The sequence below is a fragment of the Camelina sativa genome, chromosome 4 (genome assembly GCF_030686135.1).
Source record: "Camelina sativa cultivar CO46 ecotype springtype chromosome 4, ASM3068613v1".
NCBI classification, from domain to species: Eukaryota; Viridiplantae; Streptophyta; class Magnoliopsida; order Brassicales; family Brassicaceae; genus Camelina; species Camelina sativa.
In genome coordinates, this window is record NC_141883.1 from 13179940 (window position 1) to 13323062 (window position 143123).

The 143123-nt window shown below is 35.9% G+C and overlaps 13 protein-coding genes and 1 non-coding gene across 23 annotated transcripts; 7 read left to right on the plus strand and 7 right to left on the minus strand.

Annotated features, from left to right (window-relative positions):
- The first annotated feature begins 35662 nt into the window (after positions 1-35662).
- On the plus strand, positions 35663-36359 carry LOC104783707 (uncharacterized). Its single transcript, XM_010508829.2, has 2 exons — positions 35663-35815; positions 35898-36359. Exons 1-2 carry the CDS (start codon positions 35663-35665, stop codon positions 36357-36359), a joined length of 615 nt encoding a protein of 204 aa, XP_010507131.2.
- Positions 36360-36519: 160 nt separating this feature from the next.
- Positions 36520-40956, minus strand: LOC104780165 (uncharacterized). Its single transcript, XR_015596281.1, has 9 exons — positions 40538-40956; positions 39183-40045; positions 38741-39052; positions 38422-38646; positions 38022-38314; positions 37911-37947; positions 37681-37820; positions 37475-37580; positions 36520-37370 (listed from the first exon to the last, which is right to left on the minus strand). It is a non-coding gene; the product is annotated as an uncharacterized LOC104780165 (transcript).
- A 665-nt stretch (positions 40957-41621) lies between these two features.
- LOC104783706 (uncharacterized) lies at positions 41622-48734 on the minus strand. The gene is made up of 3 exons (XM_087510134.1): positions 48373-48734; positions 42224-48091; positions 41622-42140 (listed from the first exon to the last, which is right to left on the minus strand). The coding sequence occupies exons 1-3, from the start codon at positions 48712-48714 to the stop codon at positions 41769-41771; spliced, it is 6582 nt and encodes a 2193-aa protein (XP_087366260.1). The 5' UTR covers positions 48715-48734; the 3' UTR covers positions 41622-41768.
- Positions 48735-49325: 591 nt separating this feature from the next.
- On the plus strand, positions 49326-53038 carry LOC104780164 (uncharacterized). Of its 4 annotated transcripts, none has more exons than XM_087510136.1 (10): positions 49326-49482; positions 49700-49954; positions 50049-50215; positions 50290-50388; positions 50473-50541; positions 50613-50753; positions 50858-50947; positions 51032-51199; positions 51297-51394; positions 51472-51795. In XM_087510136.1, the coding sequence occupies exons 1-9, from the start codon at positions 49407-49409 to the stop codon at positions 51390-51392; spliced, it is 1161 nt and encodes a 386-aa protein (XP_087366262.1). In that variant the 5' UTR covers positions 49326-49406; the 3' UTR covers positions 51393-51394; positions 51472-51795. The 4 variants fall into 4 exon arrangements, with proteins under 4 accessions (XP_087366262.1, XP_087366261.1, XP_087366263.1 ...); XM_087510135.1 differs by having other exon boundaries at positions 49329-49482; positions 50613-50768; XM_087510137.1 differs by having other exon boundaries at positions 49385-49482; positions 49783-49954; positions 50613-50768; positions 51297-53038.
- On the plus strand, positions 52065-53038 carry LOC104780163 (uncharacterized). Its single transcript, XM_087510139.1, has one exon. It carries the CDS (start codon positions 52065-52067, stop codon positions 52818-52820), a length of 756 nt encoding a protein of 251 aa, XP_087366265.1. The 3' UTR covers positions 52821-53038.
- A 277-nt stretch (positions 53039-53315) lies between these two features.
- Positions 53316-55881, plus strand: LOC104780161 (cytochrome P450 81D11). Of its 3 annotated transcripts, none has more exons than XM_019244583.2 (3): positions 53316-54056; positions 54669-55052; positions 55129-55881. In XM_019244583.2, the coding sequence occupies exons 1-3, from the start codon at positions 53883-53885 to the stop codon at positions 55744-55746; spliced, it is 1176 nt and encodes a 391-aa protein (XP_019100128.2). In that variant the 5' UTR covers positions 53316-53882; the 3' UTR covers positions 55747-55881. The 3 variants fall into 3 exon arrangements, with proteins under 3 accessions (XP_019100128.2, XP_019100129.2, XP_019100130.2); XM_019244584.2 differs by having other exon boundaries at positions 53423-54262; XM_019244585.2 differs by having other exon boundaries at positions 53490-54028; positions 54672-55052.
- LOC104780162 (FACT complex subunit SSRP1) lies at positions 55840-59976 on the minus strand. Its single transcript, XM_010504642.3, has 16 exons — positions 59841-59976; positions 59168-59356; positions 58953-59058; positions 58687-58823; positions 58496-58579; positions 58325-58419; positions 58109-58217; positions 57888-57974; positions 57677-57769; positions 57388-57585; positions 57151-57296; positions 56908-57058; positions 56723-56827; positions 56451-56636; positions 56196-56274; positions 55840-56091 (listed from the first exon to the last, which is right to left on the minus strand). Exons 1-16 carry the CDS (start codon positions 59892-59894, stop codon positions 55964-55966), a joined length of 1947 nt encoding a protein of 648 aa, XP_010502944.1. The 5' UTR covers positions 59895-59976; the 3' UTR covers positions 55840-55963.
- Positions 59977-61009: 1033 nt separating this feature from the next.
- On the minus strand, positions 61010-62161 carry LOC147945702 (uncharacterized). Its single transcript, XM_087509329.1, has one exon. It carries the CDS (start codon positions 62159-62161, stop codon positions 61010-61012), a length of 1152 nt encoding a protein of 383 aa, XP_087365455.1.
- A 7791-nt stretch (positions 62162-69952) lies between these two features.
- Positions 69953-72356, minus strand: LOC104780160 (uncharacterized). The gene has a single exon (XM_010504639.3). The coding sequence runs from the start codon at positions 72243-72245 to the stop codon at positions 70188-70190; it is 2058 nt and encodes a 685-aa protein (XP_010502941.1). The 5' UTR covers positions 72246-72356; the 3' UTR covers positions 69953-70187.
- A 1097-nt stretch (positions 72357-73453) lies between these two features.
- LOC104780159 (V-type proton ATPase subunit d1) lies at positions 73454-76367 on the minus strand. The gene is made up of 10 exons (XM_087510133.1): positions 75980-76367; positions 75630-75750; positions 75265-75372; positions 75054-75156; positions 74870-74950; positions 74688-74773; positions 74515-74574; positions 74379-74427; positions 74143-74277; positions 73454-73918 (listed from the first exon to the last, which is right to left on the minus strand). The coding sequence occupies exons 1-10, from the start codon at positions 76158-76160 to the stop codon at positions 73787-73789; spliced, it is 1056 nt and encodes a 351-aa protein (XP_087366259.1). The 5' UTR covers positions 76161-76367; the 3' UTR covers positions 73454-73786.
- Positions 76368-77982: 1615 nt separating this feature from the next.
- Positions 77983-80624, plus strand: LOC104780158 (V-type proton ATPase subunit d1). Its single transcript, XM_010504637.3, has 10 exons — positions 77983-78371; positions 78660-78780; positions 78934-79041; positions 79137-79239; positions 79355-79435; positions 79557-79642; positions 79736-79795; positions 79882-79930; positions 80013-80147; positions 80278-80624. Exons 1-10 carry the CDS (start codon positions 78191-78193, stop codon positions 80407-80409), a joined length of 1056 nt encoding a protein of 351 aa, XP_010502939.1. The 5' UTR covers positions 77983-78190; the 3' UTR covers positions 80410-80624.
- A 7416-nt stretch (positions 80625-88040) lies between these two features.
- LOC104780157 (uncharacterized) lies at positions 88041-90339 on the plus strand. Of its 2 annotated transcripts, none has more exons than XM_010504634.3 (9): positions 88041-88230; positions 88383-88496; positions 88588-88646; positions 88734-88851; positions 89136-89284; positions 89378-89485; positions 89571-89690; positions 89808-89981; positions 90074-90339. In XM_010504634.3, exons 2-9 carry the CDS (start codon positions 88421-88423, stop codon positions 90173-90175), a joined length of 906 nt encoding a protein of 301 aa, XP_010502936.2. In that variant the 5' UTR covers positions 88041-88230; positions 88383-88420; the 3' UTR covers positions 90176-90339. The 2 variants fall into 2 exon arrangements, with proteins under 2 accessions (XP_010502936.2, XP_010502937.2); XM_010504635.3 differs by having other exon boundaries at positions 88092-88219.
- Positions 90340-93176: 2837 nt separating this feature from the next.
- LOC147945703 (uncharacterized) lies at positions 93177-94844 on the plus strand. 4 transcript variants are annotated; one of them, XM_087510140.1, is made up of 5 exons: positions 93177-93371; positions 93603-93677; positions 93891-94003; positions 94356-94453; positions 94533-94844. In XM_087510140.1, exons 2-5 carry the CDS (start codon positions 93641-93643, stop codon positions 94732-94734), a joined length of 450 nt encoding a protein of 149 aa, XP_087366266.1. In that variant the 5' UTR covers positions 93177-93371; positions 93603-93640; the 3' UTR covers positions 94735-94844. The 4 variants fall into 4 exon arrangements, 3 of the variants coding, with proteins under 3 accessions (XP_087366266.1, XP_087366268.1, XP_087366267.1); XM_087510142.1 differs by having other exon boundaries at positions 94561-94844; XM_087510141.1 differs by having other exon boundaries at positions 93915-94003.
- A 5850-nt stretch (positions 94845-100694) lies between these two features.
- On the minus strand, positions 100695-101885 carry LOC104783705 (putative F-box protein At3g23950). Its single transcript, XM_010508827.1, has one exon. It carries the CDS (start codon positions 101883-101885, stop codon positions 100695-100697), a length of 1191 nt encoding a protein of 396 aa, XP_010507129.1.
- Between the last annotated feature and the right edge of the window lie 41238 nt (positions 101886-143123).

A 143123-nucleotide genomic window follows, 5' to 3' on the forward strand; every position in this document is an offset into this window, starting at 1 on the left:
GGGACAAAATGGGTATAAGTGGTGTCTAAACACTCCAAATTCATTCCGAACTCTTACAATAAGTCAAACGCATGGGATTGGCACACATTCTGACCCTAGAAACAGTAACAAAGCTGTTTACTGCTTAGAATCAATGTTTTCTTGGTTTTAGCCTGTTTCGGACAAAATGGGTAAAACTGGTGTCTAAACACTCCAAATTCAACCCGAGCTCTTATAATTAGTTAAATGCATTGGATTGTTACATATTTTGACCCTAGAAAGAGTAACATAGCTATTTACTACTTTGAATCAATGTTTTTTCTCTGTTTTAGCCTGTTTTCTAAATTTAAGCTTGTTTTGGGATAAAACAGGTTTAAGTGTTTGTCTAAACACTCCAAATTCAACCCAAACTCTTATAATTAGTCAAATGCATTGGATTGTTACATATTTTGACCCTAGAAAGAGTAACAAATCTTTTTATTGCTTCGAATCAATGTTTTCTCTCGGTTTTAGTCTGTTTTCTTGGTTTATGCCTATTTTAGGATATAACGGGTTTAAGTGTTGTCTAAACACTCCAAATTCATCCCGAACTCTTACAGTTAGTCAAATGCATTGGTTTGTCACACATTCTAACCCTAGAAACAGTAACAAAGCTTTTTAGTACTTTGAATCAATGTTTTCTCGGTTTTAGCCTGTTTCGGGACAAAATGGGTATAATTGGTGTCTAAACACTCCAAACTCAACCCAAACTTTTATAATTAGTCAAATGCATTGGATTGTTACATATTTTGACACTAGAAAGAGTAACAAATCTTTTTATTGCTTCGAATCAATGTTTTCTCTCGGTTTTAGCCTGTTTTCTCGGTTTATGCCTATTTTGGGATATAATGGCTTTTAGTGTTGTCTAAACACTCCAAATTCATCCCGAACTCTTAGAATTAGTCAAATGCATTGGTTTGTCAAATATTCTGACCCTAGAAACAGTAACAAAGCTGTTTACTGCTTTGAATCAATATTTTCTCGGTTTTAGCCTGTTTCGGGACAAAATGGGTTTAAGTGTTGGCTAAACACTCTAAATTCATCCCGAACTTTTACAATTAGTCAAATGCATAGAATTTTCACACATTTTGACCCTAGAAACAGTAACAAAGCTGTATACTGCTTTGAATCAATGTTTTCTCGGTTTAGCCTGTTTCGGGACAAAATGGGTATAAGTGGTGTCTAAACACTCCAAATTCATTCCGAACTCTTACAATAAGTCAAACGCATGGGATTGGCACACATTCTGACCCTAGAAACAGTAACAAAGGTGTTTACTGCCTAAAATCAATGTTTTCTCTCGGTTTTAGCCTGTTTTCTCGGTTTATGCCTATTTTGGGATATAACGGCTTTTAGTGTTGTCTAAACACTCCAAATTCATCCCGAACTCTTAAAATTAGTCAAATGCATTGGATTAGCACACCTTCTGACCCTAGAAACAGTAACAAAGCTGTTTACTGCTTAGAAACAATGTTTTCTCAGTTTTAGCTTGTTTCAGACAAAATGGGTAAAAGTGGTGTCTAAAAACTCCAAATTCAACCCGAGCTCTTATAATTAGTCAAATGCATTTGATTGCTACATATTTTGACCCTAAAAATAGTAACATAGCTGTTTACTACTTCGAATCAATGTTTTCTCTCGGTTTTAGCCTGTTTTCTCGGTTTATGCCTATTTTAGGATATAACGGGTTTAAGTGTTGTCTAAACACTCCAAATTCATCCCGAACTCTTACAGTTAGTCAAATGCATTGGTTTGTCACACATTCTAACCCTAGAAACAGTAACAAAGCTTTTTAGTACTTTGAATCAATGTTTTCTCGGTTTTAGCCTGTTTCGGGACAAAATGGGTATAATTGGTGTCTAAACACTCCAAACTCAACCCAAACTTTTATAATTAGTCAAATGCATTGGATTGTTACATATTTTGACACTAGAAAGAGTAACAAATCTTTTTATTGCTTCGAATCAATGTTTTCTCTCGGTTTTAGCCTGTTTTCTCGGTTTATGCCTATTTTGGGATATAATGGCTTTTAGTGTTGTCTAAACACTCCAAATTCATCCCGAACTCTTAGAATTAGTCAAATGCATTGGTTTGTCAAATATTCTGACCCTAGAAACAGTAACAAAGCTGTTTACTGCTTTGAATCAATATTTTCTCGGTTTTAGCCTGTTTCGGGACAAAATGGGTTTAAGTGTTGGCTAAACACTCTAAATTCATCCCGAACTTTTACAATTAGTCAAATGCATAGAATTTTCACACATTTTGACCCTAGAAACAGTAACAAAGCTGTATACTGCTTTGAATCAATGTTTTCTCGGTTTAGCCTGTTTCGGGACAAAATGGGTATAAGTGGTGTCTAAACACTCCAAATTCATTCCGAACTCTTACAATAAGTCAAACGCATGGGATTGGCACACATTCTGACCCTAGAAACAGTAACAAAGGTGTTTACTGCCTAAAATCAATGTTTTCTCTCGGTTTTAGCCTGTTTTCTCGGTTTATGCCTATTTTGGGATATAACGGCTTTTAGTGTTGTCTAAACACTCCTTATTCATCCCGAACTCTTAAAATTAGTCAAATGCATTGGATTAGCACACCTTCTGACCCTAGAAACAGTAACAAAGCTGTTTACTGCTTAGAAACAATGTTTTCTCAGTTTTAGCTTGTTTCAGACAAAATGGGTAAAAGTGGTGTCTAAAAACTCCAAATTCAACCCGAGCTCTTATAATTAGTCAAATGCATTTGATTGCTACATATTTTGACCCTAAAAATAGTAACATAGCTGTTTACTACTTCGAATCAATGTTTTCTCTCGGTTTTAGCCTGTTTTCTCGGTTTATGCCTATTTTAGGATATAACGGGTTTAAGTGTTGTCTAAACACTCCAAATTCATCCCGAACTCTTACAGTTAGTCAAATGCATTGGTTTGTCACACATTCTAACCCTAGAAACAGTAACAAAGCTTTTTAGTACTTTGAATCAATGTTTTCTCGGTTTTAGCCTGTTTCGGGACAAAATGGGTATAATTGGTGTCTAAACACTCCAAACTCAACCCAAACTTTTATAATTAGTCAAATGCATTGGATTGTTACATATTTTGACACTAGAAAGAGTAACAAATCTTTTTATTGCTTCGAATCAATGTTTTCTCTCGGTTTTAGCCTGTTTTCTCGGTTTATGCCTATTTTGGGATATAATGGCTTTTAGTGTTGTCTAAACACTCCAAATTCATCCCGAACTCTTAGAATTAGTCAAATGCATTGGTTTGTCAAATATTCTGACCCTAGAAACAGTAACAAAGCTGTTTACTGCTTTGAATCAATATTTTCTCGGTTTTAGCCTGTTTCGGGACAAAATGGGTTTAAGTGTTGGCTAAACACTCTAAATTCATCCCGAACTTTTACAATTAGTCAAATGCATAGAATTTTCACACATTTTGACCCTAGAAACAGTAACAAAGCTGTATACTGCTTTGAATCAATGTTTTCTCGGTTTAGCCTGTTTCGGGACAAAATGGGTATAAGTGGTGTCTAAACACTCCAAATTCATTCCGAACTCTTACAATAAGTCAAACGCATGGGATTGGCACACATTCTGACCCTAGAAACAGTAACAAAGCTGTTTACTGCTTAGAATCAATGTTTTCTTGGTTTTAGCCTGTTTCGGACAAAATGGGTAAAACTGGTGTCTAAACACTCCAAATTCAACCCGAGCTCTTATAATTAGTTAAATGCATTGGATTGTTACATATTTTGACCCTAGAAAGAGTAACATAGCTATTTACTACTTTGAATCAATGTTTTTTCTCTGTTTTAGCCTGTTTTCTAAATTTAAGCCTGTTTTGGGATAAAACAGGTTTAAGTGTTTGTCTAAACACTCCAAATTCAACCCAAACTCTTATAATTAGTCAAATGCATTGGATTGTTACATATTTTGACCCTAGAAAGAGTAACAAATCTTTTTATTGCTTCGAATCAATGTTTTCTCTCGGTTTTAGTCTGTTTTCTTGGTTTATGCCTATTTTGGGATATAACGGCTTTTAGTGTTGTCTAAACACTCTAAATTCATCCTGAACTCTTAGAATTAGCCAAATGCATTGGTTTGTCAAACATTCTGACCCTAGAAACAGTAACAAAGCTGTTTACTGCTTTGAATCAATATTTTCTCGGTTTTAGCCTGTTTCGGGACAAAATGGGTTTAAGTTCTGTCTATACACTCCAAATTCATCCCGAACTTTTACAATTAGTCAAATACATTGAATTTTCACACATTTTGACCCTAGAAACAGTAACAAATCTGTTTACTGCTTCGATACAATGTTTTCTCTGTTTAGCTTGTTACAGGACAAAATGGGTATAAGTGGTGTCTAAACACTCCAAATTCATTCCGAACTCTTACAATTAGTCAAATGCATTGGTTGGTCACACATTCTGACCCTAGAAACAGTAACAAAGGTGTTTACTGCCTAAAATCAATGTTTTCTCTCGGTTTTAGCCTGTTTTCTCGGTTTATGCCTATTTTGGGATATAACGGCTTTTAGTGTTGTCTAAACACTCCAAATTCATCCCGAACTCTTACAATTAGTCAAATGCATTGGATTGGCACACCTTCTGACCCTAGAAACAGTAACAAAGCTGTTTACTGCTTAGAAACAATGTTTTCTCAGTTTTAGCTTGTTTCAGACAAAATGGGTAAAAGTGGTGTCTAAAAACTCCAAATTAAACCCGAGCTCTTATAATTAGTCAAATGCATTGGATTGCTACATATTTTGACCCTAAAAATAGTAACATAGCTGTTTACTACTTCGAATCAATGTTTTCTCTCGGTTTTAGCCTGTTTTCTCGGTTTATGCCTATTTTAGGATATAACGGGTTTAAGTGTTGTCTAAACACTCCAAATTCATCCCGAACTCTTACAGTTAGTCAAATGCATTGGTTTGTCACACATTCTAACCCTAGAAACAGTAACAAAGCTTTTTAGTACTTTGAATCAATGTTTTCTCGGTTTTAGCCTGTTTCGGGACAAAATGGGTATAATTGGTGTCTAAACACTCCAAACTCAACCCAAACTATTATAATTAGTCAAATGCATTGGATTGTTACATATTTTGACACTAGAAAGAGTAACAAATCTTTTTATTGCTTCGAATCAATGTTTTCTCTCGGTTTTAGCCTGTTTTCTCGGTTTATGCCTATTTTGGGATATAACGGTTTTAGTGTTGTCTAAACACTCCAAATTCATCCCGAACTCTTAGAAATAGTCAAATGCATTGGTTTGTCAAACATTCTGACCCTAGAAACAGTAACAAAGCTGTTTACTGCTTTGAATCAATGTTTTCTCGGTTTTAGCCTGTTTCGGGACAAAATGGGTTTAAGTGTTGTCTAAACCCTCCAAATTCATCCCAAACTTTTACAATTAGTCAAATGCATAGAATTTTCACACATTTTGACCCTAGAAACAGTAACATAGCTGTTTACTGCTTTGAATCAATGTTTTCTCGGTTTAGCCTGTTTCGGGACAAAATGGGTATAAGTGGTGTCTAATCACTCCAAATTCATTCCGAACTCTTACAATAAGTCAAATGCATTGGATTGGCACACCTTCTGACCTTAGAAACAGTAACAAAGCTGTTTACTGCTTAGAAACAATGTTTTCTCAGTTTTAGCCTGTTTCAGACAAAATGGGTAAAAGTGGTGTCTAAACACTCCAAATTCAACTCGAGCTCTTATAATTAGTCAAATGCATTGGATTGCTACAAATTTTGACCCTAGAAATAGTAACATAGCTGTTTACTACTTCGAATCGATGTTTTCTCTCGGTTTTAGCCGGTTTTTTCGGTTTACTGCTTCGATACAATGTTTTCTCGGTTTAGCCTGTTTCGGGACAAAATGGGTATAAGTGGTGTCTAAACACTCCGAATTCATTCCGAACTCTTACAATAAGCCAAATGCATTGGATTGGCACACATTCTGACCCTAGAAACAGTAACAAAGCTGTTTACTACTTAGAATCAATGTTTTCTCGGTTTGAGCCTGTTTCGGGACAAAATGGGTAAAAGTGGTGTCTAAACACTCCAAATTCAACTTGAGCTCTTATAATTAGTCAAATGCATTGGATTGCTACATATTTTGACCCTAGAAATAGTAAAATAGCTGTTTACTACTTCGAATCAATGTTTTCTCTCGGTTTTAGCCTGTTTTTCGGTTTATGCCTATTTTAGAATATAACGGGTTTAATTGTTGTCTAAACACTCCAAATTCATCCCGAAATCTTACAATTAGTCAAATGCATTGGTTTGTCACACATTCTAACCCTAGAAACAGTAACAAAGCTTTTTACTACTTTGAATCAATGTTTTCTCGGTTTTAGCCTGTTTCGGGAAAAAATGGGTATAATTGGTGTCTAAACACTCCAAATTCAACCCAAACTCTTATAATTAGTCAAATGCATTGGATTGTTACATATTTTGACCCTAGAAAGAGTAACAAATCTTTTTATTGCTTCGAATCAATGTTTTCTCTCGGTTTTAGCCTGTTTTCTCGGTTTATGCCTATTTTGGGATATAACGGCTTTTAGTGTTGTCTAAACACTCCAAATTCATCCCGAACTCTTAGAATTAGTCAAATGCATTGGTTTTGTCACACATTCTGACCCTAGAAACAGTAACAAAGCTGTGTACTGCTTTGAATCAATGTTTTCTCGGTTTTAGCATGTTTCGGGACAAAATGGGTTTAAGTGTTGTCTAAACACTCCAAATTCATCCCAAACTTTTACAATCAGTCAAATACATTGAATTTTCACACATTTTGACCCTAGAAACAGTAACAAAGCTGTTTACTGCTTCGATACAATATTTTCTCTGTTTAGCTTGTTTCGGGACAAAATGGGTATAAATGGTGTCTAAACACTCCAAATTCATTCTGAACTCTTACAATAAGTCAAATGCATTGGATTGGCACACCTTCTGACCCTAGAAAGAGTAACAAAGCTGTTTACTGCTTAGAATCAATGTTTTCTCGGTTTTAGCCTGTTTCGGGACACAATGGGTAAAAGTGGTGTCTAAACACTCCAAATTCAACCCGAGCTCTTATAATTAGTCAAATACATTGGATTGTTACATATTTTGACCCTAGAAAGAGTAACATCGCTGTTTACTACTTTGAATCAATGTTTTCTCTCTGTTTTAGCCTGTTTTCTAGATTTAAGCTTGTTTTGGGATAAAACGGGTTTAAGTGTTGTCTAAACACTCCAAATTCAATTCAAACTCTTATAATTAGTCAAATGCATTGCATTGTTACATATTTTGATCCTAGAAAGAGTAACAAATCTTTTTATTGCTTCGAATCAATGTTTTCTCTCGGTTTTAGTCTGTTTTCTTGGTTTATGCCTATTTTGGAATATAACAGCTTTTAATGTTGTCTAAACACTCTAAATTCATCCCGAACTCTTAGAATTAGTCAAATGCATTGGTTTGTCAAACATTCTGACCCTAGAAACAGTAACAAAGCTGATTAATGCTTTGAATCAATATTTTCTCGGTTTTAGCCTGTTTCGGGACAAAATGGGTTTAAGTTCTGTCTATACACTCCAAATTCATCCCGAACTTTTACAATTAGTCAAATACATTGAATTTTCACACATTTTGACCCTAAAAACAGTAACAAAGCTGTTTACTGCTTCGATACAATGTTTTCTCGGTTTAGCCTATTTCGGGACAAAATGGGTATAAGTGGTGTCTAAACACTCCAAATTCATTCTGAACTCTTACAATAAGTCAAATGCATTGGATTGGCACACCTTCTGACCTTAGAAACAGTAACAAAGCTGTTTACTGCTTAGAAACAATGTTTTCTCAGTTTTAGCCTGATTCAGACAAAATGGGTAAAAGTGGTGTCTAAACACTCCAAATTCAACTCGAGCTCTTATAATTAGTCAAATGCATTGGATTGCTACAAATTTTGACCCTAGAAATAGTAACATAGCTGTTTACTACTTCGAATCGATGTTTTCTCTCGGTTTTAGCCTGTTTTCTCGGTTTACTGCTTCGATACAATGTTTTCTCGGTTTAGCCTGTTTCGGGACAAAATGGGTATAAGTGGTGTCTAAACACTCCAAATTCATTCCGAACTCTTACAATAAGCCAAATGCATTGGATTGGCACACATTCTGACCCTAGAAACAGTAACAAAGCTGTTTACTGCTTAGAATCAATGTTTTCTCGGTTTGAGCCTGTTTCGGGACAAAATGGGTAAAAGTGGTGTCTAAACACTCCAAATTCAACTTGAGCTCTTATAATTAGTTAAATGCATTGGATTGCTACATATTTTGACCCTAGAAATAGTAAAATAGCTGTTTACTACTTCGAATCAATGTTTTCTCTCGGTTTTAGCCTGTTTTTCGGTTTATGCCTATTTTAGAATATAACGGGTTTAATTGTTGTCTAAACACTCCAAATTCATCCCGAAATCTTACAATTAGTCAAATGCATTGGTTTGTCACACATTCTAACCCTAGAAACAGTAACAAAGCTTTTTAGTACTTTGAATCAATGTTTTCTCGGTTTTAGCCTGTTTCGGGACAAAATGGATATAATTGGTGTCTAAACACTCCAAATTCAACCCAAACTCTTATAATTAGTCAAATGCATTGGATTGTTACATATTTTGACCCTAAAAAGAGTAACAAATCTTTTTATTGCTTCGAATCAATATTTTCTCTCGGTTTTAGCCTGTTTTCTCGGTTTATGCCTATTTTGGGATATAACAGCTTTTAGTGTTGTCTAAACACTCCAAATTCATCCCAAACTCTTAGAATTAGTCAAATGCATTGGTTTGTCACACATGCTGACCCTAGAAACAGTAACAAAGCTGTTTACTGCTTTGAATCAATGTTTTCTTGCTTTTAGCATGTTTCGGGACAAAAGTGTTGTCGAATCGATGTTTTCTCTCGGTTTTAGCCTGTTTTCTCGGTTTACTGCTTCGATACAATGTTTTCTCGGTTTAGCCTGTTTCGGGACAAAATGGGTATAAGTGGTGTCTAAACACTCCAAATTCATTCCGAACTCTTACAATAAGCCAAATGCATTGGATTGGCACACATTCTGACCCTAGAAACAGTAACAAAGCTGTTTACTGCTTAGAATCAATGTTTTCTCGGTTTGAGCCTGTTTCGGGACAAAATGGGTAAAAGTGGTGTCTAAACACTCCAAATTCAACTTGAGCTCTTATAATTAGTCAAATGCATTGGATTGCTACATATTTTGACCCTAGAAATAGTAAAATAGCTGTTTACTACTTCGAATCAATGTTTTCTCTCGGTTTTAGCCTGTTTTTCGGTTTATGCCTATTTTAGAATATAACGGGTTTAATTGTTGTCTAAACACTCCAAATTCATCCCGAAATCTTACAATTAGTCAAATGCATTGGTTTGTCACACATTCTAACCCTAGAAACAGTAACAAAGCTTTTTACTACTTTGAATCAATGTTTTCTCGGTTTTAGCCTGTTTCGGGGAAAAATGGGTATAATTGGTGTCTAAACACTCCAAATATAACCCAAACTCTTATAATTAGTCAAATGCATTCGATTGTTACATATTTTGACCCTAGAAAGAGTAACAAATCTTTTTATTGCTTCGAATCAATGTTTTCTCTCGGTTTTAGCCTGTTTTCTCGGTTTATGCCTATTTTGGGATATAACGGCTTTTAGTGTTGTCTAAACACTCCAAATTCATCCCGAACTCTTAGAAATAGTCAAATGCATTGGTTTGTCAAAAATTCTGACCCTAGAAACAGTAACAAAGCTGTTTACTGCTTTGAATCAATGTTTTCTCGGTTTTAGCCTGTTTCGGGACAAAATGGGTTTAAGTGTTGTCTAAACCCTCCAAATTCATCCCAAACTTTTACAATTAGTCAAATGCATAGAATTTTCACACATTTTGACCCTAGAAACAGTAACATAGCTGTTTACTGCTTTGAATCAATGTTTTCTCGGTTTAGCCTGTTTCGGGACAAAATGGGTATAAGTGGTGTCTAAACACTCCAAATTCATTCCGAACTCTTACAATAAGTCAAATGCATTGGATTGGCACACCTTCTGACCTTAGAAACAGTAACAAAGCTGTTTACTGCTTAGAAACAATGTTTTCTCAGTTTTAGCCTGTTTCAGACAAAATGGGTAAAAGTGGTGTCTAAACACTCCAAATTCAACTCGAGCTCTTATAATTAGTCAAATGCATTGGATTGCTACAAATTTTGACCCTAGAAATAGTAACATAGCTGTTTACTACTTCGAATCGTTGTTTTCTCTCGGTTTTAGCCTGTTTTCTCGGTTTACTGCTTCGATACAATGTTTTCTCGGTTTAGCCTGTTTCGGGACAAAATGGGTATAAGTGGTGTCTAAACACTCCAAATTCATTCCGAACTCTTACAATAAGCCAAATGCATTGGATTGGCACACATTCTGACCCTAGAAACAGTAACAAAGCTGTTTACTGCTTAGAATCAATGTTTTCTCGGTTTGAGCCTGTTTCGGGACAAAATGGGTAAAAGTGGTGTCTAAACACTCCAAATTCAACTTGAGCTCTTATAATTAGTCAAATGCATTGGATTGCTACATATTTTGACCCTAGAAATAGTAAAATAGCTGTTTACTACTTCGAATCAATGTTTTCTCTCGGTTTTAGCCTGTTTTTCGGTTTATGCCTATTTTAGAATATAACGGGTTTAATTGTTGTCTAAACACTCCAAATTCATCCCGAAATCTTACAATTAGTCAAATGCATTGGTTTGTTACACATTCTAACCCTAGAAACAGTAACAAAGCTTTTTACTACTTTGAATCAATGTTTTCTCGGTTTTAGCCTGTTTCGGGGAAAAATGGGTATAATTGGTGTCTAAACACTCCAAATTCAACCCAAACTCTTATAATTAGTAAAATGCATTGGATTGTTACATATTTTGACCCTAGAAAGAGTAACAAATCTTTTTATTGCTTCGAATCAATGTTTTCTCTCGGTTTTAGCCTGTTTTCTCGGTTTATGCCTATTTTGGGATATAACGGCTTTTAGTGTTGTCTAAACACTCCAAATTCATCCCGAACTCTTAGAAATAGTCAAATGCATTGGTTTGTCAAAAATTCTGACCCTAGAAACAGTAACAAAGCTGTTTACTGCTTTGAATCAATGTTTTCTCGGTTTTAGCCTGTTTCGGGACAAAATGGGTTTAAGTGTTGTCTAAACCCTCCAAATTCATCCCAAACTTTTACAATTAGTCAAATGCATAGAATTTTCACACATTTTGACCCTAGAAACAGTAACATAGCTGTTTACTGCTTTGAATCAATGTTTTCTCGGTTTAGCCTGTTTCGGGACAAAATGGGTATAAGTGGTGTCTAAACACTCCCAATTCATTCCGAACTCTTACAATAAGTCAAATGCATTGGATTGGCACACCTTCTGACCTTAGAAACAGTAACAAAGCTGTTTACTGCTTAGAAACAATGTTTTCTCAGTTTTAGCCTGTTTCAGACAAAATGGGTAAAAGTGGTGTCTAAACACTCCAAATTCAACTCGAGCTCTTATAATTAGTCAAATGCATTGGATTGCTACAAATTTTGACCCTAGAAATAGTAACATAGCTGTTTACTACTTCGAATCGATGTTTTCTCTCGGTTTTAGCCTGTTTTCTCGGTTTATGCCTATTTTAGGATATAACGGGTTTAAGTGTTGTCTAAACACTCCAAATTCATCCCGAACTCTTACAATTAGTCAAATGCATTGGTTTGTCACACATTCTAACCCTAGAAACAGTAACAAAGCTTTTTAGTACTTTGAATCAATGTTTTCTCGGTTTTAGCCTGTTTCAGGACAAAATGGGTATAATTGGTGTCTACACACTCCAAATTCAACCCAAACTCTTATAATTAGTCAAATGCATTGGATTGTTACATATTTTGACACTAGAAAGAGTAACAAATCTTTTTATTGCTTCGAATCAATGTTTTCTCTCGGTTTTATCCTGTTTTCTCGGTTTATGCCTATTTTGGGATATAACGGCTTTTAGGGTTGTCTAAACACTCCAAATTCATCCCGAACTCTTAGAAATAGTCAAATGCATTGGTTTGTAAAAAATTCTGACCCTAGAAACAGTAACAAAGCTGTTTACTGCTTTGAATCAATATTTTCTTGGTTTTAGCCTGTTTCGGGACAAAATGGGTTTACGTGTTGTCTAAACCCTCCAAATTCATCCCAAACTTTTACAATTAGTCAAATGCATAGAATTTTCACACATTTTGACCCTAGAAACAGTAACATAGCTGTTTACTGCTTTGAATCAATGTTTTCTCGGTTTAGCCTGTTTCGGGACAAAATGGGTATAAGTGGTGTCTAAACACTCCAAATTCATTCCGAACTCTTACAATAAGTCAATTGCATTGGATTGGCACACCTTCTGACCTTAGAAACAGTAACAAAGCTGTTTACTGCTTAGAAACAATGTTTTCTCAGTTTTAGCCTGTTTTAGACAAAATGGGTAAAAGTGGTGTCTAAACACTCCAAATTCAACTCGAGCTCTTATAATTAGTCAAATGCATTGGATTGCTACAAATTTTGACCCTAGAAATAGTAACATAGCTGTTTACTACTTCAAATCGATGTTTTCTCTCGGTTTTAGCCTGTTTTCTCGGTTTACTGCTTCGATACAATGTTTTCTCGGTTTAGCCTGTTTCGGGACAAAATGGGTATAAGTGGTGTCTAAACACTCCAAATTCATTCCGAACTCTTACAATAAGCCAAATGCATTGGATTGGCACACATTCTGACCCTAGAAACAGTAACAAAGCTGTTTACTGCTTAGAATCAATGTTTTCTCGGTTTGAGCCTGTTTCGGGACAAAATGGGTAAAAGTGGTGTCTAAACACTCCAAATTCAACTTGAGCTCTTATAATTAGTCAAATGCATTGGATTGCTACATATTTTGACCCTAGAAATAGTAAAATAGCTGTTTACTACTTCGAATCAATGTTTTCTCTCGGTTTTAGCCTGTTTTTCGGTTTATGCCTATTTTAGAATATAACGGGTTTAATTGTTGTCTAAACACTCCAAATTCATCCCGAAATCTTACAATTAGTCAAATGCATTGGTTTGTCACACATTCTAACCCTAGAAACAGTAACAAAGCTTTTTACTACTTTGAATCAATGTTTTCTCGGTTTTAGCCTGTTTTGGGGAAAAATGGGTATAATTGGTGTCTAAACACTCCAAATTCAACCCAAACTCTTATAATTAGTCAAATGCATTGGATTGTTACATATTTTGACCCTAGAAAGAGTAACGAATCTTTTTATTGCTTCGAATCAATGTTTTCTCTCGGTTTTAGCCTGTTTTCTCGGTTTATGCCTATTTGGGATATAACGGCTCTTAGTGTTGTCTAAACACTCCAAATTCATCCCAAACTCTTAGAAATAGTCAAATGCATTGGTTTGTCAAAAATTCTGACCCTAGAAACAGTAACAAAGCTGTTTACTGCTTTGAATCAATGTTTTCTCAGTTTTAGCCTGTTTCGGGACAAAATGGGTTTAAGTGTTGTCTAAACCCTCCAAATTCATCCCAAACTTTTACAATTAGTCAAATGCATAGAATTTTCACACATTTTGACCCTAGAAACAGTAACATAGCTGTTTACTGCTTTGAATCAATGTTTTCTCGGTTTAGCCTGTTTCGGGACAAAATGGGTATAAGTGGTGTCTAAACACTCCAAATTCATTCCGAACTCTTACAATAAGTCAAATGCATTGGATTGGCACACCTTCTGACCTTAGAAACAGTAACAAAGCTGTTTACTGCTTAGAAACAATGTTTTCTCAGTTTTAGCCTGTTTCAGACAAAATAGGTAAAAGTGGTGTCTAAACAGTCCAAATTCAACTCGAGCTCTTATAATTAGTCAAATGCATTTGATTGCTACAAATTTTGACCCTAGAAATAGTAACATAGCTGTTTACTACTTCGAATCGATGTTTTCTCTCGGTTTTAGCCTGTTTTCTCGGTTTATGCCTATTTTAGGATATAACGGGTTTAAGTGTTGTCTAAACACTCCAAATTCATCCCGAACTCTTACAATTAGTCAAATGCATTGGTTTGTCACACATTCTAACCCTAGAAACAGTAACAAAGCTTTTTAGTACTTTGAATCAATGTTTTCTCGGTTTTAGCCTGTTTCGGGACAAAATGGGTATAATTGGTGTCTAAACACTCCAAATTCAACCCAAACTCTTATAATTAGTCAAATGCATTGGATTGTTACATATTTTGACACTAGAAAGAGTAACAAATCTTTTTATTGCTTCGAATCAATGTTTTCTCTCGGTTTTAGCCTATTTTCTCGGTTTATGCCTATTTTGGGATATAACGGCTTTTAGTGTTGTCTAAACACTCCAAATTCATCCCGAACTCTTAGAAATAGTCAAATGCATTGGTTTGTCAAAAATTCTGACCCTAGAAACAGTAACAAAGCTGTTTACTGCTTTGAATCAATATTTTCTTGGTTTTAGCCTGTTTCGGGACAAAATGGGTTTAAGTGTTGTCTAAACCCTCCAAATTCATCCCAAACTTTTACAATTAGTCAAATGCATAGAATTTTCACACATTTTGACCCTAGAAACAGTAACATAGCTGTTTACTGCTTTGAATCAATGTTTTCTCGGTTTAGCCTGTTTCGGGACAAAATGGGTATAAGTGGTGTCTAAACACTCCAAATTCATTCCGAACTCTTACAATAAGCCAAATGCATTGGATTGGCACACATTCTGACCCTAGAAACAGTAACAAAGCTGTTTACTGCTTAGAATCAATGTTTTCTCGGTTTGAGCCTGTTTCGGGACAAAATGGGTAAAAGTGGTGTCTAAACACTCCAAATTCAACTTGAGCTCTTATAATTAGTCAAATGCATTGGATTGCTACATATTTTGACCCTAGAAATAGTAAAATAGCTGTTTACTACTTCGAATCAATGTTTTCTCTCGGTTTTAGCCTGTTTTTCGGTTTATGCCTATTTTAGAATATAACGGGTTTAATTGTTGTCTAAACACTCCAAATTCATCCCGAAATCTTACAATTAGTCAAATGCATTGGTTTGTCACACATTCTAACCCTAGAAACAGTAACAAAGCTTTTTACTACTTTGAATCAATGTTTTCTCGGTTTTAGCCTGTTTCGGGAAAAAATGGGTATAATTGGTGTCTAAACACTCCAAATTCAACCCAAACTCTTATAATTAGTCAAATGCATTGGATTGTTACATATTTTGACCCTAGAAAGAGTAACAAATCTTTTTATTGCCTAAAATCAATGTTTTCTCTCGGTTTTAGCCTGTTTTCTCGGTTTATGCCTATTTTGGGATATAACGGCTTTTAGTGTTGTCTAAACACTCCAAATTCATCCCGAACTCTTAGAATTAGTCAAATGCATTGGTTTGTCACACATGCTGACCCTAGAAACAGTAACAAAGCTGTTTACTGCTTTGAATCAATGTTTTCTCGCTTTTAGCATGTTTCGGGACAAAATGGGTTTAAGTGTTGTCTAAACACTCCAAATTCATCCCAAACTTTTACAATCAGTCAAATACATTGAATTTTCACACATTTTGACCCTAGAAACAGTAACAAAGCTGTATACTGCTTCGATACAATATTTTCTCTGTTTAGCTTGTTTCGGGACAAAATGGGTATAAATGGTGTCTAAACACTCCAAATTCATTCTGAACTCTTACAATAAGTCAAATGCATTGGATTGGCACACCTTCTGACCCTAGAAACAGTAACAAAGCTGTTTACTGCTTAGAATCAATGTTTTCTCGGTTTTAGCCTGTTTCGGGACACAATGGGTAAAAGTGGTGTCTAAACACTCCAAATTCAACCGAGCTCTGATAATTAGTCAAATGCATTGGATTGTTACATATTTTGACCCTAGAAAGAGTAACATCGCTGTTTACTACTTTGAATCAATGTTTTCTCTCTGTTTTAGCCTGTTTTCTAGATTTAAGCTTGTTTTGGGATAAAACGGGTTTATGTGTTGTCTAAACACTCCAAATTCAATCCAAACTCTTATAATTAGTCAAATGCATTGCATTGTTACATATTTTGATCCTAGAAAGAGTAACAAATCTTTTTATTGCTTCGAAACAATGTTTTCTCTCGGTTTTAGTCTGTTTTCTTGGTTTATGCCTATTTTGGGATATAACGGCTTTTAGCGTTGTCTAAACACTCCAAATTCATCCCGAACTCTTAGAATTAGTCAAATGCATTGGTTTGTCAAACATTCTGACCCTAGAAACAGTAACAAAGCTGTTTACTGCTTTGAATCAATATTTTCTCGGTTTTAGCCTGTTTCTTGAGAAAATGGGTTTAGGTGTTGTCTAAACACTCCAAATTCATCCCGAACTTTTACAATTAGTTAAATACATTGAATTTTCACACATTTTGACCCTAGAAACAGTAACAAAGCTGTTTACTGCTTCGATACAATGTTTTCTCTGTTTAGCTTGTTTCGGGACAAAATGGGTATAGGTGGTGTCTAAACACTCCAAATTCATTCCGAACTCTTACAATTAGTCAAATGCATTGGTTTGTCATAAATTCTGACCCTAGAAACAGTAACAAAGCTGTTTACTGCTTTCAATCAATGTTTTCTCGGTTTTAGCATGTTTCGGGACAAAATGGGTTTAAGTGTTGTCTAAACACTCCAAATTCATCCCGAACTTTTACAATTAGTCAAATACATTGAATTTTCACACATTTTGACCCTAGAAACAGTAACAAAGCTGTTTACTGTTTCGATACAATGTTTTCTCTGTTTAGCTTGTTTCGGGACAAAATAGGTATAAGTGGTGTCTAAACACTCCAAATTCATTCCAAACTCTTACAATAAGTCAAATGCATTGGATTGGCACACCTTCTGACCCTAGAAACAGTAACAAAGCTGTTTACTGCTTAGAATCAATGTTTTCTCGGTTTTAGCCTTTTCGGGACACAATGGGTAAAAGTGGTGTCTAAACACTCCAAATTCATCCCGAACTTTTACAATTAGTCAAATACATTGAATTTTCACACATTTTGACCCTAGAAACAGTAACAAAGCTGTTTACTGCTTCGATACAATGTTTTCTCTGTTTAGCTTGTTTCGGGACAAAATGGGTATAAGTGGTGTCTAAACACTCCAAATTCATTCCGAACTCTTACAATAAGTCAAATGCATTGGATTGGCACACCTTCTGACCCTAGAAACAGTAACAAAGCTGTTTACTGCTTAGAATCAGTGTTTTCTCGGTTTTAGCCTTTTTCGGGACACAATGGGTAAAAGTGGTGTCTAAACACTCCAAATTCATCCCGAACTTTTACAATTAGTCAACTACATTGAATTTTCACACATTTTGACCCTAGAAACAGTAACAAAGCTGTTTACTGCTTCGATACAATGTTTTCTCTGTTTAGCTTGTTTCGGGACAAAATGGGTATAAGTGGTGTCTAAACATTCCAAATTCATTCCGAACTCTTACAATAAGTCAAATGCATTGGATTGGCACACCTTCTGACCCTAGAAACAGTAACAAAGCTGTTTACTGCTTAGAATCAATGTTTTCTCGGTTTTAGCCTTTTTCGGGACACAATGGGTAAAAGTGGTGTCTAAACACTCCAAATTCATCCCAAGCTCTTATAATTAGTCAAAAGCATTGGATTGTTACATATTTGACCCTAGAAAGAGTAACAAGCTGTTTACTACTTCGAATCAATGTTTTCTCTCTGTTTTAGCCTGTTTTCTAGATTTAAGCCTCTTTTGGGATAAAACGGGTTTAAGTGTTGTCTAAACACTCCAAATTCAACCCAAACTCTTATAATTAGTCAAATGCATTGGATTGTTACATATTTTGACCCTAGAAAGAGTAACAAATCATTTTATTGCTTCGAATCAATGTTTTCTCTCGGTTTTAGTCTGTTTTCTCGGTTTATGCCTATTTTGGGATATAACGGCTTTTAGTGTTGTCTAAACACTCCAAATTCATCCCGAAATCTTAGAATTAGTCAAATGCATTGGTTTGTCAAACATTCTGACCCTAGAAACAGTAACAAAGCTGTTTACTGCTTTGAATCAATATTTTCTCGGTTTTAGCCTGTTTCTTGACAAAATGGGTTTAAGTGTTGTCTAAACACTCCAAATTCATCCCGAACTTTTACAATTAGTTAAATACATTGAATTTTGACACATTTTGACCCTAGAAACAGTAACAAAGCTGTTTACTGCATTGATACAATGTTTTCTCTGTTTAGCTTGTTTCGGGACAAAATGGGTATAGGTGGTGTCTAAACACTCCCAATTCATTCCGAACTCTTACAATTAGACAAATGCATTGGTTTGTCACACATTCTGACCCTAGAAACAGTAACAAAGCTGTTTACTGCTTTGAATCAATGTTTTCTCGGTTTTAGCCTGTTTCGGGACAAAATGGGTTTAAGTGTTGTCTAAACACTCCAAATTCATCCCGAACTTTTACAATTAGTCAAATACATTGAATTTTCACACATTTTGACCCTAGAAACAGTAACAAAGCTGTTTACTGCTTCGATACAATGTTTTCTCTGTTTAGCTTGTTTCGGGACAAAATAGGTATAAGTGGTGTCTAAACACTCCAAATTCATTCCGAACTCTTACAATAAGTCAAATGCATTGGATTGGCACACCTTCTGACCCTAGAAACAGTAACAAAGCTGTTTACTGCTTAGAATCAATGTTTTCTCGGTTTTCGCCTGTTTCGGGACACAATGGGTAAACGTGGTGTCTAAACACTCCAAATTCAACCCAAGCTCTTATAATTAGTCAAATGCATTGGATTGTTACATATTTTGACCCTAGAAAGAGTAACATAGCTGTTTACTACTTCGAATCAATGTTTTCTCCCTGTTTTAGCCTGTTTTCTAGATTTAAGCCTGTTTTGGGATAAAACGGGTTTAAGTGTTGTCTAAACACTCCAAATTCAACCCAAACTCTTATAATTAGTCAAATGCATTGGATTGTTAAATATTTTGACCCTAGAAAGAGTAAAAAATCTTTTTATTGCTTCGAATCATTGTTTTCTCTTGGTTTTAGTCTGTTTTCTCGGTTTATGCCTATTTTGGGATATAACGGCTTTTAGTGTTGTCTAAACACTCCAAATTCATCCCGAACTCTTAGAATTAGTCAAATGCATTGGTTTGTCAAACATTCTGACCCTAGAAACAGTAACAAAGCTGTTTACTGCTTTGAATCAATATTTTCTCGGTATTTGCCTGTTTCGGGACAAAATGGGTTTAAGTGTTGTCTAAACAGTCCAAATTCATCCCGAACTTTTACAATTAGTCAAATACATTGAATTTTCACACATTTTGACCCTAGAAACAGTAACAAAGCTGTTTACTGCTTCGATACAATGTTTGCTCTGTTTAGCTTGTTTCGGGACAAAATGGGTATAAGTGGTGTCTAAACACTCCAAATTCATTCCGAACTCTTACAATAAGTCAAATGCATTGGATTGGCACACCTTCTGACCCTAGAAACAGTAACAAAGCTGTTTACTGCTTAGAATCAATGTTTTCTCGGTTTTAGCCTGTTTCGGGACACAATGGGTAAAAGTGGTGTCTAAACACTCCAAATTCATCCCAAGCTCTTATAATTAGTTAAATGCATTGGACTGTTACATATTTTGACCCTAGAAAGAGTAACATAGCTGTTTACTACTTCGAATCAATGTTTTCTCCCTGTTTTAGCCTGTTTTCTAGAATTAAGCCTATTTTGGGATAAAACGGGTTTAAGTGTTGTCTAAACACTCCAAATTCAACCCAAACTCTTATAATTAGTCAAATGCATTGGACTGTTACATATTTTGACCCTAGAAAGAGTAACAAATCTTTTTATTGCTTCGAATCATTGTTTTCTCTCGGTTTTAGTCTGTTTTCTCGGTTTATGCCTATTTTGGGATATAACGGCTTTTAGTGTTGTCTAAACACTCCAAATTCATCCTGAACTCTTAGAATTAGTCAAATGCATTGGTTTGTCAAACATTCTGACCCTAGAAACAGTAACAAAGCTGTTTACTGCTTTGAATCAATATTTTCTCGGTTTTTGCCTGTTTCGGGACAAAATGGGTTTAAGTGTTGTCTAAACACTCCAAATTCATCCCGAACTTTTACAATTAGTCAAATACATTGAATTTTCACACATTTTGACCCTAGAAACAGTAACAAAGCTGTTTACTGCTTTGATACAATGTTTTCTCTGTTTAGCTTGTTTCGGGACAAAATGGGTATAAGTGGTGTCTAAACACTCCAAATTCATTCCGAACTCTTACAATTAGTCAAATGCATTGGTTTGTCACACATTCTGACCCTAGAAACAGTAACAAAGCTGTTTACTGCTTTGAATCAACGTTTTCTCGGTTTGAGCCTGTTTCGGGACAAAATAGGTTTAAGTGTTGTCTAACACTCCAAATTCATCCCGAACTTTTAAAATTAGTCAAATACATTGAATTTTCACACATTTTGACCCTAGAAACAGTAACAAAGCTGTTTACTGCTTCGATACAATGTTTTCTCTGTTTAGCTTGTTTCGGGAAAAAATGGGTATAAGTGGTGTCTAAACACTCCAAATTCATTCCGAACTCTTACAATTAGTCAAATGCATTGGTTTGTCACACATTCTGACCCTAGAAACAGTAACAAAGCTGTTTACTGCTTTGAATCAATGTTTTCTCGGTTTTAGCCTGTTTCGGGACAAAATGGGTTTAAGTGTTGTCTAAACACTCCAAATTCATCCCGAACTTTTACAATTAGTCAAATACATTGAATTTTCACACATTTTGACCCTAGAAACAGTAACAAAGCTGTTTACTGCTTCGATACAATGTTTTCTCTGTTTAGCTTGTTTCGGGACAAAATGGGTATAAGTGGTGTCTAAACACTCCAAATTCATTCCGAACTCTTACAATAAGTCAAATGCATTGGATTGGCACACCTTCTGACCCTAGAAACAGTAGCACCTTCTGACCTTTAGAATCAATGTTTTCTCGGTTTTAGCCTGTTTCGGGACACAATGGGTAAACGTGGTGTCTAAACACTCCAAATTCAACCCAAGCTCTTATAATTAGTCAAATGCATTGGACTGTTACATATTTTGACCCTAGAAAGAGTAACATAGCTGTTTACTACTTCGAATCAATGTTTTCTCCCTGTTTTAGCCTGTTTTCTAGATTTAAGCCTGTTTTGGGATAAAACGGGTTTAAGTGTTGTCTAAACACTCCAAATTTAACCCAAACTCTTATAATTAGTCAAATGCATTGGATTGTTACATATTTTGACCCTAGAAAGAGTAACAAATCATTTTATTGCTTCGAATCAATGTTTTCTCTCGGTTTTAGTCTGTTTTCTCGGTTTATGCCTATTTTGGGATATAACGGCTTTTAGTGTTGTCTAAACACTCCAAATTCATCCCGAAATCTTAGAATTAGTCAAATGCATTGGTTTGTCAAACATTCTGACCCTAGAAACAGTAACAAAGCTGTTTACTGCTTTGAATCAATATTTTCTCGGTTTTTGCCTGTTTCGGGACAAAATGGGTTTAAGTGTTGTCTAAACACTCCAAATTCATCCCGAACTTTTACAATTAGTCAAATACATTGAATTTTCACACATTTTGACCCTAGAAACAGTAACAAAGCTGTTTACTGCTTCGATACAATATTTTCTCTGTTTAGCTTGTTTCGGGACAAAATGGGTATAGGTGGTGTCTAAACACTCCAAATTCATTCCGAACTCTTACAATTAGTCAAATGCATTGGTTTGTCACACATTCTGACCCTAGAAACAGTAATGAATGTTTTCTCGGTTTTAGCATGTTTCGGGACAAAATGGGTTTAAGTGTTGTCTAAACACTCCAAATTCATCCCGAACTTTTACAATTAGTCAAATACATTGAATTTTCACACATTTTGACCCTAGAAACAGTAACAAAGCTATTTACTGCTTCGATACAATGTTTTCTCTGTTTAGCTTGTTTCGGGACAAAATGGGTATAAGTGGTGTCTAAACACTCCAAATTCATTCCGAACTCTTACAATAAGTCAAATGCATTGGATTGGCACACCTTCTGACCCTAGAAACAGTAACAAAGCTGTTTACTGCTTAGAATCAATGTTTTCTCGGTTTTAGCCTTTTCGGGACACAATGGGTAAAAGTGGTGTCTAAACACTCCAAATTCATCCCAAGCTCTTATAATTAGTCAAAAGCATTGGATTGTTACATATTTTGACCCTAGAAAGAGTAACAAGCTGTTTACTACTTCGAATCAATGTTTTCTCTCTGTTTTAGCCTGTTTTCTAGATTTAAGCCTGTTTTGGGATAAAACGGGTTTAAGTGTTGTCTAAACACTCCAAATTCAACCCAAACTCTTATAATTAGTCAAATGCATTGGATTGTTACATATTTTGACCCTAGAAAGAGTAACAAATCTTTTTATTGCTTCGAATCATTGTTTTCTCTCGGTTTTAGTCTGTTTTCTCGGTTTATGCCTATTTTGGGATATAACGGCTTTTAGTGGTGTCTAAACACTCCAAATTCATTCCGAACTCTTACAATTAGTCAAATGCATTGGTTTGTCACACATTCTGACCCTAGAAACAGTAACAAAGCTGTTTACTGCTTTGAATCAATGTTTTCTCGGTTCTAGCCTGTTTCGGGACAAAATGGGTTTAAGTGTTGTCTAACACTCCAAATTCATCCCAAACTTTTAAAATTAGTCAAATACATTGAATTTTCACACATTTTGACCCTAGAAACAGTAACAAAGCTGTTTACTGCTTCGATACAATGTTTTCTCTGTTTAGCTTGTTTCGGGACAAAATGGGTATAAGTGGTGTCTAAACACTCCAAATTCATTCCGAACTCTTACAATTAGTCAAATGCATTGGTTTGTCACACATTCTGACCCTAGAAACAGTAACAAAGCTGTTTACTGCTTTGAATCAATGTTTTCTCGGTTTTAGCCTGTTTCGGGACAAAATAGGTTTAAGTGTTGTCTAAACACTCCAAATTCATCCCGAACTTTTACAATTAGTCAAATACATTGAATTTTCACACATTTTGACCCTAGAAATAGTAACAAAGCTGTTTACTGCTTTGATACAATGTTTTCTCTGTTTAGCTTGTTTCGGGACAAAATGGGTATAAGTGGTGTCTAAACACTCCAAATTCATTCCGAACTCTTACAATAAGTCAAATGCATTGGATTGGCACACCTTCTGACCCTAGAAACAGTAACAAAGCTGTTTACTGCTTAGAATCAATGTTTTCTCGGTTTGAGCCTATTTCGGGACACAATGGGTAAAAGTGGTGTCTAAACACTCCAAATTCAACCCGAGCTCTTATAATTAGTCAAATGCATTGGATTGTTACATATTTTGACCCTAGAAAGAGTAACATAGCTGTTTACTACTTCGAATCAATGATTTCTCTCTGTTTTAGCCTGTTTTCTAGATTTAAGCCTGTTTTGGGATAAAACGGGTTTAAATGTTGTGTAAACACTCCAAATTCAACCCAAACTCTTATAATTAGTCAAATGCATTGGATTGTTACATATTTTGACCCTAGAAAGAGTAAAAAATCTTTTTATTGCTTCGAATCATTGTTTTCTCTTGGTTTTAGTCTGTTTTCTCGGTTTATGCCTATTTTGGGATATAACGGCTTTTAGTGTTGTCTAAACACTCCAAATTCATTCTGAACTCTTACAATTAGTCAAATGCATTGGTTTGTCACACATTCTGACCCTAGAAACAGTAACAAAGCTGTTTACTGCTTTGAATCAACGTTTTTTCGGTTTTAGCCTGTTTCGGGACAAAATGGGTTTAAGTGTTGTCTAACACTCCAAATTCATCCCGAACTTTTAAAATTAGTCAAATACATTGAATTTTCACACATTTTGACCCTAGAAACAGTAACAAAGCTGTTTACTGCTTCGATACAATGTTTTCTCTGTTTAGCTTGTTTCGGGACAAAATGGGTATAAGTGGTGTCTAAACACTCCAAATTCATTCCGAACTCTTACAATTAGTCAAATGCATTGGTTTGTCACACATTCTGACCCTAGAAACAGTAACAAAGCTGTTTACTGCTTTGAATCAACGTTTTCTCGGTTTTAGCCTGTTTCGGGACAAAATGGGTTTAAGTGTTGTCTAACACTCCAAATTCATCCCGAACTTTTAAAATTAGTCAAATACATTGAATTTTCACACATTTTGACCCTAGACACAGTGAAAAAGCTGTTTACTGCTTCGATACAATGTTTTCTCTGTTTAGCTTGTTTCGGGACAAAATGGGTATAAGTGGTGTCTAAACACTCCAAATTCATTCCGAACTCTTACAATTAGTCAAATGCATTGGTTTGTCACACATTCTGACCCTAGAAACAGTAACAAAGCTGTTTACTGCTTTGAATCAATGTTTTCTCGGTTTTAGCCTGTTTCGGGACAAAATGGGTTTAAGTGTTGTCTAAACACTCCAAATTCATCCCGAACTTTTACAATTAGTCAAATACATTGAATTTTCACACATTTTGACCCTAGAAACAGTAACAAAGCTGTTTACTGCTTCGATACAATGTTTTCTCTGTTTAGCTTGTTTCGGGACAAAATGGGTATAAGTGGTGTCTAAACACTCCAAATTCATTCCGAACTCTTACAATAAGTCAAATGCATTGGATTGGCACACCTTCTGACCCTAGAAACAGTAACAAAGCTGTTTACTGCTTAGAATCAATGTTTTCTCGGTTTGAGCCTGTTTCGGGACACAATGGGTAAAAGTGGTGTCTAAACACTCCAAATTCAACCCGAGCTCTTATAATTAGTCAAATGCATTGGATTGTTACATATTTTGACCCTAGAAAGAGTAACATAGCTGTTTACTACTTCGAATCAATGATTTCTCTCTGTTTTAGCCTGTTTTCTAGATTTAAGCCTGTTTTGGGATAAAACGGGTTTAAATGTTGTGTAAACACTCCAAATTCAACCCAAACTCTTATAATTAGTCAAATGCATTGGATTGTTACATATTTTGACCCTAGAAAGAGTAACAAATCTTTTTATTGCTTCGAATCATTGTTTTCTCTTGGTTTTAGTCTGTTTTCTCGGTTTATGCCTATTTTGGGATATAACGGCTTTTAGTGTTGTCTAAACACTCCAAATTCATTCCAAACTCTTACAATAAGCCAAATGCATTGGATTGGCACACCTTCTGACCCTAGAAACAGTAACAAAGCTGTTTACTGCTTAGAATCTATTGACCAAAGTTGTGTCCAAGGTGACCGTACCGTACGGACATCCGTACGGTTCTATGATAAGGTTGAGCCTCTTACCAAGCCTCTTAGTAACACAAAGAGAGGAGAAGAAGTGAAGTCCATAAAGCCCAACCTATGTTCTAAAATCTCCTATTCTAACCGTTAGGATAAGGAAGAGGAATGGAGTCACATGCGCAAGTTGACTTAGGAAGGGTCGCTATCGGTATGGGGAATGCTTCCTCTCTCTCTTAATGTCTCCATCGGTTGTTTCTATTTTGGTAAGGAGGCTGCCCTAGTTGGCTCCCCTATTTAAGATGTAGTCACATGTTGTAAGAGAGATTATTCTAGTGGAACCTAATCTTCTTCTTCTTATTCTCTTTGTTCTATCGAATCTCTCACTCAATTCTACTCTCTATTCTAGACATCTTCCGCTAATTCTAACATGGTATCAGAGCAAGGTTGTTGTTCTTGACAATCTAACTCCTCTATTCTTCAAATCTTCAATCCCTCTCACTTGATTCTTCATTCTCGCTACTCTTGTTTTCTTTATTCTCCGGGTAAACGTTTTATCCAACGGTCCATAGCATTCAAACCATGGAAAATTCTAAGCCGATTGTTACACCGATTGTTCTTAAGGGGACAAACTACTTGTTGTGGACGAGAACCACAAGAACTGCCCTTGGAGGTCGAGGCCTTTGGAGTCATGTCGAAACTGACTATGTTCCGAAGCTAAACCTAAAAGGAGAAGATGAAGGCGCTTCCGAGGTGGAAGTAGAAGAAGAGATATAGAGAAAGGCCAAGTGGTTTAAAGAAGACCAAGTTGTCCTATCAGTTCTCCAGAACTCTCTTGATACGCCAATCCTTGAAGCCTACTCTTATTGCAAGACGACCAAGGAAGTCAAGAGGGCCATCAACAGCTTGAATCAAGATGACTTGGAGTTCACCAAGCACCTTGGTAAGTTCAGGGCCCTTTGGTTGGAGCTTGAGGCCTTACGGCCAAGTTCTCTAGATCTGACGGTCCTTAATGAGAGGAAAGAGCAAGATAAGATCTTTGGTCTCCTACTCACGCTCAACCCAGCCTTTGACGATCTCATGAAGCACATTCTAAGAGGAGACAAGCTTCCCAGCTTTGAAGAAGTGTGTTCCCAAGTTAAAAAGGAACAAGGCTCACTCGATCTATTTAGCGGTAAGGGGGAGCTAGTCACGGCCAATAAGGGAGTGTACAAGCAGGAAGATAGGAAGGTCTGGGTGTGTGACCACTGCAAGAAGAAGGGTCACATGAAGGACAAATGCTGGATTCTTCAACCCCACCTTAAAGCAGCAAAGTTCAAAGCAAATCTCTCCAAGGAAGCGGTAGGTGAAAAAGGGTCGGGCCATCGAGGCAAGGAGAAGAGACGGCCATGACTGCGTCCTATGGGGAGGTGGTGAGGAAGTCTGATATAGAGGCCCTTATTCGTTCCATTTCCTCACTCAAAGAATCTGGTAACTCGTTTCTTGCTTCTAAACCAAGTAGGTCTCTTGTTGTTGACTCGGGTGCTTCTCACCACATGATTAGTAACCCTAGTCTAATGAACAACATAAAACCGTCTTTAGGGAGTGTTATTATTGCTAATGGAGAACAAATACCTGTGAAAGGAATAGAGGACTTGAAACTGTTTGATAAAGACTCAAAAGCTTTCTTTATGCCTACCTTCACTTCTAATCTTTTATCGGTTAAGAGGGCCACTAATGATTTGAATTGCTATCTTTGGTCCTAATAGTGTTCATTTTCAGGATATTGAGACTGGAAAAGTTCTTGGAGAAGGACAAGGGAGTGGAGATCTCTATGTCCTAGAGAAAACTTCACCAAACTTATCTACATCTATTAAATCTTGTTTTGATGTTAATTCGAATATGGTGTGGCATGCTAGGCTAGGTCATCTACATTCTCGTGCTCTTGGTTTAATGTTTCCTAGTGTTTCTTTTGATAACTCAAGTTGTGAGTCTTGTATCCTTGGAAAACATTGCAAGTCTATTTTTCCAAAGTCAACTACTATTTATGAGCATTGCTTTGATTTAGTTCATTCGGATGTGTGGACATCACCATGCCTATCTAGGGATAATAACAAGTATTTTGTGACATTTATTGATGAAAAATCGAAATATACTTGGGTCACATTATTACCATCTAAAGATAGGGTGTTTGATGCCTTTGTTAATTTTCAAAATTATGTTACTAATCACTTCAATGCTAAAATTAAGGTACTAAGGTCGGATAATGGTGCGGAATACACAAGTCACAAGTTCAAAGAACATCTATCTAGGCATGGTATTCTCCAACAAACTAGTTGTCCCTATACGCCTCAACAAAACGGTGTGGCCGAGAGGAAGAACCGACACCTCATGGAAGTTGCACGATCAATGATGTTCCATTCACATGTTACAAAGAGATATTGGGGGGCTGCTGTGATGACTACATGTTACTTGATCAACCGGATACCAACAAAATTTCTAAATGACTTGTCACCATTCGAGGTATTAAACAAATTTAAACCATCTCTCGATCACTTACGCGTTTTTGGTTGTGTTTGTTTTGTGTTAGTGCCTGGAGAACAGCGGAGTAAACTGGATGCGACAAGCACAAAGTGTATGTTCATCGGTTATTCCACGACTCAAAAGGGGTACAAGTGCTATGACCTAGCCACAAGTCGGTTATATGTCTCTCGAGATGTTCGGTTCATGGAGAATGTTGGCTACTTCGATAACAAGGACTGGAACAGCCTTAAGGACCTCTCACATTCACCAAATGACCGGGCCTCCAGCTTAAAGTTTCTTCTAGATCATCTTGGTCAACCATCTCCACCGACAGGCCCTATCCAGTCCGAGCCCCATCCGACACCTACTGAAGGTAGGCAGGATCATGCTACTGTCCCAGAGGATGTCTCCCTTTCAGACCACATTATTCCTGATCCGAGCCCACCCGTAGCCGGTGGCCATGGTGCTCCTATACCGCCTACCGCAGAACCCTTGGCTGGTACCGAGGATCACTCGGATGGGGCCACTACGGACGGAGGCAGTATTGGTTCACCTGGCGTCGTGCTGCCTACGCAACCGGCCCTACGAAGGAGTGACCGTTTTAAATCTCACCCTTCCACCTGGAATAATAAGCGCGTCTACTACAACAGCAAGGCCGTCGCCCATCCTATCCAGGCCGTCTGTTCACTTGAGCTGCTCCCAAGTGATCACCAAGCTTTCTTTGGCCAAGTTGATGCTCACTGGGTACCTCAAACCTATGATGAGGCTAAGAATCATAAGGAATGGTTAGAGGCTGTCGAAGACGAAACTGGTGCCATGATCCGGAACCACACGTGGGACAAAGCCGACCTTCCCAAAGGCAAAAAGGCTGTGAGCTCCAAATGGGTTTTCACCATCAAGTTTCTAAGCACTGGCGCCATTGAACGACAGAAAGCTTGGCCGGTCGCACGTGGCTTCACCCAAACGTATGGTGCCGACTACACGGACACTTTTGCACCAGTGGCCAAACTCCATACGGTTCGGGTCGTGCTTTCCCTTGCGGTCAACCTCTCATGGGATTTATGGCAGATGGATGTCAAGAACGCGTTTCTTCAAGGCGAATTAGATGAAGAAGTTTATATGACGCCTCCTCCGGGCCTTGAAGACTTGGTCGCTCCTGGGAAAGTCTTACGGCTTCGTAAGGCCATCTATGGCCTCAAACAGTCCCCGCGTGCCTGATATCACAAACTAAGCTCCACCCTCAAGACTCAAGGTTTTCGACGATCGGAGGCCGATCACACTCTTTTTACACTTCAAACCTCTCTTGGCCTTGTGGTGGTGCTTATCTATGTCGACGACATCATTGAGACTGGCGATGATAAGGCTGGTATTGAAGACACCAAACATTCCCTCAAATCTGCCTTTGATATTAAGGACCTAGGGGAACTCAAATACTTCCTTGGCATTGAAATATGTCGATCTCCGGAGGGGCTCTTCCTTTCTCAACGCAAGTATACTCTTGATTTATTGGCTGAAATGGGCAAGCTTGGCGTGTCTCCGGCTCCTACACCACTTGATGAGGACTACCAGCTCAAGCGAAAGGGGGAGAGCATTCGGGCGAAAGAAGGCCGACCGAGGGAACCCATAGACGAGCCGTTCCCGGACGTCACGCGTTATCGCCAGCTTGTAGGTAAGCTGATATATCTTACCATCACACGACCTGACATATGTTATGCTGTGAATCAGGTTAGTCAACACATGAAGGCTCCAACCAAGTATCAATGGAGCATGGTCGAGAGGATTCTCAGCTATCTCAAGGGCAGTCCGGGTCAAGGCATCTGGATGGGCAAGAATGATAACACTGAGATAGTGGGCTACTGTGATGCGGACTACAATGGAGATACCTTGGATAGGAGGTCAACCACTAGATACTGCACTTTCATTGGTGGAAATCTAGTTACATGGAAGTCAAAGAAGCAAAAGGTGGTATCTTGTTCAAGCGCTGAGGCCGAGTATCGAGCGATGAGGAAGCTAACAAACGAGTTGACTTGGTTAAAGGAGCTGCTCAAGGATCTTGTTATTGACTCAAAGCAGCCGATCACTATGCATTGTGACAATGAGGCTGCAATTCACATAGCCACCAATTCTGTTTTCCATGAGAGAACCAAGCACATTGAAAGCGATTGCCACAAGGTTCGGGAGAAGATTGAAGAAGGTGTGGTATTACCGTGTCATACTCGGAGTCAAGATCAGCTGGCGGACATATTCACCAAGTCCGCAAGTCCTAAGGTGTGTGACTATATTCATAACAAACTTGGGCTTGTAGACATCACAAGGCCTTGATCGACTTCTCTAATCCATGGACAGCACACTCTTTTTCCCTTGACTTAGTTTTGTCCCATGAGGTTTTCTAAGTCAAGGTTTTTAATAAGATGCTGCTTCACGGGTTCCAAGCTTAGTGACACAAAGAGAGGAGAAGAAGTGATGTCCATAAAGCCCAACCTATGTTCTAGAATCTCCTATTCTAACCGTTAGGATAAAGAAGAGGAATGGAGTCACATGCGCAAGTTGACTTAGGAAGGGTCGCTATCGGTATGGGGAATGCTTCCTCTCTCTCTTAATGTCTCCATCGGTTGTTTCTTTTTTGGTAAGGAGGCTGACCTAGTGGAACATAATCTTCTACTTCTTATTCTCTTTGTTCTATCGAATCTCTCACTCAATTCTACTCTCTATTCTAGACTTCTTCCGCTAATTCTAACAGAATCAATGTTTTCTCGGTTTTAGCCTGTTTTGGGACAAAATGGGTTAAAGTGGTGTCTAAACACACCAAATTCAACTCGAGCTCTTATAATTAGTCAAATGCATTGGATTGTTACAGATTTTGACCTTAGAAAGAGTAACATAGCTGTTTACTACTTCGAATCAATGTTTTCTCTCGGTTTTAGCCTGTTTTCTCGGTTGATGCCTATTTTAGGATATAACGGGTTTAAGTGTTTTCTAAACACTCCAAATTCATCCCGAACTCTTACAATTAGTCAAATGCATTGGTTTGTCACACATTCTAACCCCATAAACAGTAACAAAGCTTTTTACTACTTTGAATCAATGTTTTCTCGGTTTTAGCCTGTTTCGGGACAAAATGGGTATAATTGGTGTCTAAACACTCCAAATTCAACCCAAACTTTTATAATTAGTCTAATGCATTGGATTGTTACATATTTTGACCCTAGAAAGAGTAACAAAGCTGTTTACTGCTTCAAATCAATGTTTTCTCTCGGTTTTAGCCTGTTTTCTCGGTTTATGCATATTTTGGGATATAACGGCTTTTAGTGTTGTCTAAACACTCCAAATTCATCCCGAACTCTTACAATTAGTCAAATGCATTAGTTTGTCACACATTGTGACCCTAGAAACAGTAACAAAGCTGTTTACTGCTTTGAATCAATGTTTTCTCGGTTTTAGCCTGTTTCGGGACAAAATGGGTTTAAGTGTTGTCTAAACACTCCAAATTCATCCCGAACTTTTACAATTAGCCAAATGCATAGAACTTTCACACATTTTGACCCTAGAAACGGTAACAAAGCTGTTTACTGCTTCGATACAATGTTTTCTCAGTTTAGCTTGTTTCGGGACAAAATGGGTATAAGTGGTGTCTAAACACTCCAAATTCATTCCGAACTCTTACAATAAGTCAAATGCATTGTATTGGCACACCTTCTGACCCTAGAAACAGTAACAAAGCTGTTTACTGCTTAGAAACAATGTTTTCTCAGTTTTAGCCTGTTTCAGACAAAATGGGTAAAAGTGGTGTCTAAACACTCCAAATTCAACCCGAGCTCTTATAATTAGTCAAATGCGTTGGATTGCTACATATTTTGACCCTAGAAATAGTAACATAGCTGTTTACTACTTCGAATCAATGTTTTCTCTCGGTTTTAGCCTGTTTTCTCGGTTTATGCCTATTTTAGGATATAACGGGTTAAAGTGTTGTCTAAACACTCCAAATTCATCCCGAACTCTTACAATTAGCCAAATGCATTGGTTTGTCACACATTCTAACCCTAGAAACAGTAACAAAGCTTTTTAGTACTTTGAATCAATGTTTTCTCGGTTTTAGCCTGTTTCGGGACAAAATGGGTATAATTGGTGTCTAAACACTCCAAATTCAACCCACACTCTTATAATTAGTCAAATGCATTGGATTGTTACATATTTTGACCCTAGAAAGAGTAACAAATCTTTTTATTGCTTCGAATCAATGTTTTCTCTCGGTTTTAGCCTGTTTTCTTGGTTTATGCCTATTTTGGGATATAACGGCTTTTTGTGTTGTCTAAACACTCCAAATTCATCCCGAACTCTTAGTAATAGTCAAATGTATTGGTTTGTCAAACATTCTGACCCTAGAAACAGTAACATAGCTGTTTACTGCTTTGAATCAATGTTTTCTCGGTTTAGCCTGTTTCGGGACAAAATGGATATAAGTGGTGTCTAAACACTCCAAATTCTTTCCGAACTCTTACAATAAGTCAAATGCATTGGATTGGCACACCTTCTGACCCTAGAAACAGTAACAAAGCTGTTTACTGCTTAGAAACAATGTTTTCTCAGTTTTAGCCTGTTTTAGACAAAATGGATAAAAGTGGTGTCTAAACACTCCAAATTCAACCCAAGCTCTTATAATTAGTCAAATGCATTGGATTGCTACATATTTTGACCCTATAAATAGTAACATAGCTGTTTACTACTTCGAATCAATGTTTTCTCTCGGTTTTAGCCTGTTTTCTCGGTTTACTACTTCGATACAATGTTTTCTCGGTTTAGCCTGTTTCGGGACAAAATGGGTATAAGTGGTGTCTAAACACTCCAAATTCATTCCGAACTCTTACAATAAGTCAAATGCATTGGATTGGCACACATTCTGACCCTAGAAACAGTAACAAAGCTGTTTACTGCTTAGAATCAATGTTTTCTCGGTTTGAGCCTGTTTCGGGACAAAATAGGTAAAAATGGTGTCTAAACACTGTTAGACTTTCGCTTGGCCTGGTAGCCATCTTCAAGTGGTGTAGAGGCCGGTTTTACACCAAGTTTGCATGTCTCACTTAAAAGATCAAGAGCGTATTTTCTTTGAGACAGAAATAATCCCTCCGAGGAGCGATATATTTTAATGCCAAGAAAATATTTCAGCTCACCAAGGTCTTTAATATCAAATTGAGAATGAAGAAAGGCTTTAGTTTCCTTAATACCGTCCTTATCATCACCGAAGACAATAATATCATCAACATAGATAAGGACCACCACGAGACCACCGGTGGTGCGGCGAGAGAAGAGAGTATGATCAGCTTCAGAGCGACGAAAACCATTACTCCGAAGATTGGAGCTGAGCTTGTGATACCAGGCATGTGGAGACTGTTTCAGGCCATAGATGGCCTTGCGTAGACAGAGAACCTTGCCGGGAGCGACTATGTCTTCTAGGCCAGGAGGTGGACGCATGTACACTTCATCCTCAAGCTCCCCCTGAAGAAAGGCGTTCTTGACATCCATTTTGCCAAAGATCCCAAGACAAATTGGTGGCCAAAGAGAGGACAACTCGAACAGTGTGAAGTTTGGCGACCGGAGCAAAGGTGTCCGTGTAGTCAGTGCCATACGTTTGAGTGAACCCCCAAGCCACCAGGCAAGCTTTGTGACCCTCAATATCACCGTTACTCAAAAATTTGATAGTAAAGACCCATTTAGAACTGACAGCCTTCTTTCCTTTAGGTAGGTCCGCTTCGTCCCACTTATGGTTCCGGACCATAGCGCCAGTTTCATCCGCCACAGCATCAACCCACACTTGGTGTTCTTTTGCTTCATCGTACGTCTGAGGAATGAAATGGTCGTCAAGTTTGCCTAGGAAGGCCGCATGATCAGGAGGGAACAGGGCAAGTGAACAAACAACCTGAATTGGATGAGCGACCGCTTGATTGTTGAAGTAGACACGCTTATTTTTCCAAGTTGATGGGTGAAACTTGAGGCGTTCACTTCTCCGAGGCAAAGATGTTGGTTGTGGATCAGTGATTGTGGCCTCATGGTCGTTTGTTGGGGCCAGCTCATATTCTGGTGTCGTGGTGGGTACATCGGTTATTGGTACAGGTTCAGATGCAAAGATGTCCTCCATTGGTTGAGATGGAACATCCTCATGAACATCAATGTTCCCTGGTTGGGATTCACTAGGAGCCAATGAAGAGTCTGGGGAGAACTGCGTCGGATCAGGAGGTGTAGTTAGACCTAGGTGATTGAGAAGAAAGCGTAAGTTGGTGGCCCGGTCCGAAGGCGAGTGAGATAGGTCCTTCAAGCTTTCCCAATCTTTCTTTTCATAGTAACCTTGACCTTCAAGGAACTTCATGTTAGAATTTGGAGAGAATGAGCTGCAAGATACACTCTACTCCAATATAAACTCACAAGAACACTTAAAGCGGAATTTGTGTGTTCATGTGTAAAGCCTTTAAGATACAACTAAATAAGAGTGTTCTTGAGGTAAAGAAGGAGTTATACACGCCAATATAAGCTGTGTATACTAAAGAATAAGTATGAGAGGCAACAGCTCTCTCACACCAAAGATAACCCAAATAACCCTTTAGAATAGTTTAGAGAATAGTGAAGAGTATAGAATGAAAGAGAGGTAGAGACCAAGCATTGCCAAAGCTTGGTCTCTCCATGAGAGTATAGAGACTATAATCTACCCATTTAAATGTATAAGAAACGATTTTGGTAAGGGGAAAACCCCCCATTGGAGAGCTTGATTTTATTAGTGATATGTGTTACATATTTATACAAGGAGAGAATGGGTTATGTGTCTCCCTTCTAAACCTAATTACAACAGCCACATATACATACACATATACACAATTGGGTGTGTAGAAAGTGACATGAAGAGAGAGGAGAGCTGGTCCCAAGCATGTAGATAGTGACAGCTCCAAAGTGAACTCTTAAGCCAACATGTGACTCTCCCACTTGTTCCTTCTTTCTCTAATAGCAACTTGTGATATTTGAATGTTGTTGGACGCCCAAGAGTGATAGGGACACCTTATAAACGGATATTTAGGTCACATGTGACTCCTTGCAACTTGCATTGACTCCAAACTCACATGGGACCACCTTTTGCCGCCCAAACTCTATTTGAATCCTAGGGCCTTCTTCACTCCATTCATTGGCCCTAGGTTTGTACATATTTATCAACATATCTTGACCCTACATTTGCACATTTGTTTCTTGATGGAGAGTGGCGAGTGAACTCCTGGGTGTGTGACTTCTTCATCTGGTTCAATCAAGCTTAAGTGTGGCGAGTCACACACCCAGGAGTTCACTCGCCACTCTCCATCAAGCTTAAGTGTAGAGAGATGGAAATTTTCTGATTTTTCCAATAGCTTTTGTTGTGGTTGATACAGAAAATGATGAATCATGGGAATGGTTTTTCAAGCAACTCAGTTGTATTATACCAGATGACGGAGGCCTTGCCATTATATCCGACAGACACAAATCAATTGGGAAAGCAATAAAAACAGTTTATCCGAAGGCTAGCCGTGGAATATGCACTTACCACCTGTACAAGAATATATTAGTCCGTTTTAGAGGCCAAGAAGCATTTGGTTTAGTAAAGAAGGCAGCTGATGCTTTCAGGCTAGTCGATTTCCACACCACTTTTAATCAGATTGAAGCGTTGAACCCTGCTCTCCATGATTACCTTGAAAGAGGTGATGTACGCCAGTGGACACGGGTACACTTCCCTGGCGATAGGTACAATTTGCTCACAAGCAACATTGCAGAATCAATGAATAAGGTGATGTCACATGCCAGAGGATTTCCTATTGTGGAACTGTTAGAAACAATTAGGTCTATGATGACTAGATGGTTTTCAGACCGAAGGAATGATGCACTTAAAATGAATACATCCCTAACACGTGGAGTAGAGAAAATTCTACAGGTTATCTTTCTCATCTTATTTATTTACTATTTGGTTGTGCACGTTTGTATACTTACCTAATTTCTATTTAATTGTCATGCAGAGTCGAGTTGACTATGCTAAATTGCTCAATGTTCAAGATATAGATGCACATCAAATACAAGTGACAAGTGCATCGTCTCTCCATGTTGTTAATGTAAAAGACAAAAAATGCACGTGTTGTAGGTTTGACTTGGAGAAATTGCCATGTGCACATGCAATTGCAGCAGCTGAGCATCGCAAAGTTTCTCGCATTTCAATGTCACACCCTTATTTTTACACGAACTACTTGTACAGTTCCTATGAAAATACCATCATGCCAAGAGATTTTGCACAATCTGTTCCTGAAGCTGTGGCGAAGGACGTTTGTTTACCACCTATACCTCGACAACAAGCAGGAAGGCCAAAGAATTCGAGGATTAAATCTGCATTGGAGATTGCTATGGAAAAGAAAAAGCCAAGAAAGCTATATACATGTGGAAATTGCAATCAAGTAGGACATAATCGCAAGACATGTACTTCATAGGAACTTTGTTTTCTTCTTGATTATTGCATGATATTTATGTTCAGACACGTTAAACTTTACGTTCGCATTATTTGTCTTTACGTTCGCATGCTATTTATGTTCAGACACGTAAATTATCTTTACGTTCGCATTATTTGTTTTTTGAACATACAGGTTGAAATTGATAACATAACACAATAACCTTTGAACATAATCAAACATAAATCCACAGCAAAAAACTAGTTCATTAGGATGAAAAAGAATAGTACATAAGATGAAAAAGACTAGTACATAAGATGAAAAAGACTAGTACATTACAATCTACTCTCCCTCATCCATAAGGTGAGGGACTTCTATGTCCCCAGCATGAAAGTAAGGATCTGGTTCTTTTGGTACGACTAACTCTCCCACTTCTTCATAAATCTCTGCAGCTAGCTTTGTCCGAAGGGATGGTATGTTTCTATCGCTTAGGCCTTCAAATGTTTTCCCAAGAGCTAAACATTCTATATACTTCAGTGCATACACTCCACAGTCTCCTGGATCTTCATTCAGTGGAACATTTCTTTTCACTCTTCTCACATCTAACATCGCAAAACTCTTCTTTCGGATATCCTCAGGAACAAAAGCACTTAACATTGCAGGAATCATTTGCCTAAAAGGCATGCAATATTTAACCATGTCTGAATCTTTCACCAATCCGGGGATGCTATCATAAACATTAATCCTCCTACTCGGCAAGTCAATATGCAAAGCCACCCAATGATCATCATTGACAAAAAGACAAGCATATAAGTGATCTACCTCAGTGAACCACTTCTTGTTTGTCGGAGAATCAGTGGGAGCTGTTCCGTTGAAATGCTCTTGATAGGTTTTCCTGAACAAGAAGTTCATAGGTTCATGTGCAAACTAATTGTAATCTTTTTCTAGCTTCGCGATAAAATATTGATCCAAGAAGGTTATGCGTTGCCTAGGGTACGAACATGGATCACGCATCAACTGTTTTCGAAACATAGCCATTGCAGGAACCATGTGCTACATTAGAATATAAACGACATTATAATCATGTAAAAAGCTAAACAAATTTTTTTTTAGAGAAAAAACAGAGAACTTTAAGAAAAAAAAAACAGAGAACTTACATAGCTTTTCAACCATCCATAGTTATAGCTTGGCCACTCAACTCTTGGAGTTATAATCTGCCAATAGAATCTCACAGAGTAACTGTCCGTTGTAAATCGTTCATCCCTGTAAAATTATAAGACAATAAAGATTAGATAATCATTCATCCCTTTAACGTCTATGAGATTTACCCAAAATTTAAAAAAAAAATAAAACAAAACTAAACAAAAGCTTACTCATCAGATCAAGGAACTCCATAAGTCGCTTGGCTTTCACATCTTCCATAGGTTTGATATGGTCGTCATCAGTAATTATGCGCTTCACTGTAGAGCTTCCAATGAAAGGAAACTTCTGCGATCCTGCCAACTATGGCACTCGTTTACCATGAGTCACCCCATCTAATTCCTGTAACTTATCCTGAAGTAGTGATAATGCAGTATCTACCACTTTACTAGCCTTCTGTTGTATAGGGTCTGACCAAGCCTCTTCAAAACTAGAAACCATTTTCTGATTTGCTGCTATGACTTTCTCAGTTACATCTTCAACCTCATCCATGTCGACATTCACTTTCTTTTTTTTTTACCAACTTTCGGAACCTTCTTCTGCTTCTCTTCCTTGGAACCATCTAAAACATCCACACTCTTCATCTTTTCAACCTTGATTGCTGATTTCACTGCTACTTTAGCCAAACTACTCTTCTCTTTTCCCTTAGTCGCATCTTTCATCTCACATAAAGAAAGATCCTCTGATTGATCGTCTTCTCTCCTTTCCTTCTTGTTTTTCACCGTGTACACTTTTCTCACAACTCGTGGGACAGGAAATTCATCATTCGTAGTTTCCTTCATCTCAACAATCCAAGACTGCGAAGAAAGGAAAAAAAACATGTCAATGCAAACGTTAAAATACTCGCACAAAGCAAAATAATTTTTTTTTTAAAAAACTTTGTAGACAATGAAAAATAACTTACAAGTGCTTTACTATGGACCTCATCATCTCCTTTATTGTCAGAAGTGGCCTCCTTTGGTTGAGCACAGGTTTTTGCCTCTTTACTTTCTTTCAAAAAAGATTCGAATTTAGTCTCCAAACAGGTCATCCTATTGCTCAGATTCTTGTCCAACTCTGTAATACTACCATTCAGTTTTTCCAACAGCTTCCAAATATCCAACAAGGTTTTCTGATCAGAACGTACATCCTGCAAGCGTTTATATACAAGTAAATCATTCAAGTCTTAACTTCCAAGGATAATAACATTTTTTCACAAATCAGAAAACTAAACAAAATCTAACCTGGATATGTTCTTTGCATAACTTCTCCTTCATGTCTGGAACTTCTGCTTGTTCATCATCATAAGAGTGAGCCTCTTTCAACTTCTTTTCCTTTTGACTACTTCTGATCTCACCATCTTTACCAGCTTCTACTTTTCGTTTATTCTTCCTCACATTCACTGTTTTGAATCCTTCCCAAGCATTGTCTCTTAGACGATTGTGAAAAATATCTTCAATCAAGTTTTCAAGGTCTGGATCCTTGTTGTCATCCGCGTCGCACCATGTAGGATACAGATCATCCTCTGAAACTGGAAGCATATGCCTAACACGGACCTACAAGAGAAAAAGCAATAAGTATTTGAACTTTAAAGGGGGGTTAAAAACTCAGATGCAACATTGACTCTTATAAACATGGTACAACAAAATATGAAACTGTTGCAATAACAAAATCTTTTAAACTAACCTGTCCATGCTCTTTCTTCTCTTTTTCAATGAATTCTTTAAAATTGATACGTTTCCTAGAAGATTGCCAGTTAAGTAGTGGAACACCAGCCGATTCTAACCTTCTCAAACCACAAGCTTCTCCTACGCCTGGAACACTCTCGTACAACCAAATCAATAACGCATGAACACATCGTTGTATCGTGTATGATGATTTGTCAAAGGCAACAGTCTTGAGAGAATTTACTAAACTAGTAAACGCCACTCTACCCCATGGATATTTCTCAAAAGCCACCGGATCCAACACTCTTTTAGCGGATGCCAAGGGGATGCTAGATCCACTATGAAGACCATGTACACAAACAGATAGTAAACATAACCTACCAACCATGGTTCTCTCCTCAGGAGACCATGTCTTGCAAAAATCAACCACCTTTAGCAGCTCATTAAACTTTGGACCTTCAGTGTTTTTTTCTAATTTCATTTTTGCCCAGAACTCATGATGATCAGCTTCGAAGTGGTCTGACACGTCAAATGGATCACAATTCAAGCCTGTTATATGTGCAAATTCATTCAAATAAAATCTGATGGGCCTATCATCAATCAACGACCAAACCTCATGGAAGTTGTTGACTCTCAGCTGATGCGTGAGCAAGTAATGAACATTCTTTGCGCACCATGTGTACGACAATTCAGTAAGCTTTAAAAAAACTCCAAGGGATGATTTCTCCAAAGATTCCCACACATCCGACCCTAATCCTTCTTTCAAGGGTCCTATTTTTGATAGAAAACAGTTGTGGTTCATGCTCCTACTCTGCAAAGGCGATTTTCCATCTACATATAGTGGAGGAGGATATTTGGAGACTTCGGAGGATGACGCCATTCCTTAAAAAAACAAAATACTACATTTATAAGTAATATAACATGGAAACACAGCATACTTATATGCAAACAATATTTAGTAACATACAAAGAAATCGGATAGATGTTGAATTCGTTAGTAGGATCACAATTTCTCATTTTAGATTAAATATTTGGTTCTATTAAACTATCCTATCACAGAAAATTGTGATCCTCTATTGCAACCTCATCTACCTAGTACTTTCTACGTTCTATTGTTTTCTAACAAAACAGTATCGCTATCAAGCCTAAAACAAAACAAAAAAATTGATTTCACACATTGTGAAAGGGAGAATAAAATTCGATCACATCACCTTTTATCACAAAAATTAACAACTAAATCCAAAGAAACTTATGCAATCCGATGTCGAATACAAGAAGTTCATTTGTTAATCCGATGATGTTGACAAACATTGAAAAACAGAATTTAACAATCGGCATGCAAATTTAAATCAGATGAATTAAGAATAAACTCACCAATTAAGAAGTTTTGGCTGGAAGAAGAACAGTAGTGGCCGGCGATGCAAACGCAGAGGCGATTAAGCTGGCAGAGAAGACAAAGATACTCGACGATTAACCCACTTGAATCGCAAACCGAGAACCTCTTCAATCGCAAACCCAGACCCACAAAGACCCACGGCGAAGGAAAGAATGAGAAGATGCAACTCTCCAACGCCGGAAAAAGAAAATTCCTCGACGGCGACAAAAACATTGTCTTACGGCGGAGAATCCAAAAATAAGAATGTCGGTTCTAAAACCCCTAACTTAGAATGAAAATAATATTAAAAAAATGGATTATGATATAATTTTATGATTTTTACTCAAATCAAAAATAATACAAATTTCCTAATTGAATGGGGTAAGGTTTTTTGGACTTTTAACACAATATTTGTGTCAATCTAGTTCTCTAACTCATTTGGGGTTTAAACCAGTAATTTTTGGGCAAATTTGTTTCAAACTGAGTAATTTTTACTAATTTTAATATGAAAAAAACTGAAATTATTAAGATTCACCAAACTGTCTCAGCATCGATTATGTGAACTTTGTGTTCTCTACGCTATTCCAAGTGTTTTTTTCTCCCCGCTTAATCTCTGCATTATGCGCTAAGATTTTCTCGTTCGTCTAAAAACATTGGATTTTTTATGCATATGATTTGGCAGGATTAGAAAACACCAAAAAAAATGAACAAAATATACATATCCAAAGAAAATCATTAACCACATAAAACATGCAAAATTATTTATGTCCTAAATACATAAAACATGTGATCATATGAATGACTAATGAGACTTTTTGTTTTTACACATACATGACAAGAATCAAGGTCGGCCCAATTTTATTGGATGCCTAAAACAAAAATAGTTTTACTCACCATTAAACATAAAAAGAAGTTATATCAAACACGTATTTGCCAAGTTCAAACTCGGAAAATTTTGGAAATAAATGAAAGTGTTGACCACTGCACCACAAAAACTTTTCAAAAATGATCTTGTAAGTTCCATTATATTAGTTGCTGTCTAAAGCTTTTGCTTTACCAATGTTAGCTACGGGACGGGCCAAAGAAAAATGTATGATTTGCATCCACATTTACATTCTTTTATAAAAGTCTAAACCTCAAAACGTTTTGGATTTAATTTACAGTTAAAAATATTTTTTAATTAATCATAAATAATATTATTTTAGAGTTTATTATTTATATATGTACTATCTAACCATCCATATCCAGTCCCTTTAAAGTTTCACCGTTGACCTGGAAGTCCAAATTTGAACTTGAAGTTGAACTCGAAATCGAACTTGAGCTCGAACTAGAGTTAGAACTCTTCTTCATGTGATAGCCATTTCCGGTTGAAATCTCGATTGAAAATTGTTTCTCACTTTCTGTTGCAACTTTCACAAATTGAGACATAACTTGTTCCCATTTCAACAATATCTCCTTGATTGCTTCTTGTTGTGATAGTGTGAGCGTGAACAAACCACCGCTCGTAGTTTGTTTTTCAGATATGGCTTTGGTCATAACTGATTGTAAGATGTTTAGAGTCTTCATCACTTCTTCTTGATATCCTTGTAGTGTTGTTTTCATCTGTTTAATAAATAAATTAAAGTTTCATTTTTCACTTTGTAATTTCTATAATTTTTTATGAGTATTGTATTTAATTAACTCACCTGTCCTGACCCACTTTTCTTGGCTTGCAAGACAGCCATAGCATCTGAGAGTTTTGTGGCCATATTTACCATTTCAGACATGTAATAGCTCGAGTCTTTTGCTTTTAATGTTGAAGAGACTGGACACAAGTATTTCATGTAATCTTTAAGTTTCTGAAAGAAACTTTGGTACTCTTGGGTACCTGGAGATTTCTTCTCAAGGTTTGATATGAAATTTGTAACCTCTTTAGAAGTATTGGTCTCAATATCTGTCCTTAGATCTTGTTTTGTTGTGGAATTTACGCCATGTTCTATTGTTTGATTATTCATAAAGTTAGTATTGCTTCCTCCATCATTATTTTCTTTATTCTCCTCTTCTACGCCATTCACTGAATCTCCATTACTACTTTCTTGAGCTTCAATTGTCTTGTTTTTCATAGAATCTCCACTCATATCTACTTTATCTCCTTTAGATTCCTTTGATGTAACGCTTGTTTCATTTATGTTACCATTTTTAGAATCTTCTCTCACTCCATTGGCTTCAACTATCTTACCATCTGCCGTCAAATTTGTAGCTCCATTTAAATTTTCTGTCGCACTATCCTTAGATTTTTCCTCCATTGAATTGTCTTTACCTCCAATTATTCCAGTTGTTTTATCATCATTAGAACCTTCTTCCATAGTTACTTCTTTACCTCCATTAATTTCATCTGACTTACCTTCTTTGAAACCTTTATTTGTAGAGTCTTCTTGACCTTTATGCACTTCATTTATATTACCATCTTTAGAATTTTCTTCTACTGAAACATTTTTACCTCCATTGGTTTCAGCTCTCTTAGCGTCTTCAGAATTTTCTTTTATGAAATCTTTTTTATCTCCACTGGTATCAACTATATTACTATCTTCAGATGTATTTTTCATCGAATTTGTACCTCTATCTTTAGATTTTTCCTCCATTGAATCTTCTTTACCTCCATTTGCTTTAACTTTTTTATCATCTTTAGAACCTTCTTCCATATTTACTTCTTTACCTCCATTAGTTTCATTTGTCTTATAGTCTTCTTGACCTTTATCATCTATATGATTAGCTTTAAAAGTTTTTTCCATTGAAACATCTTTACCTCCATTGGTTTTCACTGTACTACCACCTTTAGAACTTTCGTATGTGGAATTTGTACCTATACTTATTTCAACTATGTTACCATCTTTCAAATCTTTTTTGTTTCCATTGATGTTCGTTGTCTTATCATCTACAGAACCTTCTTCTCTGTGATTTTTGCCTCCACTTGTCTCAACTAACATTCCATTTTTAGAATCTTTATTCATGGAATCTTCTTTACCTTCATTGATTTCAGTTGTATTACCATCTTTAGAACCTCTTTCATTAAAATCTCTTTTAGCTTTGTTATGTTCATTCTTCTTATCAGCTTTGGAATTTTCTTCCTTACCTCTAATGCTGTCTTTGGAGCCTTCTTTTAAAGAACTTTCTTTACCTCCTTTGATTTCAACTTTCTTACCATCATTGGAAACTTCTTCTATGGAATTGTTTTTACTTTGATAAGATTCAATTCTTTTACCATCTCTGGACTCTTTGTTTTCTCCTCTAACCTCTATACTCGTACCATTTACTAAATCTCTGTTAGTTTCTTTAGTTTTTCCCTTTGATTTTTTAATATTTGTGTCACCCTCATCAATTTTTTTTTGCTTCATTAAGGCTTCATCATTTTCTTTAGACGCATCATCACTAGACTCATTTTGCAATTTCTTCTCACTGATATTTGATTCCTTATTGGCTTCTTGAACCCCTTCATGTTTTTTCATCGAGGAAGCTTTACTATCTTCTTGCTTTTTCTTTGATTTTGTATCTTCTATCTTTTTATCTAATGTCTCCTTATCTTCGATCATCTTTCCAGATTTCTTTTTAAAATGTTCATTTTTTTCTTTACCGACTTTGTCTTCATTATCTTCTTTACTCTTTCCTTTCTTATATTCCAAAGATTCTTCACCCTTTACTTGATCATCCGCTTGCATTTCTTTCTTAGCTTTCTTATTATCTCTTTGAGTTGTTGCTTCCATTTCTTTCTCATATTTTTCTGATTTACCATGTTTAGATACTTTGTTATCTTCTTTCGTCTTCTTTTTATTCTTTTCAGAATCTTTGTTACTAACTTGAATCCCAACTTTCTTTTCTTGCCCATGATTTTTCTTTTGTTTTTCTGTTTCTCTTGACTCGAAATTCTTAGATTCTTTCTTGTCTTCCTTTTCTTTCATCGAGTATTCTGTATTTGACTGAAATCCTCCTTGCTTTGAGTTTCCAATGTGTTTTTTACTGTGTTTTGATTTATTGTCTTGAGACTCTTCCTTCTTCTCTTCATTTTCTTCTCGTTTCTTATTTTTTGCTTCAAATATTGTTTTCTTCTTTCTATCTTCCTCATTTTTCTTCGTAATTTTGTTGTTAGACTCTTTCTTATCTTGTTCTTTTTTCTTCTGTTGGTTGTGTATGGAATTTTTCTTTTCTTTTTTCTTTGATTCACTATTTTTAACATCTGTCATTACGCTTTTATCTTCTATATTTTTATTTTCTTTCTTCTTTTTTTTAATATCTTCATTCTTCAATGATTTACCGTCTTGAGACTTCTTCTTCTCTCTCTTATCTTCTAGTTTTTTCTTTGATTTTTTTTCTTCATGCTCTTTCGTTACTATTTTCTTTTCTTCGTTTTTCTTCATATTGTGATCCTTAAACTCTTTCTTCTCTTTTATCATTGATTTCTTCTCTTCATATTCATTCTTTTCCTTTTTATTTGCTTCATGTTTCTCTTTTAAGGTATTTTCATATTTGTTGTTCTCTTTCTCCTTTTTCTTTGATTTATGGTTTTCTGATTCTTTCTTCTCTTTCTTTTCGACTTCATTTTTATTAGCTTTACGATCTTTGAATTCTTTCTTCTCTTGTTTTTCTTCTTTCTTTTCCTTAGATTTATGGTCTTTGGAGTCTTTCTTCTCTTTGTTCTTATGTTCAAAATTTATCTTCTTGTTTTTATCTTCTTCTTTTCTCTTTGACTTGTAATCTTTTGAATTTGTTTTCTTCTGTTTATTCTCCTCTTTTATCTTTGATCTATTGTTCATGTGTTCCTTCTTCTCTTTTTTGTCCCATTCTTTCTTCTCTTTATTCTTTGATTTAACATCACCAAACTCTCTCTTCTCTTTAATATCTTCGTTTTGTTTCTTCAATATATTGCTTTCAAAATCTTGCTTCTCTTTTTTATTTTCCTCTTTTTTCTTGTAATCTTTCGAATTAGTATTCTCTGTTTTACTTTCGTCTTTTATCTTCAATTTATTATCTTCATATCCTTTCTTCTCTTTATTCTTTAATATATTATCTCCAGACTCTTTCTTTTCCTTTTTATCTTCTTTTTGTTTCTTCAAAATACTCTTTCTAGACTTTTCATGCTCATGATTATCTTTTCTTTTATCCTTTGACTTTACATCAGTTGTTGTATCTTTTTTCTCTTCTTTCTTTATGTCTTTCTTTTTTTCTTTCTTGTGTTTTGTTGACTCTCCGCTTCTATTTTTAACATCTATATCTATGTCATTACTAGAACCTTTATCTTCTTTTGTATTCTTTTTTAACCTTGCATCTTCAGAACTGAAATCCTTTACTTTTGTTGAACCTATGTCATTTCTTTGAGCTTGCTCTTGCTTTTTCTTCACGAAATTTTCTTTATTTGCTTTTGTCTCCACTGATTTATCATCCTTTAAATTTTTACTATCTTTTTCATTATCTATCTTTGTATGCACTCTAGTATTTTCTTGAGCACTTTCTTGTTTTTCTTTATTTGCCTTTTTTTTGCCTGTTTGATAGTTCTTTGACTCTTTCTTTTCTTCTTTGTTATCTTCTTTACTAAGGCCGCCACTACTACTTCCTTGACTCTTTTCTCGGTTTTCTTTCATGGAAATTTCTTTAGTTTCCTTAGCTTTTACTAATTTTACGTCTTTAAATTCTTTCTTTTCTCCAGTTTCTAACGTCTTGGACTCTTTTTTTTTTCCGTGAACAAAATCTTCTCTATTATTTTTCTTATTTTCATTAGTCTTTATTGACTTATTTTTACTAGACTCCTTATTCTTTCCCTTAATTTCTGCTGACTTATCATCGCTAGCTTCTTTCTTATCTCTCTCATTTCTTTGAGCTTCTTCTTGATTTTCTTTCATAGAACTTCTCAAATTTTCTTTATCCGCAACCGACTTATCATCCTTTAAATCAGTTTGACTTACTTGGGTCTCCAAGTTCTTATTATTCAGTGAACCTTCGTTTGTCCCTTGTCCCTCTTCTCCCTTCTCCTTCCTAGAACCTCCATTATTTTTGTTTAACTCAGCCTCCAACTTAGCGTCATCTTTACTCTCTATATTGTTGCCATTAGTTGAGTCTCCAACATGTACTTCCTTCTCCTTGTTAGAATATGCATTTCCACTTTTATTCTCCATTATCTTACCATTCATGGAAATATCATGACCTCCTTGCCTATGTTCATCTTTTTCTTCCTTAGATGTTTCATTATTTGTCTTTGTCTCTATTGGTTGATCGTCCTTTGATTCTTTCTTATCTTCTTTGTTTTCTAAGTTCTCATTTTTCATTGATCCTTCATTGTTTCCTTGATTCTCTTCCCTTTGTTTTTTTGTATAGTCTTCGTTTTTCATAACCTCTACTGATTTATCATATTTTTTCTCCCCATCAGCTCCTAGGTTCTTATCTTTTGTTGAAACTCCAGCATTTCCTTGATCCTCTTGATAGCTCTCATTTGTACCATTAGAATTTACCTCTGATGTAACATTTTTTTTGTCATTCGAAATTGTACCCTTTGTTAAGTCTTCAATACTTTCTCCTTGAAAATTTGTTCCCTTCTCTTTGTTCAAATTTTTATTTTTATCTTTGATTGTTTCTTTGTTCATATAAATTTCATGACTTCTTTGAGTCTCTTCTTGCTTTTCTTTCATAGAAATTTCATGACTTTTTTGAGTCTCTTCTCGCTTTTCTTCAATAGAAATTTCATTAGTTGTGTTCTTCTTTGTTGATCCATTTCCCTTTAGAATTTTATTGCCTACGTTGTTTTCCAAGTTCTTATCCTTCTCTAATTCTCCATTGTTTTCTTGAGTCTCTTCAATCTTTTGATCTTCATCATTTGTTGTAGCATTTACCATTTTATTATCTTTAGCCTCATCCCCACTTCCTTTGTTCTCCAAATTCATATCCATTGTTGAACCTCTGTTGTTTTTTTGAGCTTCTTCCAAATTTTCTGTCACGGAACTTCCATCATTTTTAGCTTGTACCTCAGACTTGACATCTTCTTTAGTTTCCAAATTCTTATCATTGGTCGAGTCACCCAAATTTTCACCTTGTCCCTCTATTTCCTTCTCAATATTAGAGTTTGCATTTTCATCTTTAATGACTTTTGTTTCGTCATTCTTAGAAACAAAATTACCTTCTTTAACATCTTCTCCCTTATTTCCTTCTTGAGTCTCCATTGATACATCGCCTCCATAACTTCTTTTAATGCCATATGCTTTTTCTTGAGTGGATTCTGAATCTTCTCCATTGGTATCCACCATGTTACTATCCATTGAAACATTTTTGTGTTCAGAAGTATTGCTTTCATGCACCGCAGCCTCAGTTGAACCTTTTGATTTAACTTCTACAACAATCTTCACGATTCGGGTAATCGTTTGTTCCCATTCAGTTATCGAGTTTTCTACCGCATTCTTTTGTTCCACCGAAAGAGACATTGAATCATCGTCACCTTTTATATGTTTCTCTATAATAACTCTACCAATTGCAGCATGTAATTCAGTGAGGGATTTCATCACTTCAAATATCTCCTTTCTTACACTTGAACTCAACTAGAATATTCACAAAAGAAAAATATTGATTAGTTCCATATGTTCTCAAGCCATAACTTTGTCACTAGCTTCATTGTCTAAGAACATATGATGAGACTAGAACTTTAATTGTTTAAAATGCATAATTTGTTTTTGTTTACGTTAGAATAGATTTTCATAGATTTGAAAATATAATATTATTTTAGCAAAAGAAAAAAGCTTATAAAAACAGAAAATCAATCAAAAAAATCATCTATTTGAGTTATTCTAAAGGATGAGTATTTTAGTTCACGATAACTTACCAGTCCTCTCCCAAGCATAAACATCGTTTGCAAGAGATTTTCGGATTTTGATTTTAGATCAAACTTGAATGTATCAGATTCATTGTTCTCGATCAGTGGCGTAACAGACGATTCCAACTTCAAGAGATCCTTTAACTTCTCAAAGAATGATCTTAGTTGTTCTCTTATAGGACAATTGTTTTCCAATTTCAATACAAACCCAAGAGCTCTATTCGAGATGTATGGCTCTATATCTTTGATCGTGTTTGGAGGAGTGACGACCATCTCGTGTGCTAAAACTACATTGAGACTTGAATTTGTTACAACAATAACACAAAGAAACAACAACAAAACTTTTCTCATGGTTGACGATGATATGATTATGGAAAGTTTCCTTCTTGATCTATTATATATATAAACTGGAAAAGAAGATGTGACAGCACTAAGTTTGGATTTATGAAATCAATGACTTAGAGACTTTGATGGACTCATCTTTGAATAAAAATAGCAAACCAAACTTATTAGTGGTTTTTAATTTTCTGAACAATCATGTGGATTTGGAGAACTTGAGAATAAAAAATAATTTGTAAAACTTATAATGACAGATGTGAAAAATAATAATAATAAGAATAAGAATAATAATAAAAATGCAATGATGTGGTTTAAATGAGGATGATGTTGTTCATCATTTTATTGTAATAAGTCGAATATTTTCCCCTAACATGCTGTAACATATATATGTTTATTTTGATACGAACGATTTAGGTTAAAATTCAGAATTTCAAATTTGTGGTTTATATATCTTTGGTAAATAAGAAATTCATCTAAAAAATCACTTGACCCTAATTATATAAATAAATTCGGGAAAAAAAATAACATTAGACAAAAGAATCTCAAAAGAAAACACTATTCATTGACACTATTACTTTTCTCTCTATTTTAGTTTTTTTTTAGGTAAACCGTAGACCCGACCGGTTTTTGGGCCAACCCGAAATGATCCAACACATTGTCCAACACATTGTCTGAAAGAGAAGAAACAAAAGATCCAAAAGGTTATGGCTTTGTCTTTGGTCTCCTCTGTTTCTTATATACAACCCTCAAACCAGTTCCATTGTTTCTCTCTAAGAAAAGGTTAGTCTTTTTTCTCTTTGCTGTGTTGTGTAAACTATTTTGCCCAATTCACCATTAACATTGGAGTTCATGTGTTTGCCTTTTGAAATCTTGATTTGAGTTTTAATTTCATCTGGGTTTTGTAGATAATCGCATAAAATTGAGTAATTTTTAGTGAGTTCTTGTCAAGTTTCTTCATTGTGTTTTGTTTCTTACTTGAGCTATGTTGAGAATGCAGAAAAATCAGAACTTGATAGATTACTATTGTGGAGCTCTCATCAGAAGAATCATAAACTGATTAGTAAAAGAACGTTTTCTCAGAGATTTGCTGTGAAAACGTCTGCTTCCACTACTGTGCCTATGAATCTTGGCCGAGCAAAGAAGGTTTGGATATGGACCGAGTGCAAAGAAGTGATGACAGTTGCGGTGGAGCGAGGATGGAACACGTTTATATTCTCATCAGACAATCGAAAACTATCCGATGATTGGTCATGTAACAATGCAGAACTATGTTTTTTCCTAAATGCATATTTGGTTTTATAGCTTTGTTTCATGAGTTTTGAAGTAATGCTCAACGGGTTTTGCAGCGGTTGCGTTGATGGATACATTGTTCATTGAAGATAAGGGAGTTACTGATGGTAGTGGAAGCATTGTAGCTTCGGTCTTTGAGGTATCAACACCTGAGGAGCTACAGAAGCTCAAGATCGAAACTGAGGAGACAGAGAATATTGTTCTTGATTTCTTAGACTGGAAGGTATAACTTTCTTGGCTTTGATTGAACTCATATGAATGACCTGGTTAGTAACAATGGAAGTTTCATTTTGGCAGTCGATCCCGGCGGAGAATCTAGTGGCGGCTCTTCAAGGAAGTGTGAAAACAGTGTTTGCCATTTCAAATACTTCTTCAGAGGCGACTCTATTTCTCGAGGTTGGTTTTAGTTTACTGATGTTGAATTCAACGTTTTCACTTTCATTCAATAGAGTTTTACTCTTGTGTTACGCTTGGCTCTAGGCTTTAGAGCACGGTCTTGGCGGGATCATTCTTAAGTCTGAGGATGTTAAAGCTGTTCTTGATTTAAAGGTATCTACTACATCATAAGTATATAGCTCCTTTCTTGTTGTTATAACTGATGCTTTGAAAAAATGTATTAGGAATATTTTGACAAGAGAAATGAGGAAAGTGATATATTAAGTTTGAAGGAAGCTACTATAACTCGGGTTCAAATGGTTGGTATGGGAGACCGAGTCTGTGTTGATCTTTGCAGCCTCATGAGACCCGGTGAAGGTCTTCTTGTATGTTGTTTACCTGTATATACTCTTACTTCAACATGGATTATCAAATTCTTTTACTTAGTCTTCCAAGCACTAAAATATGAATCTGTATTCTTTTTTACAAGGTTGGTTCTTTTGCGAGAGGACTCTTCTTGGTTCATTCAGAATGCTTGGAGTCTAATTACATTGAGAGCAGACCATTAAGAGTTAATGCGGTGAGTTTATTTCTTTTTTTCACTTTTGCTAAATCAGTTCTTCTTATAGATATCATCATTTACTAAACATCTCAATATATACAGGGGCCGGTGCATGCTTATGTCTCTGTTCCAGGTGGAAAGACTTGTTACCTTTCAGAGTTAAGAACGGGAAGAGAGGTAATTGTTGTTGATCAGAAAGGGAAACAGCGGACAGCGGTCGTTGGACGAGTCAAAATCGAGAAGCGTCCACTTATTCTAGTGGAAGCTAAGGTTCATAAATCACATTCTTTACTAAACTCTTATAAATTGTTGATTAAGTTTCTTGGTGTTAGATTCGATTTAAGGTTAGCTGCTTCATCTCTTGCAGCTTAACGTAAAGGAGGAGGAAACTGTTTTTAGCATCATCTTACAGAACGCGGAAACAGTTGCATTAGTCACTCCTCACCAAGATTCTTTATCTTAAGAGTCTCATCATCCTCATTGCAATTAGCTACTAGTTTACATCAAAGGGTGTATGATGGTTATCTATCTTTTTCTTGCAGTAAACTCATCTAGAAAAACTGCTGTTCCCGTGACCTCGCTGAAACTTGGGGATCAAGTTTTGATCAGGTTACAGGGCGGTGCACGCCATACCGGTATAGAGATTCAGGAATTCATCGTCGAGAATTGATCAAACACTTTTGCGGGTAACATTGAGACATTCAAATAAAATGTTTTTGTCTCTATTCAATTCTTCTTTTATGTATAGGTCTCGCTTATTTTGGTAGGATACTCTTTACATTTTCGTTATATAATGACATAATATAACGAAGTAGGATACTCTTTACATTTTCATTAATATAAACGTTTATAATCTATTTATATAACCGGTAATGATTTGTCTCTCCACATGTTGTTATTATTCAACAAAATAGCTTTAACCAGAAAGAAAAATTTAAGTGAACAGCCATGAATCTCTCTCTGCATTGTGTTGGTTTTGTCTGTTCTTGTAACCCTTTGTTTGTAACTATTATTAGGCTGTGTGAAAACGTATATATACCTTTCAAAGCCCTCCATCCAAACTCGCGCACTTCCTTCATTTTTCTTTTCTAGTTTTTTTTTTTTTTTTTTTTTAACCTTGCCCATCAATACAACCATGGCAAGGATCTCTCTGTTGTTCTCTTTAGCCTTAGTTCTAGCCATCGGGTCTGTCTTCGCTAACCCACCAACCCACAAGAAAACAAAACAGATCTTGTGTCCATCCACTTTGTCCAAACTCCAGTCTTTCTCCTACAATGAGATCTCTAAATTCGTCGAGGAGCAGGCTCAATCCGCACCGGACAAAGTTCAATTCAAGGTTTTGTTCGACACGTGCAAGGGCTACACCGAGTTTCTTGGGAGCTTCAATTATACTGGCGCTAAAGATGAGGTGTTTGAAAAGAGTCATGCCATATTCAATGTATTGACTAGGGCGTTGGGTGCGGCACAAGCACAAGTTGGTGTTGTTGAACTTGGGGCTAAGTTGAGCAGGAATTATGCAGTGATGGCTCAAAGGTATATTCGCCTTGTGTGGAGGATTGCTGCCATCTCGGGGGAGTATAAGTTCAATGCTAAGGCTAAGATAAGCCAGAGTGAAAGAGCTGAGATAGATAGCCATCTGAGTAGGTTGAAGAGTGCCATAAGGGTTTACGTGAAGGTGATCACTCAGTGCACCAAGAAGTTCCCTGTTGGGAACAACATCGATCTCCCCTCTATGCCAGGCCTATTCACCGGAATGTCTAGGAAAAAATCTGGCTCATATATTGATATATCTATCGCAGCCGGCGCTCAGGGCCGAGCTGGAACTGGATTTGAATTCGGAGCTGACCGTCATGCTAAAGGCAAATCCTTCCTCACAGCGAAAGGCAATTGAGCAACCCTCACGAGAAACACTTAGACTGAGCAAAAGGCACAATGTTTTTAAACAACAGATGAAGGAGCCATGAGTTCATCTCTTATTTTTATTTTTTATTTTATCATTACGAAGGAGGGAAGCGCCATGCGATATTAATCTATATTTTGTTATCCATTATAAAAAAACTCTATACTGTATTTGTAACTCATTAATATAAATATCGCATGTTTTCTTAATTACTAATTACTCTCGTTGAAAATTGTTTAACTATATGGAAATCTCTATAGTAAAAGAGAATTCACTCCGAACACCATCACATCTATAATGTTGTAACTCTTCCCCTCAAAGTTTGGTTCAATGGGTCCGTGTATGACCTTAATAGAAACCAAACTGATAGATCAATGACATATGCAATGACGTTAAGTACATCACATGATGGATAACATAGCACGTGTCACATGAAGATCTTATGATCTCATGAAGCTTAATTATTCAGTTTCATTTCTCGTAGGCAGTGACATCACTACAACTCTTTTATTATCCTCTTCTTTTTCTTCTTCTTCCAAAACGATAATTATCACTATAACATAAACGTAACACGACCAACCAATCTCACACTCACTTATGACTTAGTATTATAGTTTTTCACGCTTCAAACCGTCACTATAAAACCAGCTTTAACATCACATGTTCCATATTAAATTAACAACTCAATAATGGAAACTATATACCTAATCCTCTCTCTCTTCTTTTTCTTCTTCCTCTCTCTCAAGTTCTTGTTCGGAACACGGCGGCGCAAACTTAACCTACCGCCGAGTCCAACACGGCCATATCCGATCATCGGACATGTCCACCTTCTAAAGCTACCACTACACCGCAGGTTCCTATCTCTGTCCGAATCTTTAAACAACGCCAAGATCTTCTCCCTCCGCCTCGGTACACGTCTCGTTTACGTTGTTTCTTCTCACTCCGTAGCCGAGGAATGTTTCACCAAGAACGACGTTGTATTCGCCAACCGGCCGCAGTTTATCGTGCAGAAACACATCGGATACAACTCAACCACTATGGTTGGAGAGGCGTATGGTGATAGTTGGAGGAATCTACGACGTATTGGCACCATTGAGATCTTCTCGTCTCTTAGGCTTAATAACTTCATATCTATCCGTAAAGATGAGATCCGAGGGCTCATATTATGTCTATCGAAAAACTCTAAGGCATCTGGAATGGTCCTTTATTTTTGCCTCTATAATAGAGGTGAGTTTTACTCCAATGGTCCTCTATTCTCACCTCTAAAATAGAGATTGCTACTTTTTCTCTATTTATAGAGGAATCCTATTTTTTTCAATAAAGGTTCCTGTATAAATAGAGAAATCTCTATTTTAGAGGTGAGAATAAAAGACCATTGGACTGAGTTATATAGATGAAAAAATAGAGAAAACCGTTGGAGATGGTCTAACCACGTACGTACGATTTATCATTAGACTAGTACTTAATTAATGTCTCGATTCTTACACAATTTTTTAAAAACACATTTTTCTATAAAGTATCTGCGAGGTTTAACATATTTAATCACTGTCTCGATTATTACATCGTATTAAAAAAAAGTTAATACTATATATTTGCAAAATATAATTTACATCTATATTACGGCTTCGATTGTAACACCTTTAAAAAGTTTAAAATAATATTTGTTTACAAAAATTAATTTATGGTCTCGGGTTTTTTATTCTTTCATAGAATATGTTCTATATAGCAAATGAGTTGATTTCAACATCACTCGTTACAAGAACCGAATACAAAAGATTTTAGATGCCAATAAAAAACTTTTAGATTTAACCATTTTTGGTGTAATAACTGTAATTTCAGGAGTTTGTGACAGTGGAGATGAGACCAATGTTTATGAGCTTAACTATCAACAACATCATAAGGATGGTGGCCGGAAAGCGATACTACGGCGATGGCACAGAGGACGACAATGAGGCAAAACACGTGAGACAGTTGATAGCGGAGGTGGTTGTTAGTGGCGGCGCAGGGAACGCAGCTGACTATTTCCCGATCCTTCGTTGGGTAACAAATTATGAGAAACGGATTAAGAAGTTAGCGGGTCGTGTTGACGAGTTCTTGCAAAGTCTTGTGAACGAGAAACGTGCAGACAAAGTAAAGGGTAACACGATGATCGATCATTTGCTTTCTCTACAAGAAACTCAGCCCGATTACTACACGGATGTGATCATCAAAGGAATCATACTTGTAAGTAAAAGAGAGGTCAACATTGGTTTAAGGTTTTATTATTGTTATAGTTTTAACTTATTTTAATTTTGATTAGGTTATGATACTTGCCGGGACTGACACATCTGCTGGAACGTTAGAATGGGCGATGTCGAATTTGTTGAACCATCCAGATGTTTTACAAAAGGCAAAAACAGAAATCGACAACCAAATCGGTTTAGACAGTTTAATAGAGGAACAAGACATAGTGAAACTTCCTTATCTTCAGAACATTGTGTCAGAGACTTTACGACTATATCCGGTGGCTCCAATGCTTCTTCCCCACTTGGCATCAGAAGATTGCGTGCTTGACGGATATGATGTCCCACGTGGTACAATCATATTGGTGAATGCATGGGCCATTCATAGAGATCCTAAGTTGTGGGAAGAGCCGGGAAAGTTTAAGCCAGAGAGGTTTGAGAAAAAAGGGGAGGATAAAAAGTTGATGGCCTTTGGGATCGGACGACGAGCTTGTCCTGGATCAGGGCTAGCTCAACGGCTCGTGACCTTGGCTCTTGGATCGTTGATCCAAAGTTTTGAATGGGAGAGAGTCGGAGAAGAACATTTAGACATGAGAGAGAGTGAAAAAGGAACTACAATGCGTAAAGCTAAGTCGTTGCAAGCCATGTGTAGAGCTCGTCCCATTGTCCAGAAGATGTTAGATGCTTCCATGTGATCTTTGTTAGATAGAAGGTCGATCTACATTGTTGATTTAATTCATCAAGATCCAATAACTCTTATGTATCTTCTAAATAAAGGGATGTTCTTGTGTACGAATGAATAAGCGATCATAAAAGATAAGTTTTTATAAGTCATGTCGTTATTTTATCGTAAAATCGCTACATTTGAAAAGATGATACTACTACTACTAGAGAATCTTGGGGTATCAAAGTTTAGGAACTGTCGGACTCGTTTCCTGAGTCCACGTTCATCGGTTGAGGGTTCTTGTAATCACTAATCTCATCCTTGTAACGCTGCTTGTCAACTTGTGCTTTGGCTTCATACGGCTCTTTTTCCTCAGCTATAGTTTATACATCAAACATACATACGGATTAGGGAATAAATCACATTCCACATGCTAAAATCAATAAATGTAGTTTCTTTGCCAAAATTTTGAGGTTTTACCAGACATTTGACGCCACTTATCTCCAAGCACCTTTCCCACCTCTCCAAATGCTATCCCCGGGTGTTCCTTCTTTATGTTCTGTTCAATTTGACAAATGGAAAATGACATAATCAGGAAAGCTAAGTTTGTCGGTCAATAACAGGATCTGTAAATTGTAGCTCTCACGTATGCAAAAAGACTGAGGATGCTCCATTCCGCAACTTCGTGTAGATCATAGAGCTAATAAAAGTACAACAAAGGAGAGAAGAACTCACATCTCTTTCCATTTGAGAGAAGAACATGAAACCAGACATTGCTCTTTTTGGTGCGTTGGGATCTTTCTTCTTTTTCTGCTTCTTCTTCTTACTACTGCCTTCATCTGTGACTAACATTTTCTTCTTAGGAGGCAATCCTTTCGAAGATGATGAAGCTTCTCTCTTGAGTTCCTTTTTGATAGATTTCTGAAACAAGTCAATGGCAGTAAGTTATGTGAAACAGACAGTCTGATGCTGAAGGAGTTCGAAAGAAGTCTGTAAAAACATTTTACCTCTTTCTCTCCTCCGCCGCCTTCACTAGCATCAGAGTCGTCCTCACCAGAATCATCAGTTGGTGAACCACCGTCGTCATCCTCACCCACAACAAAGTCTTCGTCCTTCATAAATTAAAAGTATTAATTGTCAAAAATGTGATCATCAGAACATCAAGTAACTCAGTCAGACATAAAGTACTTGCCTCCTCATCGCTCTCATCAGCAGCTTGGTTTCTGATACGCTCAAGATGGGGGTCAACAGCATCATCATCATCATTATCCCCAAGAACAGCAGCAACACCTCCGTCTGCGCTTCCGGCACCTCCAAGGTTCATAATCTTCAAACCTTTGGAGCTGCAGCAAGAAAAGATAACGTTTATCCACCACAAAATTTAAATGCACTCTCAGTAACTTTAGACAGTGATAGTGAAATAAACCGTGCTAACCTTATGAAGGAATAGAGATTGTGATACTCGTTCCTTTGAATGTTTCGGAACAGATGTTCATGATCAGTTTTCAGTTTTATGAGAAGATCGAAGTAATGCATGTTAGAACCACCAGCAGCATGCCTTTCAAACTCCACATAGTCAATCTTAAAAAAAAAAAAAAAAAAAACGGTTAAATAACCCAACTCTATCTCAGAGCCTACAAAAATTTTTCAATCCTTAATAACTACAAAATACCTCATCATGAAGTATAAGCGTTGGAGGTTTAGGTAAAAAGAAAAAGCCCTTCTCAAGTGGATAAAGAACCCCATCTTCTGCCTTCAGAGATGATTTCACTGCAAACCCATCTTGGGCACTGCGGAACTTCCCTGGTTTAGTGATCTTTGCACCAGACAGCCAACGCAATACGGTGGTGAATACTTCATGAATGAGACCCTGAAAATTCATAGCCGAATCCTTACCAGTCGGTATATGTAGACTTTTTTGAATAAAGGAATGATAACATAAGCGCAGACCAGAGAAAGACCTTATAAGATCGCTCCAGCTTGTCCTTGAACTTTGTATTCATAAGATCATTACTAATTGACAGTTCACTTTCTACAACGGCGTCAGTCTCAAACTAGAAAAGGTGGTAGAAACAAATGTAAAACCAGAGCATAAAAGAGATTTTGCAAAAGAAAAAAAGACAGTTATCAAAAGAAAATTGAAAGGGAAGGGAAAATATAAGTAATGCTTACCTGCATCACAATGTGGGGGTACATTGTCTGACCTTTCCGGATTGGTGGGTCTAGAGAGATAACAACAAATGTGTGTGGTTGATTTGACTGCTCAGGCATTAAACAGGTAATACAAATTCAATTAAATAGAACAAGATTCAGTGATCATTAGATGAAATTCCCCCTAATCTGATGACTGATAACATAAGTAAGCGACCTGAGATATGCTTAAAAAGAATTACCTTAGGAAGCAAGAACAAGCGGACAACACTACTGTATTGGATTTTAAAGTCATTAGCTTGTCCTAGCAAACGTAAGAAAGAAAGGTGAAGTTCCACACTGTACCGACCCCTGCATAAGAAAAAAGAGAATCATATGGTCATGAGAGGATACAGCCATACAAGTGATAAATTGATCATACTCTAATACTCAAGGGAAGGTGAAGAAGAAATCTTTACCTGGGTGTGAGGATTGCAATACTCTCGAAGGTGACAACCGCCTCCTCAGCTCCAGCAGTAACATCAGCCATTAACTTGATTTCGTCATTAAAAACCTGAGACATGCTCTTGTCAACCAAAGGAAAATATATGATAAGCATGCATGTAACTAAAAAGGGTTCTCCAACTTACTTGAGCAGGCGGACGGTTTTCATCACCAACAAACTGGGTGTTGGAATTAGGAATATGAAAACCTATCTCCATCAGTGAGTCTTTCTGCAAATGCGCATAATAAGGTATAATCAGGAAATCAGCTACCGTATATGTATATTAGCCAAGAGATTACACTTCTAAAGATACCAGGTTGCAGTAGAAATGAGTACCTCATTGGCACCAGCAGTATCATCAACGTGGAACTCCAATATGACATCATTTTTACCTTGAAGCTGAGTCTGCGAAACATCAGCTAAGGATACTTCAAAAGCTTGCTTTGCACCAACCGAAAAGGTAAGTGTATTCCCTGCACAAAGGAATTTACTTTAAATAACAAATAGACGATGGAAGCTTCCATTAACTTGAAAGCCTTCTACAACTTAAAACAGTCAATATAGGAGGAAAAAAGCAGACCATAAGGAGATAAAGAACTGACCATTCAAATGAACCTCTCCCCAATTTCGACCACTAACAGATAACTGTTTATCTTCAGGTGTTGTCCCATAACTACTTTGGAAAAAGCTGGTCAGACTTGCAACATCCTATATCACGAAACATAATAAAAGTATGAAAAAACAAGCAAAGACAGAGACAAAAAAAAAAATCGAATAACTCGAAAACAGAGGGCAAGAAGATATAAAGGCACAAAACCTGATCCCGAAACCCAATGAACTTATAGTATAACCCATCTTTGGTTTTGACCCCCAACTGATTATTAGTCTTTGGAACTTTCATCCAACTAACACCTACAATATCAGATTTGTCAACTTCCACAGCTTTCCCACCACCTTGCTTCTTCCATTGAATACCTCCAGAGTTAATCTTAAGAAGGCCAGGGTTCTAAAAGTACCAAAATTTGAAAACCCTATATTAGCACATCACATTTTAGGAATTAAAATAAAACCCTAAAACAACCGCCGCACATCATTTTGTAAGATTTCAAAACCCTAAATTAATCTAAAGAAGGCCAGGGCTCTAAAAGTACCAAAATTGAAACCTAAATTACCACATCACATTCTACAATAAAAACCCTAAAACAAACGCCGCACATCATTATGTCACCCTCTAGGGATTTCAAAAACACAATTGTGAACAAGAAAACAAAATTGAAAGCAACAATCTTTATTCTTCTAGAAAAAAAAAAGAATATTGGGTTTCTTCTGAATCGAACGATATGAATCAAAGCGGCTAAAGGAACAAGAAATTAGGGTTTTTTCGAAGGAAGAGGAAAAAAAAAAAAGGCGAAAGCTTTAAAGGAAGTGAAAGATCTTTTGAAGAAGCGGCGTAGTAAGAGAGAGAGGGAGAGAGAGAGAGAGGAACGTACCGTTCCGCCGCGACCGCTGAGAGAGATGTTATTGAAGGAGTGGCCGTCCGTCATGGTTTCCGATGAAGAGACGAGGGAGAGGGAGAGAGAGAGCAAAAGAGAGTGTAAAGAAAAAGAAAAAAAATGATATGATTGTGTAAAGAAAAAAAAAACACAACTATATAAACACTCTGAGGCGGTGGTGTTGGACTGCTTTTTCAAAAAACAAAATCATGGGGTTAATTAGAGAAAATATATTAGTTTTGGCAAGAAGTTGAAAATATAATTTAGTCAATATAATTTTTTTTTCTGGATTTTCGGTTTAACTCAATTTGAGTTTCAAAATTTTAAGCTTTAAAAATAGGTAAACCGATTTGGACATCAAATCGTGTATAAATTTTTTGGTCCCATTGAGATTTGAATAAAAAAATTAATAGATAAATTTCAAAGATTTTAGAATATTATAGACTTTTAGTATTAAATATTTTAACTGTAATTTTCTTATTTATAATTTTCGGTAAATTCAATTATTAGTTATCAATCGTGATTTATTTTGAAAATCAGGATTTATTTCATTAATGTACTTTTTTTTTAGTATCTAGGTTTTTTTTTTTTTGAGTATCTAGGTATTTCATAAAATTATGTTTTTCCACCAAAACTGCAGATTCTCGTTTTTCCGCCAAAATCGTAAAAATTACTTTTTTTGCCAAAATCGCAAATATTTATTTTTCCGCCAAAACCGTAAAATCTCGTTTTCGCGTCAAAACACTCAAAATCTCGTTTTCCCGTCAAAACATTAAAATTACGTTTTTCCGTCAAAACAAGATAATTTCATTTTTAAAATGTTTATTTAACAATATATAAAAATTATTTAGCTTTAAACATAATTAAAACTACTAAAACATCTTCATCACTTCAAATCTACCACAAGTTTAGCCTAATTTAAGGACTGTTGTTCGCAACTAGCTAAACCAAAACCAAATGTCAGCGATTGAAATTGCATTCTGAAATCTATTTTACATAGTCGTTTTTGTCACCAAGTTTAGCACAAACTCCACACTTAAACACAAGCCAAAACCAAACCAAACAAAAAAAAAAGTCACAACCAAAACCGAAACCAAATTAATCTATTTAAAAATTACATTAAAGAACCTGAATCAGATTGTTGTTTTCCTTCACTTCACTTAAGATTATTGTGCAACAGAATCTTTTTGCGTTGGAGAAAGTCTTTTAAAAGTTTTCTTCCAGCCACGTTTCCAGCTTTCTCGAGCAACCGTGAGCTCACTCAGTTTCTGATTCAACCGTAATAAGATCACAGGTAAAGCTCCATGGTGATCTTCTCTCACTATTTCAAACATGTCTCCGCTATATAACCTTTCAACGCATCTGTAAAACTTCACTCCAAGATCTTCCACTCTCATCTCTCCCCTCATAACTCTCTCCGCACTGTCCACTGCACTTCTCAAAGCACTCATCAACATATCCGCCTCGTACATCTGATCTTCGCATTTAATCATCTCTTCTTCGACTCCGGTTAGCACCTTACCTCCCTCAAAATCATATCTCTTCACAACACACGTGTTGTTCAGTACCGGGTCTGAGACCGGTGACCGCAGCTCCTCGGGGATAAGCCTATAGTTAGGTGTCACTCGTCGAACAGGATTAGACCTTTTCCTTTTCTTCAGAGGGAGGTTCGAATCCTTGGGAGACAAGATTCTTTTCGTATTCTTTCTCTCCAAGTTGGTCTCATCCCACCCTCGTTCTTGGGGGCCAATCTTTGGATCACCACCAAGACTGTCTTGATCATGTCGGATCTCTTCAACTCCAACCTTTTGTTTTTCTTTATCGCCGTAGGCAAGTCGTATGAAGCGTTGATAAAGACTCTTGTGTTGCTCTATCAACTGTAGAAGATACGTAACGAATTTGTCATACCCGAATCTATGGGACTGGAAGCCTTTACACAAGGAAGTGTAAAGTCTCATCTGCCTCGGACTTAGCGTCTCCTCGATGCCTTTCAACAAGTCACTCAACTTCTCTTTCACTTCTGAGTGGACTTCCATCTTCCTCTCCTTATCGATCTTACCTAAGCCATGATTTGGAACATCTTCTTTAGGGTTATCATATGGTTTAACCCTAATCCGTGGACCGGTTCTTGGGTTTTCTTTCGGCTTCTCAACAATCTTTGCATCACGAAGATTGTCTTTTAGCCTAGAGACGAGACTATTAAATTCGGTCTTTCCGATTATACCGAACCTAAAGTCTTGAGTCGAGGATCTAAACTTTGTCTGTTCCCATGGATTCAGTGTCTCAGTCATCTTGAGCAGCGCATCAACTTCTTCCATCGTCTCAATCGCTTACAGAGAAAAAAAAATAACAAACTTTGAGAATTAGTGTAAAATACAAACAAGGTTTAGGGTTATTATATAGAATCTGATTTCCATATTTCCATACTTATAATTTCAATAGAATTATAATTTCCATATTTGAGGTTTAATTTCCTTTTTGTTTTTGAAGTGTATCTTCTCTTCATTTAATGATGATGATACATGTTTATCAATCTAACCGTTGGGATTTTTCCACCAACACAGTTCACAAAAAAAAATCCTAAATTGGTCTCCATCGTCATCTCACATTCATCAGCAACTCAATTCTTCTCTCTCTGTTCAAATTCACTAACGCTTAATTATGTCTTTGCAGGCTTTATTTGATTACTAGATTTTGACCTTTGCATACATACTTATTATTTGTGAAATTTAATATAATAGAATTTATTTGTGAAATTTAATATACTTATTATCAAATTATTTTTAGTAATTTTAACAATATAATTTTGTAGTATATTATTATCAATTTATATGTTACTACTTAGTGCCGGCCCAACATTTATGAGTGCCCTAAGCAAAAATCTAAAAATGTGCCTTTTTCACCTATAACAAAAGTTATAGGAAAGCCACAACTTGATATTTTAAGGCATTTTACATATCCTACAAAGGAAAAAATACATTTTACATGGAAATAAAAAAGTCTTTATACATATACTTAATAAAAAAAGCTTTTTGTTTAACAGATTTTTAAGTGAAAAAAGTTTTTAAAATTGTAGGTCCGAATCTTTAGCTTCACTTGTTTTCCCTGTGAACCGGGCCTGTTACTACTAAAAGTAACATTAATTTGTTAAAAGTAATATATTGGTAAGTACTATACAATATAATTTGGTTGAATTTTTCTTACTTTTTATATTATACAAAACATTGTGGGATTTTTTCACGCTATTAACATTATGACTGACTCCTTACAGGAAGCTGCCACATCCGAGTCAACATATAAAGATATATCAGCTACGTCATAACTTATATATATGGATTTACTCTGAATATTTTTGGTGTGTTTTTGTTTTGATTTTATACTGTGGCATTAGTTTTTTGTGCATCAAGCCAATCTAAGAACAATAAGTTTCCCATCCATCATGTTAATAGTGAATTGAATGTCTTGTGTGTGCACTATTTCATGCCGAATGATTAGAAGCGTCTTACCATCCTCCATATCTTTGGTAGGATTTGAAATACTGTACATGCATGATGCTGATGCTGTTCAAACATCAGACAAGTATAGGATCGACATAAGATATGCTGATGCGCAACCAAGTATAAAATAGAGCAACAAAAGACTGGCCGTCGTCACTACCAAGAACATCACTCCATCGATTTCATGGTAAGATCTGTTGACAAGCCCATTCACGATTGTATCACCTCTCTGCATTATTCCGAATATGGTAAATACGGAGGACTCTCAAAACAGTGGCTAATGACTTGGAAGCTAGAATTGTGTTTGTGCCTCTGTTTTCTGCTCAAACTCTGGTTTGTTTGTTATTCTTAGGCTCTTATTTTTTTCAAATAAATTTCACATTTCATATAAAAAAGAAACAAGAGAAGATTAGCGATGTGAAAAACATACATGCTTGGAATTTTTTTAAATATCATTTACATTTCAAATTTGGTAAGCCTAAAAGTGTATGACTTCACAAATTTGTATTCCCTTTATTCCACCCTTGCCACTATGCTGAAGCTAATGTGTTAGACGAGTGTTTTTTAAGTTTTGAAATATGTTGGTTAAATCTGTTCGAATAATTCCGTATGTGTAGCTTGAAACGTAACTTAAAACTTGCAAAGTATTTGATAAAATCATAAGTACATTGATGGATTCAAAGCCGTCCGGTTCTGGTATGACGACGGCACGAAATTAGAAAAGACTTTTCTTACATGTAATTTTGAGTTTCACAGTTTTTTTTGTTTGTTTTGGTAATGTGTGAGTTTCACGGTTTTAGTTATGGAGTAGAATGTATAAATCCACATGTGTGATGATAAGAAAATCAATTACAAGAGGAAAAGACTAATAGTTATTAAGAAAATGAAATTTAAGTTTCATAATAGACTACAAACTAAAAAAAAGAACTGATCAATATAAATTACAACTAATCGTACATGTTTTTTAAAGTATTGTATATATATTAAGAATATAAAATGATCAAAATTAAAAAGTGTATCTTATACTGGGCGTAGCCCGAAGCAATCCCTAGTAACAATATAATTGTAAAGTAAAATACTTATGTTCACCTTTAGGGGTGAACTTTTGTATTCATCTCTTCCCCTCTCAACCAATCAAAATGTTATATCTAATATTTTATTTAAAAAGTAAATCAAAATTAAATTAAAAAGCAAAACAAATTAAAGAAACAAATTATGTATACTTTTATTTAAAGAAAGTTAAATATTGGCTTGATTTTTTTTTTTGTCATCTGATAGAAAACAGAGTCTGGGAACTCCATGGAGGAAGCTTAAAGAGAATAAAAAGAAAATAAAAAGAAACACAGACTAGCAACTTGATAGTGAAACTACAAGAGCCCTCCAAGTTAAGCGTCTGCAGACTGAAAGGGAAAACCAGGATTTCAGCAACCATCGGCCATCAACAGGTCCTGAAGTCACGAGGGGCCTCCCAAAGACATATGCGATTGAACACGACCCTCACGAGTCACACTTCTCGCGATGGCTCTAGCCACCTTGTTAGCTGATGCGGCTGTATGTCTGCATTCCCAATAGGTAAAACAAGCCAAAGTATTGTGTATATCACGAAGGGTAAAACAGAACCGGGGCCAATCTTGGGGGTTATTTAACATTGACACCACCAAAGCGCAATCAAGCTCGAAATCACATGGTCTACATGCATTATCTGTAGAGCTTCAGCCGTCCATTTAAAAGTCTGCAACCCCGCCATAGCCAAAGACTCTGAGCTACTAAGAGCACTCTTGGCATGATACATCACCTGACCAGAAAAATCCCTGATTATCCAGCTTCCTCCAACCATCGAATCCTGATGTTTCCACGAAACACCCACATTGCATTTTAACACCCCTTGTGGAGGTTTTCTCCAATTGGACTCCACGCATATCTTCTTTTTATCCCATGACGCGTTCACCTGGGCTGCGATTAGATGCGACTCCTTCCACAGCTGTGAATCCTAGAATGCCTTAACGACCAGCTCACGTATGTCCCACTGCTTCCCTTGGAACACCATCGTATTCATGTATTTCCACACACCCCAAAGCAGACACGGGATAGCGAGCCGTATGTCTTCCGGAACCAGAGTGTCTTGTATAATTCCAGCTAGGAATTCGTATTGGCTTGGTTTAGATTTTACAATTAAACGAGTTTATATATCGGTTTGGGTTTATAAATGAGAATAAGGGTTTAGATTATATAATTAAAACGAAATTATATGTCGGTTTGAGTTTACAAATGTGATGGTTAGGGTTTAGATTTTACAATTCGAACGAAATTATATGTCGGTTTGGGTTTACAAATGTGATGGTTAGGGTTTAGATTTTACAATTAGAACAAAATTATATGTCGGTTTGGGTTTACAAATGAGATGGTTAGGGTTAAGATTTTACAATTAGAACAAAATTATCTATCAGTTTGGGTTTATAAAACATCGGTTTAAGTTTTTAATTTTATAATAATGTATACAGATTTCATTTCCTAATTTTATATGGGGTGAATGAAGAGGTTCACCCCTAGGGGTGAACCCAAGTATGTCTCAATTGTAGAATATCAACTAAGCCCAGAAAAATTAGATTAAGGAAGAGTATGATTGTGTTTTGACTTTTGAAATAATTGAATAGAGTATTTAATTAGAAGATATCCTCATAGCAATCAAAATATTTTTTCAGTATCTCTTAGCATTTCAAATGAAAATATGTATTTATTTACAGATTCTTAACTTTGTGAGATAAGTTAATATATATGAACTTACATGTTGACAAGTGGCAAGACTCCCCATTTTGAAGGTATAGAGCCACTCAAGTTCCTAGCGAGAAAACAAAAAAAAATCTATTGGTTATATGGTGCATTCAAGTATAAAAGTCATTATATGTTCTAATATGAGTATTTCATACATTAAGCTGTTAATAACTATAAAACCATACTATTGATTTGGTGATCTATATTTGAACTATGAGAAAAACAAACAACCACAAAAATGCTCAAATTTTTCATAACATATGCACAAAATTTCTACAAAATAGCACACATATATAACATAGTCAGATTTCCAAACCTAACTATAATAAATGTATAAATAATTGAGTTTTAGTAAAATAATTTTATGCATAATACTATAAATTGTGACAACTACATTAAAATGATAAACTAACTAAATCTTTAAGTTTTAGTTCAAATTTTTGGATGAGGTTTGGAATTTTTTATTAGAGAGCAAAAAGGTAACTGAAAAATTTATTATGTCTGTTTATTACTTTAATGTTTTAAAATTATACACAAAACTAATGAATTTTTGGATATAAAGTTATACACAAAACTAATGACTTTCGTATAAAATTTGTTCTGTCTATATATAATTAATCACAAATAATGTTATTGATAATGGAATTACGGCATATGTGGACAACCCATGAGAGATTGCGTAATACATCAAAATATTAAATTAATAAATAAAGATTCAGGTCCAGTCATATCGCTTATCATACTGAAAATAATATTGGGCTGAGTCAATAAACCTTACTCTCAATAAATATGATAAACACTACACATATAGACTATGAAATGAGCTATTGACACAACTAAGCTATTAACATAGGTAGAAGCCCATATAACCAAGCTTTGCGAGTTGTTGCGTTTCCCCTTCTCGGCTTTCTTTGGTTCCTCACCGTGACACAACAACAAGAGTTGTATTGTGTTTCTTTTGTTTATGAGAATATTATTAGTTGTATCGAGAATCTTCTTATTAAGCCGGTTCTTAATACAGAATGTGTAATTTGTCTCCTTATATTGTGTTTTGTTTATGACTAATAAAATAATAATAATAAAAAAAAGATCTTACAAACTCTCAAACTCTGTCCAATTCTCAATTAAATTTGGAAGGTTTCCTCTAAACTGATTGTCACTTATACTGCTGTTGATAAAACCAATTATAAACATTAGTATCACAAGGTAAATATCTATAACTTATTTAAACAAGGAGATACTTACAAAACCTTCATGCTGGTCATTTTGGAGAATATAGATGAAATCTTTCCCCTGAATTTGTTTTAGTTCAGAAAGCTGAGAATATTTACCTCTATATTTTATAATATTACTAGACGAGGACCCGTCCGAGGTGTGGGTTTAAAGTTCTATAAATTAAATTAAATTTAACAAAAATATATTAATATTTGTTGTACGTTATTTATAAATTTTATTTTGATTATAGTATACTGTATATTTTGGTGTACATAAAAATATACTTCCATTTACAAATCTTTTATGTATGTTACTATTAAAAGTATATTTTTTACATCTAAATATATTCCATGTTAAAAATATATTATTTCTCACCACCTAGAAAATGTCTATATAAACACATTAAGCCAACTATTTTACTTTCACTTCTGCATAGTCTTTTAATTACTAAAATTGATGGCTCAAAAAATATTTTGAATAAAAAATATATTACATAATATAATAATCAATGATGTATGACCACCATAGAGAAAACCTCGGCTCCGCTCTCATCCCTTATGGAGAGAACATTGCTTCCAAGCTCTTCCACCATGGAGAAAACCTTGGCTCCGCCTTCCTCCCTTGGAGGGATAACCTTGCATCTAACCTCCTCCACCTTCCTCCCTTGGAGAGATAACCATGTGTCCAACCTTCTCCACCATAGAGAGAACCTCGGCTCTGCCCTCCTCATGTGTGAAAATAACATGTTCACGTCTTTTTGCTATCTCAAAATGGCTTGCTCCAACAACCAATGAAAGTAAAAACCTTTTTCTAATGTCACAAAATCTTTTAATAGTAACTAATGTTAAATTTTCCAATGTAATCGTGGAAGTGTCTTTGACACACCATGATGTAGCCTCTGTCTCTGTAACGCCTCAACCGTCATATTGCTTAGTGAGCCCGTATCCACTTTCAGTCCATGGGCTCACTTAGGAAAATGGACCCTACATCTATTCCCGGCCCGTGGACCCGCCCATATTTGATGGCCGGTTTGTTACGTTTGGGAGGCTTGAAAAACTTCTTTACCGACCCTACAAATCAACAAATGATCTTTTCCAGTGTTTTGTCCTCACTCGCGCAGTTCCGACAATCACTTCCAGGAAGGTCACCCATCATGAAGTTCTCTGAGGATCCTTGACCGAAAAAATAAGTGCATTTTGGTGACATATGTGGCCAAATCAATTCTTCTCTGAGGATCTTTAAGCTCCTATGGATCTATCAACAACGATTTATGTTTTTCCAGTCTATCTGTTTATGTTTGTTGTAAGCTTGTGTTTGATTAACCTATTTTATTCATCCATTAGATTGATGAGCTTCTACTTGTTATCTCCCTTGGGGATTGAATGAATAATGGTGACAATTATGTTTGCAAAAAAAAAAAAGTTTATGACCAACCAATCAAAGTTGATAAATTAGAAGAAAATTAATTTGATATAATTAAAGAAATAATATAAAATTATAAGCACAATCTCAAATAATTCAAAGATGAAAATGTAAATTAAATAAAATACAGTATTAAGAAAAGAATACGCATATATTAATCTTTTTTGGGATCAACATATTAATCTTACATATTCCCAACTGAAAAATCAGAAAATAGGAGAAAATTTTGGTTAAAAAAAATATGAAAAATTTACCTTCCCATTGAAAAAAAATCTCAATTAAACGAAGTTGAAAACAGTGTTTTTGAATAAATTATTTAAATATGAGACGATCTATGTTTATATAGAAGTGAGTATTTACAAAATATAGATTTAATATTTAACTTTATATTTTCCTTAATCCCTTTTTCTATTTTTTTTTGTAGAATTAAACACTTAAAATTAAAAATAAATAAATAATATTATAATTTTGAGATTTATGAAATATATATATATATATATGTAATCTCCTTATAATTATTTAAAAATACTTTGTATTTTTTTATATATATTGTGTAATTTTTGATAATTTTAAAACAAAATATTTTATTTTTGTTGTAATCAAATTTCTCCTATTAATTATTAACTTTTACATATGTCAAAATCTGAGATTGATAACTTGACACATGTCAAAATCTTGTTAACGGCTAACTTTGAATACCCAACTTTATATAATAAGATGGTTATAGCTTTCCATAAAAGATTGTGGGTTTATCTAATAGATGATTCTTAATAGATGATTCTTACTGATAGTTTAAGTAGAGTATAGAAATAGAGATTAGCTAGAGTATACAACAACAACAATTGACAATATTTACTTTACATCAACCTATTTTAGTGCGCCATAACTTATTTAAACTAGGAGATACTTACAAAAATTTGGAGAATGTAGATGGAATCTTTTCCTTGAATTTGTTTGAGCTGAGAAATCTGATAAAATCAAACAAGAAAGGTTTTAGTGTGAATAACACTAGATTCTAAAGTAATTTAAAAGACTACTTAAAAGTTAAATCCAATAATATATGAATTTAAAAGATTTGATAAAATGTTTAATCGAAAAACACTGGAATTCAAATATCTAATAAACTCTTTCAAATTCTCGTGTCCAAATCTGTACATTCAACATTCTTGATAGTCGATACTATTCGAGATAATGTAAATTCAGTTTGTGAAAAGCCAATTTCAAGTTTACGGGCCTAAAGATTCATTTGTTCAACTCTTTAACTTACAAGATAAATAGACAACCAAAAAGAGGATCGCATCGGAACAATTTCTTCTTGTTCAACATTACCAAATGGAACAAGTTCATAGTAGTACATGTTGTATTAACCTCAAAAGCCAAACTAGTAAGTCTTTTATCCAATGTATGGCTATAAATTACCATGCGTTGCCTGAATTCTTCAGAACTGTTTTCTTTTGCTCCTCAAGAGTCTATCTCTTTTTGAGTACACGTAACCCAAAGCCATTAACCCGAATCCCGACACTGAAACAGTTCCCCATGGGAACGGAGGATCTTTGAAACAGTTGAGACTCGCTTCCACCTTTTGTGACGTGAGGTACACCACTGAATGCACTGAGTACAGGTCGTGTGAAGCTGACCTCAGGTAGAACAAAGCCATCTCGAAATCATTGTGCGATAGAGCAGAAACCGTTTTGTCAAACTTGTACTTCATAAGATTCCACCTTTGCATGAACTCAGAGTGGCGATTCTGTTTCCGAAGGTTCACATCTCCTCCATAAGCTACGGCGGAATCGATAACATCGATTGCACTTGTCATAGTTGTGTTCAACGATGTCAAGAGAACGTTTCTCTTAGCAGCGTCTTTTTGAACAAACGATAGAGACGAGATATCAGAGAAAGGTCCAAACGGTGTTTGCCCAATGCTCCATGTGTAATCAACTAGAGTTGTGTTATGTCTCGGGCTCCATGTCAAATGAGTAGAGGAAACACCCCACATGCTCTGAAGTATGGAACCGACCAGAGGTCGCTCTAAGTCTCTTGTATGAACAAACACATGACGCCCATTGCAGGTATAATCACTCACAGTTTGAGTTCCTCTAGTTCTAACAGCAATAACCATATCTCTAAAAGCAACAGACTGATGATACCGATCAAGCAACAAAGGCGTATTGATATCTAAATCAAACACATAAACAGGCAAAACCCTAGCAAACCCATCTCCTTCTTCTTCAACAATCCCCGCAACTCTCTTCAACTCCTCAGCTGAATCAGTCAACGCCCGATGCATATGCTTGGAGTCCAAATACTCACTCACAATTAAAGTATAGTTATCAAACAGAAACCTAGACGTATACGAATTCATCCCACGAGATACCGCAAACGAACAAATCGGACATTCTCTATAATTCACACTGTAACTCTTAAAACTCAGCTTCTGTTCTCCTAACAACAACCCACCACTCTCAGCTTCATCCATAAACGTCCTCTTAACAAACTCCCAATCTAACCCAACCGGATCCTTAACCTCTGAACCATAAACATGAATGAACTGAACAACCAACGTATCATCAAAGTGCACAGGGACTCTCAAAGAAGGAACAATCAATACCTGATAAGCATTATACACCAATGAAGCCAAATCCGCAAGTAAAGCTTTTTCTGATTTAGGACGACCATGAAGAGCTGCTAAAGGATGAAACTCACCTCTTGGCAAAACACCATCACCAGACAACGCAGGACCATAATCAACAGGTCCAGCTGAGAGATCAATCCATAGATAACGTTCTTTACCAGTCCAAACACTACCCAAACATTTCGTAAACCCAGCTGATGAATCACCATGAGAGTAGCTATAAGCATAGGGTTTAGCCTGAGATCCTAACGAGATCAAGTAGATATAAACCCCTCCATCCCCATGCTTCTCTTTCTCATACTCTTGCTTTATGATCTCGTCGATTTGGTTGTACGGGATCGAGAGGAGATTAGATCGGAGAGACGAGGTCGTGCTTGAAATTAGGGATTTCAATGTTGTATCGAGCCGTGACGAGAGGGATTGAGAAGAGAGTGACGCGTCGAGGTGGAGGGAGTGAGAGACAGCGAGTTTGTGATTGGTTGATGAATCTGGAGATGGAGAGATCACGTGGAAGTTGTCGTCAGTGACGGCGGCGGAGATGAATTCGGAGAAAGTGGAGGCGGCGGAGGAAGGGAATGAGTCTCCGATGAAACGGACGTTGAGTGGGATTGAGATTGATAGAGAGAGGAGAGATTGGGATAAAGAGGAGAAGGGGAGTGATGATGAAGAAGAGAGGGAGCGTTTGAGAGAGGAAGAGAGAGATCCGAACGAGTCGTTCGTAGCTTTTGGGTCGAGACGGAATTGGTTTGTTAAGAAGGTGTCTAGTCCTGGGATTGGAAGAGAAGAAGAGGAAGTGGTGGTGGTGAGTAGGAGGAGGAAGATGAAGGCGGATCCGCCATTGAAGTAGGTGGTGGTTTGCGTCATGCGAAAGTGGAGCTCAGAGGAGGATGACGAAGAAGAAGACTCGATGTGTTGTTGTTGTCTTTGCAGGGCTAAAATGTCAAATTAGGGGTAGAGTTAGGGATTGAACTCCAAAATTGCAATTTTTCATTGTAAAAGCGTTTTTATACTCCTAAACCGACCGAACCGAACCGAACCGAACCGAACGGGTACCCCAATGCACTATTACCGATTACATTTTATGAATGATAAACTTAAAAACAATCAAATTTGAAAAATCAATAATTTTTTGTATTGTTACAACTTTGATATCACATCTACCGGTGATTTTAAGTCATTTGATTCATAATATGAGGAACTATTGGTGATATCACATGATTCGGGTCCTTTGTATATAGGGCCTGTCTTTTTTGCTCCAGTGGAAATAGGAGCTGGTGGAGGGGGAGACATATTCATAACACTAGAAGAGGTTAAAGATTTCTTACTCTGTTTCGATTTTACAACCGAGAGATTTGGACCTCGTCTGCCTCTTCAATTTCACTATGTTATAGACGATACTGTGACCCTCTCATGTGTTAGAGCAGAACAACTCGCTGTGCTATATCAGCAGGGTGATGATTTAATTGAAACATTGGAGATTTGGGTTACGACCAAGATTGAGCCCAGTGATGTGTCTTGGAGCAAGTTTTTGAAAGTTGATATGAGACCACTACTTAATTACTGGTTCTCTTGATATTTGGTTTGACCATAACTTTTGGGAGCTTCTTCATGGACGAGGAAGAGAAAGTCGTTGTGGTTTTCGATGTTAGACGGATATTTATACACGGACCACACAGCTTTTATCAGTGGAGTCTGGAGACAATGGCTACTTTAAATCTGTGAGTCTCGGAGAAGGTCCCAATGTCTATGACGGGATAGCTGGCCATCTCGGATGTATTCCACAATTTTATTGTCGATCACTTGTCCGCGCAAAAGGAAAGGAAGAGACGATTTTAGATTTGCTAGGTAGTCAATCATCATCATCTTCGTTACGTTTACGATTATAACCACATGGTTTTATGTTTCCTTCTAGTTTTATGTTAGAAATTTGGTAAGGGATAATTTGGAACATACAAGAACCCTTTGGTCATTCCCAGCTATGGACATATCAGGTATATGTATTCGAGATTCTCATATTCAAAAGCTACAAGACATTATTAGCTAGCACATGAAGCAAACTCTGGGAAGACAAATTCAGGCCGAAGAAAATTTTATGGCCGCCACAGTAATTCGTATGCATCATAAATTATTTGGTATTACAAAGAGTTTACTGGGAGCAAAATAAAGAACCAAGCAAAGAATATGGCCAAAAGAACAAACAAACAAATTGAAGCAGACTCTTATTATGGAGTTTTTGATACACGCACTCACGCAGATCGACAATAAACAGTGACTGTAGAACGCAAGTTTGTACAGCAGATGCTTTGGTGAAAATGGAGCAATGAAGAAAGCCAACAACAACCATATGGGTTCCTCTTATTCTCCATTTTTTTTTCTTTTAAGACAGATTACACTTCATACCAGACTCAGAACATGTAGACCACACTATCGTGGATTCTGGACTTCTGGTTTTGTGCAACACATTCTGATATCCACATCAGGTTCCTGATCTCCTGCTCCCTCAACCTCATATACGCAAAGAATACCGCGTAATGGAACTGAAAATCCCAGGTTTAAACAACCATTGTTAGTATATTAGACATAAATTGATACACAGCTATAATATATCGCTTAATGCAATTGGATTCTGTCACTCTATGGTCTGTAATGTATTTAAGAGCAAAAAAATTTTGGAATTCAAAAAAAAAAGAAAAAAAACTGAAGCCGAGATGTTATGGACTAAAGAAAGTTATATGATTCCTTTCCGGAGAGGGAAACAAACCTGTTGCTCAAAGGCTAAGCAAAGCCTTCTGACTTCTTCTTCATAAAATGCCTTATCGAGCATCTGGCTCTCTCCATAAGACATCTTGGAGAATATAGCTTGATAAGGAGGGTATTTCTCCATAACACCACGAACCTAATAGTGTAAGATAAGGTGATTTACTGAGCCAAATCCGTAAAAATTATATATATATATATATATATATATATATATATATATATTAGCTTTTGATTTACCTGATCTATGTCTTCGCAGATAGCAAGTTCCTCGTGGCCATATGGATAGCTGCAGAAGCAAAAATCAAAACCATAGTTAAAAATTTCATGAAACAAGTGGATGGAGTATATCATTCGACTGTAGAATGCTTCTTACAGGAGACCAAAGTTGGAGTACAGTTTCTTTCTGTCTTCTCGTGTGAGCTCAGTGCCAATGCTGCATTGCAAAGAAAATCAATTTCAATGCGTAGATAAACAAAGCACCATAACGATGGTAACATCAACTTGCTTGACAAGGTCAGACATTCAAGAGAAGCAGTAATTCACTACCTATTGATGGTGATATTCACTGCTCTTCTGTCGGCTTCAAAGGCCAAAAGGTCAGACATAATCTCTGATGTTGCCCCACCAAGTTTCTATTTCAGATACACAAAAAAGAATAAGGGGTTCGCTTGTACAAGTAGATTCTGTAATTTCAACAGAAAAAAAAAAGGATTTGGGGAAACTAGCACCTGACAGAACTTGTAAAAATCCTCAAGGTATGCTTTGTAGAGGGTATTCCTCATAATCTCTATGTTCATGTCATCGAGATCCTACGAATAATATGGTATGCATGTGATAACAGAAACTAGAAAACAGATTGCACAAGATTGATTGAAAGCAAAAACTAGAATAATAAATCCATGAGCTTTTTACCTCTGACGTTAGGCATTCAGAGAAGTATGGAGCGAGAGGAGTGTCAACAAGCACCAACCGATAGAGTTCCCTCATGTTTTGAGCAACTGCTAGTGTAGCAATACTGGAAAAAATTGAGAGAGTATGATGAGAAAAAGCATAAAAGAGAAGAAAAAAGAAAATGGGTTTGAAGCAGCAGGTAAGGGATACAGAAGAAGATGCAAAAGATCACCTGTCGAACATGCCTAAAGGGTGACATTTCTCGAGCAACTCTTGAACATCTCTCTCGTGCAGGGTTCCAGTGACGATGAGCACGACATTGTCAATCATGTGGCCATATCTGCATGACAATATCAAAAGATCAAACCCAATATATCACAAAGGCCTCTAAATCGTATCCTAAACTAAATCCAGGGAAAAAAAAAAGGTAACAATTGAAGCTAATATTTCTGAATGATCTAAATATTTCCCTTCGAGAGAGTGAAATTAATAGTTGCTCTGAAGTCTGCGATCTCGTTAGGCTAGAACTTGACGAAACTAACAAATCTTATACTAAATTACGTACACTGAGACAGAGCTAAACATCTCACACTTTACCTGATGTACTCCAAAAAGGTAGACATCGGCTCAGTAGCTTGGCAAAGCATATGCTTGTAATCATCAACAAGCTTGAGAGTACACTTCTCCACAATTGTGGTGGTATGCAGAGGTGACGGCTCTGCATTAGAAAACATCAGGTTCAGATACTAAACAACACATTTCAGATCCTAAAATTTCACATCAAAATTTATTCAATCGCAGATAAATTTGGGGATTTGAGAGCGTTTCAAATACCTAAAACCCAGAACCCATACGCAATGAAACAAAAAAAATCAAATTTTCAAATCATCAAAAACTCGCATTAGAGAGTCAAAAATTTGAGACAATGAAGGATCATCATGACGAACCGTTTTGGAGATAAGAACCGTATTTGGTAGCAGAGAGATGCATCTTGATGTCGTCTAGGTTCTCACACTGACATAAATTATTGTAATCGGCGGTGGTGAGAAGCCCAGCACGGTGACCCCTAACGATCGCCTCCAAGTACCCGCCATGGATGTTGAAGGTAAGCGCCTCGAACCCGTACATCTTACTCTTCTGATCGTAGGACTATTCAGATCTCAAAGATTCGTAGCCGGAGATCTGATCTGAAGAAGAAGAAATCGATACAGAGATCGAGGCCAAGAAGAACATAGCTTTTGAATTGATTGGATTTGTTTGCAAACTCGTCCTCGGCACGTTTAATTTACGATTCTGTCCTTTAAACCGGATTGCTAAATTGAATACTCATTCGCTGTTCCTAAACCGAAAATGTTCCCTGAAAAATAGGAAATTACTCTCTTGTCTTGGTTTTAAGTTTGGTTTAGTTTGGTTTATCGGTTTCTTTTTTGTTTTTTTGTTTTTTGTTTTTTGTTTTTTTTTGACAAATACGACTTGATGAAGTACAAACCAAATCTACTGCAAAATTTAAACATATTATGGAATATGGATACTAGTAAGTTGAATTAAATTTTTCTTCGATATGTGTCGAAGTTATTTTCATGATAAATATGATCAAAATAGCTATTAAAAAAATAAAAAATAATTACAAGTTTTTTTTGAAAAAAGCTTTATTTGTTTTTTTTGATTGCTCGGAAAGAGACTGTGTAATGGATCCTAATAAGTTGAACTAATTTTTTCTTGGATATCATTTTGAAGTTATTTTCATGATAAATATGATCAAAATATGTATTAAAAAAACTAAGGAGGGGGTATTGGACGCCAGACTGTGAAAGAAATTAATAGACAGGAATTAATGACAAAATAATAGATTTTTATATATTGTAAAGGGTTTTTTCACGCTATATTTTATCCGAATTGAATAGAATTGTTAATAGAATTAAAAATAGATAAGTCTTCTAATTCTCCTCTAGCGTAGAAAATTAGCTACCAAACATAATGAAGAAGATGTTTTGCCAAAAAAAAAAAAAAAAAAAAAACATAATGAAGAAGATGATGATCTTCAACCAGAATCTGATGGAACAAAACAGAGAATTGAATTCCAAACAGAGAACGAATTTGATGATACAACTGAATATTATTGTAATGAATCTTACATTTGAATACTGACTCCTAGCTCAAATACAGAAACATGAAAAGACAAATCTTGAAATGAACGGGAGAGAGATTATCAGAAACTCAATCCTTAGTTCCCCACAATTTTTTCGAAAGGAAGACCATAATAAGACATAAATCTCAATGCTGCAACTAAAATCAAATAGAACCAAATCATCAAGGAGAGATATATAACAGTAGATTCATAAATCACAAGGAATAATTCTTCTTCATCTCTACCGCCAAGTATAATCCCACTGCGACTGCCGCAGTCGTCGTAGTCACTTGCCGCCGGTGATTGTTCTTCATGAATCTGGAGTAATAAGTCGTTAGTGAGTGGTGATTGTTCTTCGTGTATCCAAAATGGAAGAACACATGTGAGGTTGTCTCTATATCTAACCAAATCTCCGCTTAAAAGGTCAGAATTCATTATTCACAATTTACACTAACAATTCTTTCACATTCTTGTTAAATCATGTTGCTTTAAAAAATTCTATAACATCGAATAACACTAGAATTTAAAAAAATGATTAAAAGTACTAATCCAATAATACCAAAATTTAAAAGAATTTATAAAACGTGTAAATGAATAACACTGGAATTTGAATATTCTAATAAATTCCTTCACATTCCAGTGTCCAATACCCCCTAAAAAAGTTTGTTATTTAAATAAAAAAACGTTCAGATGAGAAATGAATAAAGTGACTGTGTATCAGAAATCAAAAGTAGGATGTGTTGTAAATTTCTAATTGGTTTGATATATTTTGTTTGTTTGTAATATCCGAATTAATATCAACCAATTTAGACGAAAAAAAAATAGAAACTAAAAAAAATAACCGCTGAAGACCGGTTTAGCAGACCGGTTTAGATATACCGCTGAAGGAAATCCAATCAATTTCAAAGAGTTATCTTCTTCTTCGCTATCGGCAATCAATCTCTGTATCGATTTCTTCTTTTCTGCAGATCAGATCTCTCCCGCCACAAATCATTGAGATCTGAATTAGCCCTACGATCAGGAGAGAAATATGTACGGATTCGAGGCGCTTACGTTCAACATCCATGGCGGATATTTGGAGGCGATCGTTAGGGGTCACCGTGCTGGGCTTCTCACCACCGCCGATTACAATAACTTATGTCAGTGTGAGAACCTAGACGACATCAAGATGCATCTCTCTGCTACCAAATACGGCTCTTATCTCCAGAACGGTTCGTCATGATGATCCTTCATTGTCTCAAATTTTTTTGACTCTGTAATACGAATTTTTGATGATTTGAATTTGAATTTTGTTTCATTGCCTATGGGTTTCTGGGTTTTAGGTACTTGAAACGCTCCTCTCCAAATTTGATCTGCGAATTGAAATTTTTTTGATTTGAAATTGAAGGATCTGAAATGTGTTGTGTAGACTAGACATTGGTTCCTTGAGTCTCTGTATCTGGATTTTTCTATTAAGATTACTGTTGTTGTGGTAGCTGAATCGTTGTTTTCTAATGCAGAGCCGTCACCTCTGCATACCACCACAATTGTGGAGAAGTGTACCCTCAAGCTTGTTGATGACTACAAGCACATGCTCTGCCAAGCTACTGAGCCAATGTCTACCTTTTTGGAGTACATCAGGTAATGTCTGAGATGTTTACAGACTGTTTCAGTGTACGAAATTTAGTCTAAGATTTGTTACTTTCACTATGTTGAAGGTGAAGATTATGATCATTCTGAAATGATCTGTTAAACTTAAGACGCTGGCATTTAAGATATTGGTTTTGTATGCAGATATGGCCACATGATTGACAATGTCGTGCTCATTGTCACTGGAACCCTGCACGAGAGAGACGTTCAAGAGTTGCTCGAGAAATGTCACCCTTTAGGCATGTTCGACAGGTGACCTTTTGCATCCCCTTACCTGCTGCTTCAAACCCCTTTTCTTCTTTTTTCACTTTTATGCTTTTCTCATCATTCTCTCTCATTTTTGCCAGTATTGCTACACTAGCAGTTGCTCAGAACATGAGGGAACTCTATAGGTTGGTGCTTGTCGACACTCCTCTGGCTCCATACTTTTCTGAATGCCTAACATCAGAGGTTCAAAGCTCATGGATTTATTTATTCTAGTTTTTGCTTTCAATCAATCTTGTGCAATTTGTTTTCTAGTTTCTGTTATGAATGTAGTATCACATGCATATCGTATTATTTGTAGGATCTCGACGACATGAACATAGAGATTATGAGGAATACTCTCTACAAAGCATACCTTGAGGATTTTTACAAGTTTTGCCAGGTGCTTAGTCGATTTCTAGATCTATGTTTTTGAAAATTCAGAATCTTCTCGTAAAACAAAATGTCAGAATCTAGCTAACCCCCGCCCCTATTTTTTTTTGGTTGTCATGTATGCGAAATAGAAACTTGGTGGGGCAACATCAGAGATTATGTCTGACCTTTTAGCCTTTGAAGCCGACAGGAGAGCAGTGAATATCACCATCAATAGGTAACTAATTCGTGCTTGGAAACCACAAGATGTTTGCATCGCTTTGATGTTTTGTTTATACAGGCACTGAAACTTGTTTTCTTTGCTATACAGTATTGGCACTGAGCTTACAAGAGAAGACAGGAAGAAGCTGTACTCTAACTTCGGTCTCCTGTAAGAAGCATTCTACAGTCCAATGATATATTCCATTCAATGGTTGTATGTATTTCTCACCATGGTTTTGATCTTTGCTTCTGAAGCTATCCGTATGGCCACGAGGAGCTTGCTATCTGCGAGGATATAGATCAGGTAAATCCACTAGCTAATACATTTATAATTATATAACATTTACGAATATAGCTCAATGAATCCCATTGTCATTCCCCTTTAGGTTCGTGGTGTTATGGAGAAGTACCCTCCGTATCAAGCTATATTCTCTAAAATGTCTTATGGAGAGAGCCAGATGCTCGACAAGGCATTTTATGAAGAAGAAGTCAGAAGGCTTTGTTTAGCCTTTGAGCAGCAGGTTTGTTTCCCTCTTCCCAAATGAACCGCAAAGAACTTTCCTGTAGAACTGAAGTTGTTTTATAGCTGTTTCTCAATTCAGCTTTAATACTAAGTTACTAACAGTGGTTGCTTAAACATGACATCTGCAGTTCCATTATGCCGTTTTCTTTGCGTACATGAGGTTGAGGGAGCAGGAGATCAGGAACCTGATGTGGATATCCGAATGTGTTGCACAGAACCAGAAGTCTAGGATCCACGACAGTGTTGTCTACATGTTCTGAGTCTGGTAAGAAGTCGAAAACACATAAACAATTTGTGAAATCTGTTTGAAAAAGTGGAGAATAAGAAAAACCCATATTGTTGTTGTTGGGTTTCTTCGTCACTCCTCTTAACCAGGGAAATCTGCTGTACTATCTTACGGTTCACATTCACTGTTTATGTTGCTTTGCGGGCGTGCGTGTATTAAATCTTCCCCAATAAGAATATTTATTTCCTATTTGTTTGTTTTTGGCCATCTTCTTGCTTAGTTCTCTATTGTCGACTAATGAACTCTTGTAATAATATCAAATTATTTTTGGCGGCCATTAACATCTTGTTCAGCTTAAAGTCGTCTTCGGAGTGATGAAAATCTTATAAAAATAGTTGTGATGAAAATCACACATGAGATATGTGGATAGGTGTTACTCCATGAAATACTTAAAAGCCTTGCTTTGATAGATCATATATTGCTTTAAGTGAAGTATCACATTACACAACTGTACACTACACAATGAAACACATATGAAGGATTTTTTTTTTGTTGTCATTTTCTATTTCAAGCTTAACCTTTCTCTCATCATCAACTCGACTATTGTTCACTAAACTCATTCGAAGAAGAATACATTGCTTCTTTTGTAACTTTGATGTCTTGCTCATTTTGGATATTTCATGGAGAACAGTACAGAAACAATCAAAGAAAGGCTCTTTAAATGATCCAAGAAGTAATTTTATCGAAGGTACATGATCTTTCAAGTCATAGGTTGGGTGTGGCTTAAGCTGAATTCCAACCATTGACGTGACGACGTAGACACACCACACCATAATTATCTTCTTTATACTTTAAAAAGCTCATATTAGCGTAACGTAATCAAAACCCATTGCAAGACACCATTTTGGTTTACGGGTTCTTAGTACGCTATATATAGAGCTGATGTATACGGATGAGGAAAATGATACTGGTGTGGTGTGGTGTGTTTGTGCGGTCACATCTCTTATGTTTGGAATTTCTAGCTCGACTCACACCGACCTGTAACTTGCAGCAATGCGCTTCCCTTTGCTGGACTAACTTCTTGGATCAATCAAAGACCCTTCCTTTAATCGATCCCTTTGTTCTTCTCTATAAAATATCCTATAACATTACTCACATACATCTTCGCTTACGACGTCTTAAACGATGAAACACATATGTAGCTTTTTTACCTTTTTCGTAACAAGCAAGACATGAAGCACATATTATTCTTTAAATGAGTTCATCCATATCCTTTTTGTGTCTATTAGTATCCTGCAAGATAAATAGATAGATAAAAAAGGTGGAAAATGGGAAAGCTTTTGCCCCAAAAATTGTTAACAATTCCAAATCTTTGATATATATTTTTGAGAGATAAAATTCCTGAACAGAAATTAAAATCTCATGTCAAATGTGGAAAACTGCAATAATATATGGTTAGAGTAAAAAGTTGTTACGTAGTTAAATCAAATTTTAGATTTCGTTATTCGTAAAAACCTTTATCGGCAACTATGGATGGGCCGGATGGCTATCTATTTTATTCTTCTCTAATTATGCTTCACACTATCCTGAAATCACATAATAAAACAATTTTTTCTTAGATCTGATATAAAAACTCCACTAAATCACTCAATACCCATTTATTTATCAAAGCATGTTTTTGTAGTTGGAAAAAAGGCATGGGAAGAGTATAAAAAATAAAATCAAAGTACATACCGTTTAATAATAAAGATTAGAAGAAAGAGACAAAAGCAAATAAGATTAGAACAATAGAAAAAGAAGAGTATGCACTATAACGCATAGTCTTGGTGGTCATGACGATACTACACATGCTTTGAGAAATGAGAACCCTGCAGAAGAACTTTAAGACTGTGTGTAATTTTGTTGTTCCATCATTCTACTTCTTCTTTGTATAGTCAAATAGTCAAACATTTATTTCTATTCTTTGCAATGATGAATTAGAAACCTCTTATATGGTAAATTTATAGAAATTCATAACCATATTATATGGTAAAAATATCATGTTATATTTGATAATAATGTTATTTCCTATATTCTCACAAATGTGTTCAGTCAAACTCTTATTCGTCGATTCTAAAATATTATCATGCTCACGATCAATTATTTAATATCATACGAAAAAGCCACCAAATTCTCGGATTGTATAGATCTTAAAACGATCAATAATTTAGATTTACATACGAATCCATCAAATTGCATCAAATTAATACAAATCCTAGTCCTAAAAATAAAAGGACTCATTCAAATAAAATTGTGGGGATATCTATACTATTAATTAATTGGGGAGTACAAAAGCAGAAAAAAAAAAATTTTACAAAAATTTCATTACATACCCCCACGAAAACAGAAAACGAAAACAAAAAAAAACCAAATCAAGGGCGAAGAGGTAAACTAACTGAACAAAAACATGCAGATCTTTAATGACCCGGTATTACCTTATTCGGATCGTGTGTAAGATACAAGTGTATCCCAACATATTGGATCCACTGGGAGAAACGAACTTTTTGGTAGCGCGCTTGTTAAATGTTGGTCTATATAATAAGATTTAGTCGATATTAACCCTATTATAATCATCAAATACCAACATTACATTGATACCAAAAATCTTCACATAGATAAAAAAAAAATACCAACATTACCCATAAATATCTTTCATGGCGTTAGATAATTAGTGGATACTCGATAGTAGCTTTACTATAATCACCAAATACAATAGAACCTCTATATATTAATACTTTTTAAGTTAATACTTACTATAAATTAATATTTTTTTACAGTTCCGAGTTGTGCCGGTATAAAAAATGACACAATTCGATAAAAAAATAAGATAATACTTTTTTTGAAATTTTATGTAAAAATATGGTCTCATAAACATCATAAATTAATATTGATATAACAATAAGAAAATTTAGTGAAATATGACTCTATTGTTGTTTACCTATTCTTGAATTTGTATTCATATTGAAACTCATCTATAATCTTTCTCACTGCATCAAAAAATTTTTGTGTTGTTTTCTCAAATTACATCCCAAAATTGTGGCGCTAACTAGACGCGATAGTTGCTTCTTTACGTGTAATTGGTTATAAAGATAGCGCAATATCTTCTTGGACTTCATCATGAAGGATAGTAACATCAATTTCTTATAAGTCCAAACTTCTAAATATTTATTATTTTCACCTGGATAATCTAGTAAACTATTGACATCCATCATATTACGATAGCCAAAATTATAAATTAAAAAAATTCTAGTGAATTATAATAAATGTATGTTATTTTTAATAGAGAATGTTCAAAGCTATGAAAATGAAAAAAATATTTTCATAAATTAATATTTTCTTAATTTATCGATAAATTAATAATTATTAATTTATCGATAGATTAAAACCTCTATAAATTAATAAAATTATATGGTCTCGACTTTATAAATTTATAGAGATTTTAGTGTACCAACATTACCCATAAATATCTTCTATGGCGTTAGATAAGTGGTCCATACTACTCTTGCTTTCACCCACCAAAATAAATACCTAGATTCGTTTCAAAGAGAGACAGTCACTCGCTCTCTCATTCCTCTCCGACTCAAATTTTATCTTTATCTCCGAGATTACTGTGACGACAAATCGTTTTTACAGAGAAAATGGTGAGCAGAGGAAATCTCCGATCATCATTTCCGTGCGCGTTTTCTATACTCATAGTTTTCCAAATCTGATGTGTTTATTTCTTTTTTTTTCTACCTCAGGTTGTACTTCAAGAGTTCAAGGAAGCAGAGATCAGTGACAAGGACTCTCTTCTTCTGGTATACTTTAGTTGATTATTTTGTTTTTTTGGTTAATATGAAAAATTGTGAACTGTTTCCTCGTTTCTTCGTTTCTACGCGTTAATCTGCTGGAGTTTGTAGCTCGATCGTATACACTGACGTGCGCATCTTTGTTTTTTTCATATACCCAATTTTATTCCAAACATAGTCATGTCAACTCTATATAAGACTAGTAAACTATATGAGATGACCATGGCCATAATACAAAGCATATTTTGCTTCACTGATCTGCAATATGCGAAAACAAAATCTATATACATTTGAATGCTACAAAAACATATGAAAAATCAAAAAATTAGAGCAAAAGATGAAATTGAGTTGTGAAGTGATTTTAGTGTAATGGCAGGAGGTAAGTCTATTTGTAAAAGGCACCATCATATTTGGGATCGAATTCCAGTTCCTATGAATGTAGGAATTTAGCTAATGGGCTGGCCAGTTGTAGCCCAATAGTTGACCGAAAAAAGATAAAATTGAGTTAAAGGTGTAGATGGAAAATAAAATACAAGTGATAATAATAAAATCAAAAATAATGGAAACATGCCCAAAACTAAGTCTTTGACTTATGGGCTTTTTAAAAAAAACTTGATGACCCAAAAAAGACCCGACCCGTTTCGGAATGACCTGATTCAGAAGTCTCATGAGTAAACCTTCACTGAATCTCGTCCTTGATTAGTCGCTGTCGTCTATCTTGTGACCGGTGAGTGTTCCTTGAGATCTCTATTATCGAAAATGCATGTGGACTGGTTTTGATTTCTACTTCTGAGGCCCTGTTCGTTTCTCTATTAAGATGGATCATCTCAAAGGAGATGAAAAATGATGTTCGTTTTTGACCATTTATAGGAGCATTTAGATGAATCAGTTGGATGATTTATATCAAACTCATCCAAAAAATGTGAAAAATCTGGATGAGTCTGATCGGACCATTCAACTGTAGCTGGTTCAGCCAAAACTCAAAAATGTCTAAAATACTCTCGATTAATTTAGAAAATTACACCACACAACCTGCCCCTTCTTCATCTCTCTCGTGCTCGACCAAAGAAGAGAAATTAGGGTTTTCGGATTCTCAATTCCAAGCACTCCTCTTTATTGTCTCGCCGAATCTCTCATCGGAGTTTTGGTTTGTTCTTCGCTTTCTCTCTCTACCTCTGGTGGGTTTGTCTAAATTTCACTTGTTTTAAATCTTGCTCCAGAATTCGATATTAGTACCAGTTTGAATGATTAGAAGTGCTTTAATTCTATTACTAGGATTAGGAATTAATAATTTAGTGGTTTTGATGAGTCTAGAGCTTGTAATTGTTGATGCCAACAACATGTTTGATGAAATGCTTCAGAGAATCAGTTGGTTGGTTTGATAATGGGTTTATACGAAAAAGAATTGTGTTATTGTTGGTCTTTAATTGAAAATTTGGTACTGGTTTTGTTTTGAACTCTAGTGTTAGCTTGACTGATCGGAGTTCAATTTTATAGTTTCTACTGAATTAAGTGATTGTCCCATTGTTTAAAGGTAACTCCGATTGATTAAAGTTGTTGGTTTTAGCTTTGGTCTTGGATAGCAGATAAATAACGATCATTGTTCAAAGCTTTACTGTGTTTATATGTGTTGAAACTTGAAACAGTAGAAGTTGAGGAAAGTATGGATCTCTCTCTACCTATGAGACAAAACAAACCACTAAATTTGGTTCTCTATGGGAGATCTTGAATACATAAAGCATTGTAGTGTGTGTTGTGTGGTCCTGTTTTCTTCATAAGTAGTTAGGTGAGAGCTGATGGTAGTTTAAAGAGTGTCTAATGTGACGTACAGAATACTTCTTTTTGGTGCTTAGGGAGAGATTATATTATTGATCCGAGTTAGTACGTATTACGGTTCTATGGTTGGCTTTGTTTGTGTGGACGCTTCTACAGATTTTAAAGCATCATTTTGATGACCTCTAGCATGACATTAGATTCGAGGTTTCTTTCAAATTTATCTTTTTTCATGAAGCTTTTCATCATTAATTGACTGATGAGTCTTATGTTCCTTTCTTTTGTATTAGGAAAACTCATACCGAAATACATACTGTATTAATCACTAGAATCTACAAAAATTTGGATTTTTTAAATGTAAATTAAATAAAAACGTTATGAGGTAACCAAGTTACAAACTATAAAACACTTTAGGAAAGGATATTTCAAATATTTCTTCCAAAAGTTATTTTGACTTGAAACATCGCAAATAGATACTCCTTTGAACTCTGAGTTACCCCAACTGTTATAGCTACTATTAGGTCTTTATTTAGCAGAAACTTTTATAATAGAAAGTTAATTAGTCAAATTATATCAATTTTGTACGGCATCAAATTAGTTATTGGTCTATGTTGTCTCCTTTTTTCCTCATTTTTGACTGTTTATGTCACATTCTAACGACGTGAATGGAAGCACTCCAAAAGTGCGTATTTCAAGACTTGGAAAAAAAAATTACATCAAATGTCACCAATTTCTTTTAATGATTTGCGTTTTTCCTGAAAATAACATATATGCGTTTTTCAAAACAAGGTAGTTAACTTATGGACCGTTTTTCTTTACATGTTTATCAATTACCCTGTGGATTATCTCAAAAAACGCTTTGAATATAACAAATATTTATTTATTTGTTTTATTTACTTAATTTATGAATAATAATAAGCAAAATGGTTTTGGAAAAATTGAGAAGAGAGACCCAACTCTCACTTCTCCAATCAGTCCATCCAGATATTTGGCTTTTTATTTGATTTGAAGAAATTGCAGTCAGCGAATGATGAAAGTTTGATGGCATTTTGTACCAATCTTGAGAATTCTCTAACTCATGGGAAACTTTCGAATATTGTTGGTCATGATCTGTTTTGTGAACTAAAGATTCTAAGAGAAGCTTTACCAACAGGAACTAAGAAGCCAATTCAAGTGTTAGACTTCTTGAAACAGGTTGAAGATTGTTATCTTAATGCATGGATCGATTATCGAATCTTGATGACGATTCCAGTTTCAGTTGCATCTGTTGAGAGAAGCTTTTCAAAGCTGAAGTTGATAAAATTTTATCTTCATTGAGTATGTCACAAGAAAGAGTAAGTGACTTGGCTATCTTGTCTATCGAAAGGGAGCTGCTTAAGAGTGTTGACTTCGAGAGTTTGGTTAACGATTTTGTAGCACAAAAAGGAAGAAAAGTTATGTTTTAGAATTAAGATTTGGGTTCTACTCTTGTTATCTTGTTCAATCCATATCTCCTTTGCTTTTATAATTTGTTCAACTAGGCTTCCTCTCAATCCTGGTTTGGCTCAATCCTGGAAATACGGCACACCTATTCACTTGCTTCCTCAACAAGCAATTAACCAAATAAATAAGAAACAAAATAACTCAAAACAGATTATAAAAGCAACGCATGTTACTCTTTAATACTCTTGTAGCTACCACACTAGTTGACTTCATATACTTGTTCGGCCTTTACAGATGTTTAAATGCATCTTCAAGTCTTGTATTGACTAACGAAGAAGCACCCTTTAATGCGAATCTGCTAACACCTATCTTATTGGCTACTTCAATCAAATAATGGATTATGTTTGAAAAAATCTATGATTAGGATAACATCCTATTATAGACTACGTGAAAAGATTATTCAAGAACAATGAATAAACTTGTAATGAAAAAATGAAAATTCATGGCTTAGAGTTTTTGATTGGTGATATAATTGCCAATTTTTTGCAAATATTTTGAGTTTGTTTTGTATAGGAGGTTATTTGTTACTTTTCAAAGTAAAGGTGCAACTGACAATAAAATATTAAAATTGACCTGGAGATTAGGGGGGTATTTGTCATATCTAAAATGTGACAGCATAATTAAGAAAAACAAAAAGGACTCTGACTCCTAAACAGTAATATACATATGATTTAAAAACCTCGTAACCTTCTTCACCCCCTCTACTAACTCTCTCAGTCGCAAAAAACCGCCGCCGCATCTCCACGGCCGTCTTATCACCGGGTAATCCATAGGTACTACTTCAATGTCATTCAGGTCTTGTTTATTAATCAAAAGATGAGTTGCATTAAGAATTTTGGATCCATCGAATCTGACTTCTTTCTCTCTTCTATATATTAATCGCTCGAATCAGCCTTTGATAGAAATTGGGTTTTTCGTGTTGTAGATGAGCAGCTAGGGTTCTTTTTTATTGCTTCAGAGATTATGGCTGCTTCAATCTCAAAAAGGATCTTTCGCACTTTGGGATCCTTAACAGCTCTAGGACGAGTCTCTTCACCAAGTATTTATCTCATCTTCTTCACTCGTGTCAAAATGTGATTTTTTGTATGTTTTTGTTTCCTTGATCTCTTTGATTGTTTCTCTGTGAACAGATTTGCCTGTGAATACATCTGGAAATGGTTTAGCTTCTCTTACTAGTGATCATCTCAAGGTCATCTACTTGAGTTTGTCATCTTCCTGAGTATTTTTCGTTATTTTTATAGTTGTCTGGGTTTCATCTCTGTTAAATCAATTGCAGAATGGAATGGCTTTATTTTCCAACCGGAAGTTCTCGACTTCTATTTTGACTCCTGATGATACGTTTCCTTCTGATTTACTTACGCAAAAGACCGTGCTTACGCCAGACCGAACCATAGGTATCGTCTATGTTTCGTTTTCAAGCTAATTCCATAACTCTGTATCTTTCATACGCTTTTTACTGAGAATTTATGGGAATTTATGTTGGAGAAATTTAGTTACTTTATGTTTTGAGAGGAGTTCCAGGCCTCATTTAGCTTATTACGTGAAGGTTTAACTTAGGTTTGGTTGCCATTGTTTCTCTCTTGAGACGTGTTTAAAATTTCTGAACGATGATCTTTTCCTTATTGCTTCTCTCTTTTTAAAACTTCTGGACTGGTTCTGGTATTGATACTTTCCATAGGACAATACCAAGACTTGGTCATTCCGGTGACAAATTTTCAGAACGAGGACAAGGGTTTCATGGTGTTAGCAGGTGATGTCTTTGATGTTCCAATAAGGAAAGATATCATTCACAATGTCGTGCGATGGCAGCTTGCTAAACGCCAGCAGGTAACTAATTAGTAATCAATCTCACAGTGCCTTAATTTAGTCGTATAAGCAAACAATCAATAAGTGTGTGACACTTTGTTGGTTGATATTTAGGGAACTCATTCGACCAAAACATTGAGTGAAGTTAGTGGAACTGGTAGAAAGCCATGGAATCAGAAGGGTACAGGTCGAGCTAGACATGGTACGCTGCGTGGTCCGCAGGTAAATTACTTTATTTTTATTTTTTAAGATTTCTTGCCATCATATATATAGCTAGCTCTCTGATTGAACTTTATTGAACCCTTAGTTCCGAGGTGGTTGTGTGATGCATGGACCCAAACCGAGAAGCCATGCGATAAAGATGAATAAGCAGGTCCGACGGCTTGGACTGAAAATAGCATTGACAGCTCGAGCCGCAGAAGGAAAAGTCAGTCTCTTTCTCTTCTTAATCACAACTTGTGCTCTTGATCGTCCATCATAACTGTCTGTGCCTTTGTTATTAAACTGGTCTTATTGTATCTGATGGTTGGGGAAATTTATGCAGCTCCTCGTGTTTGATGATTTGGCATTGCCTACGCATAAAACAAAGAACATTGTGAATTATTACAATCAGATGGAGAAGACAAAGAAAGTCCTTGTTGTAGAAGGTGGTCCTATTGATGAAAAGCTGAAGCTAGCCACCCAGAATCTACATTATGTCAACATAATTCCATCAATAGTAAGTTATAGATAATCACATATCAAACCTTGTGGTTCCTCGACTTTAATGGATTAGCGAATCTTGAACCTTGTTTATGTAACGCTTTGCAGGGGCTAAATGTTTACAGCATTCTGCTACATGATACGCTTGTGATGTCCCGTGATGCTGTGGATAAGATCGTTGAGCGCATGCACACTCCTATAAACCGTTAAAGAGAGCTGCATGTAGCATTGTGATGTCCCGTGATGTTGTGGACTAGATCACAGCATGTATTTTCTGTACCGGCAATTTTATTTTGGTTTAGAGGCCTCCTATGGTTATTATCACACTGGTTTGTTAGCATGATTGAGTTTTTAAATAATGAACTGGTATACTATTTCTATGTGTTTTAGACGTTCAATTACTTGGGCATTTAGTGATTCTGAAAAGTGTTTTTTGATGTCGAAAGAAAGCTTCTATCAAAATGTATTACGTAAACCATTCATACAATTTTGATAAAGATCGTCTCTGACAATGTGCTACGCTCCCAAAGAAAACTCAACAACAAAACCGCATCCAAAATCTATATAAAACTCTATTCTATTAATGCAAAGGTCGCAATCTTTGTTCCTTTTGATTTGGAGTTTTGTGTCAAGCAAATGTAAATCAACAATATAATTCAAGAAATTCTTAAATATTAAAAGATCCTACAATATTAATCTGCCCAATATAGGTTTTACAATATTAATTTCTATTTTCATAGAAAGAGCGCTAAAAACTTATTTCTTTTGATGTTCCCCCATTTAATACTAATTATCTTCTAAACTAGGTTTTGAACCCACGCTACGCGTGGGTTTATTGGATATATTTTGATAAAAATTATATATGATTGATTACGGTAATAAAATATTATCTCATAAAAAAAATTAAAATTAGTACTAAGGAAAAAAAAAAATTTCAGATACATAATTTTTTAAAATATAAAAATCAGTTGTGTTATAAAATCAAATCTGATAAAAAAAATTATAAATTTAACTTGACGTCCAGAAGAGGCAAATCAAACTGATGACCTTATATATCCTAAACCATTTTCTTTGACCACCAGAAAAACGAAATAATTTTATAATCATGAATTTAACTCGTTTTCATATTTAATTGATCGCTACCATCTATGTTTTCATGTTTTTTATTCAATGTTTTCTTATTCTTCATATTCTTTGTTGTCATTTTCATTGTCAAATTTTGTGTTAATTGTCATCGTAACTTTTACCATTTGGTTCTTCGTTATACTCTTTTTCTTCTTCTTCCTCGTCAACTTCTTCACATTCTTCCACTGGAAAACCTTTTTTTAGACTACCACACAACTTGTTAACCCATCAAACTTCAAGAACAAAATCATTTCTTTTCTCATAAAATTTGTGAAATTCATGATTACCAGCATAGTCAACACATGCACCCAATTATTGACAATTTTATCCATATACTTATTTGGTTTTAGATCCACGCGTTTAGAAACTTCTCAAACCAAAATCTTTACTTGGTTTATAATATTTTAAAAACATAATAAAATATACTAATAATTATTTATTTAATATGAATCATATGATATATAGAATTATGAGTACACTATAAGAATATATTAATTATAAATAAATAATATCAATTATATTATATCATCAAATAATATCAACCGTATCATATTATCAAATAACCGTAACCGTATATAATAGTAACCGCTTGAACTGTAACCGTATTTAAACGTAAAAGGTTACAAAAATTTCTAACCATAACCGATGGTTAATAAACCTTAACCGTGACAACCGTAACCCTGGTCATGCCTATGTATAGCTAATAAAACATGTGTGTTTGTCGTCCATCTTTCTTCTTTAAATCTCAAAATTTGACTCAAACATCAAATTAAGGTCTTGCGATGTCAATCATTTTTTCTTAGACCCAAAAATAAAAAATTAATGAAAGAATATCAACTCATCTATAAAATCATACACAAAAATATGGTTTACAGCTCATAAGAAATAAAAAGCACAAATGTAGATAAATAAGATAATTTATGTTTTGCATCAATATTTATAATATTTAAACTTTTAAAAGGTTTCGAAATATAAAATTTGAACCTTTGAAAAATTTTCAATATTTATAATATTTCAATTTAAAACTTATAATATTTAAAAACTCCTTAAATGTGAAGAACTTTTAAAATTTTCAATATTTATAATATTTAAACTTTTAAAATTTTTAAATATTATAATATTTTCTTGAAACTGTTTAAAGTTTTAATTTGATCAAATAAAAAACCAGATCAAACCAAATAAAACTTTTAATTTGGACGCCTGATAAATCAAGCTTTCCTGCTCATTCGTTGTTGGAAGCATATTAATCTTATTTATACTGGTTCTGAACCATTGTCTAAAAAATTTATAGCCGATGTGGGATATTTTGCTTAGTTCTTTGATTTCCATAAATTTAAAATTTTCCTTTTTCTAAAAAATTCTGTAAATTTCAAAAATGTTAATGAATGACATGTCAAATCATGATAGGTTGTTTAAAATAATTCTTAATATAGAAAATTCTGGAAATTGTATAAAATGTTAATAAGTGATATGTCAAATTTCTATTGGTTGTTTAAAATCCGATGTGGACGGTCTTAAGAGCTTTTTATTAGTATAGATGTAAAGATAGCCTCCCTAGTAATATCCCGATTAGAAAGATTTACATCTCGAATTCTCAATGTTTTCCGTGAACGAAGGTAAGATTATGGAATTTGGATTTTTCTTTTCTCAATGGATCGATATTTTGGAGATAATTATTATTTAAAAAAAGAAATCATTATTTTCTTGGTGAATAGATTTGTTCTTAGCTATCTATTATATAATGAGCCCCCTTTGTTTGTATAGATTGCTTGAAGCCTCATTCTAGTTATGAAGCCAGAAGATCAGAGATATATTTAAGAGAACGACTACAATACTACATAAATAGTGACGAAAATGTTTTCTATCCTCACTTTCCCAACTAAAGAGGAGGTAGCTTTCGAAAACTTTAATAAAGGGTAAAGAGATAATCTATATATATAAAGTTAGCTTTTTCTCATTTCTGGTGCTCTGTTTATTAAACACAATTTTCGACGTTACCCAAGTTCGTATTTGTTCGGCCTATATCTCTTAAAAAGCCCAATCTATTATTAATACATGTTTTATTTGCCGGTGAAATAAAACCTCATTCCACGAAACTTCGCTCGGCCGTCCTCCGTTGTGCGACCTGAAGCGTCGTCCCTCCCTTCTTTATTCTTTCATCCTGCTTCACCTAATGGATTTGCCACTCCTTCACACCTTTTCACTGTCTTCCATCTTTATTGTAACGTCTTCCTGTATAACGAACCGTAATTCAAGCCCCACTACTCTTTCTTCAACTGGCGTAAGTTTAAGTCCTATATAATGTCATCTCCTCCAATTTCATGCTTTTTATAATTTTCTTTCATGATGCATATTGCTATAGAATTAGTTTGGCTTCAATCTCCTCTATCTTGGTGGTGGTGAATTTAATTAAAAATTAGCCAACTTTAACTTTCCCTAAATTGTTTATGCCACGAAATCATTGGGTTTTTTTTTTTTTTTTTTTTAAATTAAATCATTGATTCAAATGCAGGATTGTAGGGATGGCAAAGCGTCGGGAATTGCTCACATATGGAGAAGGCGTCCTTGTCCAAAATCTCTTTTGATGGTACTTGAACTTCTTCTCTGTTTTGTTGGAAACATTTGACTTGCTGACTTTATATAGGGTTATAGAAATTGAGAAGCCATGTTATCTGCTGTGACTTATTTGCTTCCAGTGATTCAGTTGAACAGATGTGTAGCCGGTTGTAGATCCTACACAAGATTATAATTGATCTATATTTTTTCTTGCTAATAATTTATATTGTTCTTCTTCATCCAGATACCTCTGGTACTGTGAAAAAAGCTGGAGGAATGTTCAAGGAGAAACTGCGAAAACTTGGAGGGCTTGATGCAGTCTTTGACGTTGTAATGGATTGTCATGCTGTAATGGAGGTGTGGACCTGTTTGTTTCATTTTTATCATTAGTTTCTTTTAGTAAGATAAGAACGACTATCTTTGTTTGGCTAGGACGTCAAATATTTCTGTATAGTATCGTAGATTGCTAGCTTTATAATTGTTCGATTATCTTTAGGATCATATATTATTTTAATCCAATTTTTTGCTGGAAAATCGTTGCAAGTCAAGGTGGTTTAATTATTTTTCTATCTCATATTGGAAACTTGTACTAGCAGATGCAGCAACTGTTGGTTTAACAGACAGTTCAAACGTCTTGCATTCTTTGATCTTTCTATAGTCACATTTTTATGTATATTCTTTGTTACTAAGATTAGCCATATAACAATAGGATCTTTTGTGCAATGGGAAGCAAGTTCATGACCGCAGAACAATCTATATACAATTTGTATACAACCTAGGATTCATACAACACCTGACCATGCTAAGGTAAGCTAAAGAGTCTCTTTCAAACTTTTATTTCTGTGTGTATTTGAATGTTTTAAACGAGACATTTTCCCCCTTTTAGGAAAACATACTTATCCACTACTATACAGGATTCATTCTATACATCCCCAAACGACCAACTATCCAGTTCAGATATCTATATCAAAAACATTTTAGCTGCATATGGGTCAATCATTTCAATAACAGGATCAGGACAGAATTTCAACAACCGCTGCCCATCCGAAGAGTCTCCTGAATGTTTTTATATTTGCCACAACTTCTGAGTTCATTTGATTTTCAGCAATGGCAGAAGCATCTCCTATTTTCATTAGCTTAATTTCACGATGTCCTTAAATCGTTTATAATATATACCCCCTGAAAACTTTTGAGTTCCTGTGATAGCTATGATTAGCTTGTCAGATATCAAGTCCAGCACAAGAGACAGGCTTTGCAAAGTAAAAGAAGGTGAAGGAGAAAGGAAGGCACTATAATTAGCCTGAGATAAACAAGTTCCAGTGACTTTGAATCTGTTCATGGGAAGAACGGCCTCAGACTCAAGCAGTGGTTGTAACCTTAGAACGTTGAGAGTTTCTGGCAAGGAGAATCTAACAGACTGGAAAGCTGTGGCATCTACTAGGATACCTCGGATATTAAGTTGCAGAGACTGCAAGCATCACAAGAATATAAAACCCAAATTCAGTTTTCACACTTTCTGGCTTCTTCTGACCAACGCCTCAGCAAGCTTTTAACAAATTACCTCCAGATAAGGACACCCGTTAAGCATCTGCGTCAAGTTAGACTGAAACACAGCGGGAGAATCCAAGTCTGCCATCATCGTTAGTGATTACACAATAGACAATCTAACAGGGAGGGAAAAAAAAAATTAAAATAATTTCCCCATTACGTTTAATTAAACAAAACGCCCTTTCAAATAATAAAAAAGATTCATAGGAGTGGCTATTTTCCCTACTATACTACTATATGGCTCGATTCATTGAAACAAAGAGAGTTTCATTTTAGCAGCGAATATAACTAAAATAAAGTCTTTTTTCGGAAAATAATATACTCCAAATTTCAAGTCCGTAATTAATTACCGCTACTTAAAAGGAAAAATATTTCCAACACAAATTAAGCCAATAAAAATTAAAAAAAACCCAGAACACACATTAAACAAATAAAGGAAAAAAAAAAAAAGAGGGATCGGACTCTCAAATAGAAACGCATTCTAAACGGACAGCAGAGGGAAACAAAGTATAGACTAAAAATTTAAATAAGGTCAAAAAATGTTTATAACAATCTAGGAAAAAAATTCAACCAAAAAATGTTTATAACAATCTAGGAAAAAAATTCAACCACACTTCTTATTTATCATAAATATAAATAACAAATTATATTCCATGTAGAACATATGTATTCCCATTGTAATTTCCTTTAAAAAGTTATAAATGTCCATAATTTAAAAGCGTAAGAAAATATAAAAGGATCGAAAATTAAAATCAAACCCAACTAAACCAAATAACTCATACAATGAAGTCCTCAATTAATGATTAAGAAGGTAACGAGCAGAACTCATAACGACGTCAATATCAAAGGTCCAATTAAACTAAATAGTGGCAGCTCGACATTAATATTTTTAACACACATAAACGTAACTACAACAAACGTCGATTCTATAAAGGATGGAAGAAAAAATAGTAGAAAAATATACTCTCCCACTTCGAAAAAATGCAACGAAACACACTCTACTCACTTGACGAATTACCAAACGACGTGCTCGGAGATATAATGTCAAGAGCTGCTCGGATTTCACCAAAAATGGTCAGGTATATTATGCTAGCATCACTAGAACTTGCAAAGGCAGCCCAAGATCATCGAGTTTACAAAAATATCACCCTAAGACCACTAGCAGCAATAAGCAAGTACCAAGATCTAATGGTAAAATGCATTGCAAGTGGAAATGTGTAGGCACACTACATCAAAGGAATCCATGAGTACTTTCACAACAACAACACAAAAGAAAGGTTGGAACACTTGAAAAAGGCAGCAGAAGGTAATTATGCAAACAATATTTACCTTTACGGAATTGTGAAGTTGTGCAAGGGTGACACTGAGGAAGGCCAATTTTGGCTGGATAAACTAGGCTGGAAAGAAAACAAAGCAAATGGTGATCAATGCTGGAAAAATAACAAGAAGTCCTTACACAAAATCAATGTGCAAAAACTACAACGCTACTTCACTATATTGAGAGAAGTTCAACCAACAATCATCTGTAGCCTCACTGACATGGAAAATAGATACCCTCATTGCTACTACTACAAACAAATGATCAAATTTGTCTTCTTCTTTTAGCTAAACGATCGACAATATGGTTTATGAATGTTATCATCCTTTAATAATGACCTATATTTCCAATGTAAGAGTTCTTTACAAGTTCTTTTATTCAAATATTATGTGGATGTGTCTAATCTCAAACAATTGAAAATACAACAAAAAAGGAAACAACTTATGAAAATCAATAGCGCAGCATGCCAACATAAGTCACATATATTACGAACAACTATGAACACGAGGATAAAGATATTAGCAAAATGGTTATGCGCGAAGAACAACTTCAAAGAAAAATACAGCAAACAAAAACAAGGTCGCAAAAGTACAAAGGGAAGACCGATAAAAATAGGGGAATTAGGAAAAAAAAACAGGATGAAAGTAACGAAACTAAAACAGAGTAAACCTAATTTGGCACCTGTTGAGACATCTATCACCAAACTAAAAAAAAAAAGGTAAGAGATGCATACACTAGCAAACCACAAAAGAGAAGCTAAAAAAGATTAGTAAATGCAATCGAGCCAAAACCAAGGCTCCCGGAAAGTAGCCAAAAACAGCAGAACCAATAGTATTTCAGAATCAATACATACGCAAACACAAATCCACAAAAAACGAAAAATTTCAAAAAGCGCAAATCAGAAAACAGAGTAAATCCAGCCAAATACTGAGATGGTCCTAATGAAACTCAAATTACAACAACCTTCTTAAAAGAGTCCATTACTTAATTAGAGAATGAAATGTACACATGGGAGAACTGAAAACCTACACTTACTGCAAAACCTATTTTTTTAAAAAAATATCCAACAAACAACATAAACAACCAAATCAAATACAAAAACATATATAAAGATGAATTTACATAACCAAAAAATAATATACACAAAAAAATCCGAAATACACTTTCATCTAACTCCCGCGTGTAGCGCGGATCAATGGCTAGTTTTTAATATAATTATTATTACTTTGTTTTCCATCTTTTAATTATGTTTATGTTCCGTATAGATAACAGTAGTTATTCCGAGGGTAAAATGCGACCATTCATGTGAATAATATAGATGGTACACATAAAGTGCTAAATGAGTCCACATACTGTCGAAAAAAAAACATTCTAATTTATAACTTTACTACTAATATCAAAAAAGTATCACAAGCCATTTATAAAGGTCAATTAACTTAGGTAGATGGTATATTTGCCTTTTTATTTCATTTCACGCTTTATATACTCTTTCGCAAGTCCACGACAAATGACTAGAATTTCTTCATAACTAGTACTTGTAAAAGATGGAAAGCCGGAAAAGAGGATCATATCTAATGGAAGACGTGACCTCTTTTCACCATAATCAGCAGACTCTAATGTTATATAAAAAACCAAAAACTTTATTAATTACTAAAAAATATAAATAAAAAGAGAATTAAATATTGATACTTACTTTCGCCAATAGTTTTTACAATATTAACTTTGATCTCGAAAGGGAGAGGTTGCTAAGAAGCTTACTCCTTTTTACGACCTCGATTTAATACTAATTATCTCTTAGGGCATCATTAATGGGAGAACTTTTTTTTGTGTTCTTAGATTAAATATATAGTGAAAATAATGTTAGATCAGTTGTTAAGATCATAAGTAAAAAAAATGGGAGAACTAATTATGGTGTTCTTAGAAGAAAGATATAGTGAAATAATATTCATAAACATTTTACAAATTATAAAAACTTATAAAATAACATTTAAATTGCTTACTTATATAAAAGCAATTGTATACTTATAAATTAATATAATATTCATAAACATTTTACAAATTATAAAAACTTATAAAATAACATTTAAATTGCTTACTTATATAAAAGCAATTGTATACTTATAAATTAATATAATATTCTTAAACATATTACAATTATAAAAACTTATAAATTAACATTTAAATTGCATACTTATATAAATGAAAGATTTTCTTTTTTTCCAAAAAATCTCGTCCAATCACATGAAGCCACGTCAAATAAGAACTGTGCTTAAATCAGTTCTACATAAAGAACTAAAAAAGTGTTCTAAGCCACTATTCATTATTTTTTTAATTTTTTTGGGCTTAGAATACCAAGGGTGTTCTCCCATTAATGATGGCCTTAAATATAAATATAGTTTTGTCGGTAATATCCCTACCCTCAATTATGCCTGAATGAATGTAGGATTCCAGATTATGAATTTTTTCTTTTTTATTGGATCAATACTTAAGAGATAATTAATATAAAATACATCTCATTTTATTATTGACTTCTTCTCAGCTCATATCTATACTATTAATAAGTACCAAAGCAGAAAAAAAAACTTTACCAAAATTCCAAAATTCCAATATACTATGAAATATGCTATTTTCAATAAGAATAAATAAGTCAAACTACAATATGATATATAAATTATGTTTGGCTTTCTCCCATACGAAACTTCAAGAACTTTTTGTGAAAAAAATGAAACTTAAACGAGTTTCACTTCTTTTTCCACATTAATATATAAAATTTTGGGTAACATGCTAGAAATCTTATTATATTTAATTTTCAAAATCTAATTTGAGTAAGTGCAACTTTGGAATGGATAAATATCTATTTTAGGATAATTATTTCAAAAAATTTGAATACTTTTAAATTTATCCAAATTTAGGATCATTAGTGTCAGAAATTATGTTTGAAACAACTTCCATCCAGTTTGGGCAACTAAACTAAAGTTCTATTTTACTTAATGTTTGGTTGAGAAAAAAAGACATATTTTATAGATTATAATTTTTTTTTAAACACCGTTACCCACAGATTTTGCAAATTCCACAGGATGAATGAAGATATTGCTCATGTGGTTTTTGGTTAATAATATTTGTTAAAAATATGTTTACAAACGTAATCTCACACATACATAATATATTGTAGACCTGATAAATAACCTTAACTTTTAAAATCAATCCCACACGTACGTGCGGGTCTGAATCTAGTCTTATATATAGTATTAACATGTTATATAGTTTACAATATATGTAAATTAATTATCAAAATTTAAGTTTCCCTAAGAAAAAGTTTTTTTATGTTTACATTTATTTAGTATTAATATTAGTTTTTCTTGGCTTTAAATATATTCTATAAATTATAAGAGTGATAATGTTCAAACAAATTAAGAGAAAGTGATTTAGTAAAACGTCAGTAATCATATAAAGTCAAGCATGGCAGATGCGAATATACTATATACTACTATAGGATGGTTTTTTGCAGGTTTAAAAATATTTAATTCTGTTGCAGGACGAGTGCAACATGACAGGTTTGAACAATTACACCTACACGAAAACTATTTTTTTTTTTTTGCTATAATTGGTTAACTTTGGTTAGTTATGGTTATCTACTAAATAACCAAACCAAACCAAAATTTCAAAAATATCTGAATATTTATTATATTACTGTATATCCAAACCAACCGAAACCAAATGAAAGCGAACCAAAACCAAACAGTTAACTGAATGTCCAAGCCTAATTTCACAACGCCCGGCCGTTCGGGTACCGTTCGAGTTCGGATTGGATATTTTGGATTTTTGGGTTTAGAGGTATAAGATCCGTTCGGGTATTTCTAGACTTTGGATTTGGATCGGGTATATTTGGATATCCGTTCGGATTCGTTCGGATCGTGTTTGGGTTCGAGTTTTCAGATTTAGAGATTTGGACCGTTGCGATATTCTAAAATTTTGGATACAGGTTCGGATCAGATTTGTCGGATCGGTTTCGGATCAGATTTTTGGATCCAAATATTTTGCCCAGACCTAATTTTGACTATTACCGACCAACACTAGCTATCGTTCCTGCCTACATTTCATATGCGGTAATATGAAATATAGCTAGCTAGTGTAGGCAGGAACAATAGCTAGTGTTGGTCGGTAAGTGTAACAATGTATTTATTAAGGTGGACAAGGAATGGAGCCAAGTCGTTGTGGAAGCACGAACTGATGAAAGAAACAAGGTTCATAGTCTGCAAATTCCATGGTCTTGTGCTTCCAGTCTTTTTGGAGTTGGAACTTTTTTGTGCGGAGATTACCTATAACAAGACGTGCATGTGTTTGGAAAAAATTAGTTTGGCAGGTGACGAGGTAAACGATCTCTTTATCAAAAGGATGCATTGCCACTGGAACACATCCGAGGCAGAGTTCAAGGCCAGGCCTTAGGTTCCACAGAAACTCCCAAGATTCCTTGGAGGATGAGCCACTCGTATACTTCTTGAGTCTCCAAATTTTAAGCTGCTGGGTTGGTTTCCCGGTATCAGTGTTCATATACATGACCGAACCACATGAGATAGTGAGAGTGGCTTCGTCACCATGCCATAGGGGCTTCTGAGTCCCCTTAGCTGAGCGCTGAGGTAAATCTATGACAACACAAAGCTCACTAGGACCATAAAAATCATAAGCAAAGATTACTTGACTTGCACGGCATAGCCAATGAAGATAACCATTTTTATTAATGGGATTGGATGGGAGGATGCTGGAGATGGGACGTTGGGTTGGGACGTGGCGGTAGGTCCAGCTTTTCGAATCAGACGAATAGATCTGAAAGCAAAGCCTATCTCTTTCCATTACTCTCACCCCTAAGACAGGGACTCCATACCGGACCACCTTGTAACCCACGTTGTTTATGTTTGTTACAATTGCGGCGCCTTGGAACTCATCCTGACGAGAAGAATATGGAGGAGGATGAGGGATTTTGATCCATTCTCTCAACACAGGATCAGCCACACGAAAGGTCTCAGGTCCGAGTTCTGTCAAAATCAACCCGTCCGTGATAGCCAAGATATGCACTCGAGTATTTTTGTTAGCTGCCTTTATCTCGTCCAGAAAACGTGAGACGCAAGAACCTAGTGACTCCCGAAAACCCCATTCCTCGCAGAAGAATTCCAAAGCAGTGTTTGAAGATAGGTCTCTGTAGAGGATCGACCACGGAGATGAAAACTTCCTTTGGTTTATGTTTTCGTAGAGATCACGGATATAGGAAGACTCCAATAGAGATTTCCATCCTTTACACACCAATTTGAGTCTCGCAATGTCCATAATAGGCAATCTCACAAGTACCACCACTATCACCGAGTCTGGAAGATCCATAATACTGATTTGGCTGCTCTAAAACAATGGAGAAGAGGACTAGTTGTGTGTACTGCTAGGTGCTATAAGGCTTCTCAATGGAAACACTTATTTTTATAGCCAAATATTTACACATAATCCCAATAGGATGTGGAGTTGTTTAAATTACATAAATATACGAATGTCTCAAATTTTTCAAGAACAATTCTTGGGGATTTTGTTCACCCCTCTTAACTAATTTAGGAAACAAATATTTAATTAAGTAAACAAATTTTGTATATCAATCAATTTTATTATTATTAATTCTAAACATCATATTATATTTTTTAATTATAACATCTAAACTCAAATCACCTTTTTATAAACCTAAACCGACATATTATTTTTTTAAATTGTGTAACTTAAACCCTAAAAGCAATTACATCGGTTATACATGCATCTGAGTGTCAAAAAAATTAAATAATAATACTTTTATTTTAATTTAAGTATTTATTCTTTTATTGTTTATTTAACCAATCAATTTATAACAGTTGTAGATTCAGTATCTTAATAACTCTCGGCACAGACCCTTGTTTTTCATCTCTCTACTTTTTTCTCATTTTTTTTTTTTCACATCCTCCGTCAAGTATGTGCGATGGGAATGCCCTAACGACTCTTTTATAAACCCAAACTGAAATATAATTTTGTTTAATTGTAAAATCTACCCTTTTTTTGTGCAACGTAAATTTTTTTTGTTTAATTGTAAAATCTAAACCCTAACCACTCTTTTATAAACTCAAACCAACATATATTTTTTTTAATTTTAAAATCTAAACCCTAAATCCTAACCACTTTTTTATAAACCAAACCGACATATATTTTTGTTTAATAATAAAATCTAAACCCTAACCACTCTTCTTTAAATCTAAACTGACATATAGGCCCTGATTTAAAACCTTGACAGTCACTTTTTTGCCAATCAAACTTTTTTTGCTTTAAATTTTTTAAAAGTTTTGAAAGCCACTTTTTTTTTCTCTTCCTTATTTTCCCATTTTTTAAAAAGCATCAAAACTCATAATTTAAAAATTGTTTAAATTGTTTAATTTTTAAAGCATTCTTTTTTTCTCCCTTTTATATTTAAAAGCTCTCCAAAAGTATATATATTTTTTACATAATTTATTTTTATAAACTAATTATTCTCATTTTTTCTCTTTTTTTTAAGATCCATTTCAATAATTTTTTTTTCATCATCATCACTAAAATACTGTAAAACAGTTTATAAAATTCATCATTAATAATAAAAATAACATTCAAACAATGCATTGAATAGTGGTTAATGGTTTTTTGACTGCTCATATAACTACTCAATAGAAACAAAAACATTCAAAACAATTAAAAACACTATTGATATTATTTGCCATAATAATCAATCAAGTATCAACCACCAAAAACAAAACAAAAATCAGAATATTGTTAGCGAAATTTAATTTATCATTAATTTTCAAACAAAATCACATATTTTATTGAATTATATTTTTTAGAATTTTAATTTATCATTAATAAAATTAAAATTTTCATTAAAGTGCTATATGAATTAATTTCTGACATAATATATATTCATTATTATTACTAGGTTTTGAACCCACGCGTAGCGTGAGTTTATTTGATATATTTTGATAAAAATTATATATGATTGATGACGGTAATGAAATATTATCTTATATAAAGCTTTAAATTACTATTAATGAAAAAAATAAATTTCAGATACACAATTTTTTTAAAATATAAAAATCAGTTATGTTTTGAAATCAAATATGATTACAAAATCATGAATTTAACTCGACATCTAAGCGAGGTGGATCAAACTGGTGACCTCACATATCCTAAACCATTTCTTTGACCACAAGAAAAATGAAACAATTTATAATCATGAATTTATCTCGTTTTTCATATTTATTTGATCGCTATCACCTATGTTTTCGTGTTTTTTATTCAATGTTTTCTTATTTTTCATATTCTTTCTTGTCATTTTCATTGTCAAATTTTATGGTAACTGTCATCGTTACTTTTACCGTTCGGTTCTTTGTTATACTTGTTCTTCCTCGTAAAGTTCTTCACATTCTTCTACTGATAAACATTTTTTTTAGACTACCACACAACTTGGTAACCCATCAAACTTCAAGACCAAAATCATTTCTTTTTTCATAAAAATTGGGCAATTCATGAAAACCAGCATAGTCAACACATGCACCCAATTATTGATAATTTCATCCATATATTTATTCGGTTTTAGATCCACACATATTGAAGCTTCTCAAACCAAAATCCTTACTTGCAGAGAAAGTAATATGAACACATGTATAGTTAAAACAATATTTGTGCTTTTCGTCGATCCTTCTTATTTAAACTCAAATAACTTCAAATCAAGGTTTTGCGACATCAATCCTTCTTTCTTAGACTTAAAAATAAAAAATTTACTGCAAAAGTATCAAATCATCTGTAAAGTCATACACAAAAACATGTTTTACAGCTCATAAGAGATATAAAGTACAAACAGAGATAAGTAAGATAGTTTCAAGATATTGAAATATTTGATATATAATATTTAGTAATTCTTAAACTTTTAAATTTTTAATAGAGATTAAATATTTAAAATATTTCAAACATTAGATGTAGTTTAAATATTTGTAACATATTATTTTATTTTAGAGTTAAATATTAATGACACTTTAACTTTATAAAGAGTTTAAATAGTTATAATATCTTAACATTTTTATGGAGGTATTTATAATATTCTAAACATTCTATAATAAATATTTAAACCTTTAAAAATTTTATTTCGCTAAAATAAATCAAATAAAACTTTTAAATTTGGAAACTTGATAAATAAGCATAAATGAAGCAAACCTGATAAATTTATAGTTAAAAACATATTAGTTTTATTTATAATGATGGTTCTCAGCCATTGTCTAAAATTTTCTAGCCGATGTGGGACGTTGTACATATTTCTTTCATTTCTATAGATGTTACTTTCTTTTTTTCTTAAAAATCTTAATAATACTAAATTTCCAAAAATGTTATTAGTGAAATATCTAATTCTTATTGGTTTTTTTCGACACCTTTAGGAGTTTATAGATTCAACTTTTTATTAGTATAGATATAATGTCTTAAAATTTCTATGGAGGTTAAGTAATTGTAATATTTTAAAACATTCTATGAAGTTTAAATATTTTTAAAAAACCTTTTAAAAGTTTTAATATTTATAATATTTTAAACTTTTAAAATTTTAAAATTATATATTTTTAAAAACCTTTTAAATGTATTTTAAAAATTATAATATTTTGAAATCTTTTAAAAGCTAAGACTTTTAGAAGTTTTGATATTTATAAAATTTTAAACTTTTAAAAGGTTCGAAATATAATATTTGAACCTTTTAAAAAGATTCAATATTTATAATATTTTAAACTCTTAAAACTTAAACATTATAATATTTAATAACTTTTTAAAAGCTCAGAACTTTTAAAAGTTTCAATATTTATAATATTTAAACTTTTAAAAATTTTAAATTTAGAAATATAATATTTTTCAAACCTTTTAAAAGCTAAGACTTTTAAAAGTTTCAATATTTATAAAATTTAAACTTTTAAAAGGTAGGAAATATAATATTTGAACCTTTTAAGAAGTTTTAATATTTATAATATTTTAATCTATTAAAATTTAAAAATTATAATATTTAAAAACTTTTAAAAAGCTAAGAACTTTTTGAAGTTTTAATTTGATCAAATAAAAAACCGGATCAAACCGAATAAAACTTATAAACTTGGACGCATGATAAATAAAGCTTTTATGCTGATTCGTTGTTAGAAGCATATTAATCTTATTTATACTGGTTCTAAACCATTGTCTAAAAAAATTCTAACCGATGTGGGATATTTTACATAGTTCTTTTATTTCCATAAATTTAAAATTTTCCCTATTCTAAAAAATTCTGGAAATTTAGAAAATGTTAATGAATGACATGTCAAATCCTGATTGGTCGTTTAAAAAATATTTTAATATAGAAAATTCTGAAAATTTAGAAAATGTTAATTCGTGACATTTCAAATTCCGATTGGATGTTTTGAATCCTATGTGTACAGTCTTAGGAGCTTATAGCTTCTACTTTTATTTAGTATAGATTTAATAATAAATAAAAAATATCAGCTGCAAATTTTAAAGTTGTTGCTAAACAATCAGATTTTAACAGTTAAAGTTTCCACAGTCAAAGCATCTACAGTCAAATTATCTGCAGCTAAAATTTTAAAGTCAAAGTCTCTACAGCCACAAGTAACAACCATTACCAATCGGGGCCATAATTTCGTTTAATTTTAAAATCTAAATCCTAACCACTCTTTTGTAAACTCAACTAACATATAATTTTTTTTAATTATAAAATTTAAACTCTAGTTCTCCTTTATAAACCTAACCGACATAATTTCCATAATAAAAAATCTATAGAATTTGTGTACTTAATTTGTTTTATCTTTTTATTATATTTTGATTATTTTATAAATATGATATGACATGGCGCTTTGTTGTATTTTGATTGGTTAATTAAGAGGAGGTGAATAAGAGAGGTTTACCCCTAGGGGTGAACCCAAAAAATTTTCATTTTTAAATGAGTGCTTTTGTTTTTAGGATTAGGTTTTTAATTAATTTACACATAATCCCAATAGGATGTGGAAATAAGGTTGGTTTAATTACTTCCCCCACAGAGTTCTTTAAATGAGTCCTTTTGTTTTTAGGACTAGGTTGGTTTAATTTATTGCAGTTTGGTGGGTTTGTATGATATAAAATCTAAATAATTGTTTCGTTGTGAATATATAAGTTAGGCTGGAAAGTGAGAAAGAATCAAGATTTAGTTAGGTAAATCTCAAATCATAAAATTACTAATTTATGTTTTGTTATATTTTTTTAAATTATTATTTATATATATATATATATATATGATATGCTGAACATACATATTGTTTTTGATATAATTTTGCTACCTCTTAGTCTTAGCCATAATTAAGATGAATTGGAATTAATAAGAAAAATACTTAAGTTCACCCCTAGGTATACTTTTAAATATTGGCTTGGCTTACATTTGTCGGTTTGGGTTTACAAATGAAGTGATTAGAGTTTAGATTTTAAAATTAAAACAAAATTATATGTCAGTTTAGATTTATAAATGAGGTGGTTAGGATTTAGATTTACAATTATAACGAAATTATATGTCGGTTTGGGTTTACAAATGAGATGTTTAGAATTTTAATTTTACAGTTAGAACAAAATTATATAACGGTTTAGATTTACACATGAGGTGGTTAGGGTTTAGATTTTATAATTAAAACAAAATTATATGTCGCTATGGGTTTACAAATAAGGTGGTTAGGATTTAGATTTAAAATTATAACGAAATTATATGTCGGTTTGAGTTTACAATTGAGGTGGTTAGGATATAAATTTTATAATTAGAACGATATATCGGTTTGGGTTTACAAATTAGATGGTTAAAATTTTAATTTTACAATTAAAACGAAATTATCTGTCAGTTTGGACTTTTAATTTTATAATATTGTATACATATTTTGTTTCATTATTTTATATGGAGGTAAATAAAAAGGTTCACTTCTAGGGATCCCTAATCCTAAGTATGGTCCAATTAATAATTAGTTATAAATTTTCTATTATATAGTTTGAAAAATAGTAATAGAATTATTATTTTCCTGTAATAAATTTAATAAGCTTTCATAAGTTAGGCTGGAAAGTGACAAAGAATTAAGGTTTATTGACGTAAATGTCAAATCATAAAATTATAATTTATGTTTTATTAGCTTTTTAATTACTATTTCCACTTAACTTAGATAGCCGATGCGTACCTTGTCACTCTATAACAATTTATAGTGTTTTTGCATAAAGTAAGGACAATATGGATTTTTAGTAAAAAAAGGATTAGATTATTGGTAAGGAGACTAGACGGAAACTACATAACTAAACCACACTAATTAAAACATAAACCACACGGGTCTTAAACAGAAACTAAACTACACTTAAAACATAATCAAACTTGTCTTAGACCAGAAATCAAACCGCATGAACTAAACCAGCAAGCAACCCATCCTGAAACACATAATCTGGTTCTCACGATAATACGATGATATCTCACCACCAATCACCACTCACCACCAATCACCAATATACTCCACCTCTGCTCTGCACATTGGACAATAATTACTTCTCCAAATCCATGCCTAGATTCATTTCTTGCAATACATGTGACCGCATTCTAAACCCTATACGAGGACCGTGTTGGCTACACTCCCATAGCATATAGGACATGCATCAAAAACACGTTGATTATTAGCTAGCAATGGTCATCTTCAAAATATGTTTGCATGTAATAGGTTGTCTTAATCCACCACTCCTTGTTCAACTACCATTGCTTCAACTTCAAATTGAAATTTGTTCCTCCACCACTTTGGCCATGTACATGTGGAGACAAGAATGCACCAATGTGTTCCCACATGACCGTAGTTGTAAGATTCAACTTCGTACAGATAATTATATAAAACAAAAAAATACTTATAGAATTCTCTCAAAAAAACAACTTTTTATATTAAATTTGGGCTTATTTTGGGCTTCCAACACAAAACCAATTAGCAATTAGTGGAGAGGTCATAACCCTTTATATATTATTTAAATCTCTTCACATCTTTCCAATGTGGGATATTTTACACTAACGCCCCTTCTCACGCTCAGACATGACCATCTAAAGCATGGGCATATGTGGGAACAACATCCACGAGGTGGCCCAACAATCAACCTGCTCTGATACCATATTAAACTCGGACTTACTGTGGGCTTCCAACTCAAAACCAATGACAATGAGTGGAGATGCCCTAATTCTATATATATTACTTAATTAAATCCCTTCACATCTTTCTGATGTGGGATATTTTACACTAAATTTACGAATGGATTTAATAAAAATTTACATCAAAACTTATTCGATATAATTGCTATGATTAGTGTCTGACTCGTTGGTTTTTAGGATTAGATTAAGGTTAACAAAAAAAGAAAAGAAATTACCAGTAACAAAGAAGAAACAAATTAAATAAGGGAATGTGGAATAGATACTACAATTTTTATTATACATGGTTATGAACCTTCCACAATTACTTTCATTAAGGGTGTAAATGGTGACACTAGCTAAAGGAATTGTTAAGTTATGTAGAAGATGATGATGGCGTTCCTTACATAAAATATTTCCATTAAAATTAGAAATTTAGAACTATGACAAACCTGTAAAGGATGAAAAACCAAGGAAAAAGAAGAAAAAACATCCTATATTCCCATGAGAACTATGACATCTTGCCAGATAGAGTCCAAACTTTTCCCTCGTCCCAGACGTCTTTCCGATATGTTTTTTGTAATGCCCCAACTGCCACCTCTCATTGGGTCCCATGTACACTCCCAACTCATAGGTTCACCTTTCTTAATGGGCCTCACGTCCTCTCACTAGGACCATGAACCGATCCATATCTAACGATGGTTTGCTACGCCCGAACACTTTAAAGACTTATTTACCATCCCTACAAATCACCACATGATTTTTTCCTATGATTTGTCCTCACTCGCACAGTTCCGTCAATCACTTCCCAACGAATTGATTTGGCCACCTATGTCGCCAAAGTGCACTTATCTTTTCTGTCAAGGGACCTGAGAGAACTCTAGAGTTAAGCTTGCTTTAGCTGGAGTAGTCTCAGGATGGGTGACCTTCCGAGAAGTGATTGTCATAACTGTGCGAGTGGGGACAAAACACAGGAAAAGAACATTTGGTAATTTGTAGGGACGGTAAAAAGTAATTAAAACCTTCCGGACATAGCAAACTGACCATCGGATATGGATGGGCTCGCGGGCCTAGTGAGAGGATGTGAGGCCCAATAAGGAAGGTGGGCCCATGGACTAGGAGTATGAAGCCAACTAAGAGGTGGTGGTCAGGGTGTTACAAGTGGTATCAGAGCCAAACCCAGATGAGTGTGGAGTCGAGTAAGCTCACAATGTCAGGGGTGATGATCTTGTTGCGCAATGAGTACGTTGCGATCTGTTAGTTGGGGTGAATTGTGACACCCCGGTTTCAAGGACTGGCGGAGAGGTTTAAAGAATTGATTTGGCCACCTATGTCACCAAGTGCACTTATCTTTTAGTTCAAGGGGACTGAGAGAATTCCAGAGTTAAGCGTACTTGAGCTGGAGTAGTCTCAAGGTGGGTGACCTTCTAGGAAGTGATTGTCGGAACTGTGCGAGTGAGGATAAAACACAGGGACAGATCATGTAGTGATTTGTAGGGACAGTAACAAGTTTTTAAAACATCCCGGACTTAGCAAACCGACTGTTGGATATAGATGGGTTCACGAGCCTAGTGAGAGGACGTGAGGCTCATGAAGAAAGGTGGGCCCATGGACTTGGAGTGGACATGGAACCCACTAAGAGATGACGGTTGGGGCGTGACAGACACGCATAGTCATCAGGACCTAATGTCTTCTTCAAATTCACTCCATATGCATGCTCACTTGGATGTGTCTAACACACATTATATTCTCTATCTTTGGCAATCTCTTCACATTTATCAACTTATATAACAAAAACCAAATTAGAGACATACATTTTGTCGATTAGACACTAGAATGCTACCATCTCCATCGTTTAGCTCCAGGTCAGTCTTTAATCTCTTCACATACCATAACCAATTTTCTATTTTCTCAACTTGAACAACACACCATACTATTGGATAGATACCATTGTCTGCATTTATGCCTAATGCAGCAAGCAACTGTTCCTTGATCTTTGACTTTAAGAAGGCGCCATCAACTCCTATTATTGGTCGGCAAGTCTATTTCCAAGTTCTTCTAAGGCATCAAAACAAACATAAAACCGATTGACTAAGTCTTTACCAGCATCATTCTTAACTGTATCAATCTCCACAACATACCCTGGATTTGTTTCCATGATCTCTGCCGCGTAATCTCGTAGTCATGTAAATTGGAGATCATACTCATACTCTATCCATGCCAAAGCCTTTCTCGGAGCTGCTTTACATTGTGGCCTAGTAGCTGGTATCTTCCACCTTTGCATGATAATCTGCTCAATCTTCAAAGACTTGTAATAATCTGGATCCTCTCTAATCTTGTCAAGAAAAATTCTAGCAATGATTGGGACCCTAAATATCTCACACTCGCCATTGGGGGTACAACAATGCTTATCAGTGTATTTTGTAATCTTCCACATCGATGCATTTGGAAGAAATGCAGCAAACACTTTCCACTCACATTTTCCCTTTTTACCGATACATCTTAACCCAATTTTATCTTTGTCATACCTATACTTATTCAATTGCAACCATTATGTAGTGCATAGTCCAAGACATTCTCCTTAAATGCGACCCCATTGTTGAAGGATTGGCCTTTCTACAAGTTCCATCACCACGTCTGATATATAAACACTCTCTCTCTCGACCCTCATCACAACCTTCTACCTCATCGTCACTTTTTGGGTACGTATCATGAAAAATCGACTCTTCATCATTGGTAAAATCCTGAGAAAGCTTGTCGACGTGAAACTCATCATGATCTTTTGCTTCTACATTGTAATCTCGTTGCTCCATATCACCTCTGATTAGTAAAGCCATAGATTTGATTTGAGATTTGACAAAACAAAAGAAAGAGGAAAAACTAACAAACAAACAAGAGATTTGATTGGGAACTATCGATCTCTAGGGTTCGTCGTGAGAGAGAAATAAGAGAAAAGGGAAAATGCGATTTTAGGGTTTTCTGGGTTTAGTTTTCTAATCGGGTTAGAAATTAGGTTTATTCCGGTAATAGACTTTGTTAGTTGGTTAATCAAATAGTAAACCAATTAAACCCAGCTCAATGGAGAAATAGATGATAAATCATGGAGAAATAGATGATAACTTTCTATTTCATGGAGATATAAGCAGAGAACTATGAATTCAGGGATATATAGGTTGAGAAGCATATCGGGAAAGACAGTTAGGACGAGGGTAAAGTTTGGGCACTATCTTGTACGATGTCATAGTTCTCATGGGGATATATGACGTTTTCCCTAAAAAAGAATAAACAAGGTGTATCAAAATTAAAAATCTTGTTTTCAGTAGCAATTGTGTTTTGTACCTAAATCTTGTACTCATTGAAACTCCGATTCGTGCGATCATCATAATATTCTTTCAAGTTATTTTGCATCATCAGGGTTTTGGCCACTAATTCTGGTACTAGAAGAACTGTAAGATATGATACTTATGTAGTCACTTAACTTTATAGTTTTAAAACACTATTTTTTGTCAGGCCCGTCTCAATCATTAGTTAGATCTGGTGCAATTGTGAGTTTTTTATCAACAGATTGATTAGCTTACCGAGGTGTACAGTGTGATACCAAGTGTAAAAGGTGTGATTCAGCTAGTTTCGTTATTCATCGTCGTCGTAAAATCTATGTATTCAATCATTTCATTGTAAAACCAAAAGAATAAACTGATTTATGTTTTATATTACATAATCTTAAAACTAAATGAATGTATGTATTCATACATATATCTAAGATTTTCTTATTTGTTCATATTTTGTTAAATAAATTTGTGTTAAAAAAGGATAAAATATTGAATTGTGGGTGAATATGGTGCAAACGCACCTCTTGCACCATATCATCGTAGGCCCGAATCAACAGGGCGGCAGGAGGGACAAAAACTAAGAGACTACTCCAAAATTCTTAAAAAACCCTTGAACAAAAGGGTAAAAATAAATTATTGTAAAAATGGTTCAAAATTTCATTTTACCTACGGTCTAAAAAATATGAGAATTTGTTATAACTATCCTTTTTAAGATATCTTTTTTCAAAAATACCCCTTTTTTGAAAATTTTCATTTTTACCCTCTTTTACACAATTATAATATGTTAAATTAATTCTTTTTTTAAGTTTGGGTTCTCTATTTTATATTTAGGGTTTGTTTTTAGGAGGTAGGGTTTAGTATTTAGGGTTTAGGATTTAAAATTTAATTATTTTATATATTAAAAATGGTTATTTTTGAAAATGGACACCATGAAAATGTATTTTTAAAAAATGACATAAAGAAAGAGATAGTTTTGAAAATCTCCAAAAAATATTGAGATAAGACTGCATCAAAGGCTCTGATGTTTTTCTTTTTTAAAGTGTTACAACATAACTCTTTAAAGTATTACAAAATAAATGGGGGCTTGGCACACATTTATGTGGATCAAGCGTGTAGTTTACTAAGTACATAACTCTAACCTGAATGTTTTCTCACGACCGATGTCCAACCCGAGATCATCTTCTTTCTTGGGAGCTTCAAGTATCTTCAATAATCTATCTACGAGCTTCGGAAGAAACGGAATAAATGTACTCCTCATAAGAACCAGTCCACCAAACCCTAATATTGTTGGTATTATTACATGCATTATCAAAAACATATCGTATGAAAAGTGAAATCACCCAACAACACTTGATATCCCTCCACTGAATAAGGACTTTTTTGAAAACTGCATCACTTCATCGTTTTCAACTCTACATTTTTATTAAGTTTAACTAGCTAGAGTGGGCTCTTTTTGTATATATAACTGATACGTTGTCTTTTTAATTTAATAATAAAGAGTATCAAAGAAAATGTTTAAAGCCAATTTTTTGGGGAAAATTGATTTAAAAGGACGTTTTTCTTGAATTTGTCCGACTATGCTATTTTTTTAGAGGTTTGGTATATTAGGATTAACTAATACAGAAAACTTCATTATACCCTTAATTACAAAACTATAGGGAAAAATTAAAATTCTCTTAATTCACCTTAAAAAAAATATATATACTTCCTAAATTAAATCTCTAAAAATATTCTACTCTCTCGACATTCATATATGAAACAATTTCGAGAGTGTAGAATATTTTCAGGAAATTGTTTTAAAAAATTTCGAGAGAGTAGAATATATTTTTTGGAAATTGTTTTCACGAAAGCTTTTAATATTTTTTTAAAAGGGGTTTTAAATATTCTACTCTCTCGAAATTCATATATTTATAGGTTTTCTATGTGCTCTCAACAAATAATAATAATAATAATAATAATAATAATAAAATGATAATAATAATAATAATAATAATAATAATAATAATAATAATTATTATTATTATTATTAAAAAGAGATAGAATTTCGAGAATTTGCTAAAAATATCCTTTTTGATACACTTTTTCAAAAAATACTTTTGTTTGACCATTTTCAATTTTGCCCTCCTTTAATTTTTAATGAACTTTTTACCCTTACTAGAAAAATATTTTAGTCAACAAAATGAAAAACAAAATTTTCCGAAAACAACTTCCTCAAAAAAAACGTTTTGAGAAAAAACTATTCCGCAAAAAAAAAAATTACAAGGCTTTTATAAGGTTTGAAAAAATTTAAAAATATTTATAAGACATTTATAAATTTTTTATATGTAGAAATCTTAGAAAAACCTTATAAAAGCTTTACAAAAAACCTTATAAAAACCTTATTAATTTTTTTTATAATACCTTATTAAAAACCTGAGGAAAACCTTATAAAAAATCTTATAAAATGTAAAAATCTAGAGATCTGAATGAGATCGGTTGATTTTGATTCTGGTTGGTATTGGTTTATTAAGGTTTTGGATTTTCGGGATGTTCCCTTGGTTCACGCTATGATGCGAAGGAAAGAACAAGATTTGGTGATTATTGTGGAGGTTTTCTGCGTTTGCCATGGGGATCTATTTTTGATTTCACAGATTGCTTTTCTCTGGGATCGTGGTATCATAAATGGGGGATTTCGTCCGACGTAATGGTGGCTCGATTTTCAGATCTCCGGATCTCTATTTTTCTGGAATTTATTTGGCTTCGATCGGATTACACAGATGGTTATGAGGGTTTATCTGCGGAAGGAGTTTTATTATTTGTGCAAATCAGATCAGCTTCGATTGGTTCTGATTTATTGAGGACACGAATTTGGTTTCTTCATCTGGGAGATTTGGTAGTCAATGTGACTTGTTTTTCGATCTGGACGAAAGTTGGGGTACAAAGTTTCTGTGAGGCAGGGTTTTTGGAGGAAAGTTTCCTGAATTAGAAGTTTCTATAAATGGAAAGCTTCCAGAAGTGGAAAGTCTAAAAATGGAAAGTTTTATGTGAGTTAGAATTTGTCCATTTTTAGTGGCGGAGAGCCTTGGAGGGGCTTGTGTGGCCTTTTTGGCGGGCTGTTTAGCCCATTGTGTGGCCATTGTGCCGGGCTGTTTAGCCATTGTGTGGCCTTTGTAGCTGGCTGTTTAGCCAATTATGTGGCTTTTGTGGCGGGCTGTTTAGCCAGAGTGTCTGTTTAGGCGGTCCTTCAGGACAGATGGTCTTTGTGATGGTCCTTCAGGACAGATGGTCTTTGTGACGGTCCTTCGGCACATATGGTCTTTGTGACAGTCCTTCGGGACAGATGGTCTTTGTGACGATCCTTCGGGACATATGGTCTTTGTGACGGTCCTTCGGGACATATGGTCTTTATGATGGTCCTTCGGGACAGATGTGTGACGGTCCTTCGGGACGAATGGCCTTGGTGGCGGTTCTGTTTAGGACATTTGTTTGGCCTTTGTGGCGGTCCTGTCCTGTTTAGGACATTTGTTTGGTCTTTGTGGCGGCCCGTGGGGCAGTGAGATGATCCTTGTGTGGTCATGAGGTATTCCAGTGAGGGGATATGTTGTTGGTATGACATTGTGTTGTCTTACGCGAGCCACAGGAAGGAAACCTGGATAGGGATAGGACTAAGACGTATTCAGAATTGTTTGCTCGCGACTCTTGGGAACTTAGGTTCTCCTAGTACCATCATATTCTAAGACTTTGTGGCTTGGGAGTATGGTTGGTATATCGACTTCGGATGACGATCCAGGGCGCGCTGTAGGGTGGCAACCCGAGAGACGAGTATTGGACTTCCTTGTATATCATGGCATGCAGACTTCGGTCTGATGAGGAGCCAAAAAATACTCAAGGTTTAGGCCTATGGGTAAAGGAAAGTCCAAAAGTCGAGAGCAAATAATGCCTGGAACGTGAGTTTATAGCCTAGAGGTGACCTTTCCTAGATCGGTCGGAGGAGTGCGGGCCGTGGAGACGGTTGCACGGGAGTCCTTGAGATTCGAGGACGAATCTATGTTGGTGGGGGAGAATTGTAACATCCGCGAACCGAAACCCCGATTTAGGGATTGCATCGGTCGATGAACTATGTGCATCGGTCGATACAAGGCCAGTTAAGTGCGGATGAGTTTAAGTTAAATGCTGCGTTTTTGGTTAGGGAAAACCCTTAAACTCGGGTTTAAGTTAAACGCTGCATTTAAGTTAAAAGCTGCGTTTTGGGTTAGCAAAAACCCTTAAACCCTTAAACTTGAGAGAGAAAAGAAGAGAGGAAAAGAGTTCTAAGTGTTCTTGGTGAGTTTTTGGGAGATTGGAGGCGTTTCTGTAGAGATTTGTAGCTGAGATCGTTGTAGGAGCTTCCTAGGAGCGTGTTCTTGCTTATGTATGGCTCAGAATCTCCTGTGGCAAAGGTAAGTGCATGACCATGGCTTATCTAAGCTGGAGATATCTCTGATTTTCTTGTTATGTGTTGATAGGCTTGTTAGATTGTTATTTGGGACGTTGGTAAGCTTTCTTGTGGCTTGGGATCGAGTTTTGTGGTTGTAGGAACGAAGATCCGGCAAGAAGCTTTGGGGGAAAACGATGCTCGGCATTGCATCGGTCGATGCACTTTGTGCGTCGGTTGATGCAAATGCGAGGACGGTGCGTAAAATCTAGGGTTTTCGTGCTATGTCGAGCATGCGTCAGTCGATGCAATGGGAGCATCGGTCGATGCAGATCTTGCGTCGGTCGACGCAACCTCGAACTGGTGTCGGTTGATGCATGTTGGTGTCGGTCGAAGCTGAGTCCTGGTTTGTTATTTCTGATTGTTTATTGTTTATTGCCAGTTGGAGATGTCTCTATTGCTTGTGTGTATAGCCTAGTAGATGTTTATAAACACTCAGTAAGGCAATCCTCCCATCTACTAGGCTATACATACAAGCAACAGTGATTCCAATGTTCTAAACAAACAACAAACAAAACATATAAACCAGGAAATCAAACATCATCTCGCTGGAAGGGAGGTGTCGACCGACACCAGCCGAGTGTCGACCGACACTGGCCTTGGTGTCGACCGACACTACCCCACAGTGTCGATCGATGCCTGTTTTGCTGGTGTTGATATCCGCTGCGAAGTCGAGAGTCGAATCTCGCTCCCAAACTCCACAACCTCGTCCAATACTCAAAACCCAAGCCAGAAAATCCCTTAGAAACCTGTAGCAACCAATACCCAGCAAGAAAACACACAAAACAACAACAAACAAGGAAGAACAAGGAAATCAAAGGCTTAAATTAGCCATGGTCATGCACTCACCTCTTTGCAGGAGGTTTCTGAACCACGGCAACAAATCCTACACTCCTAGCAACCTTCTAACACGTCTCTAGCCTTGGATCTTCACTTTCACAGAAAGATATCACCAAAAACACCTCCAAATCTCACAAAACTCACCAAAACCTCAAGAACAAAGTTTCTTCCTTTTCTCTCTGTTTCAACGGCGACAAAACAATAAAACCACAACCTAGGTCGTTCTCCCACTATAATCCGGTTCTATGGTTTTTCATAAACCAAACCGACTAAAATCGACAATTAAATCAATCTGGCCAAACCAGAAATAAGTGATGTCGACCAACACCACTCTTGGTGTCCATCGACACCCATCCCCAAAACGCAGAGTTTTGGTTCGCGGAAGTTTCAATTCTCCCCCACCAATATAGATTCATCCTCGAATCTCGAACAACCATCAGTCAAGGACTCCCGTGCAACCGTCTCCACGGCCTGCACTCCCCTGACCGATCTACGAAAGGTCACCTCTAGGCGATAGACTCACGCTCCATGCAATAATATATATATAAAGGAGTCCAATACTCGTCTCTCGGGTTGTCACCCTACAGCGCGCCCCCGGATCGTCCTCCGAAGTCGATTTACCAGGCATACTCCCAAGCCACAAAGTCTTAGAATATGACGGTACTAAGAGAACCTAAGTTCCCCAAGAGTCGCGAGCAATCAATTCTGAACACGTCTTAGTCCTATCCCTATCCAGGTTTCCTTTCCATGGCTCGCATAAGACAACACGATGTCCTACTAGGCACATATCCCCTCACTGGAATACCTCATGACCACACAAGGATCATCTCACTGCCCAACGGGCCGCCACAAAGACCAAACAAATGTCCTAAAAAGGACCGCCACCAAGACCAAACAAATGTCCTAAAAAGGACCGCCACCAAGACCACTAGTCCTGAAGGACTGTCACAAGGACCATCTGTCCCGAAGGACCGTCTCAACAGGCACTCTGGCTAAACAGCCCGCCACAAAGGCCATACTCTGGCTAAACAGCCCGCAACAAAGGCCACACAATGGCTAAACAGCCCGCCACAAAGGCCACACAATGGCTAAACAGCCCACCACAAAGTCCACACAATAACTCAAAAGACCGCCACACACGACGCAATGACTCAAAAGTCCACCAGTAAGGCCACACAAGCCCTCTCCAAGACTCTCCGCCACTAAAAATGGACAAATTTCAACTCACATAAAACTTTCCATTTTTAGCACTTTCCACTTCTGGAAACTTTCCACTTATAGAAACTTCTAAATCAGGAACCTTTCCTCCAACACAATGCCTCGCAGAAAATTTTGTACCCCAAACACCACCTCATCTTGTTACTTAGTCGCACAACTAACCACCCCAAGCGACCAAGTAAACAAGAGAGATGGGCTTGAATACTCCATTCCCGCTCCAGCCACAGATTACAGATGGGACCTGGCTAGGCAAGCTCAAGTCACAGCTTGCTTCTCATACCACTTCTTAAACCTTGCCTTCATCCTCGCCTCAGGCTCCCAAGTTTGCTCCTCAACACCATCACAGTCCCAAAGGACTCTCATCAAAAGAATCTTCTTCTTCCGAAGTTCCTTGATCCTCCTCCCGAGAACCCTCACTGGTCTCTCCTCCAAAGTCATGTTAAGCTGAAGATCCTCAGGAATCTTAGCCAAAAACTGATCATCCTCGCGGAGACACTTTCGCAACATAGACACATGGAAAACCTTATGGAATGCACGCATAACCTCAGGTAACTCCATTCTATATTCCACTGGTCCAACTCCCTCAATCACTCTGAACGGACCCATATACCTCGGACTCAACTTAGTCTCAGTCAATGACCTGTTCGGACCCCGCAACATGGTCATCTTGAGGTACACTCAATCTCCAACCTGAAACTCAAGATCTTTCCTCCTCCTATCGACATAACTCCTCTGCCAATCCTGAGCTTCCTTCATGTTCATGCTCCTCTCCCCCACCTGAGTTCAGCATAACGGTGTACGACACGGCCTCCCATACAAAGCCTCATAAGGAGCCATGCCAATACTTGCCTGGTAACTATTGTTATAAGCAAACTCTAGCAAGCTCAAATGATCTGCCCAATGGCCACCCCAATCCAGCACACACATCCTCAGCAAATCCTCCAACGTCTGGATCGTCCTCTCTGACTGTACATCGGTCTGGGGATGATAAGCTTTACTCATATGCACCTTAGTGCCCATCTCTGCCGGAAATCCCCTCCAGAACACCGAAGTGAACTTGATATCCCTATCAGACACAATGCTTGCTGGCACCCCATGCAACCTGACTATCTCCTTCACATACTTCTTAGCCAAGAATGCTGCTCAATCAGTCTTCTTAATGGCCAGAAAATGTGCCGACTTAGTCAACCGGTCCATAATGACCCAAATAGCATCAAACGTCCTGGACACTGGCAAACCTACCACGAAGTCCATAGTAATCATATCCCACTTGCACTCTGGAATGGGAAGACTCTTCAACAAACCACCTGGTACATGATGCTCGGCATTCACTAGCTGACACACATCGCACCTCGCAACCCAACTAGCCACGTCCTTCTTCATCCCGACCCAGTGATAGTACCTCTTGAGATCTCGGTACATCTTAGTCGCTCCTGGATGAATAGAGAACATGCTAGCATGAGCCTCTCTCAGAATCTCCAGCCTCAAATACTCATCCTTGGGCACACAGATCCGCCCATGCACCAAAATAGTACCATTAGCCGAAACCTTATACTCTGAGTCAACATCCTTTGAGGCATTCACCAGCCCCAAATCTTTCTCTTGTGCCAACCGCACTCTGCTCAACAAATCTGCTCTATCAGCTGCAACCAAACCCAATGGCTCCTGAGAAACCGCACATAAGCTCAACGCATTGATCTCTCCTACCAGAGAATCCATATCCTGCTCCTGAGCCGAAGCCGCCCACTTCCGACTCAAAGCATCTGCAACCAAGTTAGCCTTACCAGGATGGTAGGCTATCTCCAGATCATAATCGGCCACCAGCTCCATCCACCGCCTCTGCCTCCAGTTCAGCTCGAGCTGAGTGAATATATACTTCAGGCTCTTATGATCTGTAAGCACATGCACCTTTGCACCATAAAGATAAGATCTCCAAATCTTCAGGGCAAAAAATTCAGCACCCATCTCCAAGTCATGAGTAGGATAGTTGTCCTCATGCTTCTACAACTGCCGCGAAGCATAGGCAATCACCTTCCCATGTTGCATCAACACACACCCCAAACCAACTCTAGATGCATCTGTATAAACCACATAGGGTTCTCCTGCTTAGGCAAAGCCAACACCGGAGCAGTAGTCAACATCTCCTTCAGGCTTGCAAAGCCCTCCTCCCACTCCTGTGACCAGACAAAAGGAACATCCTTCCCTGTCAACTTAGTCATAAGACGTGCTCTGCTCGCAAAGCCCTGCACAAACCTCCTGTAGTAACCTGCCAAACCAAAGAAACTCATGATCTCTGTGGCATTCTGCGGTCTAGGCCAATCCCTGATAGCCTGAATCTTCTATGGATCTACAGAAACCCCATCTGCAGACACAATGTGACCCAGAAAACACATCTCACGCTGCCAAAAACTACAATTGCTTAACTTGGCAAACAACTTCTGCTCCCGCAGCTTCTCCAGATATGCCTTCAAATGCACTACATGCTCCTCAGGACTCTTAGAATAAACCAGGATGTCGTCGATGAATATGATGACAGACACGTCCAGAAACTCCTGAAACACACTGTTCATCAATCTCATAAACGCAGCTGGTGCGTTAGTCAACCCAAAAGGCATCACCACAAACTCATAATGCCCATACCTCGTCCTGAAAGCAGTCTTCCTCACATCTGCCTCATCTATCGGAATCTGATGATAACCCGACGCCAAATATACCTTGGAGAAACAAGTAGCACCCCTCAACTGATCCAACAACTCATCGATCCTCGGAAGAGGGTACTTGTTCTTCACAGTGACCCGATTGAGACCCCTGTAATCCATACACAAGCGGAAACTCCCATCCTTCTTCTTAACTAATAATACCGGCGCTCCCCACGGTGATACACTAGGACGGATGAATCCCTTTCTCAACAAATCCTCTAGCTGCTTCTTCAGCTCTGCCATCTCTGTTGGAGCCATCCTGTAAGGAGCCTTAGACAACGGTGTCGTCCCTGGTTCCAGTTCAATCGTAAAAGGATCAGACCAAGAAGGTGGTAATCCCTGCAATGACTGACACACATCCTCAAACTCCTCCACAACCGGAATACTACTAACCGTAGAATTCCCCACTGACTCCGGCATAGATATAGTAACCAAATAAGCCTCACAACCCTTCTCGATCATCTCCCCAGCCTGAATGGCCGAGATCACAAGACTCCCCGAAGTGGGTCTAATCCCTTGATAAACCAACTTTCCTCCTGAGCGCTCAAACTCCACTCTACCCCGATAACAATCCAGATGAACCATATGTCAATGCAACCAGTCCATCCCCAAGTTAACGTCATACAGCTCCACTGGGCTGATAAGCAAATCCGCAGGCCAAGACTCTCCCGCGATCTGAATATCGATACCCCTCGCTCTACCAATGACCCTCAGAAACTTGCCTCTAGCAACTCTGACAACTCCTGTACGCTCTCCGGGATCTCCCACGATACCCGCACTCTCTGCACACTCCGGGGTAATGAAGCTATGAGAAGCTCCAGAATCAAACATAACGTGGGACTTAAACCCTCCCCCCAACAAGGTCCCTACACAAACCTCATGTGTTGAGAACCTAACACTTTATCACAAGAAAACATAAAATCTGAACTTACTAAGAATTCTCAAAGACAAAGTACCAGAAATTATACCTATGATCGCCCCGGCACTGGTTCCACCAGTCTCGACAGTCGTGTAAACTTGTGGCGCCTGCTCAATCCGTGCCACCTGCTGCCCTCCTAGTTGCACCTGCTGCAACGCTGCCACTGCTACCGGCTGCAACTTGGGACAATAGGGCCTGACGTGCCCTGGCTCCCTGCAATGATAGCACACACGATCTGCTGCCGTCTGAGCACTCCTCTTGGGACAGCTAGCAACCTTGTGATCCTTGCCTCCATACCCGAAGCAACTCGAACCACCCGACCTCTACGTAGCCTCCCATCTCCTCTTGGTTCCCTGCGCAGGCTTGCCGCCCTTGCTAGAACCTCCCTGATGTTGTGCCTTGCTAGGCTGGACTGCTAGGCTAGCCGCCATTGACTGTGCCCGGATATCCTTCTCAATCCCTGCTGCAGTCTCAACCAGCTCCGCACGCGTAGCGTAACTCCGCCCTCTACAGTGAACCCTCAAGTCATCACGTAGGGCCCTCAAAAACCTCCTGATCTGAGCCTCCTCAAACTCCATATCCAGACCCCCATACCTCAGAAGTCGACTGAACTCTAAGTCAAGCTCCCGCACTGACCGCCTTCCCTGAGCTAGCTGAAGGAACTGTACCTCCAACCTATCCAGTGCCTCTCTAGGGAAATACTTGCGGTTGAACTACAAGACGAAGTCAGCCCAAGTCATCTCCTTTTGCACTCTCCTTGCTGCCACAATACTCCACCACAACTGAGCATCACCAGTCAAATGGTGAACCCTAATGTCCACCTAAAACTCCTCAGGACATCTCAGAGTATGGAAGTTACGTTCCACACTCGTCCTCCACGCCTCCGCAGCGGTAGGATCTATACCTCCCGAAAACCACTCGGTGCGAATACGACCCATCTCTGTCAACGTGTTGATATAACGAGAATGGACCCCCACATCCGCAGACACTGGCTGCCGCTCCTCCGCCACCACTGGTGGCACTACCCGAGCCTGAGCCGGTGCCACTGGTGGCAACCGCGCTAACAACTGTGCCAGCAAACCCGCAAGGTCGACACCCGGGACTCCACCCATTGGGACACCCGCACCTGGGACCCTAACATCATCGGCTACTGGAGCATCAACACCGCCCCCCGTCCACACTCACGGAATCCCCCTGGACACCCTGCGACTCGCTGACATCCTCTGCTGTCACACTCTGGTCTGCAGTCTCATTAACTGCTAGGACTCTGCTGATGTACATATATTTTACCATCTTTTAGCATGCATCATTTATTCTCAGTTTATACATTAGGATAGAATTTGCATTGCATTCGCATATTTGTATGCATAAACAGGTGAATTAGGTACTTTGGAAGTTCCAAGGAGAAGTTGTGATCAAAAGGAGACATCTAGCAAGGGAATAAGGCTCAAAAGAGGAGGAAATCAATCACTCGACCATGGAGTCGATCACACACTCGACCGTTTGCTAAAGAACACTCGGTCGGATTCAAGACAAGTCCCTCAAAGATTGATTCGAATGAAGATCTTGCTTTTACAATCAGCTTCCTCACCCTTCATCAAAGTTGTAGACAATCGATTTACCTTTCCAATGCCGGTGGTCTGAGATCAATCCGAGGTGTGTTGCAATAGTTATACCTGTTTTAATGAACATATATCGTCCCAGAGCGAAGACTAGAGCTACTTGATGGACCAACCACTCGACCAATGCACTCGAACCACCACTCGACCGTGTGCAACTCGTGGACTCGACCGTGTGATACTCAAGGATTCAACCGTTTGGAAGCAAGGGAATGGACCACTCGACCAAGCCACTCGACCGCTTGTGGTCGAGTACATTGAGCCAACTTTCAATTTTGTTTTCTAGCTAACTAGGGGTTCCCTTCTTTCCTATAAATAGACCTCTTACCTCTGGCCACAGGACAAACTCGTTTTTTTAGGTCTAGCCACCAAAACTTGTAATCTTCATAACTTTTGATCCTTTAAGTATTTTCATTTGATTTCTTCTACAAAGTTTCTTATTTCATCATCATCCTTATGATTATGTCTGTTTCATCATTTTCTGGGTTTGTGTTCTTAAATCTCATTTATTAGATTCTGAGTAGAGGTAGATTCTTAAGGATGAGTTAGGATGGTAGAGAACTTAGTTTGTTTAGGATGTTTAAGCTTGTTAGACTATATATCTCTTCTGGGTTAGATATGCTCTATGCTATTCTTATATCTGAGAGGGTAAAGATAGATCTTAAGCTTCTCTGCATCACACCAATGTTAGGGTTGTTAGATAAAGCTAATACTGGAGATTATCATGCTTTTCCAAAGAGATTGGTTGCACAAGGTGGTTTTTGACAAATAATGGTCTGGTTCTTAATGCCTGTTCAGTATGGTTTCACCAATGAGAGTTGGGTTAGGATGTTACTGTAACTTGATCACTTCTGTCATGAGAGTGGATTAGTGAGTTAGTAAGATCATTGTCTAGAGATAGCTCATGTTGATTGACGTTTGTTAAGCAACCTAGATATATTAAGTTTAATACCAACCAATAATTCTCATCCTTAGGATCTATTTGCTACTTGTTTGCTTCTGTTTCTTGCATTTAATTACTTGTCTTTTTCTGCTTTTTTGTTTCTGCTTTTAGTTTTAAATTTAATCTTCTGTTCTGCATCACTCGACCATGCACTCGACCTTGGTTCATACCATGCTCGATCGAGTGCTAGGTCGAGCACCAGTTTACTTTCTTATTTATATTCTGCACTGCTTTCATTTATTTATCTTGCATTTAGTTCTTGTTTAAGTACTTTATATTCGGCATTTTACATTTTTGCTTCATTAGGTTGATAGATACCACTCCCCATACCTGAATTGGCTTAACTTGTACTATCTTGATTGCATCTTTTGTGATTAGCATAATCCCATTTGGATTGACACCTTAAGTACTACAATGCATAAGGTTAATTGAACCTACTAGGAGAGACACAAAAAAATCTTAGTATCATCTGCCCCTACCACGACCACGTCCGCGTCCGCGTCCACGACCAGCAACAGCACCCTCTCTAGCCATCAGCACTACCAAGAACAGAAGGCTAAGCACACAATTAACATAACACAAACAAATCAAAAACTCACTGTGGAATCACATTGTAGGCTCGAAGAGGATGTTCTAGGACTCCATACCACACACAATTGACTAACTCACATAATCAATCAGGACATGCAATCCCAAACATCACAACAGAAACCTAGTGAACCCAAACCTAGAACCGTAAGGGCTCTGATACCAAACTGAAACGACCTGACCCATTTTTTATAATTAAAAAATAAATAATAAATAATAAACTACAACTAGTGGTCTCATACCCACTAGCCACCTAACCACAAACACAATCAACAGCAGAATAACAAATACCAATATCCAATAATAATAATTAACCAATAATTCCAATATAACCAATAACCAATAACCAAACAACAGGAAAACATAGAACCAACAACCTAGCAATGTTTCTAAAGACCCAACTCTAGCAACCTAGCAATGCCAGACAACAACCAATCGAGTCCCTAGAACATCCTCCTCTTCATTGCCTTGATTCCACGATCACACTTTGCCTTTACCTGCACCACAAACACAAATTGAGATGCATGATTATTTGATATACACTCAGTGAGGCAATCCTCCCATCTACTGGGCTATACACACAAGCAACAGTGATTCCAATGTTCTAAACAAACAACAAACAAAACATACAAACCAGGAAATCAAACATCATCTCGCTGGAAGGGAGGTGTCGACCGACACCAGCCGAGTGTCGAACGACACTGGCTTGGTGTCGACCGACACTACCCCACAGTGTCAATCGATGTCTGTTTTGCTGGTGTCGACCGACAACAAGTGGTGTCGATCGACACTCCACCTGCAACTGCGATCCGCTGCGAAGTCGAGAGTCGAATCTCGCTCCAAAACTCCACCAACTCGTCCAATACTCAAAACCCAAGCCGGAAACACCCTTAGAAACCTGTAGCAACCAATCCCCATCAAGAAAACACACAAAACAACAAAAAACAAGCAAGAACAAGGAAATCAAAGGCTTAGATTAGCCATGGTCATGCACTTACCTCTTTGCAGGAAGTTTCTGAACCACGGCAACGAATCCTACACTCCCAACAACCTTCTAACACGTCTCTAGCCTTGGATCTTCACTCCCACATAAATATCTCACCAAAAACACCTCCAAATCTCACAAAACTCACCAAAACCTCAAGAACAAAGTTTCTCCCTTTTCTCTCTGTTTCAACGGCGATAAAACAATAAAACCACGAACTAGGTCGTTCTCCCACTTAAATAATCCGGTTCTATGGTTTTCCCTAAACCAAACCGACCAAAATCGACAATTAAATCAATCTGGCCGAACAAGAAATAAGTGGTGTCAACCAATACCACTCTTGGTGTCCATCGACACCCATCCCCAAAACGCAGAGTTTTGGTTCGCGGATGCTACAATTCCGCTGTTGGTTGTGATTGTGGTTAGGTGGCTAGTGGATATGGGACCACTAGTTGTAGTTTTTTTATTATTATTTATTATTTATTATTTTATTATTTTTTTAAAAAAGCGAGTCTGGTCGTTTCAACCGGCTCTTCTCTACACGGCCTTTGATCAACCGTCCCTCCAACAGCAACACCCAAAACAACAACATCGGCTTCAACACAACCAACACTGGCTCCAACAACAACTACGGCTACAACAACAACAACAACCGTGGCCGTGGGCGTGGTCGCGGGCGATACAACAACAGCTGGACAACAGCGTATTTTTGGCCAACATGGCAACTCGGCGGGTCACCATGGACACCACCCTATTTTTCCACTCCTAGTGCGATGGTGGACCCTAACCCTACTCTCCCAATGGGCTCTAATCAAAATTTTCTGGCCCATAACAACAATACTATGCGACCAAGCCTTCTTCGACCTCCTCCTCGGCCCTCTAATGAAGCCTACATGATCCACGCTCCTCCATCACCAATGTCGTCTCCTACGTACCTTCCCACCTACATCACTCACGCATTTAACACAATGGCACTTGAGGACCCATACAACACGCCATGGATTATGGATTCTGAAGCTAGAAACCACATCACCTCACATCCAGGTACTCTTCGTTCTACGTCTAATTCGAGTTTCTTATCCTCAATTACTGTTGGAAACGGTTCACTTGCTCTTGTCATAACGGTGGGTCATGGAATTCTACCCTCTTCCTCTCGTCCTTTTCATCTTTGTAATGTTCTTTTTTGTCCTTCAATTATCAAAAATCTCATTTCTGTTCCCAAATTTGTTACTAACAATTTTTGCTCTCTTGAATTTGACCCTTTTGGTTTTACTATCAAGGATCTACCAACTCGGACCAATCTGCTCCGATGTAACAGTTCTGGACAAACTCTATTCGTTTACTCCATCGTCTACCGTCTCTCGTCCTCATGTTTTCTTGCATCTGATTTGGATTTATCTCTTTGGCATCAAAGACTTGGTCATCCCAACGATCAAGCTCTTCACCAAATCCTTTCTTCTCTTTCGATTCCTTGCAAAATGGCTGACTTGACAACTTTGTGTCAAGCATGCCAATTAGGAAAACACACTATGTTACCCTTTTTCTCTTCTACAACCATTGTTACTCATCCCTTTGAGATAGTTCATTCAGATATTTGGACATCTCCTGTGTTAAGTGTTAGTAGAATAAAATACTACTATTTTGAGTGTAAGTGGAATAAAATACTACTGTTTTGAGGGTTTTCCACTTCACCGTAAGAGTGATACTTTTTCAAAATATATTCAGTTTTCTAACTATGTGCAGACCCAATTTAACTGAACCATCAAAGCTCTACAATGTGACAATGGGGGAGAGTATGACAATCACGCTTTCAAGAACTACTTGGCCTCCAAAGGCACCACTTTCCGCTTCTCCTGCCCTCATACGTCTCAGCAAAATAGAAGAGCGGAACGTATGCTACGCACCATCAACAACTTGGTTCGGACCGTCCTCATTCAAGCATCCATGCCTCTCACGTACTGGGTCGAAGCTCTCAATGCTGCCACTTATCTTCTCAACATACTTCCATCATCCGTCGTTGCAAATACCATACCTCATACCAAACTCTTCAAGACGGAGCCAAGGTATAATGACCTCAAGACATTTGGTTGCTTATGCTTTCTGAATCTTTTACCAACTGCACCACACAAGCTATCTCAGCGTTCAACTCCTTGTGCATTTCTCGGCTATCCCACGGACCATCGCGGCTACCGCTGCCTCGACTTGACGACCCGCAAAATCATACTCTCCCGTCATGTCACGATTCATGAGGCTCCTTTCTATTCTACACTACTTTGGCTCCTCCTACAAGTTCAGCTCTTCCATCTTTTTTACCTTCTATTCCTCCAATCTCCCATCCTACCTCCCAAACACTACCACTAGCCTTACCTCCATTACAATCTGCCCCTCCTTCGCTTCCCTCTTAGCCCTCTCATCCTATAGTCACTCGCAGTAAAGTGGTATATTTAAACCACAAACTCCATTGAGTCTTCACTCTCATGCCAAAATTTCTCCATTACCGTTGTCGCATGTGCAGGCTCTTAAGGATCCTAACTGGAATCCGGCAGTAAATGAGGAGTATGATGCTCTTGTTAAACGTAAAACGTGAAGAATTGTTCCCAGACCCAAACCTCCTAACATTATTCATTCTATGTGGTTATTTAGGCACAAGTTTAAGGCCAATGACACTCTTGCTCGTTACAACGCTCGTCTCGTGGCAAACGGCAAATCTCAATCACCTGACATTGACTGTGACGAGATATTCAGTCCTGTGGTCAAACCCTCTTGTGACTGGCCGCTTCACCAACTTGATGTTAAGAATGCATTCTTATACGGTGATCTCGAGGAAACCGTGTATATGCATCAGCCTCATGGTTTTGTTGATCCTTCTAAGCATGATCATGTGTATCTTCTTCAGCGATCACTCTACGGACTTAAGTAAGCCACAGGGGCATGGTACAACCGATTTGCAACCTTTGCTCACACCATCGATTTCACACAGAGTAAATCCGATGCATCACTGTTTATTCTTCAGCATGGCTTGTCTTATGCTTATTTACTACTTTATGTCAATTATATTGCTCTCACGGCATCCACGACTCGTCTTCTACAATGGATAATTGCCAAGTTAAGCTCAGAGTTTAACATGCCCGATATCGGCCATCTCCATCACTTCCTTGACATGTATGATCTCGGCCACGTCAATGGTCTCGTTGCTTATTCTGATGCTGATTTGGCTGGTTTTCCATCTACTCGCCGCTCGACCTCTGGTTATTGTGTCTTTCTTGGTGACAACATGATTTCTTGGTCTTCTAAACGCCAGCACACGGTCTCTCGTTCGAATGCTGAAGCCGATTATCGTGGCGTTGCCAATGCTGTTTCTGAGGCTACTTGGTTACGAACCCTTCTCTTGGAAATGCATATTCCGTTGGACCACGCAACCCTTGTCTGTTGTGATAATGTGTCCGCCATCTATTTGTCTTCCAATCCGGTCCAGCATCAACGAACCAAGCATGTGGAGATTGATATTCATTTCGTTCGGGAGAAGGTTGCTCTTGGCCAAGTCCGTGTTCTACACGTCCCATCGGCCCAGAAGTTTGCGGATGTCTTCACCAAAGGATTATTGTCACCTCCGTTTCTCACCTTTCGCGACAGCATCAACGTTTGTCAACCTCCCGCTTAGTCTGTGGGGGAGTGTTATACGAGATATACATATATCTTTCTAGATATGTATAAATCTATTTATTGTATATCTCTTTGTGATTGGATAGACTCTACTATGGTTTATATATATGTGAATCATCAATACAATGATCTTTACGGAGTTAACCTTTCTACAAATAAGTGACATCAGTTAGAGCCAATATGTAAAGATCCATGTATACATATAACTTAAAACAAAATTAGGGCCATCTAAAAATGGCTCCCTACTAATTTTATATTTACAAACCTATGGAAATATATATGCACATAAACTATGATACTAAATTTAAGTCCAAAAAACACTATTATAGTAAAAACCAAACATTGACTCACATTATATGGTATTGACTCATATTATATGGTATTGCTTATCTATTTTGATATTTTCTAATTAATTTTGTTGACAGGAAATATATTCCTATCCCACACATTTATTTCACAACCTCACATTTTAAATCCTCTCATCTAAAAATGGCTCCCTACTAATTTTATATTTACAAACATATGGAAACATAAGCAGTATATATACAAATATATCATATCTACTTTCATATCATACACATAAACTATTATACTAAATTTAAGCCCAAAAATCACTATTATAGTAAAAACCAAACATTAACTCACATTATATGGTATTGCTTATCAATTTTGATATTTTCAAATTAATTTTGTTGACAGTAAATATATTCCTATCCCACACATTTATAACAATCTCACATTTCAGATCCTCCTCATCTAAAAATGGCTCCCTACTATTTTTATATTTACACCTATGGAAACATATATGCGGTATATATACAAATATATCATATCTACTTTCATATCATACACATAAACTATTATACTAAATTTATGTCCAAAAAACACTATAATAATAAAAACCAAACATTGACTCACACTATATGGTATTGATTCATATTATATGGTATTGCTTATCTATTTTGATATTTTCTAATTAATTTTGTTGACAGGAAATATATTCCTATCCCACACATTTATTTCACAATCTCACATTTCAAATCCTCCTCATCTACAAATGGTTCCCTACTAATTTTATATTTACAAACCTATGGAAACATATATGCAGTATATATACAAATATACTTTATCTACTTTCATATCATACACAAAAACTATTATACTAAATTTAAGCCCAAAAACACTATTATAGTAAAAACCAAACATTGACTCACATTACATGGTATTGACTCATATTATATGGTATTGCTTATCTATTTTGATATTTTCTAATTAATTTTGTTGACAGGAAATATATTCCTATCCCACACATTTATCACAATCTCACATTTCAGATCCTCCTCATCTAAAAATGGCTCCCTACTAGTTTTATATTTACAAACCTATGGAAACATATATGCAGTATATATACAAATATATCATATCTACTTTCATATCATACACATAAACTATTATACTAAATTTAAGTCCAAAAAGCACTATTATAGTAAAAACCAAACATTGACTCACATTATATGGTATTGCTTATCTATTTTGATATTTTCTAATTAATTTTGTTGACAGGAAATATATTCCTATCCCACACATTTATTTCACAATCTCACATTTCAGATCCTCCTCATCTATATATAATAATTTTACACCACTAACAACATAAACCAAACATCCCAAACACACTCTTTAAACACAGAAAAAGCATTGAAGTCACAAAGAAAATGAAGACAATGAAGTTTACAACACTAGTATGCATCACACTAGTTGTAGCCCTCTTGTCATCTCTAGCCACGACTAAATCATCTATAGTCAAAAATTCCGTTAAACCGCCTTGTACTAATATTGAGATCACAGGATGTGTACCAGCGATACTTATTGGAACTCCACCCTCAGCAGAGTGCTGCAGCAAACTGAAAGCACAACAACCATGTTTTTGTGATTTCATTAGAAACCCAGCTTTCAAGCAATTAGTCACCTCCCCGCAAGCTCACGCTGCTTTAGGATTTTGTGGTATTCCTTTTCCTACTTGTTGAAGTTCAAGATATTAATTATGTGACCATTGGTGATTAAAAAATTTATGTAATAAAAATGATGAGGATAGGAAATTTATTAATATATCATAGGTCATATTAGCTCCATGTAATGTTTCTTACGTACATATGATAATTATATAAAACAAAAAAATACTTATAGAATTCTCTCAAAAAACAACCTTTTATATTAAATTTGGGCTTATTGTGGGCTTCCAACACAAAACCAATTAACAATGAGTGGAGAGGTCCTAACCCTTTATATATTACTTAAATCTCTTCACATCGGAAGTGGGATATTTTACACTAACGCCCCTTCTCACGCTCAGACATGACCATCTAAAGCGTGGGCATATGTGGGAACAACATCCACGGGGTGGCCCAACAATCAACCTGCTCTGATACCATATTAAAATCGGGCTTATTGTGGGCTTCCAACTCAAAACCAATGACAATGAGTGGAGATGCCTTAATTCTATATATATTACTTAAATCCCTTCACATCTTTCTGATGTGGGATATTTTACACTAATTTTACGAATGCATTTAATAAAAATTTACATCAAAACTTATTCGGTATAATTGCTATGATTAGTGTCTGGCTCGTTGGTTTTTAGGATTAGATTAAGATTAATAAAAAGGAAAAGAAATTACCAGTACCAAAGAGAAACAAATTAAATAAGGGAATGTGGAATAGATACTACAATTTTTAATATACATGGTTATGATCCTTCCACAATTACTTTCATTAAGGGTGTAAATGGTGACACTAGCTAATGGAATTGTTAAGTTATGTAGAAGATGATGATGACATTCCTTACAAATAACTCTAATCTCGTTGACTTACTCTATCTATTAAAATATTTCCATTAAAATTAGAAATTTAGCACTATGACAACCTGTAAAGGATGAAAAAACCAAGGAAAAATAAGAAAAAAACGTCCTATATTCCCATGAGAACTATGACATCTTGCCAGATAGACTCCAAACTTTGCCCTCGTTCCAGACGTCTTTCCCGATATGTTTTTTGTAACACCCCAACCGTCACCTCTCATTGGGTCCCATGTACACTCCCAATTCATGGGTTCACCTTTCTTAATGGGCCTCACGTCCTCTCACTAGGACCATAAACCCATCCATATCTAACGATGGTTTGCTATGCCCGAACGCTTTAAAGACTTATTTACTATCCCTAAAAATCACCACATAATCTTTTCCTATGTTTTGTCCTCACTCACACAGTTCCATCAATCACTTCCCAAAGAATTGATTTGGCCACCTATGTCACTAAAGTGCACTTATCTTTTCTGTCAAGGGACCTGAGAGAACTTTAGAGTTAATCGTGCTTTAGCTGGAGTAGTCTTAGGATGGGTGACCTTCAAGGAAGTGATTGTCATAACTGTGCGAGTGAGGACAAAACACAGAAAAAGAATATTTGGTGATTTGTAGGGACGATAAAAAGTAATTAAAACCTTCCGGACATGGCAAACCGACCGTCGAATATGGATGGGCTCGCAGGCCTAGTGAGAGGATGTGAGGCCCATTAAGGAAGGTGGGCCCAGGGACTAGGAGTATGAAGCCAACTAAGAGGTGGCGGTCAGGGAATTACAAGTGGTATCAGAGCCAAACCCAGATGAGTGTGGAGTCGAGTAAACTCACAATATCAGGGGTGATGATCTTGTTGCGCAACGAGTACGTTGCGATCTGTTAGTTGGGGTGAATTGTGACACCCCGGTTTCAAGGAATGGCGGAGAGGTTTAAAGAATTGATTTGGCCACCTATGTCACCAAAGTGCACTTATCTTTTAGTTTAAGGGGACTGAGAGAATTCCAGAGTTAAGCGTACTTGAGCTGGAGTAGTCTCAAGGTGGGTGACCTTCCGGGAAGTGATTGTCGGAAGTGTGCGAGTGAGGATAAAACACAGGAAAAGATCATGTGGTGATTTGTAGGGACAGTAACAAGTTTTTAAAACATCCCGAACTTAGCAAATCGACTGTTGGATATAGATGGGTTCACGAGCCTAGTGAGAGGACGTGAGGCTCATGAAGAAAGGTGGGCCCATGGACTTGGAGTGGACATGGAGCCCACTAAGAGATGACGGTTGGGGCGTGACAGACACGCATAGTCATCAGGACCTAATGTCTTCTTCAAATTCACTCCATATGCATGCTCACATGGATGTGTCTAACACACATTATATTCTCTATCTTTGGCAATCTCTTCACATTTATCAACTTATATAACAAAAACCAAATTAGAGACATACATTTTGTCGATTAGACACTAGAATGCTACCATCTCCATCGTTTAGCTCCAGGTCAGTCTTTAATCTCTTCACATACCATAACCAATTTTCTATTTTCTCAACTTGAACAACACACCATACTATTGGATATATACCATTGTCTGCATCTATGCCTAATGCAGCAAGCAACTGTTCCTTGATCTTTGACTTTAAGAAGGCGCCATCAACTCCTATTATTGGTCGGCAAGTCTGTTTCCAAGTTCTTCTAAGGCATCAAAACAAACATAAAACCGATTGACTAAGTCTTTACCAGCATCATTCTTAACTGTATCAATCTCCACAACATACCCTGGATTTGTTTCCATGATCTCTGCCGCGTAATCTCGTAGTCATGTAAATTGGAGATCATACTCATACTCTATCCATGCCAAAGCCTTTCTCGGAGCTGCTTTACATTGTGGCCTAGTAGCTGGTATCTTCCACCTTTGCATGATAATCTGCTCAATCTTCAAAGGCTTGTAATAATCTGGATCCTCTCTAATCTTGTCAAGAAAAATTCTAGCAATGATTGGGACCCTAAATATCTCACACTCGCCATTGGGGGTACAACAATGCTTATCAGTGTATTTTATAATCTTCCACATCGATGCATTTGGAAGAAGTGCAGCAAACACTTTCCACTCACATTTTCCCTTTTTACCGATACATCTTAACCCAATTTTATCTTTGTCATACCTATACTTATTCAAATTGCAACCATTATGTAGTGCATAGTCCAAGACATTCTCCTTAAATGCGACCCCATTGTTGAAGGATTGGCCTTTCTACAAGTTCCATCACCACGTCTGATATATAAACACTCTGTCTCTCGACCCTCATCACAACCTTCTACCTCATCGTCACTTTTTGGGTACGTATCATGACAAATCGACTCTTCATCATTGGTAAAATCCTGAGAAAGCTTGTCGACGTGAAACTCATCATGATCTTTTGCTTCTACATTGTAATCTCGTTGCTCCATATCACCTCTGATTAGTAAAGCCATAGATTTGATTTGAGATTTGACAAAACAAAAGAAAGGGGAAAAAATAACAAACAAACAAGAGATTTGATTAGGAACTATCGATCTCTAGGGTTCGTCGTGAGAGATAAATAAGAGAAAAGGGAAAATGCGATTTTAGGGTTTTTAGGGTTTAGTTTTCTAATCGGGTTAGAAATTAGGTTTATTCCGGTAATAGACTTTGTTAGTCGGTTAATCAAATAGTAAACCAATTCAACCCAGCTCAATGGAGAAATAGATGATAAATTTCTATTTCATGGAGATATAAGCAGAGAATTATGAATTCGGGGATATATAGGTTGAGAAGCATATCGGGAAAGACATTTAGGACGAGAGTAAAGTTTGGGCACTATCTTGTATGATGTCTGTCATAGTTCTCATGAGGATATATGACGTTTTCCCGAAAAAGAATAAACAAGGTGTATCAAAATTAAAAATCTTGTTTTCAGTAGCAATTGTGTTTTGTACCTAAATCTTGTACTCACTGAAACTCCGATTCGTGCGACCATCATAATATTCTTTAAAGTTATTTTGCATCATCAGGGTTTTGGCCACTAATTCTGGTACTAGAAGAACTGTAAGATATGATACTTATGTAGTCACTTAACTTTATAGTTTTAAAACACTAATTTTTGTCAGCCCGTTTCAATCATTAGTTAGATCTGGTGCAATTATGAATTTTTTTTATCAACAGATTGATTAGCTCATCGAGGTGTACAGTGTGATACCAAGTGTAAAAGGTGTGATTCAGCTAGTTTCGTTATTCATCGTCGTTGTAAAATCTATGTATTCCATCATTTCACCGTAAAACCAAAAGAAGAAAATGATTTCTGTTTTATATTTTATAATCTTAAAACTAAATGAATATATATATGTATTCATACATATATCTCAGATTTTCTTATTTGTTCATATTTTGTTAAATAAATTTTGTGTTGAAAAAGGATAAAATATTGAATTGTGGGTGAATATGGTGCAAATGCCTCTTGCACCATATCATCGTAGGCTCGAATCAACGGGGCGGTAGGAGGTACAAAAACTAAGGGACTACTCCAAAATTCTCAAAAAACCCTTAGGGTTTAGGGTTTAAAATTTTAATTATTTTATATATTAAAAAGGGTTATTTTTGAAAATGGACAGCATGAAAATGTATTTTTGAAAAATGACATAGAGAAAGAGGTAGTTTTGAAAATCCCCCAAAAAATATTGAGATAAGACTGCATCAACGGCTCTGATGTTTTTCTTTTTTAAAGTGTTACAACATAACTCTTTAAAGTGTTACAAAATAAATGGGGGCTTGGCACACATTTATTTGGATCAAGCGTTTAGTTTACTAAGTACATAACTCTAACCTGAATGTTTGCTGTCCAACCCGAGATCATCTTCTTTCTTGGGAGCTTCAAGTATCTTCAGTACTCTATCTACGAGCTTCGGAAGAAACGGAATAAATGTACTCCTCATAAGAACCAGTCCACCAAACCCTAATATTGTTGGTATTATTACATGCATTATCAAAAACATATCGTATGAAAAGTGAAATCACGCAACAACACTTGATATCCCTCCACTGAATAAGGACTTTTTTGAAAACTGCATCACTTCATCGTTTTCAACTCTACATTTTTATTAAGTTTAACTAGCTAGAGTGGGCTCTTTTTGTATATATAACTGATATGTTGTCTTTTTAATTTAATAATAAAGAGTATCAAAGAAAATGTTTAAAGCCAATTTTTTGGGGAAAAATTATTTAAAAGGACGTTTTTCTTGAATTTGTCCGACTATGCTATTTTTTTAGAGGTTTGGTATATTAGGATTAACTAATACAGAAAAACTTCATTATACCCTTAATTACAAAACTATAGGGAAAAATTAAAATTCTCTTAATTCACCTTAAAAAAAATATATATCCTTCCTAAATTAAATCTCTAAAAATATTCTACTCTCTCGACATTCATACATGAAACAATTTCGAGAGCGTAGAATATTTTCAGGAAATTGTTTTCAAAAATTTCGAGAGAGTAGAATATATTTTTCAGAAATTGTTTTCACGAAAGCCTTTAATATTTTTTTAAAAGGGATTTTAAATATTCTACTCTCTCGAAATTCATATATTTATAGGTTTTATATGTGCTCTCAACAAATAATAATAATAATAATAATAATAAAATGATAATAATAATAAAGTTGATATTACATGCATTATCAAAAACATATCATATGAAAAGTGAAATCACGCAACAACACTTGATATCCCTCCACTGAATAAGGACTTTTTTGAAAACTGCATCACTTCATCTTTTTCAACTCTACATTTTTATTAAGTTTAACTAGATTCTTCTTTGATCGGGGGTTTTTACTAGCTAGAGTGGACTCTTTTTGTATATATAACTGATATATTGTCTTTTTAATTTAATAAATAAAGAGTATCAAAGAAAATGTTTAAAGCCAATTTTTTTGGGAAAATTGATTTAAAAGGACGTTTTTTCTTGAATTTGTCCGACTACGCTATTTTTTTAGAGGTTTGGTATATTAGGATTAACTAATACAGAAAAACTTGATTATACCCTTAATTACAAAACTATAGGGAAAAAATCGAAATTCTCTTAATTATATTCACCTTAAAAAAAAATACTTCCTAAATTAAATCTCTAAAAATATTCTACTCCCTCGACATTCATATATGAAACAATTTCGAGAGAGTATAATATTTTCAGGAAATTGTTTTTAGGAAAGCCTTTAATATTTTTTTAAAGGGATTTTAAATATTCTACTCTCTCGAAATTCATATATTTATAGGTTTTCTATGTGCTCTCAACAAATAATAATAATAATAATAATAATAATAATAATAAAATGATAATAAAAATAATAATTATTATTATTAGTATTATTAAAAAGAGATAGAATTTCGAGAATTTGCTAAAAATATCCTTTTTGATACACTTTTTTCAAAAATACTTTTGTTTGGCCATTTTCAATTTTTCCCTCCTTTAATTTTTAATGAACTTTTTATCATTACTAGAAAAATATTTTAGTCAACAAAATGAAAAACAAAATTTTCCGAAAACAATTTCCTGAAAAACAACGCTTTGAGAAAAAAAATTGCCGCCAAAAAAAAACATTACAAGGCTTTTATAAGGTTTGAAAAAATTTAAAAATATTTATAAGACATTTATAAAAAATTTATATTTTGAAATCATATAAAAACGTTATAAAACCCTTACAAAAAACCTTATAAAAACCTTATTAAATTTTTTATAAATACCTTATAAAAAACCTTATAAAAATTCTTATAAAACCTTATTAAAATCTTATAAAAACCTTGTCAACGTTTTTATAAGATTTTTATTAAGTTTTTGCATAGTTGTGTCGGTCTATGCAAGATACACGGTTGCGGGACAACTTAAGTTAAATGCACGCGTTATTGCATTTTAGGTTTAGGAAACCTAGGAGTGGAGTATGAAAGGATACTTTGACGTCCTTGGCTGTGTTTTGGTCATTTGTTCTTCTGTAAAAGAGAGAAAACTTCTAAAATGTTCTTGTGAGCGTTCTTGGTGAGTTCTAAGCCGTGTCTGGAGACATCTGTCTGTGGGAGTGGCGATCTGAGGCTGAGGACGAGAGAGGAGCTTGCTAAGAGGCTGTTTTGTGGGTTTTAGGATTAGATTCATCATTCTCAAAGGTGAGTCATGACTATGGCTGATCTGAGCGATTAGATGCTTGTTTTGTGTGATTTTGGTTGTTGAATGCCTATGTGCTCGAGTGTGAGTGTTTGTCATGAGTTTTGTGGCTTTTAGAGAACGTTTCCGGCTTCACCGAGCCAAGAAGAGACATAGGAGATCGTGTTCGGCGACGCTCCGCGCGACTGCATTGATCGACTACAAAAAGTTGCATTGGTAGATGCAAGGCGTTCTTTGATCGATGCATCTAGGGATTTGGTGGAATTGCATCGGTCAATGGAAGGTGTGCTTCGGTCGATACAATAAATTTGCATCAGCCGAAGCTTGGAATGCGTCGGTCGACGCAAGGATGTTGCATCGATCGATGCAAGGATTGTGAAACGACCCGAACCAATTTTTTTATAATTATAATAATAATAATCTAGTGATTCCATACTCACTAGCAACCTAACCCCAATCACACAACAGCGGATAAACATAGAGGAACCAATAAACAAATATCCAATAATAAAATAACCAATAATAATTCTATATCAAATAAAACAATAATCCAAACCAACATAAATCAAAGAACCAGCAATCGTAACAACATTCTAAGGACTCAACTCTAGCAACCTAACATATGTTAGACAACAACCAATCAAGCCACTAGAACATCCTCTTCTTCATTTCCTTGATTCCACGACCACAGTTTGCCTTTATCTGCACCACAAACACAAATTGAGATGCATGAGTATTTTTTAAACATTCAGTAAGGCAATCCTACCATATACAGGGATATACATACAAGCAATAAGATCTCTACATGCCACAAACAACAAACAATAAACAAACCAGGAAATATAAAAAGCATTTGCATCATCAACTGCTACTGAAGAAGGGTGTCGACCGACACTGGCAATCTTGTGTCGACTGACACCTTGCTCGACATCCCCGAAAACCTTAGCTGTGTGGTCCGACACCTCCACATGGTGTGGATCGACACTCGCCAACGTCACCGAATCGTCCTCGTGTTGGTGTCGACCGACACCCTAACTGGTCTCGACCAACACCGATGCCGAGCATTGATTCCTTCGATTAGAAACTCCGAATCTTGCCTCCAAGCTTCTCCCATCCGATCCATGCATCCTCAAAAGCAAAACCCAGCCATAGGAACCACGAAAACCCATAGAGAACTCAAAAGAAACAATCAAACAAGCAAAAAATCACATAAAATAAAGATTTTAGCTTAGACAAGCTATGGTCATGCACTCACCTTAGCCAATCAACGAGATCTAAGCCCGAACAACGAAAACTAGCTCCACATCAACCTTCCTATATGTACCTAGCCTTGAAAGCTCACTCTCCAGGAAAAAAAACCACACCAACAATGAATGGAATCTCCAAAAACTCAAGAAATCTAAAACTCTCTCTTCTCCCTTTTCTCTCTAGAAGTGTTAAAAAGCAGCTAAAGAGGTGAAAGAAGTCGACTTTTCCGTTCTAAACTCGGAACTATGGCTCTCCTAAACCGAACACACGAACCAGAGAAATAAAATCGAACCAGCTAACCCGTCGACATAAGGTGTCGATCAACACCACCACTAATGTCGATTCTACAATTCTGTTAGCTATACTTTTCGTCAAGACTTTTTTTGCCATATATATATATATATATATATATATATATTTAGATGATATAAATTATTTTTAAAATTTAAAATATGAATGTGGAGATATTATCATATACATTATATCACTTTCATATTAAATATTCACATATACAAATATATAATTTTAGCGAAATCATATTCTAGTAGAAATCAAAATTGACTTACATTGTATGTTTTGCTTTCCCGTTTGTTATCTTTGAATTAGTTTTGTTGACTAGAAAATTATAATTAGAAAGAATCCACTCGTTCATTGCACAATATAACACTTTTTTAGTTACAATTTCTGATCCTAGGCTATATATAATATATTTATAATCACTAAACACAATAAATCAAAATCTTAAATAATTTTTTTAATACAAAAAAACATTGGAATTTAAAAGAAAGTCAAAACATGAAGTTTACAACATTAGTTTGCATCACATTTGTTGTAATCTTCCTGTCATTTATGGTGCCGATCAAATCACAAAGATTCGAAAATTCGGTGAAACCACCTGGCAACCAAATTGAGATCACAGAATGTGTACCAACGATACTTTTCGGAGATAAACCAACAGTTTTTGTGATTTAGAACCCAGTTTTTAATAAATACGTCACTTCACCAAAAGCTCGCGAAATTCTAAAATTTTGTGGTATTCCTTATCCTGTTTGTTAATGTACAAAATATTATTAAAGCAATTGTTGATGTAAAATAATGTTTTGTAACTCATTTTTATGTCATGAATATGTTAATTTCATGAAGTATTTTTTAAAATCATATTTTACTTATGATATACAAAGTAGTTGTGTTCTTGAAAAAAAATTGAATAATTCCTTGCATTTTAAAATCGGTAATTCATGTTGATTTTACTGCGATTAGAGTAAAATCGGTTTTAAAACGTTGATCCGACCACACTTAAATGTTGAAGCGTTTAAGATAAACATTATAAAGAGTAATCACAAATCTACGAGTTTTTGCGTATGCGGTGAGAGGAAGTCTTTCAAACCCTAGTTTTCTGATATTATTGAGAAATCAACATCTCTAGTTTTATTCCTTAAAGATTATGCTAGACAATTGTTTCATAGTATTCTTCCCATATATATCTGTCAAGAAAAATCTGGATACATAGTCATCGGCATTGAAACCAACTTCTATCATTGCAACATAAGTATGGTCAGAAATCCCAGTTATTAATTTCCCACTTCTGCACATCAACATTTAGTAATCTGTTTTACACTTTAATATATACCACCTCCATCTAGATATACCTCAAATATGTCATGTTTCAACGGTATACTGTACATATATCCACATCTTTCTTCTGCAATGCAAGAATATTCAAAGCATATCTTGAAAATCTCCCTTGTGTGTAAATGATTTCTTATTCCTCTTAAAAATATGAGTCATTATTCCTTGTCTCCTTATTGTTTTCAGCAATAGAACCATTGTTTGGGTGGTGGTTGAGTTGAATGTGTAACGCATGTGTCCCGAAAAAATATGAATACTGGATTTTTATATCAGAAATTTGGTTGAATCGGTTTAGTATCGGTTTAGATAAATTCTGATTTAATTAAATTAAACCAAGGAACCCTAAATTTCTCTATAACCCACGCTTCTCTACTCTCTTTTGGGGTTGTGGTCGTTTTTGTAGAGAGGAAAAAGAGAACTTGTTTGTGGAGAAGAGGTGTTAAGGAAAGGGAGGTTAGATTTTGGTGTGTTAGGCAAAGGAGCAGAATCGTTAGGATTTGGGAGAAAACGGTTTCGACATATCAAATCGTACTCAAAGGTAACGACATTTGGTAGAGTTATCCCCAAGCCTTTCATTGTCATTCTCTTGTTTACAGAAGTGGATTTGGTTTTAAACTCAATGAGTTATTGGCAGTTTCGTGGGGCGTTTTGTATCAGTCATGGATTGAGACCAGCGGGTGTTTCGGGATGGATTGCAATTTAACCTGAGATCTCATCGTACTGAAATTTTGTGAGAAACTTTGTAACGTCTAGGAATAGCCTTTCACCGGAGGGATTTGATAGCTAATGGTTGGTTTTTATTTTAGGGTTTCGTGTTTGAGACTGTTATTTTATGATGTTTCTGTCCAGTTTTGCTATAAAGTCGTTTTTGGTTGTGTGGTTTGTTGTAGGGCGTTTTTGGGCTGTTGCAGATGTTAGGAGAGTCTCAACTTGTCATATTTGTTATAATCAGACCGAAAAGGCGAGTGCGTGACCATGAGCTTATCTAAGCGACTGGGTTGTATGACTTGTTTTGTGTGATGATGTGTAGGTGTGGTGAAAGTGGTATTGGTTATTCTGTTTAATGGTCGGTTTGTTATATTTTATTTGTATTTGTACTCTTGATTTGCTTGTGTGTATAGCTCGTAGATGGGAGGATCGCCTCACTGGGTATTTCTGGTAATACTCACGCATCTCATTGTGTTTGTGGTGCAGGTAGAGGCAAGGTGTGACCGTGGGATCATGGCAATGAAGAGGAGAATGTTCTAGGGACTTAGTTAATATGTTTT

Bases quoted from the DNA above. Each gene is read 5' to 3' on its own strand.
- LOC104783707 (XM_010508829.2), top strand. From the start codon at position 35,663: ATGAATAAGGTGATGTCACATGCCAGAGGATTTCCTATTGTGGAACTG. The intron at 35,816-35,897 runs GTTATCTTTCTC...ATTGTCATGCAG, and splicing joins GAGTAGAGAAAATTCTACAG to AGTCGAGTTGACTATGCTAA.
- LOC104783706 (XM_087510134.1), bottom strand. From the start codon at position 48,714: ATGAGAAAAGTTTTGTTGTTGTTTCTTTGTGTTATTGTTGTAACAAAT. The intron at 48,092-48,372 runs GTAAGTTATCGT...TGAATATTCTAG, and splicing joins TTATGCTTGGGAGAGGACTG to TTGAGTTCAAGTGTAAGAAA. The intron at 42,141-42,223 runs GTGAGTTAATTA...TTTATTAAACAG, and splicing joins AGAAAAGTGGGTCAGGACAG to ATGAAAACAACACTACAAGG.
- LOC104780164 (XM_087510135.1), top strand. From the start codon at position 49,407: ATGGCTTTGTCTTTGGTCTCCTCTGTTTCTTATATACAACCCTCAAAC. The intron at 50,769-50,857 runs GTATATACTCTT...CTTTTTTACAAG, and splicing joins TTCTTGTATGTTGTTTACCT to GTTGGTTCTTTTGCGAGAGG. The intron at 51,200-51,296 runs GTTCATAAATCA...CATCTCTTGCAG, and splicing joins TTATTCTAGTGGAAGCTAAG to CTTAACGTAAAGGAGGAGGA.
- LOC104780163 (XM_087510139.1), top strand. From the start codon at position 52,065: ATGGCAAGGATCTCTCTGTTGTTCTCTTTAGCCTTAGTTCTAGCCATC.
- LOC104780161 (XM_019244585.2), top strand. From the start codon at position 53,519: ATGGAAACTATATACCTAATCCTCTCTCTCTTCTTTTTCTTCTTCCTC. The intron at 54,029-54,671 runs GTCCTTTATTTT...TAATTTCAGGAG, and splicing joins ACTCTAAGGCATCTGGAATG to TTTGTGACAGTGGAGATGAG. The intron at 55,053-55,128 runs GTAAGTAAAAGA...AATTTTGATTAG, and splicing joins TCATCAAAGGAATCATACTT to GTTATGATACTTGCCGGGAC.
- LOC104780162 (XM_010504642.3), bottom strand. From the start codon at position 59,894: ATGACGGACGGCCACTCCTTCAATAACATCTCTCTCAGCGGTCGCGGC. The intron at 58,218-58,324 runs GTAAAGATTTCT...TTTCTTATGCAG, and splicing joins ATTGCAATCCTCACACCCAG to GGGTCGGTACAGTGTGGAAC. The intron at 57,586-57,676 runs GTCTTTCTCTGG...ATGAATTTTCAG, and splicing joins AGCTGGAGCGATCTTATAAG to GGTCTCATTCATGAAGTATT.
- LOC147945702 (XM_087509329.1), bottom strand. From the start codon at position 62,161: ATGGAAGAAGTTGATGCGCTGCTCAAGATGACTGAGACACTGAATCCA.
- LOC104780160 (XM_010504639.3), bottom strand. From the start codon at position 72,245: ATGACGCAAACCACCACCTACTTCAATGGCGGATCCGCCTTCATCTTC.
- LOC104780159 (XM_087510133.1), bottom strand. From the start codon at position 76,160: ATGTACGGGTTCGAGGCGCTTACCTTCAACATCCATGGCGGGTACTTG. The intron at 74,575-74,687 runs GTAGTGAATTAC...TTTGCAATGCAG, and splicing joins GTGAATATCACCATCAATAG to CATTGGCACTGAGCTCACAC. The intron at 74,278-74,378 runs GTAAATCAAAAG...TTACACTATTAG, and splicing joins TCTGCGAAGACATAGATCAG to GTTCGTGGTGTTATGGAGAA.
- LOC104780158 (XM_010504637.3), top strand. From the start codon at position 78,191: ATGTACGGATTCGAGGCGCTTACGTTCAACATCCATGGCGGATATTTG. The intron at 79,240-79,354 runs GTTCAAAGCTCA...TATTATTTGTAG, and splicing joins CTGAATGCCTAACATCAGAG to GATCTCGACGACATGAACAT. The intron at 79,436-79,556 runs GTGCTTAGTCGA...TATGCGAAATAG, and splicing joins ATTTTTACAAGTTTTGCCAG to AAACTTGGTGGGGCAACATC.
- LOC104780157 (XM_010504634.3), top strand. From the start codon at position 88,421: ATGGCTGCTTCAATCTCAAAAAGGATCTTTCGCACTTTGGGATCCTTA. The intron at 88,497-88,587 runs GTATTTATCTCA...CTCTGTGAACAG, and splicing joins AGGACGAGTCTCTTCACCAA to ATTTGCCTGTGAATACATCT. The intron at 89,691-89,807 runs GTCAGTCTCTTT...AAATTTATGCAG, and splicing joins CTCGAGCCGCAGAAGGAAAA to CTCCTCGTGTTTGATGATTT.
- LOC147945703 (XM_087510140.1), top strand. From the start codon at position 93,641: ATGGAGAAGGCGTCCTTGTCCAAAATCTCTTTTGATG. The intron at 93,678-93,890 runs GTACTTGAACTT...TTCTTCATCCAG, and splicing joins GTCCAAAATCTCTTTTGATG to ATACCTCTGGTACTGTGAAA. The intron at 94,004-94,355 runs GTGTGGACCTGT...ATATAACAATAG, and splicing joins ATTGTCATGCTGTAATGGAG to GATCTTTTGTGCAATGGGAA.
- LOC104783705 (XM_010508827.1), bottom strand. From the start codon at position 101,885: ATGGATCTTCCAGACTCGGTGATAGTGGTGGTACTTGTGAGATTGCCT.